General features: G+C 37.9%; 6 protein-coding genes, 1 long non-coding RNA gene and 1 pseudogene across 10 annotated transcripts in view; 3 read left to right on the plus strand and 5 right to left on the minus strand.

The window, feature by feature from the left end:
* Positions 1-815: 815 nt before the first annotated feature.
* LOC117394969 (macrophage mannose receptor 1-like) lies at positions 816-36,262 on the minus strand. The gene is made up of 30 exons (XM_033993760.3): positions 36,098-36,262; positions 34,866-35,267; positions 33,975-34,148; positions 29,342-29,497; positions 28,461-28,574; positions 28,077-28,220; positions 27,638-27,820; positions 26,876-27,033; positions 26,240-26,353; positions 24,682-24,797; positions 23,503-23,651; positions 21,478-21,677; positions 20,947-21,071; positions 14,212-14,296; positions 13,418-13,562; positions 12,790-12,828; positions 12,167-12,330; positions 11,839-11,906; positions 11,301-11,401; positions 10,110-10,249; positions 9,903-10,017; positions 8,673-8,845; positions 7,117-7,225; positions 6,619-6,851; positions 5,119-5,284; positions 4,298-4,450; positions 3,862-3,978; positions 3,311-3,472; positions 2,088-2,123; positions 816-1,785 (listed from the first exon to the last, which is right to left on the minus strand). The coding sequence occupies exons 1-30, from the start codon at positions 36,153-36,155 to the stop codon at positions 1,544-1,546; spliced, it is 4,341 nt and encodes a 1,446-aa protein (XP_033849651.1). The 5' UTR covers positions 36,156-36,262; the 3' UTR covers positions 816-1,543.
* A 14,283-nt stretch (positions 36,263-50,545) lies between these two features.
* On the minus strand, positions 50,546-60,631 carry LOC117435589 (transmembrane protein 236-like). The gene is made up of 4 exons (XM_034058902.2): positions 59,558-60,631; positions 58,976-59,048; positions 55,376-55,514; positions 50,546-54,683 (listed from the first exon to the last, which is right to left on the minus strand). Exons 1-4 carry the CDS (start codon positions 59,830-59,832, stop codon positions 54,076-54,078), a joined length of 1,095 nt encoding a protein of 364 aa, XP_033914793.1. The 5' UTR covers positions 59,833-60,631; the 3' UTR covers positions 50,546-54,075.
* A 4,616-nt stretch (positions 60,632-65,247) lies between these two features.
* Positions 65,248-87,957, minus strand: LOC117435387 (signal transducing adapter molecule 1-like). 3 transcript variants are annotated; one of them, XM_059020062.1, is made up of 14 exons: positions 87,726-87,957; positions 76,282-76,366; positions 74,850-74,925; positions 73,690-73,785; positions 73,092-73,238; positions 72,581-72,671; positions 71,802-71,994; positions 70,065-70,159; positions 69,865-69,971; positions 69,438-69,525; positions 69,182-69,236; positions 68,649-68,802; positions 67,530-67,705; positions 65,248-67,347 (listed from the first exon to the last, which is right to left on the minus strand). In XM_059020062.1, exons 1-14 carry the CDS (start codon positions 87,772-87,774, stop codon positions 67,131-67,133), a joined length of 1,629 nt encoding a protein of 542 aa, XP_058876045.1. In that variant the 5' UTR covers positions 87,775-87,957; the 3' UTR covers positions 65,248-67,130. The 3 variants fall into 3 exon arrangements, with proteins under 3 accessions (XP_058876045.1, XP_058876033.1, XP_058876039.1); XM_059020050.1 differs by lacking the exon at positions 87,726-87,957 and adding an exon at positions 78,433-78,846; XM_059020056.1 differs by lacking the exon at positions 87,726-87,957 and adding an exon at positions 78,433-78,830 and having other exon boundaries at positions 69,883-69,971.
* Positions 87,958-91,578: 3,621 nt separating this feature from the next.
* LOC117394187 (very-long-chain (3R)-3-hydroxyacyl-CoA dehydratase 1-like) lies at positions 91,579-101,961 on the plus strand. 2 transcript variants are annotated; one of them, XM_033992254.3, is made up of 7 exons: positions 91,579-91,815; positions 97,057-97,174; positions 97,738-97,756; positions 97,861-97,949; positions 99,061-99,176; positions 100,696-100,874; positions 101,553-101,961. In XM_033992254.3, exons 1-7 carry the CDS (start codon positions 91,700-91,702, stop codon positions 101,633-101,635), a joined length of 720 nt encoding a protein of 239 aa, XP_033848145.1. In that variant the 5' UTR covers positions 91,579-91,699; the 3' UTR covers positions 101,636-101,961. The 2 variants fall into 2 exon arrangements, with proteins under 2 accessions (XP_033848145.1, XP_033848143.1); XM_033992252.3 differs by having other exon boundaries at positions 91,580-91,815; positions 99,055-99,176.
* Positions 101,962-111,099: 9,138 nt separating this feature from the next.
* Positions 111,100-118,203, minus strand: LOC117435463 (vimentin-like). Its single transcript, XM_034058632.3, has 9 exons — positions 117,557-118,203; positions 116,121-116,181; positions 114,651-114,746; positions 114,285-114,446; positions 113,647-113,772; positions 113,173-113,393; positions 112,771-112,814; positions 112,225-112,307; positions 111,100-111,517 (listed from the first exon to the last, which is right to left on the minus strand). Exons 1-9 carry the CDS (start codon positions 118,087-118,089, stop codon positions 111,476-111,478), a joined length of 1,368 nt encoding a protein of 455 aa, XP_033914523.2. The 5' UTR covers positions 118,090-118,203; the 3' UTR covers positions 111,100-111,475.
* Positions 118,204-120,123: 1,920 nt separating this feature from the next.
* On the plus strand, positions 120,124-134,733 carry LOC117435464 (tRNA (cytosine(38)-C(5))-methyltransferase-like; annotated as a pseudogene).
* LOC131729857 (uncharacterized) overlaps positions 134,060-144,179 on the minus strand; it is a 23,418-nt gene continuing 13,298 nt past the window's right edge. The window contains exons 2-5 of the long non-coding RNA XR_009323762.1: positions 142,143-142,331; positions 141,357-141,457; positions 136,650-136,759; positions 134,060-134,322 (exon numbers count right to left, since the gene is read on the minus strand). This is a non-coding gene — a long non-coding RNA (uncharacterized LOC131729857). The remainder of the gene's footprint in view (positions 134,323-136,649; positions 136,760-141,356; positions 141,458-142,142; positions 142,332-144,179) is intronic.
* The window catches only part of LOC117394588 (cubilin-like), a 108,396-nt gene continuing 100,906 nt past the window's right edge, over positions 136,690-144,179 (plus strand). Inside the window, 10 exon segments of the mRNA XM_059020105.1 lie at positions 136,690-136,808; positions 137,335-137,464; positions 137,712-137,798; positions 139,695-139,733; positions 140,023-140,124; positions 140,410-140,513; positions 141,382-141,508; positions 142,160-142,328; positions 143,314-143,445; positions 144,031-144,126. Of these exon segments, the coding sequence (XP_058876088.1) occupies positions 136,690-136,808; positions 137,335-137,464; positions 137,712-137,798; positions 139,695-139,733; positions 140,023-140,124; positions 140,410-140,513; positions 141,382-141,508; positions 142,160-142,328; positions 143,314-143,445; positions 144,031-144,126 (1,105 nt within the window).

Here is a 144,179-nt window from a genome sequence, read left to right on the forward strand (position 1 = left end):
AATATACCACTAATTCGTATTATCCTGAGTAGCCTATAAGTCAACTGTATTTATTATTATTTGTTTATTTAGCAGACGCCTTTATCCAAGGCGACTTACAGAGACTAGGGTGTGTGAACTATGCATCAGCTGCAGAGTCACTTACAATTACGTCTCACCCGAAAGACAGAACACAAGGAGGTTAAGTGACTTGCTCAGGGTCACACGAGTCAGTGGCTGAGGTAGGATTTGAACCGGGGACCTCCTGGTTACAAGCCCTTTTCTTTAACCACTGGACCACACAAGCTTTTATTTAATTTAGTCAGCGGTGCAGTGCTAAAGTGCACATAATTAAAAGCCACCTGCACATTCATAGAATAGGTGTGTTTCCTATTCCTATACAGATGCTCAAAATGAGCTGGAGGGGTTAGCAGCACATGTGCAGTCTGTTGCTCCCAACACATTGGGGAAACGGACTGGGAAATGGAAGTACAAGACAGTGCAAGTTGCATTTTGAACAGAGATTTAGAGAAACAGGACAATAACTCAATATTGGAGCTTGCTTGCAAACAAAGTAGTAAGGGAAATGTTGAAACAGTAGTAACTTCATGAAATCCAATGGTGCGCTTTCCAGAAGAATTGAAATCTACTGAACTGCATTGTAACTAAATGGATAGATGTCTCATCAGTGAAGCTGGGATCACACTATGAGGAGTGACGTATCACAGTCCAGTTTAGACATGCGCATGGTCATTATTAATGTGTATATAAATGTTCCTTGCAATGTCATCAAGAAAGTTTGTACGTTGTTGTTTTTTTTTGTAAGAAAAGAACACTTCTTTGTTTAAAAATTCATTTTTATTCACAGCTCTATCATATGCAGACAAAGTAAATCCTGACACAGATCTGATCAAACAAATATAATTCAGTAAATGGAAATAAACAGAAACATGACATTTAAAAAAAAAAAAGGAAACCGTGTATCAGATCAATAGAGTGCTTACCTGTTATAACGCGTCTTGTTATAGTGTGGAATCGGTTATAACAAGGTAGAGTCCTGGCTCCCATTTGCTCCATAATGCCATTACAGTAGCCCTTTTATACTCGTTATAAGGTGGAACACAAACAGCACGGTCTTTAACTATGGCTCCCCACTATAGCGTTATAAAGGATGAGCACTGTATTAGAAATTGCCTGTACATCTTTTTCTTACCAATGATACGTTTAACCCAACATACGATACTGAGCACTGTGTTTTTTAAACTTATTCTTAGAATATTATCAGCACAATGCTAATTTCGAAGCAGTTCACTTGTAGTTTACTAAAGGTGAGTCAGCTATACTAAAACAGGAATCATTGCAATTGTCTTTTTAGTAGTAGATAGTATGTTGGGTTTTACATTAGACAGGTTTTAAACTAATCCACAGGAAAAGAAGCAGCATCTGTGTCTGAGGTGTTGTCATTTCTGTTCTAAAGTGTTTAGAAAAAAAGGCAATTGCAGAGGAGGAGAGAAAGGTAAAGTGTCCTTGACAGTACACACATAAGTATGCGTTTTTATATAGCCTAAATGATTGCTTGTTCATTCTGCTCAATATTAGCTACTAGGACTTTGGTGTCATTTGTTCCAAGTGAAGTTTCAGTATTGAAATAAAGAGTGTTGTCAAAGTTGCTCTCCTCTGATGGAGGATTACGCCCCCGCTTGTAAATGAAAAAGCCTGCCAGTCCAGCTCCTGTTAAGATAAGGAGTACCACGGCCACCACAATCCCAGTGTAACCATGCGATGGTTTTTCTTCAGATCTGCGAGCTAAAAGAAAAAAGTACAGAACATAAGTTTCATCAACATTTTACATATTCTTATAAATATAGACTAAGGCTAACATAACTAGAATATTTTGATAACCTTGATGTACTTTGGAAAACTGAATTCAAGAAAAAAATGTTGAGTGCTCTTACATGCAGTACATATACTTTCATAAACCAGCAAGCTAGAATAAAAGCTGAGCTGCCTATGCTTTAAACTTGACAAGAACAATTACATCGTGACCAGTTTTAATGAAATGCAATCTATTTCATGGCAAAGCTGTTCATGAAACTTCATCTACTAACCTTCCTGTGTTGGGGGCTTCTCAGTTTGTTCAATAACTAAAAAAAATAAAATCAAAAGGCATCATTAATATCCATCACTCACAAAAAGCATGGCTTGAGTTGGCGAGCTTGGCTGGAGACACTTATAAAAGTCTACCATAGTAAAAGCACAGCAAAGTGTAATAAAGCATAGTAAAAGCATGGTAAAGCATAGATAAGTATTGTAAAGCATCTTAAACATGGTAAGCTATGGTAAATGCATAGTAAAACCATGCATGGGGAAACTGCCAAATTACAGTGCAAAAATACTGTGGTAAACGTTTATAAGGGGACTCACAGGGAGCACTGCATTGGCTTTTGCACCAAGTTGTCTGGGGCTAGTTCACCTCAACATTGTTCAGAGACCACTGTACTGATCAGTCAACTGCAGAGTCTAGGAGACCTCCAAGCCTGGGGCACGCCTCCAGGACTCAACTGCAGAGTCTAGACCTCCAAGCCTGGGGCACGCCTCCAGGACTCAACTGCAGAGTCTAGGAGACCTCCAAGCCTGGGGCACGCCTCCAGGACTCAACTGCAGAGTCTAGGAGACCTCCAAGCCTGGGGCACGCCTCCAGGACTCAACTGCAGAGTCTAGGAGACCTCCAAGCCTGGGGCATGCCTCCAGGACTCGATTTCTTGGTAATATCTATTGCACAAGTTCGACGGGTGAAAAAAGGCAATTGGCTTGACTATGGGAACTGAGGTCACATTGATCTGAATTGATCATGTCAAAATTGGGTAGCAAAACAACTGGGGAGAATGTGATAAAAATATGAGAATAAATACCCCATAAACCAATCTGTAGCCTTTTATCTTAATGGCAGTGCAAAAGAGCCTCTCACATTGGCTGAAAGAAAGACGCCTGGGTGTGGGCTTTAGGTAACCAGTTGAAGAAAGGTTAGTTGTGAAGTTTTTGAAGACACCGTTTCTCTGTTTAACTATTACTGGATATATTCTAATATTTTTCTGTTGGGTGGGAAATATTAATCTTCATGGCAGGAGAATCTAAAAGATATGCACACAATGAAACTAGGATCTAATATTCAAGATAAGATTTTTCATTCTATTGATAGCTGCACCACCTACTAGACAAATAATGTATCACAACATAATGGTTATTAGTAGGACACTAATTTGTCCATTTTTATATTCCTTTATAGGATAATCTTTATTGTACCAAACATAAGTCAGGTAATGTCACTTACTCTTTGATGTTTTACAGATGTATCCTCTGTAAGAGTTACAATTTAGATTGTGCCACTTTCCACTGACAGTATGAAGCTCAACACAATCTTTGCTTTTTTCAGATTCTCCTGCGTTCCAGTTCACATAATCCACCACAGAGTTGTCGATCCATAACCAATTCCCTGAAACAAGACACAAAATACACAGATATCAAGGGCAAGCAAGTCTGTGTTTATGTGTATTGTACACCAGCCCATGTAGAACACTGCATGCCAATGAGGCACTGTTGCTGGTGTACCTAGCAGCTGAAAACAGTGCAGACTGAATTTTGGTGTAGGCACCAGGATGGTCCTTTGCATGGTGGCAAGCTTGATGTCTATTAGAAGTTCCCACAAACTATCACCGAATGGTCATTTTCAAGGCACTTTGAGCAGAAACAAAAAACACCAAAATATGTTATCTACCCTTTAACTAATTTAAATAAATCTTTGGAATTTGGAAAAGCTAACAAAAAATACATTAAATACAGAGACAGTTATTTAAAAGAAGTTGTGCATGCAAACCAATTTACCATCCACATTTTTATACAGTCCTATCCAGAACGATTTCACCCTGTCCTGCAGTATTTCAATGTTCTCTTCTATGAATTTAGCCTCGGCAGTGTCTTCAATGCTCAGCAAAGCACCGCCTTTTAAACACAAACAAAAAGATGACATGAATACATTATTTATCAAACAGACTTTTGCAATCACACGTTTTCATAACTGGAGGACATACGGTGTGTTAACTACATAAAAATGGCATCTGTATTTTCTCGTTCATTCATTAATTTACATGTTTATTCTGGAGTCAATATGATCAATTAATCACTCTATTATTTATATAGTGTCTTTCACAATAAATCGATCAAAAGCTCTATACATAGATAAAAACATTGATAAATATTAAAAGCAGCAATAAGCAAGTGAACAATAAAATAATAAAAGTACAAATACAAACATTCATACCCATCCGTAGACATTCCATGGAAGCATGGGGCCAGTTATCAATGGATGCAGACTGAAATAAATAGCAGTGGCCACGGAAAGGGACCCACACTTTTCTTTTCTTTGGTTCTGGGCATTTACCAGGTAACTGAGGGGGGTCAGTTGGAGGGTTATCTGGAAAGGCAAACTGGTGTCATGGTCATTTTACTCAACTAATATTGGTTCCCGAAAGTTTGTTCCCTCCTCCATATGTGTGACCTCAAAACACTTTCTGTATTAATGACCTCATCCTCTGCGTATCAATTGTGATCTGCAGACAAACCCTGACACCTCTTGAAGGTACAGTTGCATGTTACAGATGGTTTGTGGTTCAAAAGGTAGGCCGTAGAAATTGGACAGGTACAATCATGTTGGTGTCCTACCTTTACCCTGTGTACACACTGAACAGTAAGTGTACAGGTACAATCATGTTGGTGTCCTACCTTTACCCTGTGTACACACTGAACAGTAAGTGAACAGGTACCATCATGTTGGTGTCCTAACTTTACCCTGTGTACACACTGAACAGTAAGTGTACAGGTACAATCATGTTGGTGTCCTACCTTTACTCTGTTTACACACTGAACAGTAAGTGTACAGGTACAATCATGTTGGTGTCCTACCTTTACCCTGTGTACACACTGAACAGTAAGTGAACAGGTACCATCATGTTGGTGTCCTAACTTTACCCTGTGTACACACTGAACAGTAAGTGTACAGGTACAATCATGTTGGTGTCCTACCTTTACTCTGTTTACACACTGAATAGTAAGTGAACAGGTACCATCATGTTGGTGTCCTACCTTTACTCTGTTTACACACTGAATAGTAAGTGTCGCTACAGGGAGCCGTTTTCCATGTTCCATCATTGTCCATGTAAACACATGCAATGTTATTGCTAGGCTCTGTAGGTGCCCATCTGGAATAACTCAGTCTCCAGCTGTCAGTCCATCTAAAATATCCTTCAGTCTGAAAAAGATAAAGACAATAGACTACACTTGAGGGAACTAACATTTCTCTTGCAGCAGTGATTTTAATACACTGGAATATAGTTGTGGAGATTTCTTTTGACGATGAGTAAACAACAGTAGGATAAAGATGCAGGCATTTAAAACATGTGTAAAAAAAGAAAAGGAAATGTTATTTTAATTCTGTATTATATATCACACAGCTTGGTATAACGTTTGCAATCACACTGAACAAGTTATTCACAAATAAAACAGATTTGTTTCACCCTCCCTTATTTATTCCTTACATTTTGCGTTAACCATTTTGATTGCTGTGCATTTGCATTGTTGTCATTATATTTTGTGGCAAGGTTTATGACGTAGGTCTAATATTACAATATGCATCCATTATTACATTTGGTTATACAGCTTTAAAGGAGTGCTAGCAAGGCTATACAATGCTTTTTAAAACCCTTTCTTCTGTTGGTAATCCTTTGGTTCTTTGCATGTATTTTATACTTTAATACTGTTGTAAAATATTCTGTTACTTCCTGGTACCAAATCACTTCTTGGGTGCAGCTCGGTTTCACTCCAATGGTCTAGCTGCAATCAAGCCATGTGACTGACTGCACAGGAAGTGATTAGATACCCTGAAGAAACATTGTGTTTTTGGGGTTTTTTTTAAACCAACAGCGCTGTGGTTTAAACATTTGACAAATTAAAGTTTAAAAAACAAAGACCCAAAAGATCTAAAAAAAATGGTAGGAAACGGATAAGGGATTTAAAAAAAAAAAAGCTTTCCTTCAGCTGATTGATTTAAAGCCCATTGTGACAAATGAAGTTTCATATTTCTGGACTGTTGTAAAGTGTTTTGCGATTTCTTTATTTAGCCCATCAAATCATGAAATAAGCAAATGAAAGAAAATGGGCATCTGCTTAGCATTCTGTACGTGGTAGGAATTTGTTATCGCTAATGCAAGTTCGACAGGCCGAGACAACCCAATATACAGGTGGAGGCTGGGCGGAACTGGGAGCCTTGCTGTCTGCAATCCCAAATCTTAACCACTGTACACTGTCTCTCTTGCACTGGCAGTTCCTAGTATATTTTCCTTTGTGTGCATTTTACACCATGGATCATCTACTAATTCATTTTACCCTGTGCCACAATTAGCGGCAATGAAATATAATAACTATGTTATTACAATTTGTAACACATGTATTGATGTAGTATGACTTTACTAGTGTGCATCCCTTATAGCTTCAGCAACATATATGTATTTAAAAATACGTTTAGTGGCACATATTCTTTTATACTGTTCATCATGCTAAAGTAATAATAATGTCAATGTAATTTACCACATTGCTGTTCAATCCAATCCACAATGGTTCTCCATATTTTTCTGCCTGTAACATAATGAAGGACTGTATCATAGGATTCAAAATACTGGCCAGCTCTGCATCTTCTGCTTTGCATTGTCTCCGAGCCTCATCCCACTTTAACTTTTGCTTTATTATTCTATAGGAGCTTGTGCCAAATTGGACATAACCCTTGGGTGGTGCTGTTGTTGGTGGGTTGCTGAAATTAGGATCTGGAAGAAATAAGACAAAAAGGATTTTAGCCGGCAGCAATATTGCTCTTCATGCACAGCGAGTTTCAGAGACAGAGGGAAAAGGAACACTTTCTGAAAGATAAAAAGGTTGAATCTCATAGTAACAGGAAAGCATACAAATAGAAAAGTTTGAGAATGAGAAAAAGCCCATCAAGGCCAGTTTATGAGCCTGAATAATTCATGTCAGTTGGACAATGGTAATTTAAGTGCTTTTTTAGATGTATATAAATATTACAATATTTACCATAATTCTTTTGGCAAATAAAGCCTTTCACTGCAAGACAATCCTCATTTTTCCACTGCCCAGCCAGTTTGGAGGTCAACCCATTTGTCATAATTACACAGTCATATTCCTAAATAGACAAGATTAGATAAAGGGGCATTCAGAACAGAAAATAGGAGGCACTTTTTTACACAGAGAATTGTGAGGGTCTAGAACCAACTCCCCAGTAATGTTGTTGAAGCTGACACCCTGGGATCCTTCAAGAAGCTGCTTGATGAGATTCTGGGATCAATAAGCTACTAACAACCAAACGAGCAAGATGGGCTGAATGGCCTCCTCTCATTTGTAAACTTTCTTATGTTCTTATGTTCTTAAATAATTGCATAATAAAAAGGGCACTAACAAAAGTCAAAGTCAACGACCACAAGGTATTATTTAAATAATAGATTAAATATTGGTGAAATAGAAGTCAGATCATCTAAAAACATGAACATCATAATACGGTTAAAAAAAAAAAGTTTAAACATGAATAAAATTACTTTTGAAGCTACTTAACCCTTTCAGTCCTGGACGGACCTCAAGGTCTCGCCTTATCTTAGTGCTGTATGGTAACACATACCATCGAAAATCACGCTGGAACCTCATGGGACTCCTAAGTCTCAGTCTGAGTTAGTGTATAAACAGATGTTTTTTAAAATAAATAAATAAATTAATGTTGTCCTGTTCCTTGGTCAGATTGAGAAAATAATTCAGGACCGAAAGGGTTAACTTTGAGAGACCCAAAACTACAAGTACCAGAATGCACTGCACTTTAAAAGAATATTTAACTGTCTCTCCGAACCTGAAGCCTTACCTTTTTAACAAATGTATGACTTTCCTAAATAATGCAGCCAGGTAGAATTGAGTGTTTTGGATGTGTGTCCAGCAGGGGGCAGACTGGTGAACTTGGAGTCTAACTGCACACATCTTCCAAATTGTATAAACTGACTACCTGCAGGCAGGCACATTTGTGACCTGAGTGAAACCGATCTAGGTAAATAGTTTTTTAAAACTTTAAATGTTTTTAGAATTAACGTTTGTTATGGAACATACTTACCAGGTTGACTTACTGTGATTTTCTTTGTGGATAACAAAATGTTGAGCATTGCTGTCTTACATGCAACTATATGTAATACTGTTATTTGATTTGTGTGTTTGTATGTATAGCGTTTGTAAATTAAATGATTGATATTTGCACTTATGCTCATTCTTCGCATTCAGGTAGGCTGTTTGATGTACTGTATTGTATATTTGCAACTATTGCCTTTTTCCTCTCATTGTTTTTGTATTATCATTTCCCTGTTGTATGTATTACTTAAATGCTTCTTGTGTTTGGTTGCACAGTATTGCTCGCACATGTTAAGAATATATGGTATTACAACTGCATGGTCCTTTAAGCTTGCTCAAATACAGTGTACAAGAACCTATAGTCATTCAACTGCATATACTGTTCCAGAAACGTTTCTCTCTACTTAAAAAATTCAGCTCTTTCTTATTCGGCCGTCACAATAAGAAGTTGTTCAAAAGGATATGCTTACCTCGTCTCCATAAGTAAATCTGCCCTGAGGCATTGAAACTGGATAGCCTTTAGCCCAGTTAGTGTAGTAAACCCCCATCCCATCAGTCCAGAGGAAGCGCATCTCTGCGTTGATGTCATTTAACCCAATCCATACATCCACAGGCAAATCCAGAAGTTGAGATGTAAGAAATGCTAGAGAGGGGGAGAGAATAAACAACTGATATGGATATTCAAAGAAATCAAACTCATGGAAATACAGCTAGGCATACTGCAACTAGTGCACCCTCACACCACCCCTGTGTCATAATGGCAGCTGTCCATATAGCTCTGGAGTATCCTAGCTCCTCCCCTGGTGGGTTATGGGATGGGATATCAAGCCAAGTGGTTGCTGCGGAGTCAGTGGGATCCATTACTGTAGCTACTAAGAACCAGACAGGTTTTTGCATAACTTATTATCTCCTCATGTTCTATGAAAGAGTTTTGGTTTAACTGGGTAACAGGGCGGAGGCTGGAGGCGAACCAGCGACCATGCACACCGCAAGCGAGCATCTTAACCACAATGCATCCCTAGTTTTAGAGCTTTTAACCTCATCTCACCACCAGGGGACAGGACAGAATCCATAACAGCAGTGAATCTATCACACAACACTGCCCTTTACAACTGCGTGCAAAATATTACACCTGGAAACAGTTCATTATCAATCATTTGTAGATCCAGAAACTACTTAACAATAATTGCGTTCTTTAGTGTCAATGAGGAAGCCCAATTCTGCTGTAAGACCTATCACTGATATACAGGTAGCAGATATAAGAGACAGAACATTTAAAGAAATCTGCACCATACAGTACAAATAACCAGGACCAATGAGAAATATTGTGAAACCAATTAGTGATAGGAAAAAGTGGGGTTCTTACAGTAATATCTGTACTTGAATGCAGTCTTTATGCAAAGTAAAAAAATCTGATAGATAGCAGATGATAACAGAGCAAAACACTGAATGAGATATAAAGTGGCTTTTAACTTTCATTTTCATGTATATAGTCATTTCAAATATACCCCAGTCATACAACCATTGTGAATATAGCTTTTTTAATTATACCCTACTGTATTTATCAAACACAGTTTTAAAAGAGAAATATAGCTGTGGGCAACTTAAGAGGAAAACAACGACATTAACAGAGGGTGTCAAATGAACTGGTTACACAGGGGCACAGTTAACATTGCTGTTAATCTTATCATGTTACATACCTTGCTGTTTTGCATTTGCAATGGAAACCAAATTTCCACCCTGGTTTATACAGAGAGTTCTTGCATCTGTCCATGTCTTTCGGTCAGCATCATTCACACCAAACATTTTGTAGCACTAGGAGAATATAAAACAGCTGTCTTACTTAACACCAACCCATACATCCACCCCTTTAAGTATTTATGCTGTATAATCTTTTGAGCTGTTACCTTTTTCTGATATGATAACCAGTCAGCCGGACATCCTCCAACAGGAGGAACTGTGGGGCCCATGGTGGTATTAACAAAAGTTTCACTTCTTTTACATATAGAAGGAAATGACTCGCCACAGTTGATATCATTCCAAAATCCTGCAAAACAAAATGAGACACTCAGTACTAATTCGATCTCAGTTAGTGCTGCGTGAAACAATTATTCCATTATTTGGATAAGCTGTCCACAGGTGAGGGTCATTGGCGTTGATTGGGCTAACTGACCATTCTAAGTGAAACAGGTGAAGAAACAGCTGCTTGTATTTGTGTGGATTGCTGCTTTGCTTAAAGCCTGTGGAGAACAGCAGTCGACACAAATCCAAGCAGCTGCTTCTTCATTTGTTTCACTTGGAATTGTCAAGAGCGTATCTGAATAATTGAATACTCAGTTTGTGCAGCTCTAATCTCTATTCTGCAGGTGTGGAGATGTAGGACAAGGCAGGCCAGCAAAGCACACTTTATGTGCATTTTATTTATTATGCACTTAAGGTGTGCATAACAAATAAAATGTTAATGCTATTACAGTAGGGTTACCATATGACTCCATGTACACTAGACAGTTTGGGACAGTTCAGGCTTTTCAACTCTCAATGAATTCTGGTAAGGACAGGTAAAACGTACCAGAATGCAATTGTGTTGTGAGTTGAAAAGCCTGAACTGTGCCAAACTGTCCCAGTGAACAGAGTCATATGGTAACTCTGGATTACAGCTTCTTGGCATTGAAAGCACAGGTTCAATCTTCATTTCAGGGAAAATAACCTCATTAGAATTGAGATAACAATATCAATAACACACTTTCCCACAGTTCTCTTATCAGTATTGTTCCATTGTCCAATTGCACCGGGAAGTGTCAAAAATCACAAATTTGCCTTTCATTGTAAAGGACTGCTCTGCTTACAACGACAGAATGCTACACTATGATGCACACTGGCTTAAAAATATATACTTTTATTCTGTAGCTACTGGAGGTGCTAACCCACATTTTACTGAGGTGGGTCACTTTGTGAGTTGAACTTCAGGTACAGGTGCAAACAAATATGCAAGAACTGTCCTTTGCAGAACAATTACAAATATGCATTCATTTAGTTAATTGATGGCTGTATCTTATTTTATAGGTGTTCAGTTTGATTTTGACTTGAAGTACACTTACCCATGCCTCTATACATTGTTACACAGTTTTCATCATTATTTGCAAAATTAGGTTCATGCTGTTCCCAAGCCACATATGTCACTGGAGATCCATCCATCCACCTTGAACACAAGCAAATCTCCTCAGTTTTGTTATATTTGAATACATTAAAGTATTTATCTAAGACTGAAATGGAATTAACCTTCTTTCTCATCACTAGGATGTGTATATAGTTGTTACATCATTAAACAGCAAGAAGCACAACTTCTTATAACCCTAAATAAGACTACCTTTCCCACTTCAAGACCACCCAGTAGAAAAAATATGAAATGGCCAATACACCCAGCATGAGCGAAATGGCCATAGTTAGCAAGCTGACAGCAGAAACAGCATTGTGTAGGTCATATTACAAGGACAACACCTTTATATATTTACCAACCTTTTCAGAAACTGACTATTAGTCTTTTAAAAATACATTTTATACTATTAACTTCTCTATCGATCTTGTCAAGACTTAAAGATGAAATACATGCTTTATGCAGTCGTTATTTGTACCTACTGGACTGTTTTATCAAGACCAACAGATAAGGCGATGTAGTATTGCTCATAATTGTCATCCCTTGAGATCTGAAAAAAAAAAAAAATTATATATATGTCCATATATATATATATATATATATATATATATATATATATATATATATATATATATATACATATATATATATATATATTACATGAGTGCTAATGTGATCATTAAGAGGGTGAAATAAAATGCCTAATTACAGCTAATGTGTATTGATTGCTTAAAGCATATATTATTTTATCAGCGTTTAGAGTACATGTATTGCTACAAACTCTGATTAAAACGTAATAATGATATTTACCAGTTTCCATAAAAACCTTCTTTCAGATTCACTTTGTATTACTGCCAGATCACCAAAATTCTTCTTACAGAAAGCTCTAGCTTCTTTCATAGGAAGCAATTCGGTATTAATACGATACTGAGATCCATTGTACACAAGCCAGCCATCTTCTGTGGAATTATATACTGTGGAAAAATATATAGAACATACTGTATAAAACAAAATGGAAAAACTGGAACAATGTCACACAGGGAAACTGTGTCTACTACTTACCCTCTTTCAGAATGTATATGACCCCACCCACCTGACCACCTTGCTACTTACCCTCTTTCAGAATGTATATGATCCCACCCACCTGACCACCTTGCTATACCCTCTTTCAAAATGTATATGACCCCACCCACCTGACCGCCTTGCTACTTGATCATTTGCATCAACATTACCAAACATGCTTGTTATCTGTGAAAACAACAACTCCTCATCCAGAACTGTCAGTAATGACAGGATAAGGTTATTCTGTTTCTTAATGAATATATGTATGTTTTCTGAGCTGGGAGTATAATGTCGGGATATAACATGCTCTAATATATTTTACATAACAAAGTATGCAAAACAAATTCGATAATATAAGATAATTGACCTACCTGGTTCGGAAATTGTGGGGGCAGGTTTTAACAAAGTTCCTGTAAAAAGAACATGTAAATCATCAGATAATTTAAAGATATGTTACCTGTATGGCATTATACATTTTAGTTTGGTATATATAATTAACGTTAAATAATGGGGCATATTTGCCCAAAAACGTTTACCTTAAATGGATAAACAAATGTAAATCGTATAATGAAGCATAAATGTTACAGATCATTTCTATTGTGTACTATGTTCAATAGCACACTTGAGCCAAAACAATCAAGTAATACAATCCAATGTCTCTAAGCACTCTCAAGCCGCATGCTTCTCATTTCCTTCTCCTTTCTTAAAAAAGGAATTCAATAAAGAACTGTAGCTTTGGAATAGCCCTTGAGAGAGGTGCTCTATGACATTCACCTTGAATTGTACAGTATAGGTCGCTGTTTGATCTGATGCAATGTGCTGCTTTTTACAGTCATGCAGGTCAAATAATTGCACATACTGTAGAAAGATTGTAGTAGCACAAACAGACACCAGAGCGAATTGTCACAGCATAAACATTCAAATGAATCCCATGACTGTATAAATGGCAACATTTCCTTCTGAGCTCAGCTGCGATGATGATGACCTGATAAACGTTACCTTTACGAATTTTACAAATCCAGTTTGTGTAGCTTTCACAGTGACGGTCGTTCCAAGACAACGGATAGGAAACTGACATTTCAGTACAAAGCTCAGCATTGTTGTAATTATTGGGTTCTCCGTAGCCCCAGTTTTCAAATGACGCCTGCAAAATATAGGCACAGGTTTACATCAGTGTGAAAAAAACAAAGTCAAGGGAACCTGTAAATCATTTTGTGTTTACGCCTGCTTTATTGAAAAGTAAAATGATCAACATTAAAATACAGACACTTGTTTTACCTGGCTCCAAAACGCATACAATTGTACACCTTAAAACGTTCATGCTACATCGATCAAGCACCGCAGACAAGCGATGTTGCTTAGTGAAGCTCTTAATTTAAGGTATATGATCAAAAACAAACTCAATGTTCTGCCTTAAACTATTTAAAGGCACTTGCACTATGGTTTGGGTGGACAAGGTGCTCGGATATGTCGAAAATACTTCCAAACCATGTAAATATGCCAGTACAAGCGCACGGTTTGGATGGTTGAAGACACGACACACCTGAGGCATTCGATTATCTCCGTTCTACCCCATGCTTTCTGAAGTCTTACTGCTTGCTTGCTGACAGCTTTTTTAGATGTTCTTAATCCATATTAATATATCATTTGACTAAATCATAACATAATGATTGACCCCCGGCTGCATGAAGTACCTTGCTGACGCTCGGTTCTTTATGCTTCCCTTGGTCATTAATCTCATGATACAGCACCGGGCATTAGTCTTTATCACTGCAGTAATATTAATGACTTACTGGACTGCCATCACTCCACACGTGACCAGCAGTGGAATCCAATATGTTTAAACCAATCCAGCCAGCTTCATTGTAAAAGAATCCGCTAGAAAAATCAGAATATATTTAGTTTTTTTAAATTGTTTTATCTATCTATCTATCTATCTATCTATCTATCTATACAGTATATATATATATATATATATATATATATATATATATATATATATATATATATAGTGGAACATTTATGAAGAAGGGCTTTTGCCCAAAACGTCCTGATATATATATATATATATATATATATATATATATATATATATATATATATATATATATATATATATACACAGTGGTTTGCAGAAGTATTCACCCCCCTGCAAAGTTTTCACAGTTTGTTGGCACCTGAGCATACTCCAGGACGCTTTCAAATCAGACTTTACATGTAGAATCTACACAAACAACACCACATTTAAAAAGTTAAAAAATGCATATAGAATATAAATAAGTAAGATTTAAAGAGAAAAACAGATTAATCTCAGTTGCATAAGTATTCAACCCCTTTGCTACTGTAGCCCTAAATCAGCTCAGGTGCAAATGATTTGTTTGAAAGGTCACAAAATTAGTGAAATGGTTTCAGCTTGTGTGTACTCAAAGTGGTTTAACTTGTAGATAATTTCCCTCAGGTATATACAGACTTTCAAGCTGCAACTCACATAGTGATCCAACAAAGCAACCATGAAGACCAAGGAGCTTTTGAAACAAGTCAGAGATAAAGTGGTAGAGAGGCACAGAGCAGGAGAAGGGTACAATTTCAAAGGCGCTGATTATCCCTCTCAACACAGTGAAGTCCATCATTAAGAAGTGGAAGAAGCCATTACTTAAAAAGCCTAATCTTAAAGCATGTATAGAGTTTGCGAAAAAAAAAAAAAAAAACATGTAGATGATACTGCAGACATGTGGAAAAAGGTTTTGTGGTCAGACAAGACAAAAATTGAACTTTTCAGGTCTAAATTCTGGCTCAAGCCCAACACTGCACATCACCCAGTCAACACCATCCCAACTGTCAAGCATGGTGGTGGCAGCATCATGTTATGGGGATGCTTCTCTTCAGCAGGGTCTGGGAAGCTTATCAGGATAGAGGAGAGAATGGATGGTGCAAAGTACAGGCAAATCCTTGAGTGAGCCAAGACTCTGAAACTGGGGAGGAAATTCACATTTCAGCAGGACAATGACCCGAAGCACAAAGCCAAAATGGTTGAACAAGAAGAGAATTAATGTTCTTGAGTGGCCCAGTCAAAGTCCTGACTTGAATCCAATCGAAAATTTATGGTGACTTGAAGATTGCAGTCCATCGACGATGCCCAACAAACTTATCAGAACTGGAGCAATTTTCCCGTGAAAAATTGGCAAAAATTTCACCATCCTACTGTGCAAAGCTAGGAGAGACCTATCCAAAAAGACTCATAGCAGTAATTGCTGAAAAAGGTGCTTCTACCAAGTACTGACTTAAGGGGCTGAATACTTATGCAATCAGTAAATTTCATTTTGTACATTTTCTTTGCAAGTTTGGCTGACATTTAACCTCCTCCTCATATAACAGTGTGCAGTTTAACCACTACAGCTTTGAATAAAAAAAAATACTTCTGCAAACCACTGGAAGTAATTGATCAACTGAAAACTCACTATTTTAATAATAAGCTACAACTAAGTATTTCTAGTGATTGGTGAGTATCTTGTTGGATCTCAATTCTCCTTGGATATAGAGCTCTCTCTCTCTTTCACTCTCTCTCTCACTCTCTCTCCCCCTCTCACTCTCTCTCTCTCTGTCACTCTCTCTCTCCCCCTCTCACTCTCTCTCTCTCAAATTCAAATTCACTTTGAATTGTGTTGCCAAAGCACATACTCTCTCTCTCTCTCTCTCTGGATTGTGGGAGGGGCTTGTGAGCAAGGAGCAGTGAACTGTGTGAGCAGTGAGCTGTATTAGTAACTTTAAAATAGTTTAAATAAACATATATATATATATATATATATATATATATATATATATACTTTCTATATAAGTTTAATATCTGCAAACGTTTTAGTCAGCTTGTGCACCCGGGGGTGGGCTCCCACTCGGGTGGAACAGGGGGGGCTGACTTGAAGACACGGGTTCAGGTGTACACCTGACCCCGATGTCTCCATGGAGGACGTGTTGTTGGTGGTGGGAATGTCAGTTGGGTTTGGCTATATCAAATCTGCCTCACGAATGAACAAAGCAATGGTTGTTTTCCTGAGTCAAGAAAATCTGGTCAGTAAAATTGTGGAAGAAGAGTTTGTTATAAATGGTTCATTAATTTCAGTTATGCCCCTATCTACACCTTTGACTAGTTATTATTTCAAATATTCCCCCATTTATTGATTATTTATTGATAATAAGAGGGTGTGTGGTCCAGTGGTTAAAGAAATGGGCTTGTAACCAAGAGGTCCCCGGTTCAAATCCCTTCTCAGCCACTGACTCATTGTGTGATCCTGAGCAAGTCACTTAACCTCCTTGTGCTCCGTCTTTCAGGTGAGATGTAGCTGTAAGTGACTCTGCAGCTGATGCATAGTTCACACACCCTAGTCTCTGTAAGTCGCCTTGGATAAAGGTGTCTGCTAAATAAACAAATAATAATAATAACGCCATAGTTGAGAGGCACCAGAAATTAAACATGTAATGTCTTTCAGAAGACAGGTTTTTGTGCTTCTAAACAATCCTAAGCTTGTTTTAAATGTTGCATGGCGTTTTAACATTGAAGGCAGGGACTATGTAATGTTTGCAAGTACAGATATAATGAAATGTTTTCGTTGTGGGGAACAGGGGCAGCTCAAACATTCATGCCCACAGTTAAACGCAGAAGCAGGTCCGAGTGGTAGTAGCAGTGGCAATGGGGAGGGGCCCGTGGTGGTACAGAGAGTGCAGGTGGAAGAGACAGAGCGACTGGAATCGGGCGACTCAGCCCAGCAACAGCCCGCCAGCAGCGAGTCTGCAGCCGAACCAGAGGCTGCTACAGCATCGGCTGATGCTGACCAGGAGGGAGAGTTCAAGGTGGTGGGGAAGAAGCGGCGGCTGAAAGAGAGGAAGGCGTCCTCTGCTGCTGCCGACATGGCGGGCAGGGGGAGTCAATTTGGGGACCTATGGTTTCTTACAGCAGCGGCGGAGGGTCTCAGCCCTCGCTGCAGTGGGACAGAGCAGCCGGGCAGAGGAGGGCGATGAAGGTGATTCCCAGCCCACTGATCCTGCATTTCAGGCTCAGGTATCGGGTGGGGTCAGCGGAGGTGAATCTCTGTCGGACCCAATGGCAGTACCTAGCTGTACAGGGGGAGTCGGCAGTGCTGGAGTTCAAGCCAGCTCTGATGGGGATCCTGTCCTGGGTGGCTCCTCTCAGCCAGGGGAGTCAGCGGTGGCGGAGGAGCCAGTGGCAGCAGAGGCAGAGGAATTGGTGGACGAGGAGGAGATGTCGCTATACGAGGAGGGCGAAGAGGAAGATGGAAAAGAGCCCTAAATAATCCTCTCCATTGGTAAAAATAGATTGCTCAACAATAAAATGGAGCGAGTGGAGCGAGTTTTATTTTTTTAAAAGCTGAGTCAGGTACTGGGGCAGTGTGATACTGGTCATGTCCTCATAATGGGAGGGGATTTTAACTGCACTATGGATTTTATCAATGATAGAAACCACAGGGAGCCCAATCCCCAATCTGTTAGGGAGCTGGCCACTGTATTAAACACTTTTGACCTGGTTGACATCTGGAGGAATTTTCATCCCACCAGCAACATGGATTAAAGTCAATCAAAATCAGCTGCCAGGGGCACGTTTGGATCGGTTTTACACACCAAAGCATCACATAAATAAATTCATTAGATGCAGTATTTCACCCAACTCTATCTCTGATCATCACTTTGTATCTGCTACTATATCTTTACCCACCAAAACACATTCAAAATCTTACTGGCACTTTAACAAAAAAACTACTGGAAGACAAACAATTCACCAATTATTTTAAATTATTTTGGTAGAATTGGAGAAATGGAAAAAATAAGTATGCCAGTTTGAGACAGTGGTGGGATATCGGAAAGATCCAAATTAAAAAGTATTTTGTCAGCAGTACACCCAGAGTGTCACCAGGCCAGTAGATACAGTGGTCAGTGAATTAGAGAGTGAGGTTGTGGAGTTTGAGAGGCAGCTGGGTGGCCAGCGCTGTGAGGAGGCATACCGGGGCCTGCAGGAGAGATGGCAGCACCTGGGCAGTATGCTGGAGGAGAAGGTGAAGGGCTCCTTGCTCAGAGCCCGTTTCACTGAGCTTAAAGACATGGATGCTCCCACAGCCTTCTTCTTCAGCCTGGAAAGGAAGACAGCGGAGCGCAAGCAGCTGAGCTGTCTGAGGCTGCCCTGCGGGACAGAGGTCTCCAGCCCTGCAGAGCTCAGGCATGCTGCAGTGGATTTATACAGTGATCTTTATAAGGCTGAGAACTGTGACCTGGAAGAGATGGAGCGATTGCATCAGGGGCTGAGCGAGTGAGGAGGAGTGGCGCAGGCTGGACCCCCCGCTAACCTTCCGGGAGCTCACTGCTTCCGTCATGCAGCTCTCCAACCAGAAAGCACCCAGGATCGACGGACTGCAAGCTGAATTTTATAAATGTTTCTGGGACTGTATCGGACAGGACATTTACAAGGTTCTTCAGGAGTGCAGCCGGGATGGAGAGCTGCCTTTGAGCTGCCACAGGGCAGTAATCATGTTGCTACCCAAGAAAGGAGACCTCTGCAACCTTAGGAACTGGTGCCCTGTCTCATTGTTGTGCTCGGATTACAAAATATTTTCCAAGGCGCTGGCAAATTGCTGCGGACACAAATAGGATCAGTGGTGCATAAGGATCAATCCTATTGTGTACCGGAGCGATCCATTTTTGATAACTTGTTTTTAATATGAGACCTTTTTAATGTGTCCAAACTTTTTAATATTGATATTGGTTTAATTTCAACTGACCAGGAAAAAGCTTTTGACAGAGTTGACCATGAGTATTTGTTTCATACACTGAAGGCATTTGGTTTTGGCCCTGTTTTTATTTCTAATATTAGACTCCTATATAAGAATGTTTTTAGCCGAGTGAAAGTAAATAATGATCTGAGTGTCGCTGTGCTGCAGTCTTGCATTAAGAACTATGAAAAGGCCACCTCAGCTTGGGTCAACTGGGCAAAAAGTTTCAGCTTTTCTGTCTGGTAGCTGGGAGGGAGTGACTGCCCCCATCGCTGACCTGGGAAAACACTGGGGTTAAGATATTGGGAGTGTTTTTTGGAAAAGAAGCGTTCATGCAACAGAACTGGGAGGGATTGCTGGATAAAGTGAAAGGGAGGCTGTAGAGCTGGCAGTGGCTCCTTTCACGACTCTCATTTAGAGTGAGTGTACTTGTTATTAACAATCTGGTGGCATCTATGCTCTGGCACCGGCTGGTGTGTCTGGGCCCTCCCCTGGATCTGTTAAAGCCAGCAGGGAGTTAGCTACAGCACTTCAGGAGCCCCTGTTCCCCACAGTGCTAGACTCCTCCTCAGTGCCAGAGGAGGAGGAGTCACCTGGCAAAATACTGCTGTTGAAGAAAGTGGCCGAGGTGGCTTTCCATACGGCAGAGAAAAAGCAGCTGAATGAAATGTGCATTAAAAAGCATCACTATAATCAGCTGAAGGACCTGGGGGACACTAAGTGGAGAGCTCACCTTAGTGCTCCTGACGATGAATCTCCTGTCTGGAGATTTTTATATAACCTACCCCTGCCCAAGCGCTCTAGAGACCAGCAGTGGAGAGTGCTGCATGGAATTATAGCTACAGACGGGTACTTGAGCCGTGTGGAGCCGGGGCTCAGTGATCAGTGCCCCTTCTGTCCTGCAGTGGAGAGTGCTGCATGGAATTATTGTCACAAACCAGTACTTGAGCCGTGTGGAGCCGGGGGTCAGTGATCAGTGCCCCTTCTGTCCCGCAGTGGAGACAGTTCTCCATCTGTTTTTAGACTGCCCCCGGCTGCAGTCTTTTTTTCTGTTTTTAGAAAACCTGCTGGCTTCCTTGGGTATTGTTTTTATGAAACAGCTCTTTGTTTTTAACATTAAATATAGTTTTAAACAAAGAAACAGGTGCTCACTGGTCAACTTTGTACTGGGTCAGGCAAAAATTGGCCATTTTAAAATCCTGAAACAGCAAGATTTTAGCCACTTTAGTAATGCTGTAAGTGTTTTTAGAATCCTGATGGTCTCCAGGATTAAGATTGATTTTTATTTTTTATTATTATCAAATGGTGCAGGACAGTTTTAAAGACCGTTGGTGCATTGGAGACTGGGTGTGCGATGTGAGCGAGGAGGGGGAGCTCATTGTGCTCCTATAAAGGTCAACAAAAAAAGGGGGCTTTAAAAGTGACCTGAACGAACCATGATAGTGCTGCTACTGTTTTTGTTCGTTTTGAAATATTTACTGTGGCTAGATGTTATTTTTTGGATATAATAAAGGGATTTTAAAACTCAAACTCTCTCTCTCTCTCTCTCTCTCTCTCTCTCTCTCTCTCTCTCTCTCTCTCTCTCTCTCTCTCACTCAATATATTCAACCAACTAAGTGATTCCTGAGTAACTGGAAAAAAGAATATTGTAGGCCAAGTTGGTAATAGCAGAAAGAGGTTGTCTAATTTCAAAAGACAGAAAAACAGTTAAAAAAAAACTTAATGAAATAAAAATGAACATCAATAACTACTTACAGAGATTCATATATGCTGTCATGTTCCTCCTGACTATGAATGCTGAGCAGGTCTCCCCCAATTGCCAGACAAAACTGCCGAGCTTCAAACCACGTCTTTCTGTTCTTGACATTTTTCCTATAGTACTAGGAGGAAGGAAACAAGCAACAAGCTTATTTTAATTCCCAAAACAGCAGGTTACACTGAAATCAGGTACATTTCATTATAAAACAGTAGGTTACACTGAAATCAGGTACATGTCCTTGTAAAACAGAAGGTTGCACTGAAATCAGGTACATTTCACCATAACAGTTAAGAAAACAGATCAATAATTTTACCCATCATTGAAGTAGAGTAGGCATGTCAGGTGACAGAGTGGTTGCAGTAAATTGATGGTCAAGATTGGCACCAGATCAAAAGATGGCCAGGAGAGATGGAGATGGAGAGTGAGACTTTGCAGTTCTATATTATTGATGTGTCATAGTTAGGCGGGCATACAGATGATTTATTTTTACATATTCAGTACTGCATGTAGAAAAAAACAGCAGATACCTTGTAGCAGTATTGACTGGTTCCTATTGCATGCCAGTCATCAGGACACATGGCAAGGGGAGTTGTCGTTGGGGCTTTTGTCGTTGTCACTCCCTCAGCCCAGTGTTTGCAGATATACTTGGCCTTTTCTGTGCAGTCTACCACATCCCATAATCCGGCAAACACACCAGTTGTCATTGCAACACAGCCCTGTTTCCTGCCTTTGAAATGGATAATAAGGAGAATGTAAACACCCAATTAGGCGACACATGCCTGTATTGTATCCTCTTTTACCTACAGGAAGTGAAAGACAAATACAGTTCTTCTCTTTGATTATGAAACCATAAATATAAAAAATTATAATATGCAGGAAATATAATGTATTGGTAAATATCAGTGTTGTACATATCCTGAAATATTTAATCACAGTTTAATGACATGTCCATTTTTTGTCCTTTGCTTTTTTAGTTACTTTCCATTACTTTCATTCCAGTCAATATTAACCCCCTCACTGCACAATTGTGGCATATTATACTATGGAATAAAGATTAGCAATGAAATGTTTGATCACAATTTGAGAAGTCATTCCTAAGCGATAATGTTTAATATCAAGTTTTATGACAATTGAATAAGCCATTCTCTAAATGCAGTATCGTATATGTAGGGGGTTCCATGCCCAGTCGGGAATACTAAAGGAAAAAATGAACATATTTTGGTTTGAATGTGGCAGCTGTGATGGGTCCTATATGAGACCAAAAAAGTGTTAAAAACGGATTCATGACTTGGAATATATATACTCCATTATTATTCGGTTGTCAGGGTCCATAATTAGTATATATACAGTATAATAGAAACAGCTATTCCACCAGTTTAAAGCTTACACCACTCTTATTTAAATTGTATATTTTTTATAATAAATGTTGTAAAGTGTAAATTAATAACACAGAATCCAATGACATTTGTACACTCTTGTATTATTTCGTACTTGTTTTGTAACATTATGAGACAGTTTGTTTTTACACACAAACATGCCATGCTGTCTTTGCAACCAATCACAGTACGAATAAGAAAAATTCAAAGCTACACAGGTTGAACAGGTCCTGCTACAGTCCTGCTACAATCCAACTGGAACCATCGTCAGAGGTAACCGCTAAAAAAAAAAGGTGCCTATAATATTAAACAAACTGTATATATATATATATATAATGGGGGTTGATTTTATTCTTAATACATGGATGGTAAAACGCGACTGAGTGCAGTGGCACTGGAACAATTTTTATAGTGGGGGTGCTGAAAGCCATTGAACAAAACTGTAATCCCTGTGTATGATGTCACACCCACAGCACCCCTAGTTCCAGCGCCCCTGTCTCAGTGTCATATATCAGAGTGCTGACTGTATGTATTTCTTTGTTTCATATCAAAAAGTATAAAAGGTAAGACAAATAATTGCTTATAAAATATAAATGTGTTTTAGTTATTTTTGATCACGACAGGTTCTATATTAAATAACACTGTCAGGTTGTTTTTGATTGATGCTCAATAATTATGTAAACAAGGGAAACCGAGCGACTGCATTGTTTTGTGTTGAGTAATTAACATGATTTATTCCATTGAATTAATACCTAAGAACTTCAAATTTCTTAAAGGCAATTACTTGGAAAACATAAGTACCGACACACCCCTACTGTATACAAAACAATTGTATTTGTTTTTCAGTGCCACTGCAGCTTTTAAGGCTTTTTTGGTAACATTAAATATATTTTTCCCTTTAACAAAATAATAACTCACTGCAGTGGCATTTTCAAATAGGAAATACAATAGCAGAACACCATATCTGCCGATAAATGAAAACCATTTCACCTGGTAACAGAAATGTTATTACATAAAAAAGTCTCTAACATTCTTTAACAATAATATTTCATTTGCTTCGTTTTACTTGAACTAACTTTACTATAAAAGCTTAAGATTGTACTGCTATCTTTTTTTAGGTGCATTTCCTGTCATTGTTTTTCTTACAGTGAAATAATATTTAATGTAATACTGCACCTGGCAAGTTGACATTAAAGTGAGTAAACCTGACGTCTTGACCAGTTGTCCACCTAAATGTATCCCGATCTTCTGTGTTTGACAAACCCAGCCAGAAATATTTTTCGGGCCTTAGTCCAACCAAGCTAATTAGATAGGCATGTTCATATCTAGAAGAAACGTATAGCATGTAAATAAAAGAAAAAATATTGAATTGATAAGGCAGTCGCTAAACATGCTCATTTTTTATAAACCCAGGGCAGCAGTAAAGGATTAGTCCCTTGATATGGCAGTGTGGATACAGTACCAAGCACTGCCGCATTTCAGAATTCTGTGATTACAAATATCCCTCCTCTTACTTGTCTGGTGAGCTTAGTGCTGCGTGATGTAATTTCCTTGATTGTTGCTACCTGGACCGAACAAATCTGTATCTACATTGAGGAAGACTATCTTTTTATTTTTTTTTAATTTAGTAGTCGCCAGTTGTTTTTTTATCATTTTCTTCCAATTTAGAATAGCCAATTATTTTAGGCTCACCTCACCGCTACCAGCCCCGCACTGACTCGGGAGCGGCGAAGACGAACACACGCTGTCCTCCAAAGCGTGTGCCGTCAGCTGACCGCTTCTTTTCACACTGCAGACCCACCATGCAGCCACCTCAGAGCTACAGCGTCGGAGGACAACGCAGCTCTGGGCAGCTTACAGGCAAGCCCGCAGGCACCCAGCCAGACTACAGGGGTCGCTGGTGTGCAGTGAGCCCCTCCCCGCCCGGCCAATTGTGCGCCACCCCCTGGGAGCTCCCGTCCATGGTCGGCAGTGGAATAGCCTGTACTCTAACCGTCGACATCCAGGCTATAGGGCGCATGCTGCACTCCACGCGGAGCGCCTTTACGGGATGCGCCACTCGGGAGCCCCCCCAAGGAAGACTATCTTCAATCTTAAGTTTGTAAAAGGTAAAAAAAACATAAAAAATGTATAATGCTAATATTCAATCCATTCATATTTAAAAAAATAATCATGGCTCAGTAGCTTTGCTGTCTAAATAAAATAATAAAAATACATTTTGTTATAAAAATGGATAGATACTTGACTCCAAGGAAAACAATAAATGTGTCAATCTAAATAACCATACATGAACCAGGCAAGTATGTGACTCTTTATAGATAATATTTCAGAACACTGTAGGCTTTTTATTCATACCTGTCATCAACAGTAACCAGGCTTGATGCTTTACTTTTGCAAGTCTGGTTTGCTTCTGTAAATGACTGCATGTCAGATCCCACATAATAGCAGTGAAAGCCATATCTGGTCCAACCCTAGAAAACAACAAGCAAATCTTATTGGTGGGTGGGTTAAAAGATCTGTTAAACAAGGCTGAATAATTACATGTGTAGAATACGTACCTTCTAATGTCCTTTTCATTTATTTTTTCACCATCCCCTTACCTTAACAATGTTAACAACAATTCTTTCTGGTTCTGTTCCTCCACTATTGAATAATAATAATAATAACACATTATCTGTGCCTGTAGTCCTAGTTGACAACTCTTGTGCACGTCCTGATTCCAAAAAAAGCACATGATGCAGTGATCTTCAACTTAGCTGGCCCCACCTGGTCTATTGTAATTAAATGAAGACGTTCTTTTGAAGCACTCAGAAGTAGATGGTAACTACAGGCACAGATAATGCCAGGTGAATTCTGATACAGAGAACAGACACACTGAAAGTGATTTGAAGAGTGGATGCTGTTAAATAGATTAGCGATTCTATACAAACACTTTCAAGACCTAAAAAGGTAATCTTGGAGCAATAGAAACACTCTAACATCATAAAATGGTAAAGGAAAGGTGAAAAATAAACCAGATTACATGTGAAGTACCTTAAAAATGAAAAATAGTGAACTAATTTCTGACAAAAACACATTGCATGTAAACAGGCAACCAAGAAAGAATAAAATGGTCAGCTATATAAAGAGATGTGATATCTTAAAAAATACTAATATAATTAAATATGTGTTGTTTTTTTTAACTTGCTATATATAATTGTGGGGATAATTCAATCATGCAGATAATAAGGCACATAGCTGTTGATTTAGTGTAAACATTTTTTTTACCGGTAAGTGAAAACTGAATGGGGGGACGGACGCACTGCAGCTTCACAGAGGAAAAAAGACTGCAATTGCATGTAGGCTGTTCCCTAGAACAATACAGAACACTGGAAGTGTTTGCTCAGCAATTCACAGCTAAGTATATTTTTCCTGCTGGAATATGTGTCTGTAACGGATGTGAAAATACAATACAAAGCAGAAGATATTGTCCGATAAAACAGATTTGTGTCAGCATCACATCACTAAATTCACTATTCAGCAAACTATTTCCTGCTCTTGTTATGAAAACACTGCAGGCCTCCTCAATTCCACCTGGGAGTGACACAGTTACATCTTCTTGCTTGATAAGGAGCAGCTTATGACCACTGTTACAAAACATTTACAGCGATAGCGTCCAAGTCATGGTCAATGTTTAAACCATTTGAAATTGATTTGGTTTTAAAAGATATTTAGCACCTTGGGGGACATCTGCGTGGTCAGAGTGAGAAGTGTAAAAATAATGAAGATATAAAATAAGGCAGTGAGTTAGCATTTGTCTCACATTAGTAAGCCCTATGCTTAGATACATGCTGCCTTTACGAAAAATAAAGTACATTTCCAAGCACCCAAACTCTAGCAAAATTGTGTAGAAGAAAATAAGTCTTGAACTTACTTTCTTGCAACCCTGTTCCACAATCTCGGGGGCACCATGTGGCTTGGATGAGGCTTTTTTCTTGCAAATGTATCCATATTGCTTTTCACAGATGTGATCTGTCCATTTGCCATCCTTTAGGTTTAAAAATACAACATCATTTATATCAATTGCTGTGCCTAAAAGATGGGATGGGGCACTGGAGCAACTCCATGCTTGTCTGGTTCCTAGTAGCTGATTGATCTTAAATCTTTGTCAAGATGGGTCTTAAAGGATGATTTTCTTTAAGACCCAACTTGACCCACCATGATTTTCTACCCGCAACGATTCCTGTGGGTTTGTTTTTAACCATTTACTGTGCCTCGTACAAATTCTAATGAAACATTTTGATGAATGCATTTATATTTTCAGTTTCTATTTTTAGCCAATGTAACCTTTTATAGTAAGCTACTTGATATGTCTATAGTACCATATGTTATTTCATTTAGGTTTACATTTTGAAAATGGTTCAATAGCTTGTACTTTATAAGCATATTTAAAATGTCATACAGTAAAAGTTAATTTATACTTTTAATCTCTTTGGGTAAAGAAAGGCCTTTTCTAGCTCTCCAAACACTGCTTATCAGCATAACACAGCTAGATCAACATTAACATTACCTTTCCTTTCATGAGAACGCAGTCCTCCTGGAGGTTAGAAGAATGGCTTGGTTCTCCAGTGTGCCATTTGGTGAATGTCACGTGTGATCCATCGCTCCACTCAAACAGCATATGCATTTTCAGGTCATTAAGTCCAATCCAGAGGTCATCACTTGGCACTGGGGGAGGGGAACATTTGCAAAAGTTTATACCAGTGCATGTCTCAATGAGGAACCAAAAATGTGTCTTTGTTGTTTCATTTCAGGATTATTAATAATAAACTACAATGTCATTAAACATGCAGTACACATGTACTGCACATCTATTGCAAAAAGTCTGACCAAGAGCTAGTAGTACACTTTGTTTTTCTTTTTTAAATAGTGTATACTTTTAATACAATTTTTTAAATAGTGTTACTGCTGTGGGGGGCATTGAAAAATGTTCATAATGCATATTTGCTGGGATATTGTATTGTATTTCCCCAAACTTTCATAGATAGCAAATGTTTTAGACACCAGTACTAGTAATACAGAAACAATGGGTTATACAGTAAGCCACTAATGCTTAGCTTGTATAACTTTTTGAGGATATATATCTGAAGATCAACATGAATTGAATAGACATTTATACAATCACTGGTAAATCAACAGACAGACTGAAATAAAAATACAGTGGTTGAAAGACAGTCCAATTAAAAATGAATGTTGTTGCACAAATTCTCAGCAAAGTAAATTCATATCGTAATTGGTACATACATACATATACAACATAATGTATACATACAATATCCAAGTTGTGAAATAACAAAGCTGTGTTCTTCAATATTATGGATGCTGGCAAGATCTCCTCCATCCTTGTGACATGCAGCCAAAGCCTCCTTCCATATTTTTTTTGATCTTTCTAAGTAATAGCAATGCCCTGCGTACGGCACCCAGTGATTAGAACAGTAACTGAGCTGACTGTTCACTGAAAAAAAAAGAGAGGTTACACATGTGAAACCCCTTTAACAAAATGACAAGTATGACGTGGTATAGCTTCAGATGGAAGAATGTTAAAGTTATCTAAATTTTATTTCTGAAAGGCAAACATTATAAAAACGAACAAGTAAAAACAAGACAATTACACACACACACTTCTTATTGAATGGTAATGTACGAAGTCTCCCAAACGTCCTGTTTTACACATACAATACAGTAGTAGATGCAAGGACATTTATATTAACCTGGCACTGTGGGTATCAGGTTGGTAGCATTCCCCTTCCTACAGATGTATCCCAGTTTATTTGAACAGGCCTTGTCTTCCCACTTGGCACCTTTTCCAGGATTCAACACAGCACAGTTCAGACCCGGCTGGGAAGAGGGACAGCCTTTATTTAAAGAGATAAAGAGGAACAAATAATAATAATAATAATAATAATAATAATAATAATAATAATAATAATAATAATAATAATTACTACAGTATATTCAACAACATGAATACAAACATCTCATGTTGTGTTTTAAAAAAGTGAAAAATAGAACAGTTATTAAACAAAAACGGTTGTTAAAACTGAATACGTTTAAGAAAGGAATTTCAATAATTAGTAGACTATAACAGAACTCACCTGGTGCCCAGTTCAAGTATCTGAATGGGTTACCATTACTCCATTGCCAGCCACTGTCAAAATCCAAACTATTTAGTCCAATCCACAATGGAGTGCTCAAAGAACTGGTTAAGCCTTTTGAAAAAAAAGGTACTGTATGTAAATGCTTTTTACTGTCTTGAAGGAAGTTAGATGTAAAACAGAATTGTATTATTCAAATTCCAATCATAATATATATTAATATATAATACATTGTACTATTGACCAATGTTCCTCAAAAATACTGTCAGAAGAAATGTCTGGGTAAATAAGGGGTGTCTGCCTGTCTCTGTCCGTACATCCATCAGTCTGCATGTAACACTTGCATTTCTGCATATATCTGAGGAACTGCTTATAAAACTTGGTGGCAATATTATTGAGTATACGTTATTGAGAGTTATTCAGATTCTGGGGTTATATGGAGGTGCCTGCTTGTTCATTCATCCACCCATCTGTATGCAAATCATACTTGTTTTGCATATACCCAGAGAATTACTTATCAGATTGTGATTAAACATTGAATTGCAAATTCTTATTCTGTAGTATTCTGTAAACACTGTTGATCATGGTCCTCAGTTTCTTCAGCATAATGATCGCTATCATTTTGAATTTACAGCCGTGGAGGGGGATGCATATTACTGACAAACAGGACTTGTTACCTTATTAAAGTAGGAAAGAGCTGTGAAACTATAGATGGGTTAAGTGTAGGTCTGATTAATGTCATCATTTTAGTAACACTTTTTTTTCAAGGTCTGAATTTGTCAAGAAAATACTGTTTTGTTCAAGACATAAATAGTTCATTTTTTCAGCCAAAGGGGGGTCGTTGTGTTTCCTAATTTAAAAAGCGTGTGATAGATCCATACCTGTAAGATATGTTTGTTCGTGTAGCTCGATGACACTTAGTAAGTCGGAATCTTGCTGCTGGCAGCTTTTCCTTGCTTGATGCCAGGTCAGAACTGCTTGGGTGTTTCTCTGATAGAGCACTCCAGTTACAGGGTCTGTGTCCCAACCAGCACCACCTGTGGAAATGAGCAGCATAATAAAAAAAATAAAATAAAATCAGATATCTTTAAAGAGAGAGAGAAATAGAAAACAGGGAGAACTCAAATTAAAACATGATTTAAAATCTGAAAGTTAATATTGGTTTCCCTGAGAATACAACTCACTCATGTAAACATGTTGAATATTATTTTACAAGTTTCCAGAATATAACATGCATCAATTTATCAAGGTGTGCAGTATATTCAATTAATAGTTTTCTATGCATGGTGTTTTTGATAGGGTTGTACATAGAGTGTATCCAGTGTTGGGAAAGTTGCTTTTAAAAAGTAATCTGTTACAGTGACAAGTTACTTTTTTTCTTTTTTAACTAGTTACAGTAACTTATTTGAAGAAAATGATGACTAGTTACAGTTCCAAATAGTTTTTTTGTCACAGCTCGGAATATTCTTTGAAGATCCAGTTATCGAACACACTCGTTCCCTCCTCTGATGCCATTTTCTAACAAAATGATATAAAAAGTGCATTCAAGTGTAAGGTTTGACTCGCACTGTTCAAACGCTTTCTGGTTTCCATGTAACTAAAAGAAACCATGTTATTAATTCACATATAATATAATGTGTTACCACATTTAATTACCTATCTGAAAATTATTATTATTATTATTATTTATTTCTTAGCAGATGCCCTTATCCAGGGGGACTTACAATTGTTACAAGATATCACATTATTTTTACATACAATTACCCATTTATACAGTTGGGTTTTTACTGGAACAATCTAGTTAAAGTACCTTGCTTAAGGGTACAGCAGCAGTGTCCCCCATGAAAGCAAGTTAAAACACAGTTCAGTTGATGCTTCAGTAAAGCAAAGTTATCACTGGTCTAACTGATTTCAATAGTGGTGGAGCTATAAAACGTTACAAATTCAATCAATAAATACAGTCAGAAAAACACTACAGCAAATATTTCCAAGCTTTGTAATATTTAGATACAAGGCCCTTTCATTCCATGCAATCTACTTTATATTGTTATTTCTAGAATGCTGCAACGAATTAGGCAAACACCAAAAATACAATGGCTGTTGTATTGTTCAATAATGAGTATATAACTTGCAATACAATTTCTAACTGACTTCCATCAGCAGTATTTAAGCAATATACGTTGCAAGGGGTCCTGTCCTCTTCCTCTTTCCATTGTATCTGTGACAGTGTTTGAGTCCAGAAAGGAGGGAAACAGAAGAATGAGCTGCTTAAAGACCGAGGAAGCTAGCTGTTTAAAGGTCAGGGCCCAGGCGTGATCTGTGCTAATTAACCTCTAAGAGAAATGTACAGGAAAACAGGAAAATAAAGAATTCCTATTTCAATAAAAGAACACAACAAGCTGTTGAGAAATCTCAGACACAAAGCCAGTCCTGCTACTAGTGTCAGGTTTATGAAACTGTAGAACTACAAAGTCATTTTAAAGCTTGCTCTGAGGAGAGATTATGAGACATCTCTGCATTCAAAACTCTTTTAACTTTGATGACATTTACATGGACAAGTCATGACAGTTTTCCTCACAATGTTTTTGCCGTACTTTTCAGGAAATGTGTTGCTAAGTTGTTCTGATTTAGTACAAGTTTTACTACTTAAAAAATAGATATGTGTAACATCTAAAGGTTTTGTTTAATTAAAGTAGTCTATAAATGTATGTGGGAACACGGGGGGTTACCCTACAATACAATAAAAAAAACAGTATGATCCTTAGGCCTATATGAATATATGATTGAGAACAGGGGGGTATGTAAAAATACATACGAGGTTCATGAGCAGCTTCATGCACTGGCAGTTCTATAGGCAGAGTACCAGGCTGAGCATCCTAATGTTCCTGTACACATCTGCCGGTCCCTGTACCCTGCCTCTGCTCCGAGAAGCCAGTGACTTTTGTTCTGCAGCTGCGGTAGAAGTGCCGGGCGCAGAATCCGCTTAACACACACACATTATAATGAAACGTGGAAGTCTTTTAATATTATAAACATTCAAACAAAAGTCTTTATTTAAAGTGATACGGTACATTTATGTTGTTTGTTAACTATATCCATTACTTATTGCACAATATACCAATTGATGCTAACAATTCATTCCAGTTCTGTGTGGTGGAAGAAGAGGTGGAGCTGTGTTATTCCTGGAACATCCTAAAAGAATTTACTACTAATATTACTACTACTACTACTATTATTAATAACACTGTGTAACAAATTTTTTTTTTTTTTTTTGGTTCCTGGGTAGTAAGTGTTATTTCCTAATTGCTTGTGCCTCAAAAGTATAGAAAATGGCTATTATTCCCCACAAACTTTGCTTTTGTGACCAGGACAGTGATATTTTGAAATTTACCTATTTTCCAGAACATTCCAGATAGATTCAGTGCTGAGTAAACTTGGAGTAACTTCTAGAACTTTCTAGAACTTTCCAGTAATATAAATAGTAGTATAAATACAGGGGCCTTAAGCCCACCAGTTCAGTTTAGTTCCAGCTGCCTAAGTGGATACATATCTGCATTTTTCTGAGATGGCATCAAGGTCATAGGAAACTTCAAAATGATGGCATTCCTGATGGGTCTCCAAGGCGGTTTTACCAAGTTTCCCTGCTATCTTTGCCTTTGGGACAGCAGGGACACCAAGGCGCACTACCACAGGCGGGACTGGCCACAGCGGACCGAGTTCTCTGTGGGGAGGAACAACGTCAAGTGGGAGTCACTGGTGGACCCCCGGAAGGTGCTGATGCCACCACTGCACATCAGATTGGGCCTTATGAAACAATTTGTCAGAGCTCTAGATAAGGAGTCGGCAGCCTTCAAGTACCTTCAAGACTTCTTCCCTAAGCTGTCTGAGGCAAAGGTCAAAGCCGGTGTCTTCGTCGGACCACAGATAAAGAAGATCCTGGAGTGCAATGAATTCCCCAAGAAGCTCACTAGTAAGGAGAAAGCGGCTTGGAACAGCTTTGTCGCAGTGGTTCGGGGCTTCCTGGGCAATCACAAGGCCGAAAACTATGTGGAGCTGGTTGAGACTCTGGTGAAGAACTACGGCACAATGGGCTGTAGGATGTCCCTCAAAGTCCATATCCTTGATGCTCATCTTGATAAATTCAAGGAGAACATGGGAGCGTACTCGGAGGAGCAAGGCGAGCGCTTCCACCAGGATATACTGGACTTTGAACGCCGCTACCAAGGACAGTATAACGAGAACATGATGGGAGACTACATTTGGGGGCTGATTCGTGAAAGTGATTTACAGTATAATCGTAAATCTCGAAAAACTACTCACTTCTAAATCTTTTGTAGTCATTTTTGTATTACTTTAGTATAAATACATGTTAATTTGGATTCATATGTTGTTTTTTTCTGACTTTATGTGAACGAAAAGACACAAATTCGCCCGTTTTCTCATTGGAAATAGGTAAATTTCAAAATATCACTGTCCTGGTCACAAAAGCAAAGTTTGTAGGGAATAATAGCCATTTTCTATACTTTTGAGGCATAAGCAATTAGGAAATAACACTTACTACCCAGGAACAAAAATTGTGTTACATAGTGTAATACAAGGCTAAAAGTTCGGTATGTTGTGCTTAACAACATGCATTTATACAAACATTAATAATAGGCTATGAGAGGTTTACATTTGCAGCGTCTTTTGCGTTCTTTCTTGTGTGTGTGTGGTTTGGTACAGCTTTGCTGAGGAATAACGTGAGATTCCGCCAGTTAAACGGAATCTTTAAGACTGCTGAGATTTCATGAGACACAAGCACGATTCCTGCTCCAGTTTACATGGGTTTTTACAGCTATTTTTATTGTGAGAAAGCGATTGACCCTGCCCTTAAAGTCGCGCTGCCAAAGGACGTTCTTTTGCTGTTTCACGATGTATTCACATGACAACCTCACACAGTCATGACAGTAGAGTCGATTTTCACGTGCATGTAAACCCAGCCATTGTATTTTATGTATTTTAAAGCCCCATTTCTCCTATACAGAGCACCGGGACTGGCTTGGCCCCCTGCAGTGGGCCACTTAAGGGAGACCTAAACTGGGACAGTGGTCAGTGATGCCATGCAATGAGGTTCGTGTTGGAGTTTCCCCTGGGGCTATGGGGATAGGACAGTATATGCGGCACCAAATGTGTATTGATTTCCATGGATTTATTCTCTGTTTTTGTAGGGAATTTGATAGGCTGGTCTGCACCTGGGAGGGAGGGACTTCCAGGATAGGTTATAGCAATAGACTTGGGTGGCAATGGGGAGAGCTAGTAGAGTAATAGCTGAAGCCTAGATCGTCAGCGGACCAACGTAGGGCACACTGTAGGGCAACTGTATTGTGTATTAGGGCTAATGGTAAAAGAATGTCCTCAGTTTGTTCAGGTCTCCTTATACCTGACATTACAGTACTGTATGTGAATCTCCATAACTATTACCACTTCTGTACATTTAATTATTACAGAACAAGAACACTATTATCTTTTACTCACTTTTTGTTGGACACATGCCCCATTTCTTGTCTTTATCATAGTCCGTTGTTGTTGCACACCAAAGATTACCATCAGACCTGCCGTTTTTGGTGCAGTCAGTATACCACTTCTGTTCAAACCTGAAAGGGAACTGGCATGGAATTCCATTTGAATTCCCACCTATTGAAAAGATATCTAAAGGAAGAAAAAGGCATTGCTAGTCATTATTATTTTGGTACAAAAAGGCATGTTTGGTAGTGCTGCAAAATAATAACCAAAAACACATCTAAAATCGCTCGTTCATATAGGCTGTGGTAGTTATTTATACCTCAAGTAATGGACAGCACATATTGCTTTAGACATTCTAAATTGCTTCAGACAGTCCAGGCCATTATTTGTATTTAGCTGATAGCTTAAAAATCTTAAACTTGAACTGCAAACTTTGGCTCAAGCTTTAGAGGTATAAAAGTACTAATTAGCTGCTTTTATTTTTTAGTAATATTGGCCCTATTCACAAATCTGTCTGGTAATGTAACAGCCTCCATATTATTTTTACAAGGTTGCTAATTTTAGCACTTACAGTTGTGCCTTGGTTTCAGCTATAACATATTCATTTGTTAATTACTTTTGGTGCTTGTAAATGTACTGTTCATGAAAGGTGTGGGACAATAGCACTGGCTATAGGCATGGCACTGGACTGCCTGACAGCATGGTGTTGAGCGCACCTCAGTCCTGACCCTAACCCTAACCCTAACCATAAGCCTGACCCTGACCCTGTCATCTCCCAAGCAGGGTATCATTTGTGTCACATGGTGCCAAATTATATGGTGGTTTTGTGTACAGAGCAGCTTTTTAAATCAAGATGACCAATTAAAAACAAGAGTGGCACTTTAATCAAAGATTTCCAAGTACCTTCAAAACCCCTAGAGCATAAATCATCCTTGGTGCCATATATCTTCCATCTGCTCCAAACTCCTGATCCTTTATACAGCATGACATTTTTTTCATTTCTGTTTCCATAATTGAAATATAAGTCTTCTCCCTTGATTGCAAATAAAGTGTCATTCCTGCACTCCCACTTCTGCAGTTCACTCTTCTCGTCACAGGGGTACAGCAGGACTTGAACCCAGTCTCCCTTTTTCTGCGTTCCTAGACATAATGTCAATGACAGGCTGACCAGTCTGTCATCTGAGACCCATCGGAACTGCTGTGACATGGCACTAGGGTCGCAAGCAGCGGTCTGGACTGAACTGGAACTGATTGCAACCACACATTTGTTATGATCTTCATTGTATATCAGAAAGGAACTTGTTTCTGTAAGATAATACAGTAATACCATTTTAAAATATGACATATGCAAGGGTTTTAATGCAACTTTCAATTTTTAATCAGTGAAGAAGGCACAGCATTCTCCAGGAAAGAACACAATACTCGCAAATTACATAAAACATGTTTTAGTTCATAGTGTTAGAAACAGTCCCTAGGGATAGAATGTGTCACTGAATATCCAAATTATTTGCTAGTGAATTTAATAACAAATAGTATTTCATAAAGGTAAAAAAAGGCTGGATTTTATATTTTCATGACATCCAAAAAAACCATAGACTTTGGTCTGTATTGCTCCATGAAAAGCAGCCATTAGTAATGCACAGTATTGTTGCCCATCAGTAGAACTATTCAAGCAGTGAGGTGATTACTGGCTGACACAGTAAGGAGGGGACAGTTGAAAGTCTAGTTATAAACCAGTGATGAAGGGGTTTGGACACTACTGTCTTCTCAATGAGTTCCCTTATTTACTTTCATGTAATATTAGTAAAGATTTGAATGTGTTCTTTCCATATTTTTTAGTGGTTGGAATGCATGTGTTTCCAAAGCAACTAGATTGTTACTCTCTCAGTAAGAATGTACAGGGTGTTCTGAAATGTGTCTAAGTAGCGAGAACAAACTACTTTCTCCACAAAATATTAAATATATCAAAAAATCGGAACGGTTACAAATATTATATATATAGTTTCTGCTTTAAGCTTTTCTGCTGCATGATTTTGGTCTTACTGTACTTTTACTAGGTAATGTCATACCAATTGATATGCAACATGTGAAAAAATAACATTTGAAACACATTATTAAAAAATAAGTCAACTCACCTAGCTGAACAGAGGTCCGAATGACATAAAGAAAAAACACCAGTGATATTCTAGCCATTATAAATGTTTCATTATTTTCCTGACTAATTTAGAAAAGTATTCTCAGGTCCTAAATCCAAGACCAGCTGTATTTACCGAGTCGATGCTCGTGTGAAAGTCATTGATTGTAGCAGGGTAGTGCACCCTAAATGCTAGTGATGTATCCTGTCACATGGGAGAGTAAAAAAAAACAGGAATGGACTTATCAACATGTGTTTCCACGTTTTATACTTGGAAGCATATCCATTTACTAGAAAACATATGCTGACAGATGTATATTTAAGCAGAAGTATTTATTGCATCATTCCTTTTTAATAAGAATGCCAGAATACTTAGTACTGTCTATATAATTTTATTTTTTCAAATTACATGAATGCAATCAATTACACATATGACTTATTTAAATAAGAAGTTCAATAATGACAATGGACACAGTACAGTAAATTATTTTACTTTATTTGTATGGGTGATGTGTTTAAGTATTTTAGCTATTAATACAGGACTACTTTATTATTTAAATAAAGTGTTTGAACTTAAAACAATGCAGAGTAAAACCCCAATCTTATTTAAAGAAACTTGCAGAAGGACGCAGGGGAATGAATAGCTGAAGCGCCACTCTGGTTTGATCGGACCTTAAAAAGGGTTTTCATTGATGTTGCAGAGTCATTGGTTCAGCTTGTGCGTGTGCATATAGTATTATTTACCTTGACCCACTCCCCCACTATTGGCTTCCTTTTTTTTCGTAAAAAACAGAATATCTCCTGCACAGACCAAGAGTCCACTCACCTGTGTAACCAGGGATCCTTTTAAATCAAGCCTAGAATGCAAAAGGTATATATATATATATATATATATATATATATATATATATATATATATATATATATATATATATATATATATATAATACCTTTTTTAATTCTAAAGTTTCAAAATCTGTTGTGTGTGGTTTTGACTTTTGTGGATTTTATATTTGAAAGTTTGAAGTCTAGGCTATTCCACTGCTATTCCACTGCCCACCATAGACAAGAGCTGGCCGAGTCTCGCCCAGGTGGGGAGGACTTAGGTCGGCCAGGGTGTCCTCGGCTCACTGCGCACCAGTGACCCCTGTAGATTGGCCGTCCGCCTGCGGGCTTGCCTGTAAGCTGCCCGAGAGCTGCGTTGTCCTCCGATGCTGTAGCTCTGAGGTGGCTGCATGGCGTGCCTGCAGATTGAAAAAAAGCGGTCAGTGATAGTGGTGAGCTGAGCCTAAAAAAATACAATTAACTTTGTCGCATAGATGAGAGGTTCAGCCCCTAGATTTGCTTATCTATGCCTATTAATAAAATAAACAAATATCAACAATTTAAAAAAAATTAAAACAATAACAATAATAATATTTGTGCACACCCAGCACACACTCAGAAGGCGGCTATATGCAGCAGTTGAAGTTATTAATGTAACATTAAATAGCAATGACATCCAAAGGTGGGGGCTGTAAATACAATGAAATTGATGAGAGGCACATGAACTGCACTCTCTTGAGGAAGTATCTATTAGGACACCCTGCATTCACCTTTGGATAGAAATGAAATGAATGGTCAGCAAAGTGCTCTAAACCACTCACTCTGAAGTGCCATCAATCAAAGGTAGGGCTACCACCTCTGAGGTACCAAAAAACAGGACCTCTGAACAGAAGGGGGGTGTTAAAAATCATATAATCATCCAATAGAAAACACTGATAATATTACTGCTATAGTATTGACAGCCAATTAATACTTTGTGTCTAATGCAGTAATATTGTATCTGTATTTCTTAAACTACATTTGAATGATTTACTCATTTATATAGAGTACCTGTAAAATAATAGGATTTTCAATCAAATATAAACAAGTAGCTATGGTGACATCACTAGCAAATTAGTACCATCGAAGGTTTGAATTTTCAAAGAAAATGTGTTTTGTAAAATTAACTATCCAGCAGGCAAAACTCTGTGTTACTGTATGTTGTTGTGCTGTATCTGGGGCAGGCAGTTGTATTAACCTCAGAGCCATGGTGAAATCGTCTGAATGAAAAGGCTGAACTGCTAATTTCAACGAAGACACAGCACTTCTTGGAGTCCTTCGGTGCATTTTATCTCAAAAGTAGTGCTGATTCAGAAGAAAAGCCAGCAGAGGAAATCAAGACATGATCTTGTAAAGGGAAATGCAGGGGTGAGCCTGAAAACTATAGGAATGTATGGATAAGAATGCATAGGAAATCCTGCATCCTGCAAAGGGAAATCCAGAGATGAAAGTGCAGAAGAGAACCTGAAAATAAAGTAGAATCTGGAGAATACATCTGGAGGTGATGGTGCTGAGGAATGAGCTACATATTGATCTCCCAGCAATATTCAATGTCTTCAAAGAGAATGTATTGACCAGTCTACTTAAATTAACTTTAGTACATAAGAACATAAGAAAGTTTAGAAATGAGAGGAGGCCATTCAGCCCATCTTGCTCGTTTGGTTGTTAGTAGCTTATTGATCCCAGAATCTCATCAAGCAGCTTCTTGAAGGATCCCAGGGTGTCAGCTTCAACAGCATTACTGGGGAGCTGGTTCCAGACCCTCACAATTCTCTGTGTAAAAAAGTGCCTCCTCTTTTCTGTTCTGAATGCCCCTTTATCTAATCTCCATTTGTGACCCCCGGTCCTTGTTTCTTTTTTCAGGTCAAAAAAGTCCCCTGGGTCGACATTGTCTATACCTTTTAGGATTTTGAATGTTTGAATCAGATCGTCATGTAGTCTTCTTTGTTCAAGGCTGAATAGATTCAATTCTTTTAGCCTGTCTGCATACGACATGCCTTTTAAACCCGGGAAAATTCTGGTTGCTCTTCTTTGCACTCTTTCTAGAGCAGCAATATCCTTTTTGTAACGCGGTGACCAGAACTGAACACAATATTCTAGGTGAGGTCTTACTAATGCATTGTAAAGTTTTAACATTACTTCCCTTGATTTAAATTCAACACTTTTCACAATATATCCGAGCATCTTGTTGGCCTTTTTTATAGCTTCCCCACATTGTCTAGATGAAGACATTTCTGAGTCAACATGAACTCCTATGTCTTTTTCATAGTTCCCTTCTTCAATTTCAGTATCTCCCATATGATATTTATAATGCACATTTTTATTGCCTGCATGCAATTCTTTACACTTTTCTCTATCTGTCTGCCCAGTTCTGAATGCTGTCTAGATCATTTTGAATGACCTTTGCTGCTTCAAAAGTGTTTGCCACTCCTCCTATTTTTGTGTCGTCTGCAAATTTAACAAGTTTGCTTACTATACCAGAATCTAAATCATTAATGTAGATTAGGATTAGCAGAGGACCTAATACTGATCCCTGTGGTACACCACTGGTTACCTCACTCCATTTTGAGGTTTCTCCTCTAATCAGTACTTTCTGTTTTCTACATGTTAACCACTCCCTAATCCATGTGCATGCATTTCCTTGACTCCCTACTGCGTTCAGTTTGAGAATTAATCTTTTATGCGGGACTTTGTCAAAAGCTTTCTGGAACTCTAAATAAACCATGTTTCTTTATTTGTTAAAGCAGGTCAGTCAGTTTTTGTGTCTTGTCCTCGGCGTACCGAAAGGTAATTGGTTGTTTGTTATTTTATTTTTATGATGATTGGTGTGTTGTAGACACGGTAGTTAAGTGATTTATATTTTATTACGTTTTTGCTAGTTTCCTGAGTGTGTTTGTGTAATGAGTTGTTGTTGATATTTTGATTATTATTTAGTTTGGTTTGGGGTTAATCGGTGTGGTTGAGGGCAGTAGCCACCTGATTGGCCTGCTAATTAGGTAATGTAATTTGTATTGTGTTTCCTTTTGTTTAACATTGAAGTCCTGCCAGTCTATTAACAACTAATTAACCCCAATTTATGTTGTTCCTTATTTTGCTGCTAAACCTGAACTTTGCTGCTAATTGTCTTAAATATAACTAAACTTGTATTTTGCTGTTGAACTGTTCTAATGTAGTTAAACTTGGTATATTGCTCTAATGTTCCCTAATACTGTTAAACCCTGTGTGTATTAACAGTCTGGCTTTTGTTGTAGAACCCTTGTTGGGAAGAGCTGTTTCCAACCATCTACCACTCTTAATGAGAAGTGAAATCGCTGCTATATGTTGGTCTAATACCCCATGCTTTTAAATATACTGTGGCTATTGGCTGGCTTTATTTAATGTCCCCTCCTCCTTGTTTTTAGTAAAAAAAAATTATGCATTTTATTGTATAGTTATTTAAACTGATTTATGTAAACCTTAGATCATTGTAATAAAGTTTTATGAACTTTTATATTTATTCTGCCTCTGTCATTCTGTTGTCATCCCTGGTCACTTTGCCTCTAGTCCAAACCTTTTAATTTAGTTTCCGGTATGGAAAATAGTTGTTTTATTTTTACTTATAATCCAGGTCTGGTGACCAAATAATAAACTCTGGTTATACACAGCGATGTGTAAAACACAGAGAACAGTAACAAGGATTGCAGCCCTAAACAATAAACACAGTATCTCACCCACAACCACGGTCACCAGTCCTGGGTGTGTGCTGTAGTGCTCGTGGTGGGTGATACAGTTTAAAGAGTGACAAATAGTGCAGTGCTGTTCCAGGTTCAGTGCTGGCTCTTAGCGACAGCTCCGGAATGTGTTAGCCGTCTATGAACACACAAGTAACAATTATAGACAAGACAAACAAACAAACACTCACAATATTTTCAATACACAGTGCACGGGTCCTTCCGGGTTTATTTCGTAACCAAAGCGAAGGAAAAGATTTACGATTCTCCGGCCCCTTTATGCTATCACGCATGACCCCTTGGTAAACGATTGCAGCTGACTCTATTGCCTGCAGCTGCTACCTCTTTTACCTTCCGGGTCAATACATTCCTGCAACAGAGTCTCGCCTTCTTCCAGGCTGACCGAAAAGGGAGATTTACAACCAGAACTCATATTTCTGTCACATTGACAAATCATATTTTACAGTACAAACACTTTTGAAATGCAAGACTGTAAAGAAAGTAGTCAACTGTACCGTCTGAAGTAGTTTTGTTTTAAGCTTTTTTAAGTTTCTTTCCTGATGTGTTCATCTGAAAGTTGGAGTATATGAATGTTGTGAGTTAAATCCTGGCTAAATTACACCAAAAATAGAAAAACCTTCATGTCTGTATAATTTTGATGCAAAACTGGATGCATGTATGTTAAAATAAGTAAAATAAAATATATATATTTTTTTTTTAAAAAACATTAAAAAAATACCTAAGCCGGGGATGGAAGTATGCACAGAAGAAACCTTTATAGACGTGCTCAAATTTGCCGGTACCCTTAAAAGTGATGAAATTAAAAGCTATTTTATCATGTATACTTGCATGCCTTTGGTATGTCATAGAATAAAGCAAAGAAGCTGTGAAAAGAGATGAATTATTGCTTATTCTACAAAGATATTCTAAAATGGCCTGGACACATTTGTTGGTACCCCCTAGAAAAGATAATAAATAATTGGATTATAGTGATATTTCAAACTAATTAGTTTCTTTAATTAGTATCACACATGTCTCCAATCTTGTAATCAGTCATTCAGCCTATTTAAATGGAGAAAAGTAGTCACTGTGCTGTTTGGTATCATTGTGTGCACCACACTGAACATGGACCAGAGAAAGCAAAGGAGAGAGTTGTCTGAGGAGATCAGAAAGAAAATAATAGACAAGCATGGTAAAGGTAAAGGCTACAAGACCATCTCCAAGCAGCTTGATGTTCCTGTGACAACAGTTGCAAATATTATTAAGAAGTTTAAGGTCCATGGAACTGTAGCCAGCCTCCCTGGGCGCGGCCGCAAGAAGAAAATCGACCCCAGATTGAACAGAAGGATAGTGCGAATGGTAGAAAAAGAACCAAGGATAACTGCCAAAGAGAAACAAGCTGAACTCCAAGGTGAAGGTACGTCAGTTTCTGATCGCACCATCCGTCGCTTTTTGAGCGAAAGTGGGCTTCATGGAAGAAGACCCAGGAGGACTCCACTTTTGAAAGAAAAACATAAAAAAGCCAGACTGGAATTTGCTAAAATGCATATTGACAAGCCACAATCCTTCTGGGAGAATGTCCTTTGGACAGATGAGTCAAAACTGGAGCTTTTTGGCAAGTCACATCAGCTCTGTGTTCACAGACGAAAAAATGAAGCTTTCAATGAAATCTCAAGACTATCAAGGCATTCGGGAGCGAAACGTACTGCCCAGTGTCAGAAAGCTCTGTCTCAGTCGCAGGTCATGGGTCCTCCAACAGGATAATGACCCAAAACACACAGCTAAAAGCACCCAAGAATGGAAAAGAACAAAACATTGGACTATTCTGAAGTGGCCTTCTATGAGTCCTGATCTGAATCCTATTGAACATCTATGGAAAGAGCTGAAACTTGCAGTCTGGAGAAGGCACCCATCAAACCTGAGACAGCTGGAGCAGTTTGCTCAGGAAGACTGGCCAAACTACCTGTTAACAGGTGCAGAAGTCTCATTGAGAGATACAGAAAACGTTTGATTGCAGTGATTGCCTCTAAAGGTTGTGCAACAAAATATTAGGTTAGCGGTCCCATCATTTTTGTCCATGCCATTTTCATTTGTTTTATTATTTACAATATTATGTTGAATAAAAAATCAAAAGTAAAGTCTGATTTCTATTAAATATGGAATAAACAATGGTGGATGCCAATTACTTTTGTCAGTTTCAAGTTATTTCAGAGAAAATTGTGCATTCTTCGTTTTTTGTGGAGGGGTACCAACAAATTTGAGCACGTCTGTATGTTGGAGTTCTGGGTTAATTACTGTACATGCAGCAGGTATCCTAATCACAGTGCTACAACCTGACTGCATGATCCATAATGAAAGGATTTTATAAATAAACGTAACAATATCCTGATGAGTCACAAAGATAATAACTAAGTTAGATGTCAATTTTCTACTTCAACAAACTTCAACACTGGCATTTGACTCAAGTTATTGTTGGCAATGGATTTAAGCAATGTGCAGAATAGTATAATGGCTGTGTGAAAAACAAAATTACACCACAGGTGCTATTAACAATTAAATTGCTTATTGTGGAAAAATGGGAAAAGTTTCTATTTTCTGGTCATTGGGGATGAGTGGACAAGTGTTGTAGTATTATTAAGCGTTAGCACCTGTGCTTGCCTTGAAACATAAAACAACTTGTTTTGTCATCTACTGAAACAGCTTGTATGTAGGGCCAGTTCGGGGGTCTGCTAAATAAACAAATAATAATAAGTCTGAGCACTTCTGATCAAGTATTTCAATCCATGGCTAATAGTGCTTCAGCATAATGAATGAATGACTATCCCCATAGAATTACTTGACTGATTTCAGGAATGACTCATCATGCTAGGTCCCATAGTTCAGGCACTAATTTCTGTACTGGTCCGCCAGCTGGGGTGGTTTTTTGGGCTTGTGTAATTGTGGGATGAGCTTTTGCTAAATGAATTCCTGTGTTCTGTTTGGATACAAGTGGATAAATAACGGAGATAAGCAGGAATTCAGCATGGAGCAGGCCGTGAAGAGGATCTGCATGTGCAATACATAGACTTAATTATTTGTATTGTATTTATTTGCATTTATATAGTGCTTTTTATACAGAAGTATCTCAAAGCACTGTACAGCACATAGTACACACACAAAAGAAAATCAAACCACAATACATTTGTAAAACATATTTCACATCTACCACAATCATACTATTTCAATTTAAAACATATTTAAACAGTAGTATAATAAACAATATACTGTATATACATATACACACACTATCTGGCCTGTTCAGAAAATAGTAATGTTGGCACGAGCTCAGGTCACTAGAACCTTTTATATGCTGTGTAAATACACTCCCTCTGTGCCTGTGCGCTGTGGAGGGTTATTTAGATAAAGCCTTGACCTCCACCCTTGACCTCCACCACCTGATTTGTTCTATCGGGTCTGTGAGTTCTTTCTTTCTTTCTTTCTTTCTTTCTTTCTTTCTTTCTTTCTTTCTTTTTTTCTTTATATTTCAGAGCTCACAGGGAACACACACGCCTGTTATTTGACAGTATCCTCAAGGGAATATTGCATTAAAAAACTAAACCTAATCAAGTAATGTTCCTGCATGCCTTAATCTAAATCCTGCTATTTCAGAAAATATCCCAATCACAAGCATATATCAAGAAATGAGGCTATGGTTATATATATATATATATATATATATATATATATATAGTTAAGGCTCTGGACTCTTGACCGGAGGGTCGTGGGTTCAATCCCCAGTGTGGGACACTGCTGCTGTACCCTTGAGCAAGGTACTTTACCTAGATTGCTCTAGTAAAAACCCAACTGTATAAATGGGTAAAAAATAAATAATAATAATGTAATTGTATGTAAAAATAATGTGGTATATTGTAAGTCGCCCTGGATAAGGGCGTCTGCTAAGAAATAAATAATAATAATATATATATATTAATCAAAGTTTGCAGCACCTTTTTAAAATTAGCTGTATTTTACTACAGCACTATTTACTATTACTATGGAATGATATTAAAAGAATATTTAATATTGACGGATTTTAGATTTGAAGCATCCTGATATCATACTATTGAGGTAACATACAGTATGCCTAACACACCTAAAGAGACCAACATGGGTTGTACTTTCTTGGCATCTCAGTGCCACCTCATTAACATGTTAAGGGGAAAGGGGAAACATGGCAAAAAAACAAAACTTCCACCACCTTACAATAATCAAACCAACAAATCACAGGTATAATGTTACAACCCTTGGTGAACAATAAACTATAATGCAACATTTACCATAAATGTTTATCATTTCTATAAACTTTTGAGAGCAACCCTGTGGCATTGTATCTTGTCTAATGCAAAGGGAATATGTCTTATATGTTCTTCAAGTTCAATTAAAATATCACGGGAATTAAAGCAAACTTGTTAACAGCAGACAGGAAAAATAAAAACCTCTTTGGAGGAAAACTCTGGCAGTCCTATACCTGTCATCCTTACAATTTTAACTACAAGTTTACAATATGTTCATACGAACATTATAGATATGCAATTCATTTTAGGTTTCAATTTAAAGATGTTGCTAGAGGTTTAAAAAACTGCAGTTCTGAATTGAGCCCACCAAGACTTCAAGCGTTACAGTGTTGAACTATACAGGCCATGTTAATTGAATCAAGACCTAGGATTTCAGGTATCTGCAATGCTGCTAAGATGACATTGAAAGCACAAATATTAGGTTTCAAAACAGCTAACTCAGATTCAAACATCAAGGATGGGTCATAAGTAGCTTTCTATTTAAAATCCACGTTACTGTGGAGTCAAGCTTGAGCATTAATCGAATCAGCCAGTATTGATTTGCATCAAAGGGAGACAAGACACCCCTGCCTCCCAATCTACTCCCAGCATCTATTTAACTATGTTTCTCTCTTGACATTTATCAAACTACTTATTTTGAAATGTAAAATAAAATGACATCAACATTGAAATATTAAAAAACAGATTTATCATTTGTCCCACAATCAGGGATTGTCAGCACAGAGTACAGGATGTAGATTGCAATGACTCTAGTTTCTAGACTACTATTCCATAACGTGCACAGTATTCTGGTCTCATGGCAACAACGTTCCCCACAAGCATAGCTTTTATTACCACTGATAGAACTGCTTTCTACGGTATTTATTCCGCCTTGCATGTAGTCGCTTATGTGTATCTGTTTTCTTTTATAGTTGCCACTCCCCAAATTTGACTCAAAATTGGTGCATATTTATTATTAACACATTTACTCAAAGTCATTAAGTATTACAGGGTGCATACGCTAGTCTGGAAGTCTGGAAAAAGTATGGGAAAATGCCAAACTGATTCCCAGGGCTTGAAAATGCTTGAAAAACCATGTCTCCATTATGAAAGTCTTGAAAAAGTCTGGAATTTTACTAGTTTCACAGGAGAATGAAAATAATTCAGCGATTATTTTTTATTATTAATAATAATTGATTTCGAAAGCGGGTCAGCAGCTCTGGCGGCAACTGTCTAGGCAATTTACTAGAAGCAACTATATTGCTTGAGACCAAATCCCACAAGGATTGCCCCATGTAACACCCCTGACAACGTCCTGACAACTCAAGCAATCCTATCCAGGAATGCTTTCTGTAGCCCCTATGGTGTGTATAAACGAATAGGATATAGCCAGAATACTGGATGCAGCATGCCACAAATAGGTACTGTAAATTCTACTTTTATTCACAATCTCATTGCTCTTATTATTATTATTATTATTATTATTATTATTATTATTATTATTATTATTATTATTATTATTATTATTATTATTAGTGGTAGTAGTGACAAATACTGTAATAAAAAAGAATAAAAACACTACTAATATTATCAATAATTTAGCTAATGCCTTTATCCAAGGTGACTTCCTTAACTTACTCCAGCCGCTTATATTGTTCGTTTTGGATTGTCCTTTTACTATATCAAACAAAAGGCTTTCGACCCAAACAGGGTTGTTATAGCGAGGGTGTACTGCATTTAGTATTTTACTTGTATGTTTAATATACTACACTTGCATATTTTAATATATAATGCGTGCACATTTGTTTTTTCATTTTTGTTATTTTTCACCTCCCATAGTGTTCAACATTTAATAACAGAGGATATAAAGAAGTTTGGATTAAATCCAATATCATCCCTTACAAAAAAGTAATACACTGCAAGTATACTTGTGTCAAAATGGTCTGGTTTTAGTATCCTATTGGTACCATTATACTATCCTATTTTGGCACAAGTATACTTGCAGTATACAACTTTTTATATTCTCTTTGTAAATAATGCAACATGGTTCTCAAATATTGGGCATTTCTTAGATTGTATCTTCCTTCTCTTTTGCATACCTGCATTATCTCTTGCTAGATATGCACCTCCAGATTCTGACAAATACTGTTAGAAAACCAGGTGCAACTTCTGCTCTGGATCAAAAAGCTATAATGCTCTGCGGCTGCCCACCTATGTGGATAACTTAAAAATAAACTAGTAGAAACTAAAACACAAGTCTGGGAAAAACAAATGGAAGTCTGCAAAAAGTGTGACATTTTGATGTTTAAAAAGTGTATTAACACTCATTCTTGTCATCACCCCCTCCCTAATTTTCACCAAAAATATTTATGACCAAGGAAGGACCTGTAAATTGGCTTTTTAATTAAATAAATAAATAAATAAATAAATACATTATATATATATATAATATCATGACAACATTATTTTGCATTTGTGTGCATTTTTGAATGGGTGTTGCTTGGCCAGTGCATTTATATAGCATTGGATAAAACAATGTCAAAGTTCAGAAAATAAATAAAACTTGTCAACATGAGGCCAGCTGGATAATAGATAAAATAGTTTCAGAGAACCTATTTTCCTAGAACAACACAGAGCACAAGATTGTTTGCTCAGCACTCTACTGTTGAGTAGGTTTTCCTGCTGGGATATGTGTCTGGAACGGATAGAGCAAAAAAAAACAAAACACAAAACAATCAGTACAAAGAGAAGACACTGCATGATGGATTTGTTTTATGTACTGGCATCACAGGTCAAAAACTCCTCACATAAATCTTTGAATTTACTATTCAGCAAAGTATTTCCTGCTTCAGTTACGAAAGAAGTGGTTTACTGAATATGACCAACAGAGTTCTGTTTTAAATCTGGAAATGAAAAAAACTAATACTTTTGGAATCTTACACAATATGTTGGCTTAAGTTGTTGGTGATTTTTTAAGGATGTTTACACACCTGTTTTTTTTTTAGTTGGTGTGCTTTATATATATATATATATATATATATATATATATATATATATATATATATATATATATATATATATATATATATTATAGACAGCTTACAAAGAAAGCAATCAAGCTGGATTTCTAAAGAGAGCATACTCTTATGTCATGTGTCTGTTTCAGAACTCTCATTGTAACAACTTAGGCAGCTACTGCTTTCAGGTAACAAAGGATCACATTTGTCTTACAAGGACTGAGATAGTGTTACAGTATGTAGGTGCACATGTAGACTTGGACTAGACAACAACCTGGTTGTGTATAACCACGCAGACACTGCCTACAGGATTGCTGGTTCAGGTAATATTCATGTAATATTTATTTAGCGCCTTACAATACAAAAGCTAGCCAAGCAGCGCTGCCCATTTCCCATGATCTATTCTTACTGGACACGCTTTGCAAGAAGAAATGTAATCAAGACAGAGAGTATTACAAGTCCCAAGACTTTTAATTCTCTAATAACTAAAACACATCTGTACCATGACATAAAAGAAGGTATAAATCTTCCATTCTAGTCAAAGACTTGCAACTATGTGGCTCTTGTTGCGATGAGGATATGTTACTACAGTATTCACCGCTTACACTGTCCAGGGTTATTGCGGGCAGCCGTTTATATTGGACAAATACCGTTTGCCATTCCCACTGAGTTAAGCATGCTGTATATTTCGGGCAAATTCAGCTGTTTGGATCTCGTTATGTGCCATTCACATAGATTTAAATAACAAACACACTGCTTATACTGTAGTAATCCCTATTACTAACCCACCAATTAGCTGTATACACCTCATTACCTTACCATTCACATAGATATATTTTGTCACAAAAAGCTTTATTTCTGGAGAAAATAACATATATATAAATATATTCCTGGATCTAACTTGCCCAAAAATGCAAATTTCATACATTTTGGACAATTACCATTGCTAATTTCCATACATTGGTCTGGATTGACTAACTTAAACCAAAACTACAGGGCATAAAAAGTCAATACCTCCACCTGCTGGTGTACCCCTAAACCATCACAACATACCATACGTTTGAATACTGTAGATAGGTTAAAAGAGGGGTGAGGTAAGGAAGCAGAATGGGCTTCACAAAAAGAGCAGGATAAATCTGCACAAGACAATGTAGAAAAGACTAATCAATAAGTGACTTCTAGGTATGTCATTTTCCTTTAAAATTGCTTAAAATGCTAAATATAACAAGTTTTTAAATTTTCCACTACTGTACTTCAAGGAACTTCTCTGAGTGGTGAGACACCACACCAAATTTACAGTTCCCTGATTCACATCATGAAATCTAAAAGTATCATTATAATGGGAACTTCAAGGAACTTCTCAGAGTGGAGAGGGAACACAACAAACCCTATGTTCCCTATTTCACATCATGACAGCTAAAAAGCATTCTAATGTGTTACCAAACACTGGTTCCGAAAAGAAAAATCAAGTGATCCAGAAAAAATGCAAACAAAGAATTCTGATACTATCCTTTAGTTTGATTAACAAATATAATTGTATGTGCCAGCGAGTAGACCGGCGAGTTCATTCATCCCAGATGACAATGCTGCATGTGATGCCAGCCTGACCATACCCTAGCAACCTGAGTAGTACTGTCTATAGAAGTGTAACTTGGGTGAACTCTTGAGTTAGGAGACTTTCATCATGGTGCACCGTGCCGGGAAGAATGATGACGGTAAATCCGGGACTGATGTAAACATACCACCAAGCTTCAAGGATAGATCAGAGTTGCCAGAAGCAGTTCCCAACACTGAAAAAGCACTGAAAGCTATTTCAAGAAATCCAAGAAGATAGGAAATAGCACAGCAACGTCCAACACATCTTACAGTCATTGTTATAACTTATATGGATGTGATACTGGCTCTTTAAAATTAAGCTGCTACACAATGAATTAGCTGTTTGATCAGCAACTTGTTCATAAAGTTAATTAAATAGCCTCTTGTTCAAAACTCAGGATTTGTTAAGGGAAGTGAACAGAGGTTGTTCATGTGGTGATGTGCTTCTATAAAGCTGCATATCTGTCTGCATCCATTTGTTTAAATTAAAAAAAAAGAGTAATCGCTCCACATCATCCAAACCCAGAGAATATGCTTTTATAGTTCATAGCTCGTTTTGATAAACATATACAGGGGTGTTTGTGAGGACTTGGCAGTGAGTGGCATGAAATTATTTGTGCAAGACAGGCTAAGATAAGACAGTCAGGAACAAGAGCCTGTGAGCAGGGCTGAGCCTGAGCTACGACTGCAAGGGAGAGAGTTTGCTGTGCATGGGTCACATTCTTTATCAGACTTTGATTCTGTGCACAATAAACTGTCATATATAAGGTTCGTCCTGGGTTTTATCAAGGACGATTCATGTTGAATGTTAGAGGTAGAGCGGTAGAATGGTACCAGATTTAATACAGTATTGTGACAGGACTGCTTTGTGGTGACGTTCCCAGACCAGGAAGCTGACACAGAGGCAGGTACATGCAGGGTTGAAAGCCCTGGTGCACGTTTTTATTCAAACAATAAATAAATCAAAACACTGCTCACAGAGCAAAATAAAAAAGTCAAACAGAACAAGTCACAAACACCATCAACAAAAACACAGGAACAAAGTAACTGGTTCAAGGGCAAAAATAAAACAATAATAAACAGTGCTGTCAGGCCTGGCATTCGCCTTCACTGACTACCACAGAATCACACACAGTTTAATCCACAGGGATTTTCCCCTCCTTAAATACCAGTAACCATTAATCATTCAATTAAGGCTCCAACCACATTCTCACATGTATTTGGCAGGGATAGGAATTAACCCCATCCCTGACAACCAGCACCAGCAATAGACAAACCACACTATTTACAAGCAGGGCCCTTCCCTGCCACAGGCATGAAAAGAAATATTGGATAAACATACATGTAGATAAAATGTATAGCCAAAAAAAAAGATTGTGCATCTGTTCCAATGGAGTAGTGGCTATTTATAGGTGTGCTTCATTATTATTATTTATTTCTTAGCAGACACTCTTATCCAGGGCGACTTACAATTGTTACAAGATATCACATTATTTTTACGTACAATTACATTATTTTTTACATACAATTACTCATTTATACAGTTGGGTTTTTACTGGAGCAATCTAGGTAAAGTACCTTGCTCAAGGGTACAGCAGCAGTGTCCCCCACCTGGGACTGAAGTCCAGAGCCCTAACCACTGCTCCACACTGCTGCACCTCATGTGCTGATATTGCCAATGTGTTTGAAATTAAACTGACATCTTTTTACAGAAACCCACTGTACACTATGAAGGTCTGCAGTTAACAGAATGCCAATGACATGCCTAATGTGGCATTATTAACAGATAATGATCAGCGTCCGATTCATCAGGTGAGGGCTGCCATTACTGAGAATAGGTTGATGTCATTTTGTTTGTACATGTAACCCAGTCCAGTGACTGAAAGCTTTAACGTGGGGATGTAAAACACATGTTATAATGACTGTTTTGTTGCAGCATATTTTCTGGTTGATACTTGAAAAATAATGCATTGTTCTTGTGAAAAACAACTGCTTTATTGTATTTAAAATGACTTTACATACAGTACATTGTGGTAAACTCAGGCAAACGTTGTGAAGATTGTAATTGACACATGAAAGTTTTAATTTTTTTTTAATTTCCACACTTTAATATTGCATTACTGTTTTTTTTTCATTTATTATTATGTGTTTAAAACATGTTTTTTAAAAAACAAAATCCATTCTGTGTCCTGCACTGTAAGCATATACATCTTTGAGTAAAGGACCCACAGTCACGTTCTCATGGACAGCAAAACCCCAGCTCAAAACATTTCCCCAATAATGGAGATTATTGTGCCAAAATAAATGAGTTTTTTTGTTCACAGTAAGGTGTTTATTTTGGTCATAGCTGGTCTCAGGCTTGATCAAAAAAAGAAAAAATCTATAGGAACAGTCATTAGGATTTTTAACACATACCTTTAAAACAAAAGGCGATGTCACAATTGTTACACCAAAGTTTCTAATAGCAAAAGCATGTGAGAAAATATGTACAGTAGTGTGACAGAAATACAATGAGTTTTGGTTGTAAATCTCCTTCCCGACCTGTGAGGGCACTAAGCAGCGAAAGTAGAGTTCTTTGGACGGGCTGGCCTGACAGTTCTTTCCCCGGGCTGGGAAGTTGGTCAGTCTGGAAGACGGCGAGACTCCGTTGCAGGAACGTATTGACCCGGAAGGGAAACAACATAGCAGCTGCAGATAGTAGAGACCGCTGCACCCGTTTACCAAGGGGTCATGCGTGATAGCATAAAAAGGGGACGGAGAATCGCAATCTGCTCCTTCGCTTGGTTTAAAAAAAGAGAGAAACTGGAAGGACCGAGAGAAACCCTAAACGAAAAAGTATTTGTGAGTGTTTTTGTTTGTTTGTCGTTGTCAGTAATTGTCTTTTGTTTTGTAAATCACTAGATGGCTAACACGTCTCCTGAGCTGTCGCCTTGGGCCAGCACAAAGCCGTAAGCACTTCACCACTGTCACGAAATAAACTGTATCACCCACCACAAGCACTATAGCACGCACCCAGGACTGGTGACCGTGTTTGTACATTGTGGGAGAGATACGTGTATTTATTATTTGGGACTGTAACCCGTTGATTTATTCCAGTGCAGTACACATTGTTGTGTATTGCCTGGAGTTATTGTTTGGTCACCAGACCAGGATTATAATCATTAAAAACCCCACTGGATTACAATTCTCTGTTTGTTCATTGCATTGCACACTGCATCACTCCTGCACCTGTACACAATCAGCCACTTTGCCACAGTAGTCAACCATTTTCAGAGCAATATTTATTTTTAAGTCAGTTACTGCGGTTGGCGTGACAACCGTACTAACAAATTGCACTCGCTGTGGTTGTGTGTTGTTCACACACGCCTTTCATTACTGAAGTGAGTGCACTCCCTGTTTAAACTAACAACTGAACTCGGACTTTTATCTTGCTCTTAATTGTATTATTACTAGTACTGTGATACTTGAATTGTATTTGCTTACGATTGTAAGTCGCCCTGGATAAGGGCGTCTGCTAAGAAATAAATAATAATAATAATAATAATAATAATAATAATAATAATAATAATAATAATTACACAACATTTGTTAGGTTTGTGTGGCGGCAGCATGGAGGCTGTGTTTCTGTTTATGCTTTTGGAAGAAAGTACAGTACGTAATTGATCGAGAGCTCGTCAAGCACAGCTATGCTCTTTTCTGCAAAGCCAGCGGAGATGCTGTTTTGCTTTTTCTGCACTGCTAAATACATTTATAAATGCACTGCTAAATTAATTTTGTTTGCTGCCATCCAATTTAGCCTGGATCCCTTTCTCAGACCAAACATTTATTCATTTTTTGGTCTCTTTGGACCAAATGACTCAGTGCTCGGTAGCCATGTTTACCACACGGAAATGTCTGATAAACTATGACATAATTACTTGCGCAGAAATCCACGAGCACCTACTGCGGTTGTTTTAGTGCAGTTTTAATGCACACACACAGCTGCTACGCATTAACTAACCTAACTGAATTGATAACCGAACTCGCCACGGGATTAACTAGTGCGGTTGTCGCTGCCTTTTGGAACCAAACTGTGTGTGTACTTAAACCGTATTAAGAGTAAAAGGTGAACTTGCAACCGCATTTAGGCTGTGTGTGTACGAGGCCTAGTAAGAGAACCAAAATGAAAACCTCTCAAGAAAAGAAAACTTTTCTTTGTTACAAATTAATTCTTAACACTTACTGATGAATATGTGACAAAGCTAATGGCATAGAATTTCAAAATGTGGCTGTCTAAAAAAAGTCCTCATTCCTTAATAACCGAAATGAGACCTTATCACTAGAAGCTAAAATCAATATCCCTATACAACACAAGAAAATAAAAACGTTCTACCTTTTTCCCCTCCATAGTATAAATGCAAAACTTACAATGCTATAAAAATAAAAACATTGACATAAAATTATGAAATTACCAGCGGTGATATTGTAACTCCCTTGTCATTAGAACATTCGCTCAGTGTTGAACAGCTTAAGCTTTGTCACAAAGTTAAAATAAACGAAAGCCAAAAATACCAAAATATTTTTAAAAAGGTAGATCAGAGGAGTGACGTATCCAAATACTGTAATCAATCCTATTCGGAGGAAGAGGAAGGGAATATCTTGCACAAACACTCCCAAGGAACTCCGAATGGGATTTTTGGGTTTCACAATCAACCTCAATAGAGAAATATAGCTAAAGATATATATTGGAAAAACCCATCCCGACCTGAAAACCTGGGGAAGACCAGCAACTCTCACGAGCTCTATGGTATCAAACCAGAACACAAAACAATCAACAAACATTTCTGCCCTTGCATCATTTGTGGACAGAAATTTCAGACGCCCAGAAGGTGTGTACTGTGTTGTGTAGTAACTGGAGCTTGCTGTGCGGGAGCTGTAACGGTTTTCCCAATTCTCCGGTGCTGTTATCCCTGGCACAGATCCATTGGCTTTTAATCTTGTAGCTCCATGATTTTCGTTTTCATTTTCATCGATCTGCCCAGATACAGTTGGAACTTGCTCCAGATGTGTCAGAACAGGACTATGAATCCCAGCATCCCTTTCAGCCTCTGTAGCTAAAAGAAATAATAACAACAATAGGGTCACTGTTTTGACTATTTAAAAAAAAGTGAAAACATACTTACATAGCTATTGAATTCTGAAAAATATTCTTTGTTTTTGTTACATTTCCCTTATATAATATGGTTTATAATTCTGGTTGGTTCTATAGTTATTATCTCTGTATCTGTCTTTACAGGCCTCTGAGCCTGCTTTATGCTTACCTGGAGAATCCTAATAGCCTACTTAAACAGACTTCTTCATTCCATTCAGATCATGTGACAATGTGACCTTTCATCTACTCTCTCTACTGTATGTTAAGTGATAGCTTAATATCAGAGCAACATTACCACATGAACATAACCACTTATAACGATTAGTAAAAATATATATTTTTAAAAAGATAAAATGTCAAAAATAAATTAAAATGACTCTTTCAGTTTGGGAGGGGCACCTGCTTAATTGAGAGTGTGTTTCTTTGTTTGTCAAAGGGGTTGCTTTGGATTTGTCGCCAGGGAGATACAATAGGGTGGGTTAAGACTGAGTTTGAAGCATGCTGGTAAGCTTAATGCCGATCTAGGAGTCGGGATGTTAGTGCAGTGGAAGATTTTTTTTCCCTATATCATTACTATAATACATTCATATAATTTGTCATGCGGAAAAATACACAATTATATCAGACAGGTCACCACACTTAACTTGCCTTGCATTTGCCCTGTAAGACGACATTTCCGAAGTCTATCAATTACATCTACGCAAATGAGGGAGAACATAACCAGAGAGACAGGGAGATCAGTGAGGGTATCGTACAGATGAAGCTCCAAGTTACTGTTTACCTGCACCTGTAAAAAACATACAGTACATCAAAAAGTTGAAAGCCCTGACAGAAAATGGTTGCACAATGTATAGGTTTCATTATGTTTCAATGCAGAACCTAAAGAACCTCAAAATGCATTCTTCTAAAAAGAGATTCATAACGGATTGTGCGCACTCATCAAAAATACACAACAAAAAAAAAAAAAATGAAGCCTGAAGTATAATCTTTGTACTTAAAGTATTGTAAGGACACAACATTGCATGTTTCTGAAGAACATGGGAAAGGATAAACTACAGGTACAAAAAGGCAGATCATCCTGTGATATTCATAAGATGTGGCTGTATAGTAGTAACAAGCTAGCAGATTTAAAAAAAATGTTATGATCAACAACTCTTCTAGTGTGCATGATCATATAAAGACTTTAAGTTTATTAACTGTTAACAGTAAACATACAGTATGATTCAAAAAGGGTCTTCAGTACTGTTACTTCAAGTGCTCAAACTGTCCACAATTCACGGCAATGCAGTTTTTTGCTGTGTAAATCATTGATCTGTAAGCATTTATATATGGAGATGGCATGCCCTTTCAGAATGAATAACCTGTTAATAAACTAATAAAACAGGTATAATATAATAAAACCTTATTGCTACAGTTACTGGAATTGAACCCCAATCCACGTGGTTTGCTGAACAGTTTTTGCTGGCCTTTTATATTAGGTTGTAAGTAGATAACTAACGATGAACAAAAAAATTACATTTGTTAATATTTTAGTAAGCAACTTGTTAAATGTTTATAAACTACGTCCCCCTTAATGGAGGAAGCAGCAACCTGAATAACATAACTACTGGGCAGGCTTCAATAAGTCCCAATTCAGTCGGTTATATTGTGTTGCAGTGTAAAAGAAAAAGGAATGGAGACACCACATTATGGATGTTACACAGGAGATATCTTATGAATATTCATGATCATTGCCGACCTGTTGTTGTGTACCCTTTTCCAAGGCCTGCAAGCAAGATGGCAGACACTTCGAGAAACAGAGAACAAAATCTCTCAGCATGGAGCAGCAAAATGTGGAACAATTATTACCAGCGCACACATTGTAAATAGGTAAGGCAAGGTACAAAAGGAAATAAGTAAAAAAGTCATTTTTTCTGTATACTGTAATTGAATGTATAACCCAAACATAAACCTTAACAGTACAGATGTTTGTGGAAAGACAACTTTCCTGCCAGTTACAGATAAGGCTACATACTCTGAGTTTTCTGACAGGAATTGCACTGTAAAAACAAAATCTGTCCTACTGTTAGAAAACTATATTGAATCACAGATTTACATTGTTCTGCAGGAATTAGTGACCATTCCTCAAGGACTGCTGCATCTAATTTCCTTGAGGAAGCTGAATGTCCCATCGAGGTGTCACTTCCTTCGGAAACATCAACCATCCCTCAGTCCAAGTACATCGTCTCTATTTCCCATTGGGAGATACAGCTTTTGTACAGGGCAGAATACACCGCAGGGATGCCATTTGAACAGCAAATGGACCAGTCATGTGACGTAAAGCCTGGGCACATTGCAGGTGAGCATCTGCACCACTGCACTAAAGGCTCAGGGATGCTTGCAGAGGCAGTAAGACAGTTTTTAACCTCATGTCACCCGCAGCGGTGCAGAATCCGTCAAAGCATCAGAACACATTATAAGGTGTTTATATTATCATTACACAGATTAATCTACCGCTCTTCATATAATTAAGTTATTTTGTTAGAAGCTGTCTATACTGATACAAACAAGTCCACAATAAAAAAGAAACATCCATGCACCACCACATTCATTAGAGAAAGATCCAGAAAGACCCCCCAGTGGTCCACCTGAAGACCAGTACTGGTATTCATCCCAGAGCCTCCATGTTTCTTGCTAAAGTAACCTTTATACTCCTCAGCCTTGCATTTGTACTGGATGATGTCCCCGGTAAAGAGACACATATTCCTTGTAAAGTCCTGTACAGTATGTCTTCACCATTAAGGTTGTCCTTTCTATGTATATAAATAAATAGTTCAGTGTTCCATGCCTGGATATGTTCAACAGACCACTAAACTCCATCTGACCTTTATAATGGACTGACATGAAATGCAGCACAGGTGAACACATCTTTTTTTTTTTTTTTTTTTTTTTTAATGGTTATGCCAATAGACGATTATATATATATAATGTATGTATGTATGTATGTATGTATGTATGTATGTATGTATGTATGTATGTATGTATGTATGTATGTATATATATATATATATATATATATATATATATATATATATATATATATATATATATATATTGTAACAGTAGCGGGAATGTGAGACAGCAGGGAGGGGGTTAAAACCTCCCTGCGAGAGAATGCACCTTTTTTGTTTGATTGTTTTGCTTTTGTTTAATTTAATTGTTTTGTTTAGTTTAACTGTTTTATTGTTTAATTATCCCCTGCACCTGGGCAGTAATTAAGAATGGGAACCAGGTGCAGGGTATTTAAGAGGAATAGTCAGTTTACTCGGGGCTGCTGAGTAGAAGGAGGCAGAAGAGGTGCTCTGCCCCAGAGTAGCCAGAGTTAAAAAAAAGTAAGTGCGGTGTCAAACTTGTGTTTTTGTAAGGATGGGAAAACAGCTTAGCTGTCCCGTGTTAGACAGTGTGTTCCTGAAAGTTGAGTTAGTGCTCCAAGAGGAGTTAGGTGTTTATTTTGATTTTGTATTTGTTTGATTTTGTGTTTATTAAAAATTAGCGCAAATGCGCTTTAAAAATCCACTTCTGTTGTGCTGGGTCGTGTTTTTAAAGGGGCAACGAACCCGAGTGAGGTGCAATCGTTTACAATATATATATATATATATATATATATATATATATATAATTAGTTTGCCTTAGTAACCTCAGCTTTCAGCACTAAGGGGTTGATATGATCAACCACTGGGATAAGTCACAGCTGGATTTTTTTTAAAACATTTTACAGAACTGAGAAATCACCCTAGATTGCATCAATCAACTGCAGTATCTGTGGTTATCCCGGAATTACCCCCAACACTAAAAATAAGTAGTTTATTCAATCTGGTGGAGCTGTGGCTTATCACATGTCTTATCACAATAGATTTACAGCCTGCAGTTTTAAATTGTTTCCCGTCTTTCCAGGACTTGTTGTATGCTAATGCACTTGGAACCGGGAGGGATTTATGTCACCAGATGTGCTGTGCTTTAGATGAGTCATTTCATACAGTAAATGATTTCTTTAGGTTCCCGATATTGTTGTTGCCTTTCTTGCTTTTTTCTGGTTATATGCATAAAGTAATGGGTTTGAAAATTGTCTATTTTAAAAAGCAGACCCTAATTTGAATTAGATGTGACATGACTTTGTAATAGTGGAGGTAAAGATGACTCTTCCAAAAGGAATTCTAGTTGTAAAGTAACTGAAAACGACTAGAATCACAGACTGGTACTGTACATTACCTCCGTGCTGGCTATTAGGAATGCAAAGCAGGGCAATGTTGAGAGAATCATATACACCAGAAGGATTGGTCTCCTAAAACACAAAGTTTGCAGACAATTAATTTAACATGTATCGGATTTTAGGACTTAATGAATAATGCAGTTCATTTTCTCACTGAAAAAAAAGGTGGTGATCGAGCCAAATTTACTGCAAAATGTTTCTGAAAGGAAAAACACCTATTCAGTTCTAAAACGAATAAGAAAGAACTTCACACATCCCTAAATCAGATGTCTGAGTTGTTTAGTTCTAGTTATGGTGTAAAGTGCTATGAGAATCTAGCATATACTCTTTAGTAGGACAAATGTGTATACAAGCATACAGTATATGTAAACAGAACATACTGTAGGAGGTAACAGCATAGGACACATGCGCCTGTCATAGAGGAAGAACTGTTACCTTGAATAACTTCCCATGGAAAACCCACAATTCTTCAAGCAGTTTTCAATCTTAAATTAAAAGATTTAAAAATGTGTATTTACAGCATTTAAAAAAAGATCAAAAAATGTCATTGGAAATAAGAAACAAGAAGAGAAATTACTTACCACTTCTTCCTTTCAGTGAAAAACTTCCTTTTTTTGGCTATCATGTATTTCATAGGAACCCAAATAATCAAGGCCACAAATGTGACATAAGCAATAGAGGAAGCCACAACAAGCCAGTAGGCAGTGTTTGCATCCCCGTCATTTTGCCCTTGTGCCTTCTTAACCTGCTTGACAATGGAGGCGAACCTGTGAATGATTATGAAAACAGGGATGCACAGGGCTGAAAACTGCAGGATTTCAAACAAGGCACATTTGAATTTCTTCCCTGATGCCATTCTTTAAAGTCAGTTTAGTTTATGATACAGTCCCAGAGCGCAGGCCTTTAACTATTGTTCGAGTTAGCTAGCATTTTCCACTATGCCAGACCAGTCCTGGACTCTGTACGCTGAGTGCTTACACTGCATTAGGCATTGTATACCTTTATTACCCTAGTGACGATGTTTTGTACATCTGAGTGGCCTTTTGGTATTTTATATCATTGCTAAGTAATGACAGCGCTGACTTTTAATGTGTAATTTAATAGACCTTGGAATCAAAACAATATATGCGCAAAAATAGAAAACATTAATGGGGGAATCAAAAACACATGTAGAGTACTTCAATCATTCGAATAAAACAGAAATACGTTGCGTTTTAACAAAACCTTTTTGTATTACATTTAAAGTAACCACAAGGTCCTTTGTTTTACAATAGCTACAGTATAACTCAATTTTTCACCTAAAATTGTGCAACAACAAGCATGTGAAAATATCGATTGACTATTTTTGGAGTTAACATTTAGGCGTAAACATTTAGAAACCTAAAAGCCAGCTACTCAATAGCATCGTTCAAGGTTATTTAGCACTCTGGAGTTGTTTGTTTTTCAGTTTTGTAACATTACTGTAAAAATGTTTCCTTTAAAAAAAAAAAAAACACACAAAAAAAACAGGAGGCAATTAAAAACTAGATTCCTCAGTGCTATAAAATACTACAAATAAAAGCCAGCTCCTTAGTATCCATATTACACACAATGTTCATCAAGTGAAGGCATGGCTTCTTGGAGCACAGTGAGGGATGCAAGTGTTGTAGAGGTAAAAAAAAAAAAAAAAAAAAAAAAAAAAGTATTTAATATTATAAATGTTATCCAAAACATGTAACCAGAAAAAACAGAAACACAGATACATTACCTAAAAAAGGCATATAGACAGGTTTTGATTATCTCAATTTTTACATCACTAAGATATAAACAAGTAGTGTGTTGATAAGATTATCACTACCTACTTGAGAGGAGTTCTGAGTATTTCCCAATACATTCGAAGTAGGATCCTGTTAACACGTTCTTAGTTGCATTTGTATGCATTAGCTAAAAGGGGATGCTACATTTCAGGTAAAGATCTATTAAAGGTGTTCTGTTTTTTACTGTGATGTTTTAGTAGGGTTCCTCAGTTAAAACATTTCATATGTGTTACCGGTACATGTTCAAAAAAGGATCTTTTTTTGAAGTACTGTTTTTTTTTGTTTTTTTGGGGTTTTTTTTAAAGCCCATTTGATTAATTCAGTCACATTTGCAGTTCATGAAACGCCTTTTCAGAGGGTGTTAAAAATATATATAATTTTCGCAAAGCATTGTTTATCCTCAGGTATTGCTGTTCCTTGTTTCGGTTTCTAACTTCCCACTTACCATCTTAACCACTTATTTTTAGGGACAACCACAGATTGGTGATTGATGGAATCCTTGGGGATTCCCCAGTGATGTAAAACACTCCAAAAAATCAAGCTGTGGCTTATCCCAGCAAGGTATAGGGTGATCAAATTGATCCTAAATCAAGCAGACCAACCCTCTTCAATATATTATACGGATAACAGCAACAGAAATATGTGTCAACATGATTATAAATATAATAATACAAACTGCTGGATCAACTAATTTCCTAAATGTTTCAAAGGTGAGTTTACATTTACAAAAAAAAAAAAAATAATAATAATAATAATAAAAATAAAAAAATAAAATAAATATCTATATTATTAATTTCTTAGCAGACACCCTTATCCAGGGTGACTTACAGTCGTAAACAAAAATACATTTCAAGAATCACAGTACAAGTATTAATACAATTAAGAGCAAGATAAAATACAATGACTTCGGTTCTAGCAAGTACAAGTATATGACAAAATATGATTCAATAACAGAGCAGATAACAGTGTCAGTGATAGTTACATCAGGATATAATTAAATACAACATACTACAGGTTAAATAACACCTGTGACAGATTACAGTACTCTAAAGTACAGGATTAAATCCAGTAAAATAGGGAGCAGATAAGAGCAAGTAAAGTGCATTAAGGAAGAGTGATAAAGTGTCCAGAGGGAAGAGAGGAGTTCTACAGGTGCTGTCTGAAGAGGGGAGTATTGAGGAGGCGCTGGAAGGTGGTCAGGGACTGGGCAGTCCTGACATCTGTAGGAAGGTCATTCCACCACTGCGGGGCGAGGGTGGAGAAGGAGTGGGCTCTGGAGGCAGGGGAGCGTAGAGGAGGTACAGCCAGTCTTCTAGTGCAGGAGGAGCGGAGAGGTCGAGTGGGGGTGTAGGGAGAGATGAGGGTCTGGAGGTAGCTGGGTGCAGTCTGGTCAAGGCATCTGTAGGCGAGTACACTGGATGCGAGTGGTGATCGGGAGCCAGTGGAGTGAGCGGAGCAGTGGAGTTGCGTGGGAGAAGCGAGGCAGAGAACACCAGGCGAGCAGCGGAGTTCTGGATGAGCTGGAGTGGATGGGTGGTGGACGCAGGGAGGCCAGCCAGGAGGGAGTTGCAGTAGTCTAGGCGGGAGAGTACCAAGGCCTGGACCAGGAGCTGGGTTGCGTAGTTGGTGAGGAAGGCTCGGATTCTTCGTATGTTGCTCAGGAAGAATTGGCAAGTGCGTGCCAGAGTGGAGATGTGCTGGGAATAAGAGAGGCAGGGGTCCAGGGTGACTCCGAGGTTCTTAGCTGAGGAGGAGGGAGAGTGTGTGGTAGATTCCAGAGGAATGGAGATAGAGAGATCAGAGGAGGGGAAGGAGGAGGAGGGAAAGAAAAGGAGGTCAGATTTAGAGAGGTTGAGTTTGAGGTGATGCTAGTGCATCCAGGAGGAGATAGCAGACAGACAGGTAGAGATACAGGAGGGGATGGTGGAGTCAAAGGGGGGAGGAGAGGAAAATCTGAGCATCATCAGCATAGAAATGGTATGAGAAACTATAGGATGCGATGAGGGGGTCCAGGGAGCGGGTGTAGAGAGAAAGAACAGGAGAGGACCCAAGACTGACCCTTGGGGGACTCCTGTTGAGAGAGGGCGAGGTGTGGAGGTTGCTCCACGCCAGGTTACCTGGTAAGTGCGGTTGGAGAGGTAGGAGGAGAACCAGGCCAGGGCAGTGCCAGAGATTCCCAGGTCAGCGGTCAGTGAGAGAGGATAGTAGAATAGAGTGATCAACAGTGTCAAAGGCAGCAGAGAGGTCGAGGAGAATTAGAACAGAGGAGAGAGAGGCAGCTCGGGCAGAGTTTACTGAGTCAGTGACAGACAGGAGGGCGGTTTCAGTGGAGTGAGCAGAGAGAAAGCCAGATTGGAGAGGGTCGAGCAGAGAGTGGTTGGACAGGAAAACAGAGAGCTGGCAGTGTACAGCCCGCTTGAGGGTTTTGGAGAGGAAGGGTAGGAGGGAGACAGGACGGTAGCTCTGGAGGGAGGGGTGGTCGAGGGTAGGTTTTTTGAGGAGGGGCGTGATAGAGGCTTGTTTGAAGGCAGAGGGAAAGAGACCAGAAAGGAGAGAGGTGTTGAGTAGGGATGAGATGAAGGGAAGTAGAGCAGAAGCTGCAGCTTGAAAGAGGTGGAAGGGGAGGAGAGGTCAGAGTCTGAGAGGGGAGAGAAGGTGGAGAAGGAGGGTGACTTAGTAGGGGATGCAGTGGGTGTAGGGATTGGAGCGGGAGGGGGTGGGGGGGGAAGAGATGTTAAAGAGTTTGCGGATATCTGAGATTTTAAAAGAGAAGAAAGAGGCAAAGTCATCAGAGGAGATAGAGGAGGGAGGAGGGGGGCAGGGTTTAGGAGGCAGGAGAAAGTAGAGAATAGTTTATGTGGGTTGTTAGTAGAGGCTTGGATTATAGATTGGAAATAACAACATTTAGCAGAGGAGAAGGAGGAGAGGAGAGAGCGGTAGAGGTTTAGGGCAGCAGCGAGTTTGGTTCTCTTCCATTTCTTTTCAGCAGATCGCAGTGTGGTTCTTGCTGAGCGGAGCACAGCGGAGAGCCAGGGTTGGGGGGGGGGGGGGGGGGGGGGGGCGAGCAGGTCGGGAGGTGAGGGGACAGAGGGAGTCGAGGGAGAAGAAGAGGGTGGAGGTAGCAGAGTCTACAGAGAGCTGGGAGAAGGAGTCAATAGGAGGGAGGTGAGAGAGAGTGGTGGAGGCAAGGACAGAGGGGGAGAGAGAGCGGAGGTTACCGCAAGAGGTGACAGTGGGGGTAGGAGGAGCAGGGAGAGATGGGAGAGACAGAGAAAGAGATGAAATAGTGATCAGAGAGGTCCAGGGGGGTGACAGAGGGTGGAGGGAGAGCAGGCCCTGGAGAAGGTGAGGTCCAGTTGGCGGCCAGCTTTGTGGGGGGAGGATGGAGAGAGACAGAAGTCGAAGGAGTGAAGGAGAGGGAGGAATCCGGCAGAGTGGCTGGGGTTGGAGAGATGGATATTGAAGTCACCTAACAGGACAGTTGGGGTAGACAGAGAGGGGAGGGAGGAGAGTAGATAGTCGAGTTCATTGAGAAAGTGAGCGAGAGGTCCAGGGGGACGGTACAGTACAATTAGCAGGAGTTGACAGGGAGAGGTTGGACAGCATGAAATTCAAAGGTGTTAACAGAGAGTGAGGAGAAGTCGGAGGGGACAGAAAAGAGTAAGGAGGGAGAGAGGAGAAGACCAGTCCCACCTCCACGTCCAGCGAGACGCGGGGTATGGGACGGGACGTAGAGAGAGGACAGGGTGGCAGGAGTGTTATCAGGGGACAGCCAGGTTTCAGTGAGAGCAAGGAAATCGAGAGAGAGATGGGAAGCAAAGGCAGGGATGAAATCCGCTTTGTTTGCAGAAGAGTGACAGTTCCAGAGTGCACCAGAGATATATATATCTATAGGCATTATAGCTTAACATAATGGGTTGTATTGTTTTGTATGAGAGGAAAATTCTCAACAAATAAAATGATCTGTACTTTGATACTCTGATTGCTAATTACCATACTTTCTTTTTCCTGGAGTTGTGCTTCACATAAAAACCACAGCCAGTCAGACTAAGCAATACAAATAGACAAGTTATTTCTGAAAATACTGATGTTCATACATTCAGAGGAGATACTGCAGTAAATGGTTGGAGCAACACATTTGTTCCTTTTCCATGCTTAAGTGCCCTGCTACTGTATTGCCCTCTTACAATGAACGTGTGTTAAATCATTAAAACATGAACACCACCTTCCTTGTTTCTTCTGTTATAAAGGTTAATCTTCAGTGTGGTTTCATTTGCAAGCAAAACTTTATGACTGTTAAAAATGAAAGTCAGATTGTATTGAAGTTATGCGATTTAAAATTAATTCTGCATAATTTATAGAAAGAAAAAAAAAAGGATGTATAGAGACTTCTTTATTGTTTCCCATGGATTGAGTTTATCTAACATTTATTTTCAGAACTGACGGAACCTGGTCAAATTAAAACCTGACAGGCCTTGTTTTGAAGAGTATTGTATTGTTATTTATTATATATTGTAACAATTCATTTCACAAACAACTGTCAGTACCTGCTGTCAGTGTGTTACCAATCAAATGTCCCTTCTACAGTGTATAATATACAAGGTAAACTGAGTTTATTGTCAAGGTGTATATCTAGTAAGTCATTGTGACCTTTCAAACAATGACAATTTTGATGCGTGATACTTAAGCTCAGAAGGGAGTTTATATATGTTAAATATTCATATTACTGGGGAGGAAAATTTCTTGGGGGGAGGATGCATGACCAATATGCTGTAAAAACACTATACGGTAATAAAGTATATAGAAAATATTGTCCTTGACAAACAAAACATAAAAACCAAAATGCAAACCTAAAAAGCAGCATTACTTGTCATAAACAGTTTTGTTGATAGTGATCAATATATTCTGTAATTGAATACATGCAGTACATTTTCAGGTACACATCTTAAAAGGACATTCTTACTTCCCAGTATCCTTGGTCAAAAGTCAAGTCATAATTCTGCTGTCTTTAGTACCTACACAAGTCATGCTAAAAGGCTGAGATATAAGTTTAACTAGCATCTACAATAAAGTGTTTCACTTGATCAGTACATTACAAACAAAAATCAACAACATTATTGTCTTCGATCATATGAAGCACCATAACACGTTACTTAAATATACATATACAGCGAATATACAATTCAAATACAGAAATTCATAACAGTACTCCCATTTGTCAAAAGGAATTATGCACTCATGGTCAAGATTAAATGGTTCTCTAAAGCAGTATGTGCTTAATAATGTATCAATAGGAAAAACACATTTACTGTCATATACTGCGGTTTAATTTCCTTTTGTCAGTTCCCTTCAAAGCATCTTTCCTTTTGTTGTTTTAACCGTCTTATGGGTGAGTATAATATTATGGATGGTATAATGATTCCCTTGCTTATCTATAAAAGTCTAGTTTTACAACTACAGAGCTAAGGCTGACTTAAAGCTCTCCCAGAAAAACAAAACAAAAAAAAACCACAAAAACAGCTGAACACAATGTACTTTGACTTCATGGCCCAAAGTTAGATATTTAAAAACACAAAACTAAATATTAACACTTATATTCCAGCCTTAATCCAATGATGAGATATTTCTATATTAGTGCTTATTTGAAGTTAAATATTTCATTTTAGGATTTACTCAAGTTTCTACATTAAAGCATGGGTCTTCCTGTAGTGTTATGATAAACATCCAGTTTCACAAGGAAGACTATACATAAAATACAGCATAGTTTAAAAGAATAACTGGATTATGTAGACACAAATAAAACATTGTTTATACCGCAGCATAAATATATATATATATATATATATATATATATATATATATATATATATATATATATATATATATATCTGTATACACACACACATTAAAATGCACTACAAAAACATAATACCTAGCTCTTTATACATTTTTATGCTACAAATTAATCAATTAACATTTGAGTTAGAGATGCTAATATGATCACTAAGGCGAGCCAAAATGACACCTAATGAAAATCGCATCCCCAATATATGTACAATATTTGCAACACAATGTTCAATCTTTCACAGTTTAGCCAGCTGCACCCAGCATAAATAGTAATCATAATAACAAGAACTTTACAGAGAACAAAATGATCATCAGTCTCTGCAAAAAAAGTCCTGTAAAAAATACAGAAGTTCTAAATCGTCATTGTAATGTGGTAGAGTTGTTGTTAACCCTTTGTCCCAATGTACAGAGAACAGAGGACAAAAGCATGACTGCCTTAAATTAAAAGTAAGGTCTACAGTATGTCTAGTGGAGGTTGAGCTAGATAAGGAATGCTCAAAAGTCTGAGGTCCTATAGCAGTACCTTTTGAGAGTAATGAGATTGCTGTTGGCTGTCTGCTTGCTGGGGAAGGCTTGAGGAGGCAACAGTGTAGTTTGGCATCTGGGACACATTGGTGGCAGTATTCTGGTATGCAGACATGTCAACACTAGCAGCAGCATGAGCAGGTGGGTTGTAGACAGGAGGCTGGTTCATATATGTGCTTCCTGGTCCTGAATTTACCATAGTGCTGGGGGAAGAGGGGAATGACAAAAGACCCACATCAGTTTTTAGGTTAGTTCAAACATTTCCACTTGTAAACTACCTCAAATATTGATAAAAAGCTAAGTGGTTATATGATACCGTGGTTCGCTTTCAACAAAAAGCCTCATTGCCAAAAACATCTTTGTATCTAAAAGTTAGTTGAATTACTTTGTGTAGGCGCTCGGAGCCGGCTGGCTGGTCAGGGTAGCTCCTGCGTTTGGTGGAAGTGCTCCTTGGTTCAAGGAAGGGTGCTGTTCTTGTGGAATACTGTAGCCCTGTACTGGTCCCGTTTGAGCACCACCATTTACTGCATATGCGCTGCTCTGTGCTTGTCCAGGGTAAACCTAGTGGTGAAACCATTGTAAAAGACCAAAAAGGACTTCTAAATACATGCAAAACATTCACACCAGAGCAGCGCAACCTTTTTGCGGTTATCAATGGTCAGTGAGGTTTTGATGCAGACAGAAAATGACAAACATACAAACTTTTAAACACATTCCTATAATTTAGTCATTTTTCTTGCAAAACATTCACAGTTATAAAATGGATTATTCCTTGATCAATCGGGTTATGGCATTTAATATAGATGTAAAACACATCCAGGGACTGGACTTCCAAATTACCCCAGTTTAATACAAACATTTTACATTTAAAAAGAAAATAAAGTGTTTCAATTGTTCATACTTTAGTGTGGGTGTACATTGTGATGTTACCACATGGGGGAGCCCAGTGGCACTACATGAACAGCTCTGCATCTCTGAATGCTAAAAGCTTAATGTCATCTGTGGCGTTCGATCATAATTCACAATTAGTGTTTCTAAACAATGACACTGGTTAAGTCTGCAAAATTCAAATAAGAAAATTAAATAATGCACTTCCATCTCATAATCCTATATTATTGATTAAATTATTTGTTCTAATATAACAAATTGTCATTAATTTTGCTGGTGATGTTTGTCATTGAAAAATAATAATAAAAACAAGAAGAAGAAGAAGAAGAAGAAGAAGAAGAAGAAGAAGAAGAAGAAGAAGAAGAAGAAGAAGAAGAAGAAGAAGAAGAAGAAGAAGAAGAAGAAGAAGAAGAAGAAGAAGAAGAAGAAGAAGAAGAAGAAGAAGAAGAAGAAGAAGAAGAAGAAGAAGAAGAAGAAGAAGAAGAAGAAGAAGAAGAAGAAGAAGAAGAAGAAGAAGAAGAAGAAGAAGAAGAAGAAGAAGAAGAAGAAGAAGAAGAAGAAGAAGAAGAACTGTTTTATTAACAATAGAATTAACTGAAATAGCTATGTGTCATACCTGTGAAACGGCTGAAGCAGGCTGTTGCATATAATATTGTTGGCTTTGCAGTTTGGCATACATGGCATACACAGGGTCTTCATTCATCAGTTTTGCATATAGTGAAAGGGCCTCCATCACCTTTACGTTCAGTTCTGATAGTTCAGAGTGTTTCCTGAAAGCAATATTACTTATTGGGTTTACTGAAGTCTCAGGCGATCACAGCTTACAAAGACATTTAGTGGGGGTTCTTAGTCAGTCCCTCACTGCAGCCAGATCCTTCTTGTCGTACAGGAGGCCCATGCAATTGTCAGTGTATTTTTCAGATATCAACAGCAGCATTTTAAAAAATGCAATCTCAGGAAGGTATTTATTGTTTATAAATACAACATGCAAAAAGTAGAAACAGCGTTGAAAGAGTCATAGTAAATCATTGTTTTTTGCACATAGTAATGTTCCCTTTTTGTTTGTGACGATTTGTTTGTACAGCATAGAATATGCTGGAATGCCAAGCTATTCTAATGAGGGAAAATAACTGCTAAAATGAAATATACCTATCAATGTCTTCAAGCTTCTGATCAATCATAGGTTCCATTTGATGGCAGGCACCTGCAAGCATATTATATATATATATATATATATATATATATATATATATATATATTATATACACAAAATTAGCAATGAATGAATTAAAGTAAATATGAAAAACAGTATCTTAAAAGATAACCCCATTGGTCGATGTACCAAGAGTTTGCTTATTGTATATAAATAAATGCAATATAAAGAAAGACAGCGAGATCAGCCTACCCTCAAGATGCAGTAGTTCGGGGGACTCTGGCTGACCATCCGTAGGGTCGGCACTTTGTAACATTTGTTGTAATTGGTCTATTTTATCCTAAATAAGCCAAAATATTAAAGACATTAAAATCTAAATGTTTCAAGTAAATTGTGACATTTTCCAATATTTGTTTATTTTTATGACGCACACTGTTCATGGTGTAGCTATATCGCTTTTACAGTCAATTTACAAAAATATGGTTAAAAGACAGTATCGATTGCCACATTATAGTAAATCAGCCTTGAATAATCATAAGCAGGGGCTGGGCCAGTTCTATCAGCTAGGACACAACTTTGAAACACTAAACCATTGCAGGATTACAAAAACTGGGTGGGACCATTTAAAAAAATAAACAGCATACATCCGTACTCTTCTGGGGAAGCCACTGAAACTCACCAGAACATGGACACTTACTTCATCAATATACACTGGCTCTGGTTCAGGTTCCAATGTCTCTATTTGGACCTCATCACTAAACTGCACCGTTTTCTTCTCTGTTTTGACTAGAAAACAAAATGGTAATAAATCACTTAGAATCCACAATATACTGTATGAGATAGATAGATGCAACTCATATCAAAAGAGACATTACTTACTCATGTCAGGCTCTGCAGTAAGGTCTGCGGTCACAAAGTTTGAAGGAAATAAACCAATTGCTTGATATGTTTCACCCTTCCACCAGTTTGGGTCACTGTTGGACAAATTCAAAGAGTATTGAGAGATCCATAGCTGAGACAAATTAAATAACTGGGAATTATTCTTCTACAGTGGACTGTCTGCATTCTCAATGATGGTTACAGTTCAATATGGTTACGATAAAACAAATGATCAGTATGCCATTTCTTTATATGTGTTTTTAACTACATTTTAACTGTATACTTTATCATCACTTGTTTATACCTGTATTGTTCCTAGAATATACCTGCGCCCCTCTTCGTCACAAAGTATAACTCGTATCCATCTCTTAATATTATTTACAGATAAAACTACCACCATCAAATATGCTGCCATACAAAGGTTGACAATTATTGATATTCAACACTGATCCTCTAGAATTGATTATTGTAATGCACTTTTTTCTGGTGTCCTAAAACATGTGGTATCCCGCTTGCAGCTTGTTCAGAATACCGCCGCTAGAATTCTGACTAAAACCAGGAAAAGTGAACATATTACTCCTGTTCTGGCCTCTTTACACTGGCTCCCTGTGCAGTATAGAACTGATTTAAAGATTTTGCTGTTAACTTACAAGGCCCTGAATGGATTAGCACCTAGTTATTTGCAGGAGTTACTGACCCCATATCTTCCAAACCACACTCTGAGATCACAAGATGCGGGGCTGCTGGTTATTCCTAGGGTCAACAAAAGCATCATGGGAGGGCTTTTTCTTGTAGAGCGCCGAAATTATGTAATGCTCTGCCTTTGTTTGTCAGGGAAGTTGGAACCGTTACAGTTTTCAAGTCAAGATTAAAAACACACTTTTATAAAATGGCTTTCTTATCTTAGTGGGTTTTAATGTAACTTTAAAATTGTTATTATATGTATACTGTGTTATTTAAATCTGTTATTTAAAACGGTCTGATTGTGGCAGTTATATGTTGACATGCTATACAAATGTACTGCGGTTTGTTCTTTATCTGCTATGTACTGTACAGTGCTTTGCGATACTTTTGTATAAAAAGCGCTATATAAATGCAATAAATAACTTTCTGGTTTTTTTGCCTTACAAAACATTTATATAATTTCAGTGCCTTTTCCTAATACATAGACTGTGTGCTGTACGCTATGCATGTACATTATGCATCCCCTGCAGGGGATAAAAACTGATTAAGCACATTAAGCAAGGGCGTAACTGCAATTTGTATTAATGAAAACCTCAGATATTAGACTGTTTGTACTGTAGATGATTAATTGTAAGACAAGCGATACTGAACTAGTTTTGCAGTAGATCACTGCCCTCGCTTTGTATTGAACTTCTTAGATAGGAAAAAGAAGGGCTCTGCATGCATACATGTTTAAAGTTACAGAGATTAATATAATATGCGTTACATTACAATTAACTGTTGGTAACAGATTAGGTCCTGGTTGTACTATTAGGATGTATACTTGAAACAATCACAGGAATCGTTAACATTTAGCATTGTTTTGCAAATACTGTACTAAAGCAGCCAATTTGCTTTAAAAGCCATTAAAAAAATAAAAAAAATCTATAAAGTTTTGCTCCTAGTTCACACGTGTGAATCATTAGAATCTAGTTGCTAGCCTTTCTTCAGGGGACATACTGTACCTTAATACAATAAGACTTCTTTAGAGAAACAACTGCTCTCCCGATTTACCTGTCGTCAAGAACTGTGATGATTTCCCCCGCTTTAAATGTCAGTTCATTGTCTTCAGCAGCTTCAAAGTCGTAAATCGCTCGCACTTTTCGGCCCTCGGATTTCAGGTTTGTTACAAGGCTCGAGGCACTAGGATACAGACTGATGAGGCCTTGCTGCTGTGGCCTTTGTTCTTTTAACGATAACTCGATAGCTGGATATAAAGAAAGGGTACACCTCATGACTGGCACATAGACACAGATCTACCTATCTTTATAAAAACGTGATTCTCTCACACTGGTTTTCCTATTGTTTACATATAGTGTAGGCAGTAGGCCTTTTGAAAAAGCATTAGTGGTGGAGTAAAACCAGCACATGATAGCTGCAGTGTGGAGTAGTGGGTAGGGCTCTAGACTCTTGACTGGAGGGTCGTTTGTTCAATCCCAGGTGGGGGACACTGCTGCTGTATCCTTGAGCAACGTACTTTACCTAGATTGCTCCAGTAAAAACCCAACTGTATAAATGGGTAATTGTATGTAAAAATAATGTGATATCTTGTAACAATTGTAAGTCGCCCTGGATAAAGTAATATTTTACTTTTATTATTGCAATACAGGTCTATGTTTAAAAATGGAATTCCATATCACTTTAAGATTAAAAAGGTGTAGCCAAAACACACATATAAAAACTAATTCATACAGGTGTTTGTTTTTGATTTGGTTGGTGGTGTCTCACACGTTACTCTGGAGTCCAGGTCAATCTGGAACTGATCTTTCAATAGCTGCAACAATTAAACTTGCCTTTTGCCAGGTCCTCCTCTTCCTTTTTAGTTGCTGCTGTTGTGGAGTCCTTCGCTACTAAAGCAGGGCTTGCTTTTGCCTGGTCTGCTGCCTAGCTCAGATAAAAGTATTTCAAAATAAATGATCACTGCTTAAAACTAACTGCACTAAAAATAGATTTCAGCATCTCACACTTGATGAATTCTTTCTGTTTTTCTTAAACCAACAGTGAGATGCAGATACCATTCCTGGGGAGTATTATGAATACATAACAGCAAGCAACTGGTAATAAACAAAACTTATTTTTTCATATTTATGTTTTAATCTGCCATGAAATCGTAGTAATTAATATGCTGTAGTAAATTAAATGCAATTTAAGTACTTCAAAAGGATACTCCAATTATACAAGCAGTATGATTAAGTCATGATTTTAGGTGATGTGAAAATGGTCAATTTACAAACCCCTTATGTAACCTTCATTTCAATTGAGCTTTTAGAAAGCAAAGTGGTTCTATATGTTGTGTATACACACCTGAGAGCCTGCAGTTGGAAATGATACTCCTTGCTCCTTTAGGTTTTTTATCATCGCTGATATCAGACTAAGCTGTGGGTCATTCTTGAAGTCTTCTGCCCATTCTACCATTAGGGCTTTTAATTTTTCACAGACCCTCGGATGACCCTGAGAGTAGAAGGAATATAGCGGTTTTAACACCCACAAGTATCCTCTATTGCACAGCTCAGTGCATTGTCCCTTATTCACCTTTCATAAAGGAGTCCTTCCAACCAAGTTCCATTCAATTTTTATCAAATTTGGATGAGCACTTCCTAACATATAGCCTGTAATATCTCAAGGTAGGTAGAAAAAGATGTTGCTTGAATACAGTACACTATAAAAGAAAACGAATACAGCTGTGTATAACAATACATGTGTTATTTCAGGAAATCAAACTGTTTAATGCCTGCACAAAGGGAGACATTTGGTTGGAGGTGAGGGACAGTGGCGACAGAAAATGTTTATATAAAGTCTGTAAATCAGAAAACTTTGTTGAATTGCTTCATAATTGAATTCACAATGAAAAATAGCATTCTGTATTTAATTCTTACCCCATATTAAAAACTGACTCACCTACCTTATTTAAAACATTGCTAACTTCACTGGCAAAATCTCTTGAACAAACTTCTAGATGAAAGATTTTGCCACAGTTTGATACAGATGCTCCTAGAAGCTTAAAAGGAAAGATTTTAAAAAATGTAAACTTCAACAGACATCTGAACAATCTTGATTGTGTTTTCAAATAAATGCCATAGTGAGAAAGATGTAGAAGTCACAGCATACTCTAATACCGTATAAGAATAAAAGACATACCGGTAGTAACTAAAACAATCACATGGACTGCTGGAATATTTCTCTTTAGACCGAAAAGATTATCATACTTGTATGAAATAAGAGACAGCTACCTGGGATATGATATTGATATTTTTACCACACTAGGGGCTTGATCTAATTGAGCTGAATATCATTGTGAAAGCCAACATCTAACAGTATGCGAGAGTCGCCGGAGTGTATTTTTAAAAGTATGCGTCTCTAAAAGCAAGAAGAGAAGTCAAAATTAGAAATATTTTAATTTAAATATACATGGCTAAAGATCATATCTGAGTATACACAAAGTGAGTTACATTTAGGGAGAAGGATACATTATACAAATCTAATGTCCTTTTAGCTCAGTACTGAAGGGATGCTATTTCTGGCCTGATGTCCACTTCAAGGGTCTATACCATAGTAACCAGATAATCAAACCATTTGGAGGTGAGAACAGTGGCTCAAGGCTGCTCACAAGTTCATTATGAATTACTTCACTGCAATAGTTAAAATGTAGACAGGGTAAGTGGGTTGCAGTGGTGAGGGAACATTCTAATTGGGCATTTCAATGAGGGTAGAAAACAATGGGTAAAACAGTGAGGCCGCCATTAATCTCACTGGCATAATTATGTCTGCTAGCCATTTTGGAAAAGGTGCTTCTATACTTTACTTTTATAATGTTAGATTCATCTGATCAGTGTCTTTTTGTACCCTGGTACAATTTTGTGTACAGCTTCCATTTTCTGGTAGGCCATAGTGGTCAGCATAACCTTGCATTCACACAGCTTACTTTTACAAATAAATATATAAATGAAAGAAACCACTTCAGGCTTCAGTATGCGTGCCTCATATTGTTGTAGGGCATCATTATGATAGATTCAAAAGCAAGCGCTTAGATGTAATGGCTTGACTATCTTAGGAATGACTTACTGTCAGTGCTTGCATAGCTACATGAGGATCCTTGTGGTTCACACGTCTCATAATGGACCTTAGGCTTTCTCTGGGCCTAAAAGATGTAAGGTTAATAATAATTACATTTATGAAAATACTAAGTTATACTGAAAACAACATAATCTTTTCAATGTTAAATAAAATGTGGTATGTGAATAAGATTAAAAAAAATAAACATAACTGTAAACCTAAAAACCCTTAAAAACATACTTCGTGACCCCAGATAGACAGAAATTGTATTTTTTGATTAACAGAAGATTAGATTATGTTCATTTTATAAACATTAACTGCAAGTTTGCTGAAATGATTGGTAATATAACATTTAAAAAAAAATCAGTGAAGCCAAGTCTCTATAAACAGGGATTTGGTTTCTAGCCTATACTGCAATAGTAAAATAAACGTTTGTAAAACTATGACAAACCTAGACCGAAATCAGTCATGCCATGTGTATATGAAGACAAATCTATGAATGTAAGCAATATAATATACACTCGAATTTTAAAATTAATGCAGTAATCTCTGTGAATTCTACTCCTCCAATCATTAGGTGTAGCAGTGGTTCAATATAATATCTAATCTATTTTAAAATTAATACAGTAATCTCAGTGGTTCAGGTTTCAATGCACTGGTCTATATTTGGCTGTGTCTTAGGTTTAAAATCTGTACCTCGCACATCTAGAAGAGCTAATTTTAGAAAATGCTGTAGCGCTCTTTTGAGCTCCAGGTTTAGGACTACCGGGGGGTTACACTGTACCTAACACTGTCACCTTATACATCTGTGGGACAGTGTTAGTTATCCTATCCTTCTCATATGGAGAAATGTGTTGGCAGCTTCCAGCAACACAAAGTACAGTGCTCCCTGACACAGATATTAAAAGTAGCCTGTAGCATCTGTGCATAAGATGGCAACTAGAAAGAAAATGTCACTTACGTCTGTGGACAAGAAAGATCTGTGAGACTTGGATGTAAAGATAATGTAGAAAGATTTACTAGAATTATTTTGTAGCTCTGTCTCCTTTAAATCAGGTTTTGCTTTGCCCAAAAAATTGCTCTGTAAATCGGTTTAAAAAGGCTGGCTTTGGTAAGAAGTGGAATGCTAAAAATAAGATACTGTAGATATCAAACAGGAAAGACTGTCAAGCCAAGCAAGACCTCAATACTTGAGATTAGAGTGGTCAAGACCCTTGAGAAACTCCTACTGCATCTCCACTCAAGCAGGATAAATAGCTGAGTGAACAATAAAATACATTATTTCATATCAGCGTTATGAAACCTAAATAATGAGAAATGTACTCAACTTACATCAGTGTATAATGGAATACAGAATGTTGGAAGCTGCTTTACAGTTTATTTAAAAATATGTATTTGAAATAAACTGCACAATTGACACATTACACTCTGTTTGACTCACCCTGTGCGAGACTGCCCTACTTTGTCACAGATATCCAGTATCAGTCCCCAGTCCTCAGCTGTGTTCATCTCACTGGTTGCTTTCTCTGTTGAATACAACGTTACAGTAAATAGGCGCAAACCAGACAGACAGGAGTTGGACAAAGAAACAGAGTTTGACATTAGCCATGGCCCGGTAGCCCACGGCCAGTAGAGATCGCAGTTTGGCCTGTAGTTATGAAGCACCACAGGCCCGACTAGGCCGGTCACATTTTTTAACTAGTATTATAGTATAGTGCACATGGCTTCTGTTTCATGAATCCAGGAAAATAGACGAGTGTGTCAAAAAGCTGAAACTGAATAATTTACTAACCAATATTTTAAAACAACTATGTACCACCCCCCATAACAGTGTAACTGAACTAATCCAAAGTTTCCCGCCGCACACCATATTTGTTGTACAGTCACAATCTGAGACTAAGTAAGTGCTATTAAGACTCATTCCCTCGACATGGCAAGTATTTTACAATTTGGATTTTCTACATACAACTAAGCAAACAATAAGCCAAGCACTGAAATCAATAATGATCAAGAAAGAAATTCTGAAAAAAAAAATGAAGACCACTTAGTGGAGACTTCATCTGGCTTTATTATGACAGTGAAAAAAAAAAAATACTCTACCTTGTTTGCAGTCAGTTTGCCAGACAAAACTGCTTTTTTTGTTGGGAATTCAACATTTGGTTTACATCATATCCAGTCTCACAGTAATTGTTTGCAAGATAGCAGGTGTTTGTCTGCTGTGACTGCAGCGAACAATCCACAAGATGCACCTATGGATGCCCAGATACGAGATCGAATTGTTTTGCTTTGGGATCTGATGTGTTCATGTCAGAAATGCCATTCACACTCTTTCCAGGACTCGTTGGTATCACCAGCAAAATTCGTGCTGACTTGGGAGAGGCTACAAGTGACAATGCTCTGAGAAGGATTGTTATTATTTTGTTTTATTATGATTATTGTTTTAATAGTGTTTATTATTAGGATTATTATAATTCAGTTAACGTTGGGACCATATGGTAACAGCTCGCTTGCAGGTTTGCTTGTAAAAAAAGTTGTGTCATTTGTACACATACATTTTCAAATCTTGAATACGGTATTTTCATTTTCTGACGAGCACACAAATGTATGCATGTTAAAATGGCTGAAATAATGTATTATTAATAGGCTTTGCTTTGACCACCCCCCCCCCCCTCCCCTCCCCTCCCCTCCCTTTTTTTGAGACGTGGGTCTCTCTTCGGTTACCATACAGTTAGAAACATATTGAAAATAAAAAAAAACATCATGGAATTACATACAAATCACCTCCAAAATTATTGGCACCCTTGAGAAAGACGAGCAAAAAAGGCTGTATAAAATAAACACAGATAATGCACTATATTTTATGCTCAAATATATAGGAAAACCATATTCTTTTATTCTAATACAATTGCTCAGAGAAAAAGTTTTTTTTTTATTAACAAGTAATAACATTTTTTCTCAAAAAGATAGGTGTCAGAATTATTGTCACCCCTAAAGATTCTTATAAATAAAATCAAACGAAATTAAATCTGCATTAACATTCTACTTCTTTAAGTTCATCTCAGTCTTAAGGAACTGTATTGTGGCCTTCCATGGCTTCCTGTTTCACTGGGGTATAAAAATGAGGTAACATGCTGTGGCAGGACGGAAGCCCTACACATGGGAAATATGTAGTTTTATTGTATATTTTTGCGTTATTTGTTGTAAATTGATTTAATTGTTTAACTGCTGTGGCGCTCCGCTGGGTAATATTACCTGTCTGCGTGGAGCAGCAGCTGAAAGCAATGAGCTGTTCCAGCAGGCAGGTGGGTGCGTCTCAGCGGAGCGTCAGTATAAAAACATAGCGATCACTATGATCGGGGCTGCTGCAAGGCCTGCCATTTTCACGGCACCTTTGATTTATAGTTTGTTGTATTGTGTTTTATTTTTCGTGTCTTTTACAGTCTTGTACCGTCCTCTGTGCGCTACCATCGCTGGTAGCGTCACATGACATTATTGTTTGTTTTTTCTTTGTTTTATGTGTTAATAAATACAGAGCGCTGTGCTGGCGTGTTTCACTGCACCTGTGTCTCCGTGCCTCAATTCCGGCTCTCACCTGCCTGTCTGCCTGCTTCAGTGCGGGAACAACACGCAAGAACGCCACACATGCATATGAAATCCATTTGTCATCCATCACCATGGGGAAGGGCAAAGAACTCACAAATGAAAAGAAACAAACAAATGGTTGTTGACCTTCATAAATCAGGCAATGGGTACAAAACAATAGCTAAAAAACTAAATATACCACTTACCACTATTAGGGCAATAATTAAGAAGTTCAAAACCACTGGCAGAGGTAAACTTGCCTGGTAGGAGGACGCAAATGTATCTTGCCCCCACGCACAGTGAGGCAGATGGTTCGGGAGGCAAAGGGAAATCCAAGTGCCACAGTTGGAAAATTACAGAACGTGGTTGCATCTTGGGGTCACCAAGTCTCCAAATCTACAATTAGACGCCACCTCCATGCCAATAGGTTATTTTAAAGGGTTGCCAGAAAAAAGCCTTTATTGAGAGCAACCAACAAATGTAAGCGCCTGGAGTTTTCTAAACGGCATTGGCACTTCGAATGGAACCGGGCGCTATGGTCAGATGAGACGAAAATAGAGCTCTTTGGCCACGCACACCAGCGGTGGGTTTGGTGTCGAAAGAAGGATGCGTGTGCAGAAAAAAACCTCATACCTACTGTAAAATATGGTGGTGGATCTTTGATGTTATGGGGCTGTTTTGCTTCCACTGGTCCTGGGGCCCTCATTAAGGTCAACAGCATCATGAACTCTTCCCAGTACCAGGACATTTTAGCCAAAAACCTGGTTGCCTCTGCCAGGAAGCTGAAACTTGGCCGCAAGTGGATCTTCCAACAAGACAATGACCCCAAGCACACATCAAAATCCACAAAGAAGGTTAATTGACCACAAAATCAACATTTTGCAATGGCCATCTCAGTCTCCGGACTTGAACCCCATTGAAAACCTGTGGTTTCAATTGAAGAGGGCAGTCCATAAGTGCAGACCGAAGGATATCAAGGATCTGGAAAGATCCTGTATGGAGGAATGGTCTAAGATCCCTCCCAATGTGTTCTCCAATCTCATTAAACATTATAGAAAAATACCGCTATCCTTGCAAGGGGAGGGTGCACAAAGTACTGAAAACAAGGGTGCCAATAATTGTGACACTTCATTTTTTTTGGAAATAAATTTATAATTTGAGAAATGTGTAATTTTGGTTGATTTCATTGAATCATTAATAAAGTCAAATATATTCCACATGATGGAATATTACAGTATAGCTCAGTACTGGTATTATTTATTTTATACGGTCTTTTTTGCTCATCTTTATCAAGGGTGCCAATAATTTTGGAGGTGACTGTATATATAGATATTGGGCCAGATACAATTGCATCCGGGCCAGTAAAAACACTAGCTCAGTGGCACAACGGGCTAGTAGTTAAAAATCTAAACATAGAGCCCTAACAAATACAAACAATTTCTGTCTTTGGCGGAAGTACACCAAGTGTTTGTCAAACCACTTCCCTTTTCCCTTCCTCCTCATCACCAGAGCCTGACCTCGTCAACCACAAGTTACTATTCCTGAAAGCTTTGACAATAAATCTGAACATTAGCACTGCACTAACTGTAATGGCAAAAATCTATTACAAATTAAAATCTTTAACATAAATTCCAAAATAATAAAATCTGCAGTTTTTCTTTACCCCGTCACATCCTCATTAATTAAATCATAGCTATTAATACACATTCACCATTTTTTAATGTCTTTTTTTTTTTTTTTTGTAGCTGTCTTATTCAAGATTTAGGCTCATCTTCCTGCACGTGCACCATCCTACAGATTTTGGGAAGTTCAGGCACGGACGGTGCTCAGCTTTTTTTAAATTAAAATTATTAGTGTTAGCGTATATTTTGTATGTTTCAAACATATTCTACCATAGCACTTCTCTTACACTGTCTTGTACACTAGGTATTCAGGACATATTTTACTGAAGCACTATAACCGCAATAGGCACCCCCTAGTGCTTTGGATAATATACCCTGCTCCATACACTGCAGTGGCACATATAGAGTTGCTACGTACAAAGATTTGGTTGGATTTTAATACAACAACTTTTGTTTACGTAATATGCATTATACAAATAAAAAAATCGAATTTTGCATGCGAGTGACATTTAATGTGCGATTTATAGTATTCACACACTGTCAAACGATTTCTGTTAACAGAAAAAAGAAAAAACACACACACAGTGCATGAATGGCATCTGACGAACCTTCGAAGGTTTAAAAATCTTCAAATTCCTGGTTAGGGGACTAAAAGAAATGAGCACACATCATCCTGATCAATGCATTGCCCTGAGCAGTAAAGTGTACAAAAAGTGTCTCTAATAACTATATTAATAAATGTTTGTGTTTTAAGCAATATGAACGATCACTTTCTAATTCTGTTTAACTTACAACTTTAGGGTGTTTTAAAATTCTTATTGTCTTTACAAAAAAACATTAATTGCTAGGCCTTTTTTTCTGCGTTTTGTTCTAGTAGTTTTGAAGCATGGGGTTAAATAAAGTGTGATTCTTTAGTGTTATTTTGGTGAATTACAGTAATTCAAGTAGTTTACAGTAGTATTTCTCAATTTTTAGTAAGTTGCATGATGTACTGTATACAGTGCTATTAAGGTTAGCATGGTATTTTTTGTTACGGTTTTCATACCATGGACATTTGATACCGGCCCATCCCTAAACCCAACACCTGTATCGTTAACAAGCCAGTTAGTTATGACACTTGGAAGAGATCCCGAGGGATTTCTGTCATGTGTTCCGACTTGGCTTCATGGATGTGAAGTTATGTCCTGAGCGTTAAGTTCCCTATACCCCGGACACGATGCGATTTATCCTGGGATAAAATTGTCCTTTTGCTGCGACACGACCTTTCACACCAGAGGCGACAGGCGTGCAATGTGACAGGAGACTGTTATACATCTAATAAAAAAATGTGGAATACATAATAGATTTTCAAAATACTTTTTTCAGTAAAGGTAAACAAATCACACACACCGGTTATATCCAGTTCCCTAGAAATTCTGCCAGATGTTCTCTTTCATGTATGAAATGTAACCATTACCTAAATAGGTGTTTACCTCCTATTATTATTTTTTTTTTAGCAGACTTACAATTGTTACAAGATATCACATTATTTTTACATACAAATACATTTATTTATTTTATTTTTTTTACACATTCTTTTTACATACAATTACCCAGTTGGGTTTTTACTGGAGCAATCTAGGTAAAGTACGACCCTCTGGTCAAGAGTCCGGAGCCCTAACCACTACTCCACACTGCTGCCCTAAAGACTAGGGATGGGAATTTCAAATAATAAGATATTCAAATATACCAAGAATAAAAGTTTACAATACCCGAATACTCTACCTCCAATTACTCATAACAGTGACAGGTCGTTAGAACGTATTAGCAGCAACCACACATAGGGGTGTGTGACGGAGTTCTGGTTGTAAATCTCCCTCCCGACCTGTGAGGGCGCTAAGTAGCAAAAGGAAAAGGCTTTGGACGGGTTGGCCTGACATTTCATTTCCTGGGTCGGAAAGTCAGTCAGCCTGGAAAGAGACAAGGCTCCGTTGCAGGAACGTATTGACCCGGAAGGTAAACGAGGTAGCAGCTGCAGGCAATAGAGTCAGTTGTAATCGTTTACCAAGGGGTCATGCATGATTGCACAAAGGGGGACGGAAAATTATAAATCTTTTCCTTCACTTGGGTTCAGAGACGCATGGAACTGGAAGGACCGGGAGAGTTTCCCAAAAAGAAACAAAAAAAGTACTTGTGAGTGTTTTGTTTGTTTGTAGCACTGTTAGCAATTGTCTTTTGTTTGTAAATTCACTGGACGGATAACACGTCTCCGGAGCCGTCGCCTTGGGCCAGCACTACCCAGAACAACAACACCAGTCACTGTTAGTTGTTATCACCCACCTTGAGCACTACTGCACGCACGCAGACAGGTGATTTATGTTAGTAGAATTGTGGGAGAGGGTAACGTGTTATTTATTTTGTTTACAAATCGTTATTAATTTCCTTTCGAGCTTTACACTAGGGGTGTATTGCCGGAGGATTGTTTGGTCACCAGACCAGGGTTTGTGTAATAAGAAAAATAACATTTCCAAATTGGATTACAGTTTTCACTTGTGATTATTTCTGCACTGCATCACCTCTGCATCTGTTCTTAATCAGCAGCCACTTTGCCACAGGGTGCATAGATAAAAACATCAACAGTAAGCGAAAAAAAACACATCTAATGTATTACTAAGTAAAACATGGTTTAAACTAGAAGAAATAAGAATACCCAACAGAGGGGTTTTAACTATATAACCACAGAACTTTATAAAAAGGACCTTGAAAAATTTCAACTGCATTTTTAACACCCTATGACAACAGAGGTGGCTGCAACCTCATCCTAGGGCTCTGTGCCAGGGGCAATTGGACGACACACCCTGGAAAGTAGTGCACCTCGGACATCTGGGTACGTACTACCATTCAGACTGGCTACTCACGCAAGTTTAAGCATTGTCCCCCTCCCTGTCGGACCGTGAATGTACCGTCAGCCATGGACCTGCAGGACACCACGGTGGTGTCTCAGGAGGTAGCAGCTCTGTTGCAAAAACGGGCTATATGCATAAAACCAGCGCACAGGACGTACCTGCAGTTCGCTTTTCAGGGAACAGCGTACGAGTTCCGTGTCTTGCCATTTGGCCTGTCCCTAGCTCCCTGTGCCTTTTCGAAGTGCATGAAATCTATCCTGGTCCCACTGAGACAGAGGTAATCAGTGCTCAATTAACTGGATGTATGCCCAGTCTCCAGCAAAGGCAGAGGTCCATGTGGAACTGGTCACCGGCCACCTTTAATGGCTGGGCCTTACAGTTAATCATGTGGAGAGTCAGTTCACGCCTTCGCAGACAGCCTCCTATCTAGGAGTGTGTTTGGAGTCCAGGTCCATGCTATCCATTCTATTGGACGGCAGATTGCAGGGAATAGCCACTGGTTTGGAGCTTTTTTGTGTGGAATGGCAGGGGTGTGCAAGGTGTGTGGAACCCCCCACCCCCACCCCCACCCCCACCCCCACCCTCCCTCGGCAAGGTCTCCACAAATATTTTAGAGCTGCAGGCAGTTTACCTAGCTTTTTTTTGCAGAAGGCTAGAGGGAGACATGTGCTTGTCCATACAGACAACACAACTGTGGTGGCTTACATCAACCACCAGGGCGGCCTCAGGTCGCCCATTCGCCATCATGTGGCCCGCAAGCTTGTGCTCTGGGCAACCGAGAACCTCCTCACTGCAGGCAGTACATCTGCTTGGGGTGATAAACTGGGCGACAGACCGCCTCTCAAGGAGAGTTCCCAGCGTCTCAGTGGAGGCTCATCCTGAGGTGGTAAGCCTCGTTTGGGAGAGCAGAGTTAGATCTCTTTGCCTTCCAGGAATCATCCCACTATTAACTGTTATATACCATCCCACCGCTCGCCTTGCTGCCACTACATCTGGAGAAAATCAGGCAGGACCGGGCCAAGGTGCTCCTAGTAGCCCCTTATTGGCCCAGGAGACTGGTTTTCAACCCTGATGCAGCTCCTGAGTGGCCAGCCGTGGAGACTGCCCAAGCGCCACGACCGGCGCAGTCAGGCACAGGGAACCTTATGGCATCCCGACCCATTGAGCCTGTAGTTCTGGGTCTGGCCCCCTAAACTAGGGGTGCTAGATTCCGTTTAATTTAATAAACGTTTAAACTTTTAAAAATATATAGTTTAAACATAAAAAATAAAAACATTTTGAAAAGACGCTGTGTAAGGGGGGTAGTATGCGTCCCCCTCGATGTGCGGTCTCAACAGCAGAAGAACCAGAAGTCAGCCATCTTGGGGGAAGTGCGTTAGCTGCAAGGGCTCTGAGCATTTTAAAATAAATAGCTTTCTATAAAATTACCATATATATGTCTAAATAGGTCTTTTGCATCAGCTTTTCTATTCAAAACCAAAACAGCATTTGCTCCCGTGCAAAGTTTCGAATACCAATACAAAATAAGCAAACAAGCCATATTTTCCCCAAAAAGGAATAAACAGCTAATGCTTGACGACGGTATATTTCAACTCCCACACCATGTGACAGTTGGAAAATCTGCACATCATTATTTTGTCAACGTCAGCTGCATACATTAATTCCCAAATGATTCACATCCAAATTTAAAGATATTTAAAGTGCAAGTAAAAACGACTTGTGTCTATGAAAAGTAATTACAAAATAATATACTTATATTAGAATGTTAAAACCAAAAACTTGTCTTAGCACACAGTAAATTTCAAAGTAAGCAAAGTCCACATATTTAAGCAAACTGGTCGGTTTTGCAATAATTTATTACACAGAAAAAAGTGGTTAGACAGAATCAGACACCAATGAAACAGAAACATTAAATTTCAGTCACAAAAACAAACAGTCACATTATATAGATACCATAATACCGAGTGAGCCAGAAGAGAAAAATGTGAAGCAATTTCTAAATTAAAGACTGAAGATAAGAAGCAGTATTAATTGGTAGTAAGTTTGAATACAGAAAAGGTAAGTCATGAGCTGTGTTTTGTTTAATTTTCTCATGGATTCAATTTTTTCTTTGCATTTTATTAAAAAAAACACAAAATATATTCATGGAACCAACCAGTCCTTACATTTATTTTAGTCTTCCAAGATTCTGACACTTTCCCATTGCACGGTTTCTCATTAAATACAGAGTCCGAGAATGTGCAAGTGCATTAATAAATAAATAATACATTTTAAAAAATGTGCTTATGAGAACTGCAGTTTCAAACACTGTTAATTTTAGTTTTCAGAAGTTTGTTTCTGTTGCATTTTCTGTAAACATTCATGCAATTTCTACAGTAAGTTGTATTTTGTTTTTAATATTTTTTTCAATTCTGTTAACTGTTGCTTGATTAATAAATACTGTATTGGCATTTACTTGAACAACGTAGCTTGAAAGTAAAAGTCCACTATATAAAATTTCATTTAGCAGACACCTTTATCCAAGGCAACTTACAGAGACTAGGGTGTGTGAACTATGCATCAGCTGCAGAGTCACTTACAATTACGTCTCACCCGAAAGACGGAGCACAAGGAGGTTAAGTGACTTGCTCAGGGTCACACAATGAGTCAGTGACTGAAGTGGGATTTGAACTGGGGACCTCCTGGTTACAAGCCCATTTCTTTAACCACTGGACCACACAGCCTCCTAAAATATCAAGTAATAGGTATATGAAATGGAAAAATATGGAAAAGAGTAATGTTGAAAAGGAAAACCACTTTAGTCTGTAAATTACATTTCTATACACAAATGGTTTGGGATATTTCTTATGCATTTTATCAATACAGATTAACACAAACCGACATACCACTTCCTTAGGAGATTAGCATGAGCTGCTATAGGAAATCTGGAGAAGCTTCCCTTTTTGGCTGGTGCTTGCAGTCTGCCACAGAACACTGCAGTACACGGCTTAGTGGGTTTAATTTGTATTCAATTCAAGTATTACTACTTACTGTAGAAATCACATCGATGTTTATGTAGGACCCTGGAAAAGGGTCAGAGTTATTAACTTAGATTACATACTCTACTTAAGACTTTCAATGTAATACTGTTGCAGCTCAATTTTGCCAGAATGTGTCGCCACTGCACTCTATACAGCTGTTCATTGCATAGGAATAAAAAGTTAAAGTGAAAGCAAACACAAAGCTAACACATTCATTAATGTCTACAATTATTTATGCTGTGCATCTATGTTTGCACCATGCCTTTTAGCACCCTAAAGGGCCTGGACACACCAGAGCTTTGTTTATATATATATAGATATATATATATATATATATATATATATATATATATATATATATATATATATATATATGTAAACGTCCAGTAGACAGTGCCACACCAGCGCGTCTGTACAAACCGAATGGTACACCATACAAAAGTCCTGTTTCAGTCTTGGTCTTAGAATATGTGGAAACAATACTCTCCACAGAACACAAGAGTTACATTTCCCAGATGCAAAACAAAGACTTTTTTATAAAAGATAATGTTTATTGTCAACAGCAGAGGTAACATTGCGTAGTGTATTGCTATTACAAAAGTGTCTTGTGTGTGCTTTAATTTAAATATTGTACTGGATCTCATCAGGTTACTTGTCAGATTTCTAAATTCTAAAGCCCCATTCATTTGCCATACAGCAGTTGTGTATATTATTCATACCATCACAGTTCACCCTTCCAACTCAGAAGGGTCTGGAATTTCATAAACAGATATTTACTTAAATGAGGTTGTTACCAAGCATTGAAAAGATTTAAGTGTGAGGTTAAAATGACTGGGTTTTAGCTTTGCATTGTATATACACTAAGGCTACTCCATGAACATGGTTAGTTACTTACACTGATAAGTCATCAATATCTGACTAATGGCAAGGCTGCGTGTTTTTTTTGCTTTGATTTGTTTTTTTTTTTCTTTTGTGGTGGTGATAAAGGTATCCCTAAACCAAAACAACAGCCCTCATTACAACGTCTTCGGCATGCCGGTAGTGTAGATGCGGTGATTTTGGGGGTCTTACTGTATAACACGTTTGGGGACTTTTAGGTCTACATTTAGTATGTTATAGTATTGAAATTCCACACATTTTCATGGAAAGTCCCACTAACCAATAGATAGATAGACAGACAGATAGATACAAACAAACATAGTACCCTTACTGTACTGTGTATTAACCTTACAGTGTGAAAGCCTTTAGCTTCCATGGACATAGTTAAATTCAAACACCGCTGCCGTACGAGTTCCAGTGATTAATATTAATTGCAACGAAATGTGTTCTATGTCAACAGCTTACTGTACACTGTACTACTGACGTCATTAATAACGGGAATATTTGTTGCCACAATTATAAACATAGCCTACTGTAGTGCTGCGACATGGTCAACGGTAGATGTCTAGTCTATATTCATAAATGTTAATTGCCCGAACAGTAGTTTCAGATACATAAATAAAATATGGTATTGTTTATATTATACAACCTGCTTTGAACAAAACTGTTACACAGTGTAATTGACAAATACTGGTATGTTTAGAAATAGCACTTATACCCATTTAACACCTGCAAAACACACCGTGAATGTATACACGCTATACGCTTTACGATAAGGCTGCTAATAAAATATACAAGACCTCCGTTTTTTTTACAGTATAAGCATGTAAAAACGACAAAGGCAGCATTAGACAGACTGGGAAAACAAAAGCACGAGCATGACAGCTGGAAACTTACCCACATCTTGGTCAAATGGATTCGATGTAAAGAGAGGCATTGCAGACATTAAAAACACGCTATATTCTTTATATTGCCTTTCACTGGACTCTGTTTAGAGAGTAAAATAAATAATTAAATAAATAAACAATTTGAGTCAGCTGCTTAACAGTAAATCAAAGGCACTCCTTCAGCACCAACTAGGCATTCTGGGAAACGGCCGTCTGCTTTGCTGCCTGGATAAACATAGAGGAAAATAATTGGAGAACAACTCGTTGAAAGCGTGCTTTTCATTATAGAGTAATGTGTAGTTGCTTTAAATTAACTCGATTTGTGTTTAATATTCAGGACATAGAATTTGTCTTTATTGTTTAAATCACATACATTTTTAAGCTTTTTTTTTTTTTTTTTTTTTCAGGCGACCTGGTCAGACTGGCAACATAACCTAATGTCTGGTCCAGCAGAGAACCACAGGCAATGATGATCTGGTGTCGATGTAATTTGTCTGAGCAGCCACAGACGCAAAATAGTGTGTAATTTAAAGGGAGAAATACCGTGTTTTAAAAACTGTTTACCCAGCGTTAGTATCGCATTCTCAAATGCCGTATAGATTTTTTTTTTAAGAGCGTAGTTTTCCAAACAATTTGACTCCAATCAGGACACAGACCAGCCAAGTGACCCGCAGTTTGCGGTTAATTGACATTATTACAACCCGCAAACCCGCGACAGTCAGTGTACAACCCTCAAAATAAAATGTATATGTAAGATCACTGCTGGGTGATGTCAAAAAAATGACGTTTGTCATTATCAACATATGATTGTATGCATTTATGGATGAGTTCTTAATTTAAGTTGCAAATTATGTAATTTTAAATTAACCAATATTGGTGTTTTCTTTTTATTTTATTGATTCAAAGTGCAATTTTAATAGTTGATGTCGGATTTATCATTGTCCAAAATGATAAAGGAAGCAGGATACCCCACCACCCCACTCATCCGCTGCAAATAGTGCACCAGCATTCCAATTGATGAGACACAAATTCACCTACAGTGTAACAGGAATTAAAAACGTACCTGATCTTCCCACTCACAGACCAGGGCATTGCAAACCTGTAGATGCTAAACTTCAGCTAATGCATGCTACTAGGACCATGTTCTTGTATATTATTAGCAACATGATATAGATTCCTCAACAGAAAACTACCAACGCCTGTAACTTTCTTCTGTTCCCTGGGTTGGATACTGTATGGAATCAAGCACCAGCTAAAGTTCAGTAATTACTTGGAAATCCTTGAGGGATTTTAAACACTACAAAGAGAACCCTATGGGTGATGTGAGGAACAGGTGCATATTCTTATTATTTTATTTTTATTTCTTTCTTAACAGATGCCCTTATCCAGGGCGACTTACAATTGTTACAAGATATCACATTATTTTTACATAGAATTACCCATTTATACAGGTTTTTTTTTTTTTTTTTTTAAACTGGAGCAATCCAGGGGTACGGCAGCGTCCCCCACCTGGGATTGAACCAACAACCCTCCAGTCAAGAGTCTAGAGCCCTAACCACTACTCCACACTGCTGCCCCGTTGTATGGTGGTTAAAAAAAAAAAAAAAAAAAAAAAAAAAATTGTAACGGTTTTAAAACTAGCAAGAAATGTCTTAGTTTAAAAAAGAAGTAGTTCATTTGTTGTTTTGAGTAGTTTTAGTATTAGTTGTTTTTCAACAAAATGACTTTAATTAGAACATTTCACTCACCAGGTTTAACAGACAACACAGTAAGGCATGTAAACTGTGAGCAGCCTCCACCTTACACATTAATACAGTATATCACTTATTTTTAAAATGAAAATAGCAATTTGCCATTGCATGCGCTTCATTTAAATCACGCGATAGCTACTGTGGAAAACAAAAAGTACACTTCATGTATGGAATTATTTCATTCTAATTATTTAATTAGCTTATGTTAGGGAGAATGGATGAGATGGGAGAGTGTGGAACAACGCAAGATTGGCTGGCAAGACCTATGGTCAGTGGAACAGAGTAGGATCAGTTTCCTCATCAGGTCAACATATGATGTTCTCCCATCACCACAGAACCTAAACCTCTGGGTAGGAGAGGATCCCTCATGTCCTTTGTGTTCATCACCTGCAATATTAGGGCACATTTTGACAGGATGTAAGGTGGCTTTTAGCCAAGGATGGTTTACTTGGCGCCATGACCAGGTGCTGCGATGGTTGGCCTTAGCATTGGAAGACAAGCGTAACATGACCAATAAGTTGCCACCTGTTCCATCAAAACATTACACACAAAAGACAACATTCCTCCGCCCAGGAGAGCAACCACCAAGAAAAGGTGTTAAAACCAATCCTCGCCCAGGACAACTGGAAGCTGCTAGTGACTGGAAAATGCTGGCAGATGTTGGTCAATGGCTTATTTTTCCATCTGAGATTGCCACCACTAACCTTCGACCAGATATTGTCTTGTGGTCTGGATCAGCACGCCTTGTTCACCTGGTAGAGTTAACAGTGGCATGGGAGGATGCTGTAGATGAGGCGTATGAGAGGAAGAAACTGCGGTATGCTCAACCAGCAACTGAACCGGAACAGCGAGGATGGAGAGTCTGGGTTTACCCAGTGGAGGTGGTTTGTCGAGGATTTGTGGCACACTCTACAACCCGGTTTCTCAGAGACGTCGGATTCAGTGGCCAAGAGTTGCGTCGCACAGTGAAGAACTTATCTGAAGCAGCAGAGAGGAGCAGCAACTGGCTGTGGTTGAGACGGAAAGATTCTGGCTGGGGATCTCAAGCCAATAGAAAGAAAGAAACGCTGATGTACAGGTAAGTAAGCTGGGCTGAGTTGAGTGGGGGACGGAGGGGGTGATTCTGGGACTCCAGAATCACTGTCGAGCCCTCTTGAGGTGTCGTGGGCTAGTCGACGAAACACCAAGGATGGAAGGTGCCCACTTGAAGACCCTAGAGATGTACCCTACTTTGCTCAATCCAGACGGTTGTCATGCTGATGCGCTGGGGAGACCGCACTGTGGTTGATCCCCGGAGCCAGCATCGCAGCCGTTGTGTGTGCTGGTGCGCTAGGGAGGCAAAATAAGCTGATCCCTGGAGCCAGCATTACACTTCAGCCATCAACACCAGACAGAAGGATATCTACATCATCATATTGAAGGAAGCGCAAATGGATGGAGACACCTATGGATCACATTAGCTTACTGTAAAGCTACGTCTTAGTTGGTGCTTATCTTGGCGAGAGCCGAGTTCAAATCAGCATGAAGTTTTAACATCTACTCTTGTGTAATGGAAATCATGAAACTTCGTTTTATCAATAGTACCCATACCTGTGTCTGTAGACTGCAGAGTTGGTTGACAGTGGTTGTACTTTAAGCATTTAACCTGACATTTTTTACAGTGACAAGCAAAACCCCACCGAAGTTAATGGAAACGGGTGATGCTATCAATTTGGGGTTGTCACAATCTCTCCATGAACACCCAGAACAGAAAAAACTGATGTGTTTGAATCAAGCCATTAATAACTGAGCGCAGTAATTAATGTCTTTCAAGTTAAAGTCTAGTGTTGAACCAGTGGTTTACATTTGCTTAATAATGTACTGCATGCCATTTAAAACGAATATCTTAATATTCTATATAGAATTGGTATTATTAGGTACAGTACTACCGGATTAACTGTAACATACAATGATTAGGATAGTAGTGAAAATGGTACTACACATTTTTTAAGAGTGCGTTTTTTTTATTAATAAAGAAGCTAATGATCATGAATGCACTCATGAATGAACACACGTCCCCTCTTCTGGTGATAAGACTCTCTTGGCATATCTGAACCGAACTGCTGTCAGTGATCCCGCGAGAGAAGCGCTGTGCTTGCTGCATGGATGGTGACCCTGCAAGTCCACCGCTCCAGGCTCCAGCTGTCAGCTGTGCTCTGCTTTTCTCTGGCTTTCCCACCCTGTCTCCGGTGCCATGGCGTCCAGTGAAGAGGACGGCTCCGCGGAGGACAAGGAAAACAACAGGAAGAAAACCAAACGTCCTTTTGTCACAGCATGGCTAACCGTTTATAACATTGCCATGACAGCCGGGTAAGTAAAATGTGGGTATAGCTGGCTTAGAGTTTACTGCTGGGTTTCTGTTTTAGGACCACACTTCTGCAAAGTTGAGCTATTTTGGTTACACAGCACACTTAACGGTATTGGAGTGACTGTATCTTTTTAAAGGTTTAAAACTAAAAAAAGGTTTAATACCATTTTTGGTGTGGATAGTTATGATTGAAACTGTAGTGTTATTTATGCTGAAATAGTATAAAAAGTTCATAGTGCCTGTTGAAGCAGGTATAGCTTTTCCTAATACGGTCGATTATACGATGGCAGCGTCATCGACTCTACAGTTGACTTGTGTTGTTAAGTATAGACTTCCACACCAGTGACACCCTAGCTCCGTTTTGGGAGACTAAAATGCTTAAATAGGCAGATTTTTATTTACTGCAAAATGTGCTCCAGTGACCAAAGTTAACGAGCAGAGAGCTATTGCGGAGTATTGGCGAAAATAGTGTACAATGTTTTAATTTATATAAACTTAAAGATATTAAAGACGGTCTTCAGAAACTTGTCAACATGTTACAAACAATGGAGCATGAATGACATTTTAAAAATTATTGTGTCGATCTACGTATGTTTCATTACAAATGATATCTATAGAGAAAAATTGACCCCTCTTCATTAAACTAACTTTATTTACTATGTTGAATGCAAAACCTGCCCTGGATAAGGGCGTCTGCTAAGAAATAAATATATAATAAAACAGTTTTGAAGTCATAGACGAACGCAGTCCATTCCCTTAATTATGAACTTTTTATTTTATTGACCAACGATTGTGCAGTTGACACAGCCAGAATTTGTGAAGGTCTGATAAATATTGGGACCACATCGAATATCTAAATCTTGTTGCAATACAGTTGATATTTTTATTCCAACTTTGTATGTTTTTGTATTACTTGAGGTTGAAGTATTCATTCTGCTTTATTGTACTGAACATTATTAGAATGTGCAGTATGCACCCTTGTCAGTAAAACGTTTACTTAGTTCAAGCATAGCAAAGTTAAGTAAAGCACCATATAAGCATGGCAAATCACAGAGAGTGAAAATAATTCACCTTTTACCTTTGAAACAATTAGTGTGAAGACAAAAAGGAAGGATTTCTTGATCTACACAGCAGTACATTTCTGCACAGGTTAACACTATAGTTAGAAAAATAATTTAACATGACACCTGACAATTTATTTATTTCAGCTGTTTAGTTAAAGCATCTGTTTTTTGCATTAAATATATATTATAATGTATATGTAACAAACAAAGGCAGTACTTATTTTATTACTTTTTACAACCTTAGACTGCCAGTCAAACAACAGTTTTTCTAACAGTTGTGCAGCATGTGTTCACAACAAATGTGAGAGGTGTGTGATTATTGTTTAATTGCATTAGCTCATTGAACTACATTCAGTTTATTGCCCATTTTCTAGTATGTGTTATATCTTGAACCTTTAAAACAATCTTAGCAATAAGACTATTTGTATTTTAAGTGATTGCTAATCAGTTTGATATACATCAATGCACTGTTTGGAAAGAGCAGGTTAAGTACTGTAGCGTTGAAATGACAAGAGTGGTGGTCCTACAAATCGAGAAAAAACACGAGCAGAAACCATGGGTTGGGGTCAATTCCTTTTTTCCAATTACAATTGCATTTCCAATTCCTTTTTAAAAAGGAATTGTATTTAAAAAAAGGAATTAAGCCCAGCCCTCAAGGGCTCTAATCATCAATGCGTCGGTTTAGATTGTTTGTGTTGATTTTTTTTTAAAAGCATTGGAAGTAAATGTATCATATATAGGGTACCACTAAACGTGTGAGACAGATTGCTCATTAAAATACTTAATGTTTTTAAAGAGAATTCAGAGAGAAAGAACCGAGGTTATCTGGCAACAAACTCCCCGTCCCCAATTGTACTGCTTTCCTACAAAAAGGAAAACATTTTGGGATACCAGTCTACTTGTGAGAATTAAAATAGTTCATGCATCTTTATTGAAGTAATGAAGGCTAATTTGTCCTTGCTCTGTGACTTATTTATGAACATACCTTTAAAATAAACAATTCAATAATAATCCTAACATTTTCTCTTTTGATGCACCCCTGCAGGCATTGCTTATTTAAAAACTGCCTTTATCTTGTGTTATTTTACAAAAAAAAATGTTTTAAATTATTGTATCAGATTTTTTTAAATGGCTGGTTAATCATGAACACATAATTACATACATTTGGTCTGATTGTTAGGTAACAAATGTAAATATCTGAGAAAAACACAAAAACATTATTAAATGTTAAATTGACTCATTTGTATACCAGGTGTAAATTAACCAATTTTTTTCCCATAATTGCCTTCCGGGTATTTTACGATTTGAGTAAGCACTAGGGCCTAATATTCTGCAAACAGAATTACTTATTGTTCTGCAAACAGAATCAATGTCAGAAAAACGGAGTTATATCTTGTCATTGCTAATGTGTTTTTGTCCTCTGTTTAGTGCAGCAGGACCACCATTTGTAGAAAGCCAGTTCCAGAGTTATTTTCATAGAAATTAAGTGTTTGAGTTTAAATGGGTCTTTTGAAGAGCTGTAAACTGGAAGCAGGCACAAGGGTCATTCCTTGAAAGTCATCACTATCAGACTAATAGCAAGCCAGTGATTTCTGTGCTGAAAAGTCTTGCCACTACTGTGATATGGATGATTTTTCTAATACATTAGCATTGTATTCTCCAAAATACTGTATGTAAAATTGAAAACTGAAAACTGCATTTCTTAGCACTCGTGGAAATCAGAATACAAAGCAATTGAATGATATGGCGGTGGTTCTGTTTTACAAAACAGTACTGTAGCCATTATGAACGAATCGCTATCAGTGCCAAGAAGGTATTCTTTTAATCAAAGTTCCTGTACCTTTAGCCAGAGCATTAACAATGGGAAAAATCAGTTTCACCACAAGGGTGTTCTCTTAGGCAAAGTGTTCTCTTAGGAGGTGTTCCTATATGCGGAGACTACTGTATTCATAAAAAGTGAGTGACAATGGAACTGGCTACAGTCAGACGCAGTGACTGCAGGTGTCATGGAAGCTTCCCCTCAGAATTCTGTGAGCACACCTCAGTCGATATAAATGAAATAATTCCTTCATAATTCATGGTACATTTTGACATTATATAGTTATAGGTATCTTGGCAAGAGCATTATTTAGAACAGGTTATTGAGAGGATCATCTTTTTGTACATTACCAGTACATGACACGGAAAATGTGATATTTCAGGCTATTTACTCTTTAACTGTATAGCACAAGAGTTTATGGAAATCGTACTGTAAATGATTCTCAGACAATTTCTTTATAATAGCTTGCATCATGGAACAATAGCCCTTTATAAGCAGGCATTAAGATATCTGCCAAGAAGAGATCAGAGATCTGGAATGAGAAACATGTCATAAAGTTGTAAAACCTGTAGATAACTAGAACTTTGTTTCAGGCTTTTATGAACTGTTTTCATAAAATACAGTTGTCATGCTTTTCATACCACCAGGTCAGGTGGTATCCTAATACCTGCTGCACAGACAGTGAATCTGTATTGTTGGTGATACTCTTTGCATCATAGGACGTCTCAAACCCATAACATGTTATCGATTGTTCCTGGCTTAGTAGAGTAATGGATACTGTTGCTTTCTATTTTCCTCCCACTAGGATACGTTGCTGTGCTTCCTCATTGCGAGGGAAGGTGTCCCCAAAGCAGCACAATAGATATCAAGAAGGTCTTAGCATTTTGTTTATTGATGGAAAGTTGTAAATTCAAATAGCTGCCACAGCCCTGCTTCAGAGCTTGGTATCCAGTGTGTACCGTACTTAAAGTATCGTGTGCTGACATCTTATGTTATGGTTTTAAGTATGTTTCTTTTTTGTAGTGTGGAGATAAAGTGATAGCAGGTATATGTATTTGTAATGATATTAACAAATAGTTTAAAGCTGTTAACTTGATGGTTTTCACTGGTGGCTCTGCAAAGTTTACAGTGTAAACTTGGATTTCACTGGAGTGAAGACCTACCTGGTTTACATAAAAATGTAGTTGACATATTTATTCCTCTTTCACTGAGAATTATAGAACTAAATACAGTAAATATCAGAATACACTGTAATATTTGTGTTGTAGTCAGATGCAGCTGATACACATTTGTGCAGCTGATACACATTTGTATGGTGGCTTCTTATGGAGAGGGAGTTTTTTTTTATGAATTTCATACTTTTCATATTTGTTCTTGATTTTCATTTGAATTTTGCAAACTTCTGTTTTCTGTCATCTACAAACATTTGAAAAATGTCAACATAAAACAGTGTCCCATTTAAGATGATTTTGTGTTGCAGACAGACTAAGTACAATGCCGGGTAACTCGCAGGGAGATTACATACCTGTATAGTGTTGTATGCTGTAAACCCATAATTGTTTGCCAGTCTTGTATTATGCAACTTTCGTGATTAATAATAACAATAAAAAATAAATAAAACGGGACTAGTATTAAATGCTTGTAAATGCATACTGTGTTATTGGCATTGGGTTTCATATGGTGAAAGACAGTCTTTCTCCGGCAAGTTTCAATATAAACCAAAGCGTTTTCAGAGAAATTAAACCACAGTCCAGGCTTCTTCTTGTCTCCCTTCTAATAAGATTCTTCTTGCTTCAGTATACTGTAGGTTGAACTTGCCACTGCAAAACTATTGCATAGTTAGAATTGCTTACCTAGTTACTGTGTTTCAGGAGCGAATGTTAGTTTCAGTTCTGACTGTGGATGTTCTTAATTCATCTCAGTTCAAGCAGGTAGCCTAATAGGGGTTTCTACAGAAAGATGTGGAGGCGCAGATCAGAGTGATACAGCAAGATGTGCTGAGTAGAAATCTGGTCTGGAGAGGCATTATTACTGGACCGTGGACACAGTTACACACTCTTGAGGGTACAGTGAATGCCAAGAAGAGAATTGATAAGATCCATTAAACCATACTGGTCTCCGTCCTCAACATGGGCCAGTCCTTGCATTTCAACAGGATAAATAGCTTTAGTCACCAAGGAATACCTTCATCACATTTGGGTCCAGTTTGACAGAGATGGAGATGAGTTTCTGACTACAGTAGGAAAGTGACACTAATGCAGTAGTAATCAATGAGTGGATAACATTAACACTGAGCATTGGTCACATACAAATATAATTGTCTGACATCTGCTTTTTGTTCTCTCCCTCTTTCACTCCAGGTGGATGGTGTTGGCTGTGGCTATGATCCGGTTTTATATACAAAAAGGGACACACAAGGGTCTGTACAAAAGCATATCAAGGACACTCAAGTTTTTTCAGACATTTGCATTGCTTGAGGTGAGGAGTGACACTGCCTGCCTGTATTCTCTAAATAGATTATTACTACAGAATATGTGCTTTCATGTTTTAGCCAAAATCTTCAGTTTTGATCAAAGTCATGTTTATTACCCAGGGATTTTAACAACATACAGGCAATCTGTATATCCAATTTTATCCAATTGTGCTAAAAATGTGTGATCTTATTCTTTATAATGAGGTATTGAGGCTCTGTCATAATCTAGAGATTCACTGTATCTTTTCCTCCATACATATTGTATGCATGTCATGGATCTTGTTCATGGTACACAATTTGGATTTAAAGCTGTGGCTGGGGATGTATGTTGTTATTATTATATTATTAATATTATTATTATTATTATTATATGTAGAAGTAGTAAAAAAAGGTCCTCCACATTGCCATTTCCTTTTTTCTACAATCAAATACAGTATACCGGTATTGTCTGAACCTGTATTTTTCTTTCTCAAACTCATTAAAACTATTTTGTACCATGTTCTTAGTTTTTAGAACTAGTTTTACACCTAACTGTAAATATTGTTTTTTTTTTTGTTTTTTTTTTCAGATTTTCCATTGTGCATTTGGTGAGTATTTAATTCTCAGTGTCTAATGAGATCTGTTTTCAATGCTACAGTGTATGTGGTTGAAATAACATGGGGGGCAAACTATTTTCTTTGTTTATATAAAGGAATGGTGCGTACCTCTGTGATTGTGACTGGGGTCCAAGTGTGTTCAAGAATCTTCATGGTGTGGTTTGTCACTCATAGCATTAAGCAGGTGGGTAAGAAATGATATATACTAACAGATTGCCAAATTTGCCTGACACATACTATTTCTGTTACAGTGTTTATTTATTATTCCATGTATGAGATGAATCACATACTGAGAGTATCACATTTACTTTTGATGGCACGGGCTAAACCGGAATTTGCTGATGTTAAACATTAAGCCCAAAGAAAACTATTATGCCATTGCACTGAAATAGAGGCAAGGTGTTTAATATATATATTGCAACTGCTGCTGGTTTATACCATAAGGATACATCGGGGTCTTCAATGATCTAAGCACAGGCTTATCTAAATACCATCTCCCATGTGTAAACCTGCTCTGTCATCATGTAAAGGAGGCTATGCGGTCTGGTGGTTAAAGAAAAGGGCTTGTAACCAGGAGGTCCCTGGTTCAAATCCCGGCTCACTCACTGACTCACTGTGTGACCTTGAGCAAGTCACTTAACCTCCTTGTGCTCCGTCTTTCAGGAGAGACATTGTTGTAATTGTGACTCTGCAGCTGATGCATAGTTCACACACCCTAGTCTCTGTAAGTCGCCTTCATAAAGGCGTCTGCTAAATAAACAAGTAATAATAATAATAAAGGCTGGATTATACTTCAGTTGCACCACTGTTGGTTATTTCTAGTCACTCCAGGTTATTTCTAGTCTGTCTTGTAGTGTGACTATCTGGTCACCCAAGGGTGAGGGAAGGCTCCCATTGTTCCAAAACTTAAAGGGTACATAAGGACCTTTTTATTTTATTGTGTTACATGTTCACATGTGTTGCTACAACTGTTTACGTAAAGGTGTGTGTGTTAAATTGCATTCCCTGCCTCAAGATGGCTTCCCATGTACCCGCATAGACCTACATTTCCCATCATCCTCCTGCTCACTGGTAACTCTGTCTGTTACATTTGTGAATGCAATTTAAAAGTTTAAAAAGTGGTCAAAATGTAAAAAAAAAAAATTAAAACAATACACACACCTTACGTAAACAGTTGTAGCAACACATGGGAACATGTAACACAATAAAATAAAAAGGTCCTTATGTACCCTTTAAGAAAATGTATTGTTTTTTTTCCCCTTCTGTTTGTAATGAACTTTTTTTGAAAGATCCAGAATGAAGAGAGTGTTGTTCTTTTCCTCGTCGCGTGGACGGTGACAGAGATTACAAGATATTCCTTCTACACATTCAGCCTGCTCAATCATTTGCCGTACTTCATTAAATGGGCCAGGTGGAGATGCTTGCGTTGCTGTGGTTGAAATGCTGTGGTTTTGCATGCTCTACTCACAGTGGGAAGGAACCTGTGGGTTAACCTGCAAGTTAAGATCCCAGGGAAGCAAAGCATTGGAATGCAGGCAGTATGTATTACAATATGTATCATGTCAGTAAAATATATAATATAGTGGGGTAAGGGGTGGTAGTACGTAGTAGTTATCAATTATGAGAATGCCACAAATGCATGGTTTCCTTGAGCATGGATAGCTATGTATAGTGGTTATTGTAAGTGTTTCATTGTTTGTTTATTTGTCAACTGTTTTACACATCTTAAGTGACGTTCACACTGGACGCAGTGCGGCGCCAGGCAAGGTATTGTTTTCAATCAAGGCATTCACACAGAAGGCGGCACTAGGGGCGATGTACAATAGATACACATTTTTCAACTTTCGCTTCTTGACGTATCCTACCAGCAGCCAATCAGGTAAAAGTAGGAGGCACCTTTCCCCAAGAGAAGACAGCCCTCACTCATAAATCGAACAAACAAGATGGAGGAAGAAAAGCTGATGTTGTATGTGTCCGAACATCCAGAGCTGTTCAAATTAAACGTTTTATTTTATTTCGAACAAACAGGCAAACAGACATGAACATGTTTTGGATCTCATTGACCTTCATCAGCTAAAAAACTGTTTTCCCCCCGTTAATTTTGGAAAATGTTTTTGATTTATGTTTTTAAAAGCTGAAGCAGCGACAGAAGATAGTTGCTACACAAATCTTGTAAAATGTTAATGACTAACAGAAAAAACGCTTAATACCACAACAAATCAACTAAATGACCCAGTTAAAAAAATTATAATTCTACTTAAATAATAAAAGAGAGAGTCAGTTTTCTGATACATGTAATTATAGTACAGGTTTTAACTTAAAAAAAAAAAAAAAATTGCCAATTCTGTCATCTGTGCCGCTTGTGGAAACCTGCATTCAGTACATCCATGCATGACATCACAGCAGACCATCCACCTACTTTTCCCCTTCCCGCATTTGGTGTGAACAGGGGTCAGTGACGACACATTGTGACACACAAGGAGGCAGCTGCGCGTCGCGTCCAGTGTGAACTTCCCTTTTATGATCAACTTCAAAGAGTAGCAGTGAAAGATGTTTGTTCTTTTTTGCATCCTCTTGCAGGATTTGTTTTTTGATAACTGTACTGCCTCCCCCACACCTCACCTGTGTTAGTTGTTGGTATGTCAAACTGTTCATCCAAAAGCTTCTTGCTTGACTTCAGACCAGGGTACTTCAGACTGCGGAAGCACAGCAGCCCTTGGGAGTGTTTCATGTTCAGCTGCTGCTGTCTGTTTTGGTCATGGAATGCACTTTGTACATTTCATGGCTCCTGCTATGCTGTTTTACAAACAGCAATTCCTTATGCTTGAATCAGTTTGCATTTTTAAATCTCAGGGTTTTACACATTTCCCCTTTATTGTCTAATTGTATTGTTAATTTATTTCTATATTGATTTTGTTTTTCCTCTACAGATACAACTTGTTCATTGTATTGTACCCAGTTGGCGTGGCCGGTGAACTTTTGACCATTTATGCTGCCCTGCCGTATGTTCGTAAATCTGGCATGCTCTCAGTGAGGCTTCCCAACAAGTACAACGTCTCCTTCGACTACTACATTTGCCTGATCATTGTCATGCTCTCATATATACCATGTGAGTAAAAACATTCAGAATTATAAACCAGTATTTTACAAAAAGGAGCAATTACAGTGTGGGTTGTAAACTGCGCCTTGAAAAATGCTGTAAACCACCTTTTACTTGCATGCTGTTAATTTTAGCTAATCTTGTGATGTCCATGGTTAACGTATTGCTAATGGCGCAATGCACTGCACACCCAGTACATTAGTTTTGTTTATAAAGGGGTTTACAGTTTTAAAAAGTTTTACGATGGTACAGTGGAACTCACTGGTTAATTAAATAAACTGCATATTGTAGTAAAAAAAGGCATTCCCTTTGCTGTTCATGCATCTGTGTTATGTTATGAACATACAAACAGCCATGAGAGTTTGGGTTAATGCAATATATTGAAGTGAACCTCAGTTCCCGCAGGCAGGCACATCACACAGGGCGAGGCAATCCACACACAGATGGAGGGCGGGCGCAAACCTGGGACCGCTCACACTAAAGCATAGCACCGATACCGCTGTACAAAAGCGCTGGCTCCATTGCAAGGAGCGTATATCGGGCTTATGTCTTAGTGTGTGATTACATCACCTACCAGCCCTGCTGCTGCCTTCCCCCCGTGCACACTACACTATGATGTAACGAGCTGCAGTTAACGTGTTTTCAGATGCTGTCTAACATAGTCTCCGTCTTTATTTTCTGTTGAAGTGTTTCCACAGCTGTTTTTCCACATGCTGCGTCAGAGGAGGAAGGTGCTTCACGGGGAGGTGATGGTTGAAAAGGAGGATTAGTGCATCTACGAACCCCACCGCGCTTGTTCTCAGGATAACCTGTACAGCAAAGCATTAAAAAAATGTGATCTACGTTAGGAGCTCAAGTAACATTCATGTAACTAAAATAAACAGCTGTGCATGAAATACCATGGATTCCGTCATTGATTCTTTAAACAGAGGGTTCCGTGTGTGAAAATGATCAGCCTGAAACTTGGGTATTTTGTGGGAAAAGTTTGGAGCTACCATTACAACTTTCTGTTATGATATTTCTTCTGTTGCAACCATTTTAACAGTTTTGCTCCTGTAGCTCGATAGATATTCTTAAAAAAAAAAATAAAATAAAAGGCATTTCAGAGCCAGTGATGAGAACCAATTTATAATAAAATGTGAGGCCTATTGATTCAATTGGACTGAATTTTCAAATATCCGCTTTATTAACTGAATGTACCACAGATGGTTCACTATGGTACATATCTTCAAACTTTGGATATTTAAACACATTTAAAATGCAAACATGTAATGGTTCATGATTATACCAAATAAATAAATAAATAAACTACATTGTGTTTTCTATACAGTATATGTATAGCATGTGGGTCTTATCTTGAAATATGTTTACATATTACCCCTTTTAAAACTAGAAAACCAGAAAAAACAACTGAATAATGGAACTGCTCCAAGCTACAATGTATTGTGTGTTTTGAAAAATATGTCTTGAAACAAAGGTGCTTTTTTGAATAAAACTAAAATCATTTCCAAATTAAGTGCAGCTAAAATATCTCCCTCTTTATTTTAAAAAAAGGCAATATTAGAGCCTAAATTTGAGTACACTAGTATAGGCTTCAAAAGCTGTTTACTTTATTATTTAGACTCCATGGCAGTATTAAATGTACCACTCTGTTACCTTCTTACGGTGATTCTAACCATTGTGAGTGGTTCTTACTGCATTTATGCATGTATTTGTATTCTCTTTTTTGACCTGAGCTCACCCATAGCTCTCCAGCTCTAGTTGACAAATCCTTTTCACAGTAGACTTGTGCTATGCCAGCAAAGCCAGCCCCGTGGATTGAAAACAATGCAAAGAAAACATTAGATGTGTGAACATTAGATCACAGTAGATGTTCACTAGACAGCCCTGGTTCACACATTGCTGATCTTAGACTCTGATATAGTAAGCAAACTCGTTAAATTTGCAGACGACACAAAAATAGGAGGTGTGGCAGACACTGTTGAAGCAGCAAAGGTCATTCAAAATGATCTAGACAGCATTCAAAATTGGGCAGACACATGGCAAATGAAATTTAATAGAGAAAAGTGTAAAGTATTGCATGCGGGCAATAAAAATGTGCATTATAAATATCATATGGGAGACAGTGAAATTGAAGAAGGGAACTATGAAACAGACCTAGGAGTTTATGTTGACTCAGAAATGTCTTCATCTAGACAATGTGGGGAAGCTATAAAAAAGGCCAACAAGATGCTTGGATATATTGTGAGAAGTGTTGAATTTAAATCAAGGGAAGTAATGTTAAAACTCTACAATGCATTAGTAAGACCTCACCTAGAATATTGTGTTCAGTTCTGGTCACCTCGTTACAAAAAGGATATTGCTGCTCTAGAAAGAGTGCAAAGAAGAGCAACCAGAATTATCCCGGGTTTAAAAGGCATATTCATATGCAGACAGGCTAAAAGAATTGAATCTATTCAGTCTTGAATAAAGAAGACTACGCGCCGATCTGATTCAAACATTCAAAATCCTAAAAGGTATAGACATTGTCAACCCGGGGGACTTCTTTGACTTGAAAAAAGAAAAAAGGACCAGGGGTCATAAATGGAGATTAGATAAAGGGGCATTCAGAACAGAAAATAGGAGGCACTTTTTTACACAGAGAATTGTGAAGGTCTGGAACCAACTCCCCAGTAATGTTGTTGAAGCTGACACCCTGGGATCCTTCAAGAAGCTGCTTGATGAGATTCTGGGATCAATAAGCTACTAACAACCAAACGAGCAAGATGGGCTGAATGGCCTTCTCTCGTTTGTAAACTTTCTTATGTTCTTATGTTCTTATGTTCTTAACCTAATATCAGAATCAAAAAGGGAACGAAGCACAGCCTTAATGGCAATGTGAACCTGTTGTCAATTCTAATTATAATAACAATGACAGCAGCATTGTTTGGTGAAATTGCAATTACAGTACTTGCGATTATAATTAGTTACACTAAAAAGTTACATAAATAGCTCCACACATTAACATGTTTACTCTGTTTATTCTACCAAGCAGTAATCACAGGTATAAATACAGAAACGTTTGGTCTTGAGTGGTATTCATTGTTTTTTTTTTAATATGTTAGTAATGTCCAGCCATGAACATCCAGCAAAATGTTAGTTTCACAATTAACAACTCAATTAATAAGGTAGTTGACCCTTAAAAGTAATGGTAACATCTGTAAATGGCTGTGTGTCCCTTAACAAGAAATTTGAGCCTGCCACATTGATGAAGCATGTTTTAAAATGTGCGATCATTAAGATGTGTTAAGCACACCGAAATTGAATCCTAGACCTTAATTGATGCGGCGATCCTCTTTATTAACTTAATTGGGAATTTTGTTTTTTGTACTTTCCAGATTTGGAATGCATGTGAAACTTGTTAAATGTACAATGTTAAAGCGAGTTATGACGCAGATGACAAATATATTTAATGTTAAATGCACTGGAATTCAAAAAAGGTAAAATGGATTTTTCCTAGGAAGAGTAAGACATTCATAGGACAAGGTGAAAAAAAAAATAGGTTTGATACTGTGAATGAAGCAGTAGAGGTGAGCAAAAAATATGTTAGTTATTGTGATGGTGTAATATTTAAATAATGAACAACGACTTTATCCATCTTGCAAATGTAAATAATCTGTGCCTACATGGCAGTTGAAGGAGCTGCTTGAGGCAAGATTCAGTGAATTCCAATAGGAAAGTGTGAAGGCTGTGTAATTATGAACATTTTGGGAATTTCATTATCCACCAGATGGCACTATTACTGTAGATTTAACATAGTTGACCTCTTCAATACACAAGTGAAGTGTTGTCGGTAGGTCTGTATGAATGTAGTACAGTATTTCAAAAGAATCACATGTTGATTGGATCAATTTTTTTTTTTTTAAGCATCAAAACCAGTTGAAAACTGGTCTTGACTAGATTTTAATCAAATCTTTAAAATTTGTTTATAATTAAGACCCCCCAAGAGACAAGCAGGCATCCTGGCCTGAGAACAGGTCTCCAAACCTTCCCCAGTTCAAAAGAGATTTTGTGAGAAAGATTGCATTTAGGTTTTGGTTAAATCTTTAAATAATCTATGCTATATATTTACACATTTATAAATTGTATACCTTTTATTCTTCACACAACAGTACCGTGCCGTGCTGGGTTCAGAGCTGTGGCTGTTGTGTGCTCTGCTTCAGTGCTGTGCTGGGTTCAGAGCTGTGGCTGTTGTGTGCTCTGCTTCAGTTGTGCTGGGTTCAGAGCTGTGGCTGTTGTGTGCTCTGCTTCGTGCTGTGCTGGGTTCAGAGCTGTGGCTGTTGTGTGCTCTGCTTTAGTGCTGTGCTGGGTTCAGAGTTGTGGCTGTTGTGTGTTCTGCTTCAGTGCTGTGCTGGGTTCAGAGCTGTGGCTGCTGTGTGCTCTGCTTCAGTGCTGTGCTGAGTCCAGAGCTGTGACTGTTGTGTGCTCTGCTTCAGTGCTGTGCTGGGTTCAGAGCTGTGGCTGTTGTGTGCTCTGCTTCAGTGCTGTGCTGGGTTCAGAGTTGTGGCTGTTGTGTGCTCTGCTTCAGTGCTGTGCTGGGTTCAGAGCTGTGGCTGCTGTGTGCTCTGCTTCAGTGCTGTGCTGAGTCCAGAGCTGTGACTGTTGTGTGCTCTGCTTCAGTGCTGTGCTGAGTCAAGAGCTGTGGCTGTTGTGTGCTCTGCTTCAGTGCTGTGGCTGTGCACAATGCACACTTGAATCAATGGTCCTTGTTTCTTTTTTCAGGTCAATGAAGTCCCCTGGGTCGACATTGTCTATACCTTTTAGGATTTTGAATGCTTGAATCAGATCGCCGCGTAGTCTTCTTTGTTCAAGACTGAATAGATTCAATTCTTCTAGCCTGTCTGCATATGAATATGCCTTTTAAACCCGGGATAATTCTGGTTGCTCTTCTTTGCACTCTTTCTAGAGCAGCAATATCCTTTTTGTAACGAGGTGACCAGAACTGAACACAATATTCTAGGTGAGGTCTTACTAATGCATTGTAAAGTTTTAACATTACTTCCCTTGATTTAAATTCAACACTCCTCACAATATATCCGAGCATCTTGCTGGTCTTTTTTATAGCTTCCCCACATTATTATTTATTTATTATTATTATTTATTTCTTAGCAGACACCCTTATCCAGGGCGACTTACAATTGTTACAATATATCACATTCTTTTTACATACAATTACCCATTTATACAGTTGGGTTTTTACTGGAGCAATCTAGGTAAAGTACCTTGCTCAAGGGTACAGCAGCAGTGTCCCCACATGGGATTGAACCCACAACCCTCCGGTCAAGAGTCCAGAGCCCTAACCACTACGCCACACTGCTGCTCTAAAGACTAGGGAAAATTCTGGTTGCTCTTCTTTGCACTCTTTCTAGAGCAGCAATATCCTTTTTGTAACAAGGTGACCAGAACTGAACACAATATTCTAGGTGAGGTCTTACTAATGCATTGTAAAGTTTTAACATTACTTCCCTTGATTTAAATTCAACACTTTTCACAATATATCCGAGCATCTTGTTGGCCTTTTTTATAGCTTCCCCACATTGTCTAGATGAAGACATTTCTGAGTCAACATGAACTCCTATGTCTTTTTCATAGTTCCCTTCTTCAATTTCAGTATCTCCCATATGATATTTATAATGCACATTTTTATTGCCTGCATGCAATACTTTACACTTTTCTCTATCTGTCTGCCCAGTTCTGAATGCTGTCTAGATCATTTTGAATGACCTTTGCTGCTTCAAAAGTGTTTGCCACTCCTCCTATTTTTGTGTCATCTGCAAATTTAACGAGTTTGCTTAATATACCAGAATCTAAATCATTAATGTAGATTAGGAATAGCAGAGGACCTAATACTGATCCCTGTGGTACTCCACTGGTTACCTCACTCCATTTTGAGGTTTCTCCTCTAATCAGTACTTTCTGTTTTCTATGTGTTAACCACTCCCTGATCCATGTGCATACATTTCCTTGAATCCCTACTGCGTTCAGTATGTCAAAAGCTTTCTGGAAATCTAAATAAACCATGTCATATGCTTTGCAATTATCCATTTTCGATGTTGCATCCTCAAAAAAATTAAGCATGTTAGTTAGACATGATCTCCCTTTCCTAAAACCATGCTGACTGTCTCCCAGGATACTGGTACCATATAGGTAATTTTCCATTTTTGATCTTATTATAGTTCCCATAAGTTTACATATAATAGAAATCAGGCTTATTGGTCTGTAGTTACCTGGTTCGGTTTTGTCTCCCTTTTTGTGGATCGGTATTACTTTTGCAGTTCTCCAGTCTGTTGGTACAACCCCTGTGTCAAGAGACTGTTGCATGATCTTGGTTTCTTCGTGGAATTTTTTTTTATTTTTTTTTATCTGTTAAACCATTTTGGCCATTTTGTTTTAGATTTAGATTTGTCTACTTGTGGGATGTAATTGTTTTGCGCCTCTAGTACTACATTTTTACAAAACAGCCATCCTTTTTCTGTGGATGTGTTCTCTATTTCACTCCAATCTACTTCTGTTAGTCTATTTTTCATACATTCATAGTTTTCTTTTCTAAAATTCTAAACCTTAGTTTTATTCATTACTTTTTAGGTTTTAAAAACCACTTCAAATGACACCATATATTCATTAGCACTAACATTATGGACACAAAAAAGGTTTTGTTTTTCTTTGCAAGCAACTTAAAGTATCTGAAGTTATGCAAAATGAATCATACCCATGATGCTACTGAGTATTGGAACACTTGCTTAAAATCTAATTTTAAGTGGATTTACAGGATTATAGGAGTCGTGCACATTGCCCGGCTAGACCCTTTAATTTAATATTTTCACAATAGCTAATACTTGGCTGAAGTTATCTCTTTTACAGTGATAACGAGTATGTGTCTTTTCAAGTAAAACTTCTGATTAAAAAACAAATACATTTTTCACAGTCATCACATTAAATTCAAATTCAGTTCCTTATATAGCAATACAATGGTTTTATGAAAGCAACCTACAGGCTCCTAAAATGAGTAGTGCCAGTGTGTTCCCATACCTATTAATACTTTAATGAGCAGTTTTATTTCCATTCAGAAAATCGTGAACATTCTGAGTTGGAGCAATATTTTGGTACCCAGTGGTGAAAAATATGATGAAAATAACAAAATACCACCATCTACTGGTTGCTGAAAGTAACAGCGTGGCAAACAGAGGGTTCCAAAAAACTTGCACATTAGCATATGGAGCGCCATTTGTGCCAAAACTAACCAGCCGTTAGTTTGTCAATTTGTTTGTCAATTCGTTTGTCAATTCGTTTGTCAATTCGTTTGTCAATTCGTGAATTTGTCAATTTGTTTGTCAATTCGTGAATTGGTCAATTTGTCCAGCAGTTCATCCATAAATTTGTTAATTCATACAGTAATTCATAAACGTATTTGTTAATTCATCTAATAATTCATTAATTAAGTTGTCAATTAATTAATACGAAAGGCTGTACGGACATGCAAATTTCAAATCAACCAGACAAACTTCCCAACAAACAGACAAACTTCCAACTGTCAATCTTGCACTGTGCCGAAAACACTGCAACCTTTCTAGCCATAGCAGTCGTGGTGCAAATACAGTTAATCGTGCTCAGGGTGCAGTGTTGTCTGGGTTTGTGCTGGCCTGTAGCGACAGCTCAGGATCGTGTTAGCCGTCTATAATAACAAACAAGTAGATTTTAGACACGACAAAACAAACAAAACACTCACAATATATTTTACGTTCTTCCATACAAAGGAACAGATCACCTCGCTACACTCTCTTGGTTAACGATTGCAAGAACTGCTCATCCAATCCGTGGCTGCCACATTGTTTACCTTCTGGGTTGATGATTTAGTGTACCATAGCTCCACCCCCTTTCTAGATGGCCAACTTCCGTCTAACCCTGGGAATGAATGATCTCCATCCAGTCCAGGGCACTCTGTTCCCTGTACACAGTGCCCTCACAGTGGTGGGACTGTGGTGTTCTGTTGGTCGACACAGGAGGGCGCTAGACTGATGTACACAGCGAACTACCTCTTCCCTTTTTTATGGTGTTTTCCTGTTTGTTTGTTTTGGATTTGATTATATTGTGCCCTTTTTTTATAACATTTTTTGGACAGTTTATTTTTTGTTTCCCTTTGTTACTTTAACTCCTAGCCCACAGAGGGAGTAACCCCTTTTACCTTTTACACATTTCTCTATTTCTTTACTTTGGCTCCTAGCTAGCCGAGGGAGCAACCCCCCCACAGTTTTAACTTTTATTTTATAATTAGTTTCTCTGAACATTGTATAATAAACTGAACTACTTTTTAATATTTTGTGTGTGCCTGCTGCCTGGTGGGGTGGGGTAACAGCTGCTCTAATGAATTTATATGAACCTGAAGGTGAAGGGAAAGGGGTATGAGTGGTGTTCTTTGGAAGTAAATCACAGGTTCCTAGTACCTGCTTTAAACACTAGGTGGCGTAGGTCAGTAGACTACAACTTATTATATCTATTTTTGTTTGTGCCTGTGGTCCCCTAGTCTAGGAGAGGGAGAGGCCAGGTAAAATACGTGTATGGGCCAGATGGACCGGATTTTCTGTAGTGCAGTTGGCAACAATATTATTTCCAGACAGATATAAGTGGCTCAGAAGGTTAATATCATGTGCAGGGAGTTATCAATATATTTTTGAGGCTTGTGTGTTGGATAAATGACATTATAGTTACATTATAACTAAAAACGAAAACATCAGATTTGATATATCTTTTTTTTAAATAAACTGTAATTGCATCATATGGCCACCTGATGTCACCAGACCTGCTTTCTACCTTGCTTAATTTGGTTCCATTGTTTCAATACGGAAGGGAGTTTCTCTCACACGTTTAGATTCAAATTAGATTTGGGAAAGGGAGTTTATGCTCGGTGTATACACCAGTATAATTTAAAGAGGAACTTTGAAAAATGCATATGATAAATAGATGTTTGATGTACTAATCCATTTCAGTTTACTTTCCAGTGTTCCAGGCCAGATTATTCAAATGAGCAATTGATGACTTTAAACAAATAGTCATCCTACAGAAAAAAAGATGCTTTTTATTTTGTTCTTCCTTCTAAGCCATATGTCAGAAAAAAAAACTAAACACTTAGCATTTTTTGAATTTCAAATACCTCCCAAGCACAGTACATTACCATGGTAACTTTTATCTTGCTCTGAATGGGACACAGCATGGCTGGTATTCTTTTCTATAGCCTCAATTGCCATGGATAATGTCCAAAGAGTGAAGTTTGATAGCGTTACTTGTTTTTGGAGGGTGGCTGCTTGGCAAATTTTTAAAACTTGAAGTTTGATATGTGCCATAACATTACAGGCACAGCAGACAGCAAAGTTGCCTGTGGTGAACAGCTGTAAGTAAACTTAGCTTGAATGGGTGGTTTTCTTATATCTTAATAACCATTTGGTTACACTTACAGGCAGTGTGAAATACAGTCCAGATAGGCACATCCAAAAAGTATACAGAATAAATAATTCTCTAAAGCAGCTCTCTATATAAACAGTCAATGAAGCTTTAGTGCCAAACAAGTGTTCTTCATGCTCCTGTGTTTCCACGATGCATGGAGTGTGAGTTAGGAGCCATGGTTAAATGTGTGCCAGAAACTTGGAAGCTGGTGCAGTAATTGTCCTGACTCATCAGTAAGTTAAATGAGTGTATAAAATACAAGATCTTCAAAACAAGAATCTGTATCATACAATAGGTAACAAAAAATGGATTTAAAAACTTTGGTTAGCACATCATTTCAGGAATCAGGATGAGCAGAAATAGGTGGTAGTTTGCAGTTTTGCAGGAAGTGAAGCATACAAACAACCTGCTAACATTTAGACACAAGGTAAGTGGCTGTACTGGAATATGACATCAAGTCACTGGCCCTAATTCCAAGCAGCTTGTTGACCTGTTACATTGAGGGCATGTCAAAGATCACTGGAGTATTAGAAGTTAGAGGAGATTCTATATTTTCAGACTTCATTGTGAAAATGTGGCTACAACACAAACAATAGCTACAGGGGAAAAAAAGTTGGATTCGGTACTTTAGTTCCAAACCTGGAGTGGAAACTTTATTCTTTTTACAGCTCCGCACAAAAAAGAAACGCTTTGGTAGGTATCCAAGTACTTTTTGCAAACTACATCACGAATGAACAAAACGGCAACACAAAAGTAGTATTTTTTTCCAATGTTTTTATTGACTTACTGAAGCAGTGACTTTTTTTGCATAAACATCAGATGGAAACAGCAGTTTTAATTTGAAATGGTAAATTAATAAAGATTGGTACAGTTGTTCAGGATATTGCTATTGTCTTACTGTCTGAATCTAAACTAGAGTCTCTGTAGTAAACTGTATGTCAGCTAACCCGTTTTGCAGACCTACAAAGCCTACATTCTAACATAACTCTATCTGGCGCTCTCAGATAACTGCAGAAAGGCACTTTAAAGCTGTTATTTTTTCACTTTTTTTTTTCTCAAGAGACATTTTTTTCTCAAGGGGTCATTCTTTTCTTGCTTGAATGAAACATTTCATGCTCGGACTTTCAGATGCTTTACTCGAGGTCATCGTGCTCCTGGGTCATCTCATTGATAACCTGTAAGAAAAAAGAAGAGAGGAAATGCTTACATCAGGTTTGTGTGTTTGATTAGAAAAAGAAGAGTGCAAAACAGATTGTTCTTTTGGCCATTGTTATGAATTTCTAGAGGTAAAGTAGATCAAACTGGGTCAGGTCTAATGCTAGTTAATCCGATAAAGGGAATTAATCTTTAACTAGTCTGCCTTTAGAAACACTACGATTCTATAAATCACAATGGTTATACCCATTCAAAGTTGTTTTTTTAGGGTACCAATTTCTCTATATTCCTTTTTCTTGTTATTTTTGCAAGTGTCCTTGCTTTTTAGACATGATGTCATACAAACCCCCCACCCACCCTTCTGGCCTGAAAATCTCTGGGTCACCATGGAAACATTATGCCTCAGAAAAGGGCCCCAGATTTGAATGGAATGAATGGGTGACATCACAAAAGTGTTCTGTTGAAGCCACTGAATACTATTTTCTGCGTCTTGCTTCTCTAGCACATCTTAACAGCCAACAATACTCTTGAGGTTATGCACAGTAGATGACGTTTCAATCCCATAATAAAATACAGTTAGCAAAACAACTGAAGCAGAATTTCTAAACTGCCCTTCAACATGTTAATACAAACGTGACTTCAACAAGTTTGCATTCTGAATGTGTTTATATGGATTTCCAAAGTACATTTGTATGTTTTTTACATTGATAATCATAAAGACACATACATGTCCATCTTGAGTCTCAACAGTCTTAATCAGGACCTTCCTGGAAATGGTATCCATAACTGGTCTCATCTCAAGGCTTGTTTCTAGAACATAAACAAGTTTTTATAGAGTTACAGAAAAGAACAGTTCATTTGTGTATTTTAACACTAGGATACCTTTTTCAGCAACAGTGGGATGCAATCTTCTAAATGAACCCCTCTTTATTTACTCACCACAGTTGTATTTATTGTTCACAGGAGTTATTAGACCGATAAACAACAGAACCAAACTGCCCTTTACCCTCACAGTTTATAGTCCCTCATTCTACAAAAATAATATATTTACCGTAAAAAACAGTGTATAAGTCGCCCCCCCTTTTTGAGACAACAATTTAAGGAAAAAGCCTACAGGTCACACCGGTATATAAGTCGCTCCCCCCTTTTTAGGACCCCCTAAAAATACCTAGAAAATAGACTTATACAAAGGTTTTTACAGTACTTTTTATTCAATGATTTGCTTTCAGAAGCAAATAAACAACAGTAATATTAAGAATCAATGGCCACTTACCTCTCAGGTTTAAGGAAGAGAAATTTGGCATAGGTGTGGTGATTCTAACAGAAAGATTAAGAAAAATTATATTTTTAAAAGCGTAGTCATGTATTTTTACACATGAACGGAAGCATGGGGCACAAAACTCTTATCTTCCCAACAGACATATGCAAACGATAATAAATATTCACTTGCTTTTTATCACTTAACACTTATTCTGGCTCAGCTAGATTGGTTTTAAATACACTTTTTCACTGTTAACCATTTATTTGAATGTACATCTTGTTGTAATACTTTAGATTTAAAGCAATTTTACATGCATTGTATTGTATCTACACTATTGAGTGATGGTGTAACCCCTCCCCCCTTCCCAATACAGGTATTATTGTAATCCATAATGAAGGGTCTGTCTCCACTTACCGGCTCTCCTCTCCCTCCAGCAGCTTCCTGTATGTGGCGATCTCGATGTCCAGAGCCATCTTCACGTTCAGCAGGTCCTGGTACTCTCGCAGGTGACGGGACATCTCGTCCTTCATGTTGCGGATGTCGTCCTCAAGGCGAGCAATACTGTCCTGGTAGTTGGAAGATTCAAGAGCAAAGTTCTCCTCCATCTCGTGCATCTGGCGCTCCAGAGACTCGTTCTGCGACACACATTAAGCACACGGTTACAATTCACAAGTAACTGCTGCATCGTTCAGGTTCGGGAATAACATTGACGTACTTGTTATGCTACAGACTAAGGGCCCAATTCAATAAGCTTTCGTAAAACATGACACAAAATGAGTGATTGTGGAGTAATACCTAATAACTGAATCCACATAGAGAAGTAGTGCACCACCTCTATTATAGACCATGTCATGTTTTTCACAAAGGCCTAAAGACTACAGTACTTACGGTTCCCTTGAGTGCATCGACTTCACAGGTAAGTCCTTGGACCTGTCTGCGGTAGTCATTGCAATCCTGCTTAGCCTGGCGGAGGGCTTCGCTGTTACGGGATGCAGCTTCAGTAAGGTCTGCAAACTGTTCACAAAAAGAAGTCAAAGTGAGATTAGACTTTTTGATGAAAAACATACTGTGTGGCATTATATTTAGTCATGGTAAAACTGAACTCAGAAGCAGAGTCCAAAATACTAAATTCAATATACTATTCAATTCCCTATTATATTTAAAATAAAAATATATATTATTAACATAAAATAATTGCATAAAATGTTATCTAATAAAATACTGGAGTCCTTCAACTTGACAAAGCTAAGTCTGGATTTGATGCTGGAAAGGATCCTCCCCCTGTTTTAACAGCTTTATTCATCAAATGAAATGTCATCAACTGCACTTCTAAACAACTTTTGAAAAATGTTTTAGTGGCAGATGGGTTTACATGGCTACTTTATTTGAAGCAATTTACCACCTAAGGGCCCATTGTTCACTACTGTTTAGGACTAAATAAAAGTGGCCTTGAGAATGTACTGGGTTACATGCAAAGCTTATTAACTGAAATTCAAACCGTGCACAGCCAGCGCTACAGTGGTTACCTTGGATTTGTACCAATCTTCAGATTCAGACATGTTTTTCGAAGCGAGGTTCTCGTACTGCAAACGAACGTCACGCAGAGCAGCAGTGAGATCTGGTTTGGCAACATCCATGTCGATTTGGATATGCTGTTCCTGAATCTGGACCTGTAGTTCAGCGAGTTCCTAAACGTGGGAAAGCAAGTTAGAGATCTCTGAGCACAGGAACATTTTTTTTTTAAACAGCTAGTTTAATTTGGCAATGACACACAAAATAATTGAAAAAACTGTGATGCTAATTCTTTACTAATAGGACCATGTATGTAAGTGTGAATGCTGAAAAGCTGATAGAACCATAATAACCTTAATTCATTTCGAAATTTGACTTACTTCATCATGGAGTTTCCTCAAAAAGGCAATTTCTTCCTGCAGTGACTCAACCTTACGCTCAAGATCCAGACGTGCCAAAGATGCGTTATCAACATCCTGTTGAAAGAAAGTTTGACAAAGTGTGTTCATTTTTATGACAACCATTTTATCACACAATTACAGTTCGGTAACAAAAACATGCACAACCTTCTATTGCAGCATCTGGGTATCATACATTGCTGAACACTCTGTATCTATATCTGTCCACTATGTTTGGCACATAATAACATCTTTCTTACTAGTCAACAACAACTTGCTTTGTCATTTCCCCAAAACTTGCACAACAATGTTGTCAGTAGTAAACCAGCTTTGCTCTTTTAATGCCTTACACAAAGGCCTCTACTCTATTCAACTCCATTCATTACCCTGGCACACCGTGGCCTGCATCTGCATTCCACTGACTTCTCATTTAACACTGCAGCTGTTTCCTTAACAATTGTTGCACCAAATAACTTATATAGACATATATAGACAGTGTCGTGATATTCTAGTAACAAAAACAGAAGGGGCCACTTATATTAAATACATTGGCACCAAAGTATTCTACTTGGGTGAGGGTTTCAGAACAATCCGGGTCAGCCTTAAAAACACTGGACAGAATTTTGCAGTGCCCGTCCTGAGAAAAGCTTAGAGATTTAAGCTGAACGTTATTAAGCAGGCTGAAAAACATCTATCAAGCGGAAGTGTGAGAACCTGCCAGGGGATTTCATTGGCATGAATATGGAAATCTCTCATGGAATCAAATTGCAGGGATTTTAATGTCAGCTAGACACAGACGGCTCCAGACATTAACATGGGTTTTGATTCTCCATGCTGGTATTAAAAGAAACACACACTTGAACCAGTTTCATCAATCCCATCAGTAACGGTGGTTGTGTCACTAATTCATTGGAGTTCACTGTCTCATGGCTAGCATTAGGAACATGTAGTTAAATTCAGAATAGAATATGTGGTGTATTTGGTGCATGTCCTGATTAAATAAGACTGGGTTATCCCTTATAAAACTTTACCATAGTAATAGTATAGCAAAGTGTAATAAAGCACAGTGAAAGCATGAGAAAGCATTGATAAGCATTGTAAAGACCCACAAGGCATGGTAAAGCATATTAATAAACTTGGTAAACCATGGTAAATGCGTAGTATAACCATGGGAAAAGCATGGGAAACAAATACCGTGCAACAATACCTTTTATAAGGGATAAAGCAACACAAGATTTCTTGATTTAATCTTGAAAACTGTCATAAATTCTTGAAAAAGTATGTTCTTGAGTTATGCCACACATTTAGACACACAGACACACACTATATGTCACAAAGTTGGGAAGTGCAATTAAAATGCACAATCTTTGCTTTGATATAATAATAATAATAATAATAATAATAATAATAATAATAATAATAATAATAATAATAATAATAATAATAACATACCTGTCTGAAACTATGAAGAGTGCTTTCAGCTTCTTCCCGTTGGATTGCTTCCTCTTGGAGCCTAGAAATTAGACAGAAGAATTAGCACTACTGTAAGTTTGTATGTCATTTTAATAACAGCCTGCCACACCCATCTACAAAACTGGCAGCTAGAATTCTGCGTCTATCATGTGAAAAAACTAGGATTGTAAGGACCTTTTTTCATTGACATACACATCATGAACTTGCTACATAAAAGAATGGAATACACGTCCAAGCAACCTCCTGTTCCAAAGCTAGTGTTCTTGCACATATAAGTTCCCTTTGGTGTTGAGCAATCAAACAGATTTGTACTACTGCGTGATACTGTGCCTAAATAGCACACATTTATTTTTTGTACACTGCAAAGCAAAATGTTTTGTATTGAAAGCAAATTGGTAGATCCACTGAAATCGACAATTTAGACCATATAAAAAACTAAAAGAAAGAAAAATGGGTAACGCCTTATAATGCGTGGCATAAATTAATACTACATACATATGCAATTGCATATTAAATTAATGTTAAATTAATATTTAATAAATATGCAATACCTGGTTTCTTGCTAAAAATTAACCAAATGTCGATTGCATATCATGTCCATGTATATATCACGTTTTGTTACCCTTGAAAATATGTAATAATTTCCCATTGTTTCCATGTCCTTATTAAATACAGTTAATCTGACTTAAATATTAATGAAAGTAACAAGGAATAATTTAACGTAAATTTAATATCAATTGCATATCTATTAAATATTAATTTATGCCGCGCAATATAAAGCGTTACCGAAAAACGATGAGTAGCCTAACCTCCCAGACTACATTTTCAAATTCATTCTGATTTTACACATTCACTACTTGACGCAGCCCAATGTAACTCGATACTAATACTATTCATAAGGCCATATGGCTTAAACGAGTTAGTAAAACCTCAACCAGAATGAACGAATGCACGAGTTAGGTAGATTACATATAAAGTTATTTGAATGAAAACTACCGTCTGTCGTTAAAATCATTACTAAAACTAGCCCACACAACTTATTTAAGCTTCCGTTTTGTGCGGTCTTTTTTAACACACCCTCAAAACCTTATGTTCTAACGCCTGTTCCTGTTTTTAAAAATGAGTTTTCTTTAATTCGTCCACCATAACAGAACACTCAACATAAGTTAATGGTTGTGGTTGTGTATTCTGATAACTTCAATGAGCGTGTGCAAACTATAAGTATACATTTAAAATATATTTGTTCCATAAAATTAGGGATATTGCAGTATAGCATTAAGAGCAGCGCCAGCTGCAGCGCTCACAATGCCACTTCATACCATGAAAAACAGGGCAGTAGGGTTATATTTCTTCTAATTTTGCCACCAAACGAAAATTGCATTTGAAGTTAAAAAGTAAAATACAAAAGTACCCACTTCTCTCTTAGTCTGTTGATGTCATCCCCAAGGTTGTCTCGGTCTACTTCCACCCTCGCCTTTTCGTTGGTTAACTTGTCCACCTGACGACGGAGCTCCCTCATCTCGTCCTCATAGAGGTCTCCGATCTTGGTGGTGCCTTTTCCCTTCAGCTGCTCCAACTCGGCCATCAGAATCTTGTTCTGCTGCTCCAGAAACCTCACCTTATCGATGTAGGAGGCAAACCTGTCGTTAAGGTGCTGCATCTCCGCCTTTTCATTGGTTCTGTTGGCTTTGAATTCAGTGTTGATGGCATCGGACAAGGCGAAATCCAAAGTTTCAGAAAGCAGTCTGGTCTGAGGAGCGCTGCTTCTGAGCCTCGTGGATGAAGATTTGGTCGCGTAGAGAGTCGGGGCTGAGTGGCTGGTGTAGGAAACCCTGGATCGGATAGGGCTGGAGTACTGTCGACTTGAGTATGACCGGGTCGAAACCGCTGGTCTCTCACCACCAAACATCCTTTTGTAGGAGGACGACTGCCGATTCATTGTAGACATTTTGTAATCCTTTCTTTTATTGAAGTTTCTGTGTTTCTTGGAATTAGGTTTCTTCTGCAGCCTCCAGAGACCAGACCCTAGACAGAACAGCTCCTGCAAGAGTCTACTGCGGGTAGCGGATTTTATTTATACAGTCCACTCCCTATGCAAATTGCATAACGGTACCTGGGTTGAATGATGCTCAGTGTAGCCAGTAAACACGAGTTGGAAGAGCAAATTGTGTGGGTGGGCTGGACTAATTCTGATTAACTCTGCAGAGAGAGAGAGAGAGAGAGAGAGAGAGGGTGATTACTACAAAGCATTGCACTGCCTCGATTTAAGGGCTGTTTTGTACTTTTACACTTGGGATATATATATATATATATATATATATATATATATATATATATATATATATATATATATTGCTTTGGTTTCAGTGGTTCTGTAGCCTCTTAATTAGAGAGAAACTTTTCTTCAAAGTTTAGTCCATTTACTATACATATTTTTTTAAAGGTGCACTTGTTTATATATATATTCCCAATGTGTAAAACTTAAATGTGCTCGCAGACTACAACTATGTTACTTATCCTGCACCGTTTTTTTATTTTGTTTATTAATTATTTTCAAGATTAACCTTTTCCAAGTGGGCCGATCTAAATCACGATAGTATTTTGTAACAGTCTTGCACTATTTTGTGTTAAAGTTTACTTAGCCTGCTTGTAATAATAATAATAATAATAATAATAATAATAATAATAATAATACAACTCGTATAGAATGCATTTTCTCGTGAGAATACAGAAGCCATTCTGTTTTCTATACAGCATGATATTTTAGGTAAATACGAATCCTGTGACTATTGTGTGACTGTAATGAATTGATTGTATGTTTTAAAACCGTTAATAGCTGACGGAGGTACTTCTAGTTTGAAAAGGGACTTCCGCCTTTATTTCGTTTTTCACTAAAAAATATGCTTCAATTTTCATTTACGCTTAATACTTTGTAACTTTTTCCTAAAAAAAGAAAAAAATGAAGAAATAAAACCTAATAGCCTCTGCTTGAAACTTATTTTATAATTTTTCAAAACTATCTTATATTTTCAGGGGATCTTACACTTATACAAAAAAAAAGGTCGTGTGTGTGTGTGTGTGTGTGTGTGTGTGTGTGTGTGTGTGTGTTTCTTTTCAGGGAGTAAACAACTGATTGTTTCCTAGCAACAGTTCCTTATATCACTATCATGAGTTGCTGAAAGTGTGATACTTTCAGTTATAAAAGGGGTGTCAGATGTCAGCCCCTCCACCACGACACAAAACATTGTTTTTGGTTGTTAGGAGGTGATCATCACATCCTAAACATGAAACATATGGAGATGGACGTTAGTCTTCTGCATCTAGTTTCCAAATTTGTAGATAAAATGTAACGTTCTAAAATAATGGTGTCACCAGCCTTGAATGACATTTACATTTATTGCCATTTTTGTATCCCACTGAGAGCCTTTACTTAGTAAATAACACGTCACTGTTAACAATGATACCACGTTGAATTTGTGTGTCAGTTTTGACAGTCGCAGTGCAGAAACATCTTTTAAGATAACTTGCAGAAACATTGTCCCACACAGTGAGTCTGCATTGGTAGTAAATTGATAATATTTGTGGTACATTTTATTCAAAATATTTTGCAAATATTTAAACAGCAGATCAAGAAAATGATCTAATCAGGGATACCAAGATAGTTGAGCGCTTACACCGTGAGTGTTACAAAGTGTGTGATAAAAGCACCGCCCCTAATCTTTCTACATTCCTAAAAATGTACAACACTCTGGGGTACCACTGCACTTGTGAGATTGCTTGATCATGAAGACCATTTAAAGAGGACATGGTTACCTATTCAATGATACCAAGGTGTTAGTGAGAGGTCTGAGAGGGATAAAAGGGACAATACATGTCCCACCTCCAGTCATTCTGTTAAGGATGACACCATCATTTTGAACAAATAGCCCTTTTCACTTGTTACCCCTTTTCACCACCAGAGGCCTCTGCATACGTCTCCTTCTAGGCAGAATCATTCTTAATTTAGAGCTTTTATTTATGTTCTAGCATATGGAGACATCTTATGTTTTGTAGTATATTGTAGTATATTTTATGATGTAATTGACTATGTTTTGGCAAAATATACTATATCCTACATATATTCTAGCACAACATATCTTTGTTACACCCAATCTAAAATATATTACGCCGATGATAACATGATGATAAATGATAAAATAACTATTGTTGTGAATTGTTCTGAATTTACCCACATAGCTGTTAGAGAGGCCGGAACTGAAAGAAAGCGGAACTTTTCCCTGCTACATACAGGGCAGGTGGAAGAGGAAGAGCAAGCATCCTGCACACACGTGTTTCTGTTTACATGGTCTTGGAACATGGGAAAGCTTCGCGTTTTAGAGTTATACAGTGGGATTGGCGGAATGCATTACGCATTAAAAGGTAAAATAAATACTTTACCGCTATGCATTATAAATATTAACAAACAAAAGGAGCTCATGTGCGTTGTTGCTCGAGTCTAGTGAAAACAGTCAGGCTATAACTATAGGGTTAATTGCAGGGGCATTCTGTCATTTTTAATAGTTTTAGGAGCGTGATACTAAATTTGATTAAATGCGAGAAATGTGTATTTATCAAGGTCAAAAACGTATTATTTCAGGGTAAAAACTGATATGGTACCTCAGTATATTTGTAGTACTAGCAGCGGTAGATCTAAAAAATATCTCTGGGTATCAAAACACTACCCTTTCCGAAAATTGCATACAAAACATCATCATTATTATTATTATTATTATTATTATTATTATTATTATTATTATTATTATTATTATACAAACATCTTTAACGTATTCAGTAGCTGTCTTTTCCTCCCCAAAAAACTTTCGTTTTATGATGACGTTATCACTTAGCATTACTTTTTCTCTTGCATAAATACATTATGGGTTAAAACTCAATGTTAAAATACACATTCATACAATACTTAAGAAACACTGGTTTATTAGGTGAGGTCTTGAATGTAAATGAGTAACATATAGTATCAAAGCTGTTTGTATTATTTATGTTCAGAATAAAGCGATATTTGCACAAAGTAATACATTCTGTAATGCTTTTTAAATCCCGGATTTCTACCGAACGCACATATTGTACAAACAGTGTAATTTTTCCTGCAGTAAGTGTTATGCTGAGACTTCAACTCATTACTACAGAATCAGTAGTGAAGTGAAAAAAAAAAAAAAAAACTGCATCAGTGTCTGTCTGTGACCTAGTTTTAAACATTGGGAGTATTGTTTGGCTGGCGGTTCTTGCTAATTGTTTTGACTAAAGCTCTGAAAGTGTTGCTCGATGCGTGCCATTCTGTTCATTCTTTAAGTTGGTAGGAGTCAGAGATTTTGGACTTTGAGTCATACCACTAGGCACTTTGACAACTTTGGGGGTTGAATACTTTTTGGTATGCCTTTGTTCTGTCTAAGTTGGCTTTCCTGTTTAAAATAAGTCTGACTGCAGTTGTATCTGTTTTTTACTTTTACAGTTGTACTGGTCCAATCAACAAATCCTGGACCATTGCATTAGATCAATATAAGATTAACGGCAAGAGAAAGATTTTACCCAAACTGAAAAGTATGTCAGTAGGCTGTGAATTCAAAATTATAACGTATTTTAGTGTAAGAGGAGCACTCAGTTAAAAATGCCTAAGTACTGTATAGAAGAATCTAAAATCTGCTCCCTGCACTGTATCATTCTTGTTGCTAATAGTATGTGAAATTGTCACAGAGGATGGGGAAAAATAATAGCATAGGGAAATTAATTTGATGAAAATGTAAGGATCTCCATATGGTAAGCATTGCCATTACTAACATAATAAACATCCAGGAATATTATACAGGGTGCATCACATTTACTATACAATAGTTGTAAAAAAAAAATAAGTGTATTCTCCCTTACTACGTAGCATTTGACAGTCTTTGTATGTGTGCTTGTATGAAATTCTTATACACCAATCAAAAAGGTTTATCATGGACCTTGTGTTTTGTGAATGTTAGAGATTTTTTTTGTAACCTATGTTAAAAGCAGGTTTCCTTTTTGTGATTTTACACCAGGTGTCAGTGTATACCTTAACATGCTCTGCTGCATCTCTCCAAGGTACTGTGTAAGGGTGTGCCCAGGTTCAGAATGTTTAACTGCATTTCTTGCTTTGTGACTGTGTGTGTTGACGATTAACTGGAGTTAACTGCAGCATGCTGGATCAGCTGAGCAGCCCTAGTCTTTCTAGAGATGTCACATGTTTTTTTTGCTGTGGGGTCATTCCATGCCAACTCAACCAGTGCTGTTGCCTGTCCGTCTCAGGTTGTCCTAGAAAAATTCACCTGGGGGTTTTCAGTCATGCTGAGTTCAGAAATGATAGCCATTATGTTTTTTAAAAATTTCCTCTTCGACCTATGACCTTGCAGAGGTCAACCTAAAGTGAGAAAGGGACCTTGACCAAAAAAATCACCCTGGGTGCAATTTAGATGCTACTATTATGAGTAAATTCTTTGAAAAACTTTTGGTTTCAAGTCCCAACACTGGTCATTAAACCCCCTTGAATTTTGAATTTTTGCTATTTGTACCAAGTTTAGGCTGTAATAACTTGCGTGGGGGACTCCAAAAAAAATCACCCAAAGATATGTTTGGTTTGATGTTAATGAGATCTACAAGCATCAACAAAATATGTTGGTATCCAAGGATTTTTTTATTTTTGGCAGCTTTTTGAAGTTGTATATCATGCATTCGAGCATTGCTTATGGCCACTTTGGTGAGGTTAAAGTAACACATAGTCCTGAACGAACTGGCTATTTCTTCAATTGTGCATTCTCTGAGGATTGATCTAGAGGAAAAAGTAACAATGTGGGCTTCCACTGGCACTAGCTTGGAGCTGAGGGGTTATGAACTTGCATATGGGACTTGGGTGTTCGTTGTTATGATGACACATTTGAAACTACCAAAACCTTACGGAGTTGGATTTTAAAAACCAAAAAGTGATAGTAAAGTTTTTTTTTTTTTTTAAAGTTGTGGTGCCTACCTAGGGGGATAATTGATTGACTGACCAACCATTTGTGAAAAAGACACTTGCTGCATTCTCATGCTAGCCACTCAGTCAATTTCAGACACAACTGAAAGTCTTTGGTTTAGGAGGTCTTTGATGACAGAGACAGGTGTATTTAAATATTGCTGTAAACGGGGAAGATTTTTTTTAAGAAAAACTGTGAATTTAGTTTTTAAAAACCCAACTAAGTAAGGTTTTGGTAGTTTCAATGTCATCATAACAAATAAGTCCCAAGTCCCATGCAAGTTCATAACCCCTCAAATCCAAGCTATTGCCAGTGGAAGCACATACTGTTACTTTTCCTCTAGATCAATCCTCAGAGAATGCAAAGTTGAAGAAATAGCTAGTTTGGATAGAACTATGTGGCACTTCAGCCTCAAAGTGGCCACAAGCAATGCTTGAATGCATGACAAATGCAATTTCAAAAAAACCCGGATCCCATAATATTTCACTTGATGCTTGTAGATCTCATCAACATCTAGCCAAACATATCTTTGGGTGATTTTTTTTGGAGTCCCCCACGCAAGTTATTACAGCCTAAACTTGGTACAAATAGCAAAAATTCTAATTTCAAGGGGGTTTAATGACCAGTGGTGGGACTTGAAGCCAAAAGTTTTTCACAGAATTTGGAAGACTGGTTCCTAAGGTTCTTACAGCAATACTTACATTTTAGGAAGTTTGAATAAAACCAGTTACCCCTCGTCTGGCAATTTGATAGCAGTGAGTAGCGTGCTCCTAGTATTTTGTTCTGAAAAGCCCTATTCAATACGATTAGAACGAGGTGCTACTCATAATGGTAGCATCTAAATTGCACCCAGGGTGATTTTTCTGGTCAAGGTCCCTTTCTCACTTTAGGTTGACCTTTGCAAGGTCACAGGTCGAAAGGGACATTTTAAAAAATATAATGGCTATCATTTCTGAACTCAGCGTGTCAGAAAACCCCCAGGTGAATTTTTCTAGGAAAATCTGAGACGGACGGGCAACGGAATGTCCCTTTTCTGGTTGAGTTGGCGTGGAATGACCCTGTATGTGAATACTACTAAATAACCTGTTTCAAGCACCTTCAGAAATGGTTTGCTACTCAAGACGTAACTTAAGCACCCCTAGCGAAACCACTTCTCTAAATATGCCTATCCCCCTCCAGTTCAGCGTAACCTGTGCAACCCCCCATCACTAAAGCTATTACGCTGGGGAGTGTTATGTACTAGTAAGTCCTAATAGGTTTGTTCCTCTCTCTTTACAGGGAGCTGCATTCCTGCTGAAGTTGTTGCTGCTGTTGATGTGAACACAACTGCAAACACAACTGCAGACACGTTTGTGGCCCAAAACAATTGAGGTGAGTGGTCAAGAGGAGGAAATGCCATCAGAAGGGTTTTAACATGCTCATCTTACAGAGCCACTCTGAATGTGAACCTGCAGTGTTGATAACTAAAACAAATAACTTAGTTTCAAAAGGCTTGTCTGTTAATCAGTCTTCTAGAATCTGTGTATGCAAAATGATGCATATTTACAAGTACAATACATCGAAACCGTAACCTGATCTCTTACACAATCAACCAAAGGGGTTGTCATGAGTGAAATAACCACAGCACTCTATGAACATTTATGATTATTCTGTTTATATACAAAATTGTGGAAAAGAAAGTATATTTAAAACTACAGGTAGTTTTTTTTTTTTTTTTTTTTTTTAAATTAATTGAATGTGTTGATTAACAATGCTAAGTGCAGTTCGCCCAGTCATTCTGTAATTGGATTTGAATGAATGCAGGATAGATTCCAAAATGAGATCCGATAAGAAAAATATTCACTCGGGACAATATGAAAAAAAAATACTTGCTAGGTATGTCAACGCTTGTTGTAAAACAAAAAAATATGATTCAGGTATCTGATACAGGTTGCAGTTATTTATGATACTGCATACAATTCCAAAAAACATTAGCATTGTAGCTCTCTGGTTTATTTTTTGTAGTTTTTATAAGTATAGAGGTACCATATTTCAAGGGTAGGTGTGAAGCAACATTACAGTTTGAATTATCAGGACAATGCCCTAGATTTCCTAGATTAACAGTATTTTCTCCCCCATTTACAACTAGTAACCAAAATCCCTTTTAACTGTGTGGTTAAAGAAAATGAATAACTTGGTGATTTTGAAAATGAATAACTTGGTGATTTTTTATTTTTTTACTGTTGTCTAAAGGTTGGCTGCTTTGTCAGCAGATGGTAACACTGTTTTTTCAGTGATTTTCAATTTCTCTGGTGTCATGTACAGTACAAGGCATGTACCTTTGATTTCTTTAGAAGATAAGAACTGTAAAGTTTGTTGGGGGTGTATAACTTAAATAAAAGTAAACCAGCAGATTAAAGTGTAATCTTTATTAAGACCCAGTTCAGTTTTTGTGTTGTTGGTCTGTTATATTTCAGTTTCTAACATCCTAACCCAGTAATGCCCTCTGCTGCTCCAGTTTAGATTTGTAATTTATAAATGTGATCTATTCTTATAGACTTAAAAGATAAAGACTTCTTGTCTAAATGTTTTTCACATTTTGTTGCTGTATTTCTTTTTGGTAAACTTGTGATCTTATCACTGAGTGCTCAAAGTTATGAGTGTGTTGAAAGATACATCGCACCTTGGGGGATATTGCTCAAAGTTATGAGGTAGACTTCCATTGCTACGCCGATGGCACTCAGCTATATTTGTCATTTAAACCAGGGGACAACTTAGCTGTAGGTGCACTGACTAGTTGCCTGGCTGACATCAAAAAATGGATGTCAATTTTTTTTAATGCTAAATTCTGATAAAAAACTGAGATGATGCTTTTGGGACCCTTAAATTGCTGAAGTAACATAAACTTATCTGACCTAGCTCTTAGTGGCTTCCCCTCTAATTGGAAGTCTGAAATGAGAAATGTAGGCCTTATTTTTGATTAAGATCTTTCCTTTGAGGAACATATCAGGAATATCACTAAGATCCTTTTTTCATTTACGAAATATTGCTAAACTTAGATGTTTTTTCTCTCTGTCTGATGCGGAGAGACTAATACGTGCTTTTATAACATCAAGGATAGATGACTGTAATGTACTGTTCTCTGGTATTTCTAGCCCTGCTATTTTCCCGATTACAACTTGTAGAAAATGCTGTGGTCAGAGTTTTTTTTTTTTTTTTTAAATTTAGTAGTCGGCAATTGTTTTATCATTTTCTCCCAATTTGGAATAGCCAGTTATTTTTAGGCTCAGCCCACCGCTACCACTCCCGCGCTGACTCGGAAGAGACCAAGACGGACACACTCATCCTCCGAAACGTGTGCCATCAGCTGACCGCTTCTTTTTCACACTGCAGGCCCACCATGCAGCCACCTCAGCGCTACAGCGTCGGAGGACAACGCAGCTCTGGGCAGCTTACAGGCAAGCCTGCAGGCGCCCGGCCAGACCACAGGGGTCGCTGGTGTGCAGTTAGCCAAGGACACCCTGGCCGACCTAAGCCCCACCCCCCGGGCAGCGCTCGGCCAATTGTGCGCCACCCCCTGGGAGCTCCCGTCCACGGTCGGCAGTGGAATAGCCTGGACTCGAACGGCAACGTCCACACTATATGGTGCATCCTGCAGTCCACGCGGAGTGCCTTTACCGGATGCGACACTCGGGAGCCCCTGCGGCCAGAGTTTTAACAAGAACCAAGAGATATGAACATTTCACCCCTGTTTTGGCAGATTTGCACTGGCTTCCTTTTCATTTCAGGATTGATTTTAAGGTCCTGCTCCTGACATATAAAGCTCTCCATGACCGTGGTCCCCTATACCTAAAAGAACTCCTGACTCCATAGTCTCCTAGTTGGCCTCTTAGATCACATAGTGCAGCCTTGCTTAACATTCCAAGGATACAGAAAAAAAATGCAGATGGCAGAGCATTCTCTTACAGAGCCCCTAAACTGTGGAATGGCCTGACTGCCACCATCTGTGAGAGTTCACAGTCCCGTAAATTATATACTTGTTTTTACTGCTCTTTAATTATTAACTTATTTACTTACTTATTTATACTGATGTATTTATTACCTGTTTCTATTGTATTTTCATTTTTGTATTTCTTCTTAAAAAATATGTTTTTATTTAATTTCATTTTCTCTTGTTCCGCGCTTTGTGGCAAATTTTTGTGAAAGGTGCTATATAAAAATAAAGAAGTTGTCAGTGCATTTAATTTAATGAATAGTTAAAAACCACGAACGATAGGCTTGAACTTATTGCAAAATGCCTTTCTGTATATTTGTATTTTGAAATGTCCTAACAACATCTAATTTATGTATAATCTATTTCAGGGTGTGACACTGAATGATTTTAACAAACTAGCATTTGACATGATTTTGATGAGTCCACCATGTCAGCCATTTACCAGGTACAGTATGAACAACTTTGTTTGCTAAATAAAAAACTATGGCAGCACAGTGTTTTCGAAAGTGGTATGACAGTCTAAGAAAGAAATATTAGTGGGTGTAGTTATAATATTGTATTTTTGTAATTGTTTAAAATAGGTGCAATACTGTAATCTGATGGGAAAATATTGTCACATGCTATTGTATCTCTGGCAATACACTAATTTATTCCTAGACATTAGAGGCATTTACAATGAATACCATAGATTAGCTAGACAGCATAAAAGTTCCATTTGCCTAATTGATCTACTGTAACTGCCAAATATGCCACCAGATTTAGATTTAGACCCCACTATATAGTTCTTGTTTTACCTAAAAGATTTTAATTAGGCAGTCATCTGAGCAAGTCATGCGAGCCACCAACCAGAGTTGGGGTCAATTCCATTTTTTCAATTCCAATTCAATTTCCAGTCCCAGTTCCCTTTTATACAATTCCAATTCCTATTCAGTTTTACGGCATAGTCTGACAAGTTCATTAAGTTATATATAGTAATTGTTTGCCTAATAAAACCTTTGTTGTGAAATGAGTGGAATATAAATTTGAAAAGGGAATTGGGATTAGAAATGGAATTGGAATTGAAAAAATTGAATTGACCCGAACTCTGCAACCAACTGTGCCTGCCATAGCGTTTTTGCTGCTCTTGCATTGACGATTATATTCAAATTTTGTGCTTGCAGTAGTTAATTCTCAGTGTTCATTTTAAATACTCACATGCAGTTATTTGCTTACTTCCAGCTGTGTAGTTAAATTATTCTATTTCATAGACGCTGGTCCATATCCTCTTTTAATTCAACACAACATCCTCTACTGCTTCCTCAACAGAATCGGTTTACAAGGAGATGTCTCAGACCCGAGAACAAAGAGTTTTCTGTATATCCTCAACATCCTTCCCAGGTGTGTAGATTTTTAATTATTTGAATTTACAAATAACTGGGTTCTATTCAAAATTCACCGTTGTTATGCAGAGAAATGAACAAAATGCACGCTTTTTAATTTAAAAGAAACAGGCCAGTAGGCTTTCATCAAGATCTCTGGGAAGCGAGGAGTAATTTTAAAAATAAAACTAAGAACTGCATTTTTAACAATTGTGCATCTGTCTCCAAAGGCTTGACAAGCTTCCTAAGTTCATTCTTCTGGAAAATGTCAAAGGATTTGAAACATCATCTGCCAGGTAATAAACGCCCAGGAATGTATGCATTTGAAATCAATATTATGGTTGTCACAACATGTGGTTGGTTCATGTTTAGGATAGACTCATTATTGTTGTTTTTTTTAAATTAAAAATAGCTATTTCACTTCAACCTCTTGTTTTAAACTCAGTACTAATACATGTTCCCTTACACCAGTTTTTCTTTTATTTTTCTTTAGGTATTCATTGGTAGGAACCTTAGAAGAGTGTGGATACAGATATCAAGAGTTTCTGTTGTCTCCTACCTGTGTAAGTACTGTAAATTTAAATCATGTTGAATGAAAAATGTGACCACCTCATTAGGAAAATCCATTCTGTTTCTTCCCACTGTTTGTCTACTGTTGTGGATCAGTCCTTCATACATATCCATTATATACATTTCAACTGGTATTTCTGTTTGTTTGTTTAACAGCTGGGGATTCCAAATTCAAGACTGCGTTATTTCCTTGTTGCTAAATTACAACCTGGACTATTCTCGTTTGAAACAACTAACCAGGCGAGTTTTTTGTATTTTTAATAATCTCATAAATATATATATTTTTCAATACTAGGAAAGAAAAGCAGTTATATAATGTTAAATAATCCCATCATTCAAAACATGTTATTATTGAAACCTTAAAGGGACTTTCAATTGCTTTTGTTCTTTCTGCTACATATAGTTTCTGACTAATTGTGCATCTTTTGTAGTTGCTGCTGGCATTGTACTGGGTGGATATCCTGAGTACATGATGCATTTGTTTCACATAGGGAGAAGTGCTAGTTTTTCTTTATTCCTTTCATGTAATTTCCTATCTCAGTAGATTCAGTGGGTTCATTCATTTAAGACATTTCCCAACTACATAAAGACATTGTTTATGAAGAAAAGGATCTTACTAGATTGTGTGAAAAATTCCAGATTTATCTAGCAGTAGACCCACCACCACCACAACGTGCCACACTGTCCTCATCTAATCATTCTTATTTCAAGAGATATTTCAATCCTCTCTTGTGTCTTTTCTTGTTTTATGCAGATTCTGGAAGTTTTCCCAAATTCTGACTCTGTAGATTCAAATGCCAGTAAAGTTTCTGACTGTGCACATAAGGAACTGTCAGCTTGCATTAATGGAATGAAAACAAGTAAGCCAGATGATGGTGCTGAGCCCAGCAGTAGGACTCTGGAAAATGAAGCTGTCATTTTCAAGCTGGAAACTGCTGAAGATTTGGAGAGGAAGCAGAATCAGGACAGTGATGTATCTGTCCGGATGCTCCAAGATTTTCTAGAGGTGGATCTGCAGAATTTAAGCCAGTATCTGCTCCTACCAAAGACCCTATTGCGTTATGCAATACTAATGGACATTGTTCAACCAACATGCAGGAGATCAGTGTGTTTCACTAAAGGGTAAGAAAATAGCATTGAAATACTTCTTACAAATTAAGTGCTATGCAAGTTCCTTGGTACAGTGCTCCCCCTTTATAAGGCGGCCCTTTATACTGCAGAGCAGGTTATAAGGCGGTACAGTCATGGCTCCCATTTGCCCCATAATTCCATTACACTAACACGAGTAGTCTCATTATAAGGTGGCACAAATAGGACGGTCTCTTAACTATGGCTTCCCACTACAGCCTTATAAAGGGGGAGCACTGTATTTACACAGCTATATTCGAGGCATGTTAAAATATGTTATGCATTATATGTAAAGAGTAAAACGCATTCCAAACATGTCCAATCCCTTGAGCATCAACATTATTTAAAATATTCTTCTGACCCTATGATCACTGTGTACAGTAGTTATTCTCAATGGGCTGCCACTATTTTTTTTTCAGGTATGGACACTATGTTGAAGGGACTGGCTCAGTCTTGCAGTCTTCTTTGGATATCCAGGTACAGTGTCTTGTTCTACATTTATCACTTTTAATAATGACTAAAGAAGTTGAAAATGTAGGAAATATAACACAATTATACAAGGGGTAAATGTCGATTTTTAAAAAGCTTGGATCTAGATTTTGTTTTATGGTCACTAATGCATGTCCATATAGTCATTACTGTGTCCTCTGTCTGTCATCTGTTACCATGATGACTTAGTACAAAGTCTGGTAGAATGAATGTCCTTTCGAAGTGGGTCCAATCTGTTACCACTGATATTGCTGCAGCAATAACATTTTCAAGAGGGTCAAATTTACCATCAAATACACACTAGGGAGCATTACACATTGGAGAACATCATTCTCATCTGAAATTGTGCTAGAAATATTTAACACATTCTGATTTTCACACGCTCCCCGGTACTGTGCTTACTATTCATTCTGCCTCTATAAACTAGGAGCATGATGTTTCGTGATCATCACATTTACAGATGCCAGGCTAGGCTGAGGATCTTTTCTATACTGTCTTTATACATGATCAGGTTCAGTCCTACAATTTTATTTTGACTTGTTCCCCTGGGAAACTGTTTGTCTGTAGCAAGCTGCTGGTTTCATAACATTATTGTTTGTTCACAGCTCGAGACAGCATTCAAATCCCTTCATACTTTATCAGATGAAGACAAATTGAACCAGTTGTTGATGTTAAAATTACGGTACTTTACTCCTAGAGAAATAGCCAATCTTCATGGACTTCCCCCAGAGTTTTGTAAGTATTGTTTAAGATGCTCTCTCTCCTTTGCTATAAGCAGTCTTCAGTGCAGTCTTATTATGTATACTGTATACTAAATGCATTACTTGACATGTAATGCTGGTCAATACTTACTACGACACACACCTTGATTCTTAAGGTCAGAATTAAAAGTGTATTATTTTCCATGTTGTTGATGGCAGTAAACATAGACAAAGTCTTGTCCTGCTGATTTAAATCGGAGGCAGAGCTGTTAATGGGTTTTAGTAACTGGGAAATGCATAATCCCCAGTGACATGATATAGTGGAGGGTCGTGCAGCCTTGTATGTGCTGTATATGTTTATTACACAATTACACTGAATGCAGCTGGTACCGTAACAACAGTTTAGTAATGCATGTTAGAAAAAAAACAAAACAAAAACAAAAACTTGACAAATAGATCAAGGGATCTAATTTTGAAGATCTAAACGACACCAGATGGATCTACACACAACTCTTTTTAACCATAGTAATCTTGCTGTTTTCATTATAAACATTAAATGCTGTGCTATGAAATGCTGTGCAAAGAGGCTCACTGACAACATTATCATAAAATAGACCCCTTGATGCTTCCTTTACGTTGAACCTCCCATTTTATGAATGTGTATTACCTCTTTCAGTATTACTTTATTCATTAAAATGTTGATAACCTAGACATGTGCTATTCTGGCCAAAGGTAACAAAAAAGCATTTAGGATGCCCATTTTTTTTCCAAGCTGTTCTAAGTGTCATGTTTGAAGATAGTGAGGCTGCTATTTACACTCAAAGGCATGTCCATAAAGGTCATGGTGTTTTTGTTATTGTCCAAGGAAGAATTATGACAGAAAAGGGAGTGCAGTCAATTAATTAAAATACTAGTAAATGTACATTTATCTATCTTTGCAAACAATAATTGACCAGCAATAGAAGTCATGTTGCAATCTCTTTTTCTGTGTTATTTTCATTGAATGGGTTGCACCTTTACATGGGGTGTCAAGTCATTACTGTCTTCTCATGGCACAGACCATGTTGTCTGTTACTATGTAAAATAGGGCTAAGGGCAGCATTTCTCTTGAAATCTGATACAACGAATTAATCAGGGTTTGCAAGTGTATGCTGCCGTCAAATAGTTTAACCGGCAGTCCAAGATCCAAAAGTGATCACATTACCAGATTTCATGATGCTTTAGTCTAATGAGGATCAGCTAGAAGTCCTACTAGCAAGTCATTGGATATTATACTAGATCATGTTAACAGACTAGTAAACAGAGACCACTTCATCTGCATTTGATTCATTTTAGTTCTGTGTTCTTTTTTAGGTTTCCCTGAGAAAACAACTTTGAAGCAACGTTATCGACTTCTAGGAAACAGTCTAAATGCCTGTGTTGTAGCTCGACTTATTAAACTGATGGTGGAATAGCTGCAAAGAGACATTTAAATTGTAGAGTACATTTTGTCTTCATCCGGATGGGACTAAATGTGGCATGACATTTACAATTGGTCAGGAGCAGCTATAAGCAACAGACTGATTGTTCATATTTGGTTAACGGCTGCTTCCCAGTATTCCATCAGAAGGAATAGTCCTTGCAATGAAGGTAAACTGGATTTAAATGTTTAAATGCAGGGTTGGGTAACTGCTTACATGCTGAGGTGAATTATGTAATTCACCCACATAAAAAAAATAAAGGGACAAGAAAAGACTTATTTTCCACATTTTTATATTTTGTAATAAAGAATTTTAAATGCATCACTTGTCATTATGTTTTGTAGTGTACCAATGGCACAATATGGTACAGGGAACTAGTTGTGATATGTGCAATTACATTTCTGTACACTCCCATTATAAACAAGTATCCTACTTAACTCATTTATTATGAAACCAAAAAGGAACAACTTTGCAACAACTGACTGTTCTCATAACTGTCACTCAAACTGACTGTACTTCATTATATATAAAAGTGTAGTTGTGTGTTATGTATGGTACATAATTAAGCATCCACTGTAAGGGGGTGCCAAGGTTTTACATTGTTAAAGTGGTAACAGAGCTATAATAAAGATTCCATTGAGAGAGACTGAGGGGAATGAACATTCCATTCCATTGTACATGTGTTAAATATTACATTTATATTGTATTGCTTAGTTTCAATTGAGAAATACTGTGTTTGTCTTAATTTCAGCCATTTAAATATATAAATACATTGCCTTATCTTAAAATAGGCTACGTTAATTAATGTCTAGAAATATTTGTAGACTTTGCTTGATGTTTCTTACTGTATTTTAACAAACATAGTAATCTAATGTATATTCTAAATTTTCCATAGACACAATTGGTCTGATTCAATTTCCAAAAAGCACTGCCCCTGCTGATTTGTGCTGCTGCTGTACTAAATGACTAAGCATACTGTATTATTAGTTTCAACTTTTTACCATAATCAGCTGAATTGGGTAAAAAATTTTGTAGAGAAGTACACAGTTTTCTTACTCGATGATTTTTTACACCTCCCTAAAACTTGTAACCCCAATTCTAATATGAACGTTTCCACTGAATGATTATTTTTTGGGGGGGTGTGGCAAAGTGGGTGGTAGGGGGAACAGGTGTAGCAGTGATGCGGTGCAGGAATGACGGGCAGACAACTGTAATCCAGAAAATAAGCTTTTATTTTCCGTCCTGGTCTAGTGACCACAAATAATAAGCCCCGGCAATACACAACGATGTGTAAAGCTCGGGGCTGAAGAACACAGGTTGCAGTCCTGATAAAGGAAACAAAAACACGGTCACCCGTCTCGGGTGCGTGCAGTCGTGATGGTGGTGCGTGAATATACTTTATTCCGTGACAGTTCGTGAAGTGGTGATCCGGCTTGTGCTGGCCCAAGGCGACAGCTCCGGATGTGCGTTTAGCTGTCTAGTGATTTCAAAAGACACAGACAGTTAGTTTACAGAGACGAACAAACACAAACCCACACACACACAACTCTTTGCAGAGTAATACAGGGATTACGTCCTTCTCGGTCCTTGGCTTAACCCAAACGAAGGAAAAGAACAGCGTTACCCTGGCCCCTATATGTAATCCCGCATGATATCTAGGTAAACGGTTGCAGCTGCCTTATTACTTGCAGCTGCCCCTTGTTTACCTGTCAAATCAATACGGTCTTACAACAGAGTCTCGCTTCCTTCCAGGCTGACCCACTTTCCGGTCCCGGAAACGAACTGTCAGGCCAGCCCTTCCAGATACTTCTCCTCCCGTTCTTTAGCGCCCTCACAGGTCGGGAGGAAGATTTATCACCAGAACTCATTGTATTTCTGTCACAGGGGGTCAATACATCACTCCTTGTACAGAAAGATACAGAATGTCACCTTTTATTTCTGACTGTTTCAACACATATATGTTTTACCAACTAAGAATAACAGCACTTTCAGAGTTCCATGCCCCCATTTTATGTGAGCATAAGTATTGGGACAATTCAACTTAAAGCAAATCTAAGAAGTATAAAAGCTAATATTTAGTCGCAAATCCCTCGCATGCAATAACAGCAGTGAGTCTGCGAGCCATTGACCTCACCAAACTTTTGGTATCGTCCTTTGAGATGCTTTGCCAAGCCTTTACTGCAGCCATTTTCAGCTGTTGCTTGTTTTGGGGAGTTTCTGACTTCAGTCTCCTCTTCAGCAAGTGAAATGCATGTTCAATCGGATTTAAATCAGGAGATTGACTTGGCCAGTCTAAAACGTTCCACTTTTTTCCCCTGATGAACTCCTTGGTTGCGTTGGCAGTGTGTTTTGGGTCATTGTCCTGTTGCATTGTGAAGCGACGCCCAATGAGTCTGGTGGCATTTTCTTGTACATTGGTAGCCAAGACGCTTCTGTACACTTCTGAAGTCATTCTGCTGCTGCCATCATTCGTTACATCATCAATAAAGATGAGTGAGCCTGTTCCAGAGGCAGCCATGCATGCCCATGCCATGACACTACCTCCACCATGCTTCACAGATGAGGTGGTATGCTTTGGATCATCTGCAGTTCCTTTTTTTCTCCACACTTTTGCCTTCCCATCACTTTGATAAAGGTTAATCTTCATCTCATCTGTCCATAAAACTCTGTTCCAAAACTCTACTGGCTTTGTAGTTTTTAGCAAATTCTAATCTGTCCTTTCTGTTTTTGGTGCTGATCAGAGGTTTGCTTCTTGCAGTGTAGCCTTTGTAATTCTGCTGCCGAAGTCTTCTGCGAACAGTAGATTGTGACACTTTCACCCCAGCATTCTGGAGGTTGTTGGTGATTTCACTGACACTTATTTTAGGGTTGTTTTTCACAGCTCTGGTCATTTTTCTGTCATCAACTGCTGTTGATTTCCTTGACCGACCTGGTCGTTGCCGATTGCTGAAGACACCAGTGGTTTCTTTCTTTTTCAGGACATTCCAAATTGTGGATTTGGCTATGCCCGACTTTTGTGCTATGGTTCTAATTGAGTTCCTCTTTTCTTTTAGCATCCAAATCACTTGCTTTTCTTTCATAGACAGCTCCCTAGTCTTCATGTTGGATTATGCCTACTGACACCAAACGCAGACTCCAAAGGCAAAAGCAAAGGATAGAACTGAGACTACACATTCACAGCTCTTTTATGTGTGAACAATCAGTGCAAAAGGAAACACCTGTGAGTCAAATGTCCCAATACTTATGCTCACATAAAATGGGGGGATGGAACTCTGAAAGTGCTGTTATTCTTAGTTGGTAAAACATATATGTGTTGAAACAGCCAGAAATAAAAGGTGACATTCTGTATCTTTGCCTCATATTCAACTTTTAATCGTATTTTCATATTGCTTGAGTGTACAGCAAAAATAGCAATTTTGACTTCAATGTCCCAATACTTATGGAGGGCACTCTGTATGTATGTATGTATGTATGTATGTATGTGTGTGTATATATATATATATATATATATATATATATATATATATATATATATATATATATATACACGCACACACACACTTAACTTTTTTTTTATATATATATATTATGTATGTAGAAAGTATTTCCTATATACCTGCAGTCATACATATTGTGTTGTTCTAGTTAAATACTACTTAAATAAAACTAAATTGCATTCAAAGATTGTGTTTTTCTAATTCTTAACCTTGGAGCAGCTGTTATCTATTCTACCTTAGAAGTGCAAAGTGCATCATCCCGGGTTAAAGTGTCCAACATTTTTTAGTTAGTTTTCCATTTTGATACCTTTGTCCTCATGAGCAGTGTGTGAGGGTTAGCAGTCACTATGCTGTACACAGGCCAGCTCCCCTGGCTGCTTGTTGTATTTCTAATATTTTCAGGATTAAATTGTGAATCTGAAGATCATGCACAAGGCAAAAAGAAAAGAGACATTACAAATGACCAGTAAGTACTTTAACATGTATATTCAACAACAGCAAAAAATATACCACAAGATTATAGTTTGTAGGTTTGGAGGTTCAGCTCTACTGTATACAGTAGTGTGCGAATGTATTTGAACACCTCAGGATTTGTCCTTTTATATCCTTTATATACCTACTTGCATGTGAAAATGTTCAACCACTTTGTGCTTTAATTTGGCATCTTAAACAACTTCTAAAAAGTCTCATGCATTTTACCATTTGTGGCTGTGTTCCCTTTTTCTTACTATTTTAAATTAATTGCATGTTTGGTCTATTAAAATACAATTGTTAATTAGCCTATTTTGACAATTTTCCAAGATTCATTTCCAGTGGTTTGATTTCATATGCATAACATACCAAAGCTACAGAAGCAATGGGGTGTTCTACTAAGTTTGCACACTATGTTTTAATGGAATTCAGTTTCAGTTGAATCATGAAAATAAAAGCATGTATGTTTTTTTTCGAATTGTGTAATGCATACTGGCCATTAATAATCCTTTGTTTAAAAGGCCCCGCATGACTTCAGATAACGGGAATTTAATTTTCCACACCGGGAATTACAAGAACATAGAATTCAAGACGGGGTCATCCGGAAACGTGAGAATAAATGATCAGGACCTGACACAACTTTTGAATCAGGTAAGACTAAACATTGGGAAGTATTTGTATAAATAAAAGAGGGGTGCTCTGCAGTTAAATGTGATACTTGGCTAAAATGTAGCTGCTTAGGCTTCGTTGAGGTTTACTAAGACCCCTGTGCTTTACACCTTTAAATGTACAGCTATGGCCAAAGGTTTTGCATCCCCAAGAATTTTAGGATTCGGACATAATTTTATAATACCAGTACCAATTTTTATTTATTTAATTATTTGTTATTATTCTTTAGATCAAGAAAAACCAAGATGACATCACATCAATTAAAAATACTGGTTCTCAAAATGTTTCCAACCAAATCAACCAACTCAATACAAGGGTAAGTGTCTGTCAGTGTGACACTGCACCAATTATGGTTATGAAACCAGAAATATACTGGTGGCTTGCAAAATCTGAAGCAGTGTGCAATACAGTACGTATCCAATACACAGCAAATACTCTATCACCCTTTAGTATTGAAAAACGCTCCTATGAAGACTACAAAATACTGACTTTTTCTTTATTTGTTTGTCATAAAAATAAGAAAACCATTGGGTATTTGTGGTGTTTTTTTTTTTTTTTTTATGGCTGATATAGCTGTGTGCCACTACAGTGCTGGATAGAGTTTATGTTTGTTCACCTGCAAGCTTGGTCCTTAAAGTAATATCCAACAGTGTCTTTAGAAAAATATGCTTCTAGAAGGCATTTGAAGTTTCAAGGGAGCCTTTGGACTATAAGCATGTGACTGAGCGAGAAGTGCTCAACCATTGCAAACTGATGTTTTCAGTGTCCCATAAACATGTATTACATGTTTATTACAGCAGTATAGAACATATTATAACAGTGTCCATCATGTGATCCATCTGTTCATGTCAGCTATTTTTTAAATCATTTTTTTTACAGCTTGGGCATTAAGACATATTCTGCAAACAACTTTGCCCATCTGACCTCTTCTCGAATGATAGGATATAATTAGATTTATCGCATAGATTAAATGTAATTCTGCAGTTTACAGCTATTCAGAATCCCTAAATAGCTTTGGTGAATATTTCTCTCTATACAGCACCAGTATTTGCTGCTCAATCATTTTTTACAGAAGCACTGTATGCATGTATGCATTTTGATTTATCCCTCACTGGGGATGCATACAGTACAGGGTAGGTGACTCCATACAGTACGATTACGGACAGGCTTGTTAAATGTTAACGACAACTGGATTTTGGCTTTTTTGTTAACGTTGTGCCATAGAACAAGGAAATAGTATAAATCAACTCAGTATTGTACTGAACTCGCCCTTAAGAGGCTTAAAGCTGGTGCTTCTGTCTTGTGTGCATGGCAGTAACTAGCTATGAGGACACCAAGGTCGTGTCCTCGGTTGTTTTTTTTTTGCATCATCAATGCTGATGGTCATGTAAAAATTCTTGTAAAGTACAAAATACTTCTTAATTTTCTCTGTTGGTTTGCTGTGTAACATAGATTTGGAGGTTGAATAGTAAATACCAAGTAGTCATATAAATACTGCCAGCTATAGCTTGAAACCTAAGTTTGACCTCGGTAGAGTGTCAGCTCTGGTTGTACTCTCTTAGAAAGCAGCTGACCTGTTTTACCCTAAAGGTACTTTTTAGTTGTTGTTACTCATGTCCTCCCCTTTCTATTGTAAACCCAGCCTCCACTCTGTTAGACACGTGCTTGTAGTGTGGATGAATACAGCATTGGGGTTATGAATGACATTTCCAAGATATTGTATAGCCGAGAAATGTAAAGAGGCTGCATTTTTGGATCATCAGCGGGTCTCGTAGTAAAAGCACTGCAGCCGGAAGTGCAGTGCGAGTCTTGTAAGAATGGTTTGACTCCAGCTCACCCCGAGTCACTTATCTTGACAGGGACCCACAGGAATGGTGCTCTAGCTTTTGTGCTCCCACATGGTTAGGGAGCAAAAATCTAATAGGGCCGAGTCGCTTCACTGCCCAGTAACACGTGCTGTTCAGGTGTCTTGACAAGTCCACACTGAGATTTCCCAGACTGAGCCTGGCCTACAGAGATCAATAACTTGGTACCATCTATTTCTAAGTCCTCTTTGATCTTCAGTCTTAATGATTGGTAAGGGGATTACTTTAAACCAGTGTGGGGATATTCTACCTTTTTAGGGGCTGTTTAAAAAAAGAAAAAAAAAAAGAAATACAAAACATATTAACAATGTGTCAAATTTGTCACTAACATTATATTTCAATTTCAGTTGACAAGCCTGGAAGGAAAGGTACAGACCTTAGAGCAGGTAATGATGCGATTTACCTTTACTAATAAATTTTATTGACATAAATGTGATGGAGTGTTTTTTTTTTTTATTGTCATTAATTAGTTGTTTAATGTGTACTGTTCATATTAAAAAAAATAAAACATTTTAATAATAATAATAATAATAATAATAATAATAATAATAATAATAATAATAATCTGGTTTTATATATAAGAACACTAGTTCATAAGTGACACAACCTAAATCATAATTTTGGAAATTAAAAAATCCTAAATTATACTTATTTCCTCCTCTTTCTTTAATTCAGACTGTGCAAAGAAAGAACTGTGGCAGCAATCCATGTCAGAATGCTGGAACATGCTTGAACCTGTTGGATGCTTTCTATTGCATCTGTCCAAACAACTGGCAGGTGAGTGTTCCATTACTGCATATAGACTTAGTAACAGCAATTCCCTGGACTATGCTGGTTATCAGTATGTTCTATTGATAAGTTACATTTTTGGGTGAGTGTGGATGGATATGCAACAGGGTCATTGAAAAGTTTGGCAATTATTATTTTTTAACCATTGCTTAAATTGTTCAAAATATATGTCATTGCTTTAATACCGAACACAAGTGTGGTTCTACTTGGTACATATTTTTTCTATTAATCCACTGATAATTCATTCACTATTGTTATTTGTGTGTTTTTTAGGGGCCAATTTGTTCAGCAGATGTCAACGAATGTCAGATTTATGCTGGAACACCACTAGGCTGCCAGAATGGAGGGACCTGCACTAACACCCCAGGAGGATACAAGTAATCCCTTCTGTTAAACTGACTTGTTTAGCACAGCTAGATACACAGAGACCTACTGCATAGCTTGTCGTGAATTATGAAAAACATTCTGTGGTTGGGAGTTCAGCCATCTTGGAAAAGACTTGGGTTCTTGGCTGTAGTGTGTGTGTGTGTGCTGTCGAATTCTGGAGGAAACACTTTTTGCATATGAAATATCAACATATCATTTGGCTCATTTAAAACAGCTTTCTCAAGAATGACAAAAAATGTATACAGTACCTACATGGGTACATGCATTTTGTATTGGAAACAGTTACTTTTACTGCATGTTATGTTCTTATTATTATGCCTGCTTGCCCTCACAGTTTATATAATATACTGTTATAAAAGGTCATAAAAACAAAAATCCAATATGATAAATGTGACAAAATCACATTTGCCCACAGGCAAAAAATAGTAAGCAGAGGACTAATAGGTTTTTATGAGGGCCTGCAGGCACTCAGCCAAAGATAGGAAGGCTTTTTACAAAGAATGCCAGAGAAAACTATCATTTAATCAATGTGTTTTGTCAGTGTGTATTTGTATAGTGTTTTCCTCTACTTTTTGGCTGACAACCAACCACCACGTTTTCACTAATGGTTTGAAAGATTTTGGCATGTTTTTCTTTGTATCAATAATATTTATTGATTGTTCCTGACAGTTTAATTGTATCCATTGTCCATCTTTTCATTAAAAGTGAAATGTTTGACCTCTAAAATGATGGTGATCCATGCCAGGAAAGGAAGAAGAAAATGTTACAAACTGAATACTTGACAGATTGTTTAACACATTAGTCACTTTGCATTGCTCCTGACACACACCTACTTTCTGTGTCTTTGGAATCTTCCAGCTGTGTCTGCTCTGCAGAATGGTACGGTCCACACTGCACTTCCCGCTATGATGACTGTCAGGGTGGATCCCAGGCTCTGTGTGAACACGGCATCTGCATTGATTCAGACAGAGTGCAGCCGGGACAGGTAACCCACGCACTGCCACCCAAAATACAACTGGATTGTCAAAAACAAACAATTAAGCCAATGAGATTGTGAATATCTCATTGGCTTAATTGTAAATATATCATTAAATACAAAATTCATATGGAAAAGCCACTATAAATCCTAAAGTTTTGCTTTAAGTGTTCTGTAAGGAGCTCCCACACATACCACAGATAGTCACGTTGAACAAGCAGAAGGTGAATCTAAACTGTGGGCATCAGAAACAGTGTAGAAAACAAACCAGGGTTAGGGACTTCCATGCAACTGGTCTGATGTAAATCTGTGCTTATATTGCAGCATGAAACAAACGAGTTTAAAGGCTATACACTAATAAATGAAGGTAGTAAATATTACCTTCAATGCAGTGTTGTTCTTGTCTCAAATGTTTGGTTTTGAAAGAGCCACGCTTCATTTGGGTAATCTATCTCCAGCAGCCTCTAAGAACTCAGACGTTCAAATATGGGCCTGTCATGAAGTGTGTATTTCCAAGAATTTGAGACGAGCATCGCAAACAGCACTGCATTTAAATATTCACTAAATTAGTAGATGTATGTGGTGTAATAGATATTAATGATTGCTTTATTGGTGTGCGTGACACACTATAAAACCTGCATACCTTCTTTCTGTTTCAAGCCCAAATACAAGTGTATCTGTGACAATGGCTGGATGTCCCCCCCTGGTAGCCCGGCCTGCACAGCTGACGTTGATGAATGCAGCCTTCCGGACCGGCCCTGTTCAACCAACCCTCCCGTCGAGTGTTTCAACACCATGGGCTCCTACTACTGTGGGCCCTGTCCAGCAGGTACTGTAGGGATAGAAGCACAGCAATTGAGGGATTGACCGAATGGAAAGCGTTGTTTCATAGTCTTGGCCTAAAATATTCTTAAATGGCTACTGTGGTCTCAAAGGGTTGTTTTGCCTGAAGGATAGGATTTAAACCCTGTCCTGTTTGTAAATATTTAGCCAATAGGACCAGGGATAGCCATTGTTCCCCCAAGGAAATGGACACCAGCAATGGAATAATCCCATTAAAAATCAGCATGTGACACACCACAGAGATGGCCCTGCACCATTAAGCTGTAGAAGGATGGCTAGACTGGGAATGATTATAATACAGCACACTCTTCTCTGGTGCTGGTTAAGAACAGGGAAACAATCCATGAGAGATCTGTTTTAAATGAACCATAAAGAAACTCGTCCCTTTATCCTGAAAAAAGGAACAACTATGAAGTTTCTGCTTACATTTGTTCTAAAATCTTTACAAATCTTTCTACATGCTTTATTACTGAGGTTAGCCTGGGAAAGTTTATAAAGGTAAGGCATCCCACATGCCGATGCCACCGAATCAAACAACTTATATTGCAAAGAACTATTGCCTGCTTTGAACACAACATTTTTACATTAATAAACCATTTAAAAATATGTTCCTTGCTTAACAGAACCTGTATTCTGTGCTTTCTGAATTTTAATTCAATGTGTGACATACCGGAATATTTTGAGAAAAGCTTGCAATATCTCACATATTGTTTTATTTCTACATGTTATTTAGGGATGGATGTCATATACTTTGTGTACACTCAGATTCTGTATACAGTAGTATGGTTCTTTTGCTAAGGTACAGTAGCATTCTAGAGGAGCTATATAAAACTGCTAAACCGTGCACAGTATATACAGGGTCCACACCTGACTGATTGTCATGTTGCTTGCATTATTGTTTCTCATTTATTTGGTGTAGTTTATATCTTACAGACCCGTTCATTCCTTACTTCATTACCAATGTGTTCCAGGTTGGCAAGGGAATGGTTACAGCTGCCAGGACATCAATGAGTGTGACAGCAACAATGGTGGATGTTCCACGTCTCCAATGGTTCAGTGTTTGAACACGATGGGATCCTTCCATTGCGGACAATGCCCCCCAGGTAGGAATGGATTCTGTACAGTATCATCAGGGAAAGTGTTTTGTTTGGCAAAACTAATAGCTTCCAGTCTGATATGCAAATCTCCATTCTCTCTTTGCTTCCTCTGATGCTGTCTAGGGTTGGCCTTTTTGTGTGAATGAAGATGCACTAACACATCCCTCTTTCTGGTCTGCTAGACCCATAAATACAAACATTATGTGTTCATTTTATTGTATTTTTTTTTCTGAAATAACCACAACCAAAAACGCCTGACTCCTGCGCAGCTACATCTGACCAGCGGAGTCTGGCCCCAATTTATGGGACAAGTTACAAAAAAATACAATAGAGATTAAAAAAAAAAAAAAAAAAAAACAAGACACAGCAATATAGGGTTAAGGATCATCTGTTCTCTTTTTAAACAAATCTCATTCATATGTGTTCATTTGAATGTGTAACTATGTAATGGGGTAAGTGAGAGTGCAATTTCTGTGATTAATGATGGCTGTTACCCGCAATGTGGTCTATTAGGGATTAGCTGTACTTTATCAGCGTAAATTACTACTTACACAGACCCCTAATCTATTTTTTTCCCTAATGTGTAACCAGGTTACGAGGGAGACGGCAGAGTCTGCACTCAGGCTGACATCTGTTCTGTGAATAATGGTGGATGTCACCCACTGGCCTCGTGTGCAAGCAATCCAGGTACACTCGTGTCTTATGCTGTTAAATGTATTATATATATATATAGTATATAT

This window comes from Acipenser ruthenus, chromosome 3 (assembly GCF_902713425.1).
Source record: "Acipenser ruthenus chromosome 3, fAciRut3.2 maternal haplotype, whole genome shotgun sequence".
Lineage (NCBI taxonomy): Eukaryota > Metazoa > Chordata > Actinopteri > Acipenseriformes > Acipenseridae > Acipenser > Acipenser ruthenus.

Bases quoted from the DNA above. Each gene is read 5' to 3' on its own strand.
- LOC117435463 (XM_034058632.3), bottom strand. From the start codon at position 118,089: ATGTCTACAATGAATCGGCAGTCGTCCTCCTACAAAAGGATGTTTGGT. The intron at 112,308-112,770 runs GTAAGTGGCCAT...TTTATGTTCTAG, and splicing joins CTCTTCCTTAAACCTGAGAG to AAACAAGCCTTGAGATGAGA. The intron at 111,518-112,224 runs GTATGTGTCTTT...TTTTTCTTACAG, and splicing joins TTGAGACTCAAGATGGACAT to GTTATCAATGAGATGACCCA.
- LOC117394187 (XM_033992252.3), top strand. From the start codon at position 91,700: ATGGCGTCCAGTGAAGAGGACGGCTCCGCGGAGGACAAGGAAAACAAC. The intron at 91,816-97,056 runs GTAAGTAAAATG...CTTTCACTCCAG, and splicing joins AACATTGCCATGACAGCCGG to GTGGATGGTGTTGGCTGTGG. The intron at 100,875-101,552 runs GTGAGTAAAAAC...TTTCTGTTGAAG, and splicing joins CATGCTCTCATATATACCAT to TGTTTCCACAGCTGTTTTTC.
- LOC117435589 (XM_034058902.2), bottom strand. From the start codon at position 59,832: ATGGCATCAGGGAAGAAATTCAAATGTGCCTTGTTTGAAATCCTGCAG. The intron at 59,049-59,557 runs GTAAGTAATTTC...TTTGTGTTTTAG, and splicing joins TTCACTGAAAGGAAGAAGTG to GAGACCAATCCTTCTGGTGT. The intron at 54,684-55,375 runs GCAAGTTAAGTG...TTTTAGCTACAG, and splicing joins TCTTACAGGGCAAATGCAAG to AGGCTGAAAGGGATGCTGGG.
- LOC117435387 (XM_059020050.1), bottom strand. From the start codon at position 78,499: ATGGATTTCATATGCATGTGTGGCGTTCTTGCGTGTTGTTCCCGCACT. The intron at 69,237-69,437 runs GTAGGCTGATCT...ATATGCTTGCAG, and splicing joins CGAACTACTGCATCTTGAGG to GTGCCTGCCATCAAATGGAA. The intron at 67,348-67,529 runs GTAATTCAACTA...CTCTTCCCCCAG, and splicing joins GCTCCGAGCGCCTACACAAA to CACTATGGTAAATTCAGGAC.
- LOC117394969 (XM_033993760.3), bottom strand. From the start codon at position 36,155: ATGGCTAGAATATCACTGGTGTTTTTTCTTTATGTCATTCGGACCTCT. The intron at 28,575-29,341 runs GTATGGATCTAT...TTTTTTCAAAAG, and splicing joins CGAACAAACATATCTTACAG to GCTTAACCAGTTCTTTGAGC. The intron at 12,331-12,789 runs GTAGGTCAATTA...ATTTTTCCACAG, and splicing joins CCCCACAATTTCCGAACCAG to TATATAATTCCACAGAAGAT.